This window comes from Salvelinus namaycush, chromosome 30 (assembly GCF_016432855.1).
Source record: "Salvelinus namaycush isolate Seneca chromosome 30, SaNama_1.0, whole genome shotgun sequence".
NCBI classification, from domain to species: Eukaryota; Metazoa; Chordata; class Actinopteri; order Salmoniformes; family Salmonidae; genus Salvelinus; species Salvelinus namaycush.
In genome coordinates, this window is record NC_052336.1 from 25,324,336 (window position 1) to 25,468,514 (window position 144,179).

Sequence of the window (144,179 nt, forward strand, 5' to 3'; positions counted from 1 at the left end):
GTCGGATGTGGCAGGGCTTGCAAACTATTACAGCTACATAGGGAAGCACAGCCACGAGCTGCCCAGTGACACAAACCTACCAGACGTGCTAAATTACTTCTATGCACGCTTCGAGGCACTGAAACATGCATGAGAGCACCAGCTGTTCCGGACAACTGTGATGTGAGTAAGACCTTTAAACACGTCAACATTCAAAAGGCTGCAGGGCCAGAAGGATTACCAGGACGTGTCCTCCGAGCATGCACTGACCAACTGGCAAGTGTCTTCACTGACATTTTCAACCTGTCCCTGACTGAATCTATAATACCAACATGTTTCAAGCAGACCACCATTGTCCCTCTGCCCAAGAAAACTAAGGTAACCTGTCTAAATGACTACCGACCCCGTAGCACTCATGTCTGTAGCCATGAAGTGCTTTGAAAGGCTGGTCACGGCTCATATCAACACCATTATCCCAGAAACCCTAGACCCACTCCAATTTGCATACCTCCCCAACAGATCCACAGATGATGCAATCTCTATTGCACTCAACACTGCCCTTTCCCACCCGGACAAAAGGAACACCTATGTGAGAATGCTGTTCATTGACTACAGCTCAGCGTTCAACACCATAGTGCCCTCAAAGCTCATCACTAAGCTAAGGACCCTGGGACTAAACACCTCCCTCTGCAACTGGATCCTGGACTTACTGACGTGCCGCCCCCAGTTGGTGAGGGTAGGGAACAAACATCCGCCAAGCTGATCCTCAACACTGGGGCCCCTCAGTGGTGTGTGCTCAGTCCCCTCCTGTACTCCCTGTTCACTCATGACTGCATGGCCAGGCACGACTCTAACACCATCATCAAATTTTCCGATGATACAACAGTGGTAGGCCTGATCACCGACAATGATGAGACAGCCTATAGGGAGGAGGTCAGAGACCTGGTCGTGTGGTGCCAAGACAACAACCTCGCCCTCAACGTGATCAAGACAAAGAAACTACAGGAAAAGGAGGACTGAGCATGCCCCCATTCTCAACGGCAGGACTTTAGTGGAACAGATTGAGAGCTTCAAGTTCTTTGGTGTCCACATTTTTTCATAAAATATTGCTGGTTAAGGGCTTGTAAATGAGCATTTCTTACAAGCACCTGTTCGGCGCATTGATCTTGGATGCTATTTTGCTTCCACTGCTCCCGGGGCCCTTGTTAAGGCCAACGGCATCATGAACTTTACCCAGTACCAGGACATTTTCGCCAAAAACCTGGTTGCCTCTCCAGGAGGTGGAAACTTGGCCAAGAGTGAATCTTCCAGCAAGACAATAACCCTAAGCACACATCAAAATCCACAAAGAAATGGTTAATTGACCACAAAATCAACATTTTGCAATGGCCATCTCAGTCTCCCAATTAAAAACCTGTGGCTGTCCATTCCATAAGCGCAGATGAAGGATTTCAAGGATATGGACAGATTCTGTATAGAGGACTGGTCTAAGATCCCTTCCAATGTGTTCTCCAATCTCATTAAACATTTTAGAAAACACCTCAGTGCCATAAACCTTGGCAAGGTGAGGTATTTAAAGGTAAAACAAAATCTCCTTCCCTGAGCAACTGTATTAGTATAGAAAATACATAAAAAAATACAAAATCAAATTTTCCCCCAAAAATGTGCATACGATATAGCTCAGTATATGTTTTATTTATTTTATACAATGTTTTTGGCTTTTTCTATGGAAGCCCTAAAGCAAAATTGTTCTTTTTTTAATGACTTAGTCATTCAAACGAGATACTAAGTATTTCGAGATACTAAGTTCATCCTTCCGAGGGTCGCATGTTCAATCCCAGTGGAAGACACTTGTTTGATATGTTTTTGTTTTAACCCTATCCCAAACCTTATCTCTTACCATTCAGAATGAATACCTAAACTTAACAGTGTAGTTATCTTCCCCACCTATCCATAAATGTTAACCTTAACTTAAGCATTGAGAATTAATGAAAGATGATGCTGAGCAACTCCAAAACGTTTGTAGAAAAGTCGATAAACGTCAGAATCTGAAGTCAAAATGGTAACACGTGAGATCTTGTTTCCCCACTTACAGGCCCTATCAAATAACTGTCATATCAGTGGATGGCATCAGTAAATGGATGGTTGCAGCAAAGAACAAACACAACTGGCCCTGCATAACAAAACGAGGCCAAATTAGACAATAACAATTAAGTCGTTCAAATTAGATACTAACTTGTTTGAACAAGATACCAAGGGTGCCAATAATTTCAGGTCTGACTGTAGGTTTTAAAACCAGTCAGTGCATCAACTGCCAAATAAATTCTTCCTAGTTATAAGATATGTTGACATATTGACATATTGATATTGGTACTTCCTGATGCACAATGACGGACATAGATAATTCAAGTAGGAACTGTACAAAACTCTCTTATTCCAACCATCTTAGCTGCTGAAGAAACTCAAACTCATTCAGCAATATTTATAAAAATATATTTCACAAAGTAGGAAACAATACAGGGTATCTTAGATTACATTACAGGGAGTAAATAATTAAACATACACATTTATAAGCGTTAAAGCACAGTAGAAAATATGATCTGCATGTAAGACTATTTCATATATATTATTAAGTCTACTGAGAACTGCCATATACTGTATCAGTACAAATTGAGTATGCACGCAGCTGTAGTGCCATTTTAGATTCTCATGTGCAAGAGCTAACGTGCATAGACAAAACCTACCACCTCAATGAAAGTTAAGGACATTATCAGTAACTCTATGTACATGTATTTTTTGTATAATATCATACAGTGTAGCACAATATGCAAGAGTCTGTATTTTATTTTTATGGGTTTTGTTACCAGTGGTTCCTAAATAAAATTGAGGGGTCGAATATTCACATCAATTAAATTATCCCAGCTATTGTGCTTATATGGTCACTGGTAACTCTGTATACAGAATAATGTTAAACAGTATACATTAATTGTATGTGTAAAAGTTCCCTTTCCATCCAATCTTTTACTATACAGTAATTCCTGTTCTCTGTATACTATATTAACAGCAATATCCAAACAACAAGTTCAGCTGTGATGAAATAGCTTCAGCGGTGGAAAGAACAGTTGAGAAAAGGGATCATTCTAAACTCTCACTCACTTATAACCTGTAGCACAGAAACAAACGCAAATAAGAACAGATATATAAAAAACAAATCATACAACGATAATGAGGAATCAACACGATCATTTTCAAAAAACATGTGAATACAATTGTATTTAATGCTTGCTTCTGTAAAAAGAAGGCCTCAAAGTTTCTACATTTCTCTTTTTTTGTCTTTTGCTTTAGTCTTTTATAGGCTAATAATATTTGCAAACCACACTTGGAGCGTGTAAATACAAATAGTTGTATAAAGCAAGCCGTCTGGCTCAGACAGTTTATAAATGTGGCCACCTGGTATCAAATGATATCTAAACAAATTAATTTTGAAGCCAATATTGTAGTGGTTCTCATTTTGCTTTTCTCAAATCATACATACATTCAACATTGTAATGTCGATCAAATATTGCTTTTTCTTTTAGTTTCCTATTTTATCTTTGATTAGCTGGGTGGTGGGTAGAGATCTGAGATGAGGGCCACTCAGTAGTACCATTGTTCTGTGGTTGAATCTCCACGTTGTTCAAGAAGGCTGTAGATCACACAATCCCTCTCTCTTCTTTCATCAGGCAACTACCAAGAATCCAGGTCTTTATGCTTCTGGCAGTCACAGCAAATGACAAATACCCAAAATACTGCTAGACACTCCACGACGGAATCTAAGTTACACTCCACAAGAATCATAGACCTCCTAATATAGACATTGTTAAGTTTGGCTCAACAATACAAAGCGCTTGATGTGATAGATGATGAACGCTATACTTCAATCTAAGAGTACGAAAGGTGGCCCCCTTTTTTAAACAGCTGTTTCTAAAAGCCGGCAAACCCTAGCATAATACACAAGTATGTGGACAAAATCAAAGGGTCTCTGCTGATCAAAGGTCAAGTCTCATCACTTTCACCCACTGAGTAGAGCTCCCCAAGTCTTCTGAAACGCGGGCCCCACTCTCTGAGGTAGTCATAGTTCTGGTCTGAGTCTGAGGACGCAGTCTCGAGGGAGCTCAGAGACCCAGCAATGGAGCCCCGGCCCTCATAGCCATAGATCTGAATGGAGTCGTAGGGAGGGGCTGTGGGGTCGTTGTCCGCCTCGTGGAGTCTGACATTGATGAACTCATCCACGTCCACACCGTTAGGGCCACCACTCTGCCTTGGCATGAACTGCAGGTCTGGCTTGATATCCTTGCGGGGCAGGTAGCCATTGATTCCATCAGGGTTCTGCAGTGTGGCAATGTCAAAGGCCTCAGTGTCTTCTTCTCCACCCCCCTCATCGTCATAGCGGATGATGTTCTCCCTCACATCTTCGTCATCTTTGATGATAAGTGGCTTGTTTTTGTGTCTTCTGAGCGTCACAAACAGCACCACTATAACTGCCGAACAAGAGGACATGTCAAAGTCATGTGCTCACAAAGACAATGTTTGTAGAAGTTGACCAATGTTACATGTCTGTATTTTTCAGATGTAAACAAATGGCATTAAGTATCAGTATTATCTTACCTAAAAGTAGTATTATGCAGGCCAGAATGGCAATCAAAGCTCCCATGCTGAGGCCAATGGGTAGGACATAGGCCTCCACGTTGCACGACTGGACTATTCCCTCCCTGCTGCATCCACACACCCGGATGGTCAACGTGTTAGTGCTGCTCATTGGAGGATTTCCATTGTCAGTCACAATTATGGGCAGGAAATACATCTCCTGTTTCTGGCGCCGGAATGTGTCATGCTTGGCTAAAACACTGATGGAGTTGTCTGTGGGGAGAGAAAGCAGTTGTAAAAAAAAAACATCTAGCAAATTAGCTTCCGTTGAGTAAGAGCATGTTTTTTTGTAGTGACAAACCGAAATGTTTTGCAATCCAGTAACATTTTTAAATTTGGGCAATTCCAAATTGACACTAGAATAACAGCAGTTGCATTGGCCTGCCATTTGTTTTGTGGTCTCACGTGTATACTCTGCTAATGGCTTTCAGTCACCTTCCTCCTCACCACATTCTAATAGCAGAACTCTGTAAGAGATTGAATCCTATTTTGTCATACCGATATTAAGATGTGGAAATGAAGAGACGTGAGTGCAACACTGACTTAGAAGATGATACAAGGCAACTCCGAGAGGTGCCAGGGGCTCTTTGATGACACTTCTGTGAGCTCTGTGTTCATTATCTAGCTAATAATATCCACTCACCCACATATTGTCAAACACTTTTATTCCTGTAAGAGTCTACTCAAGTTTGTGTAACGGAAAATATGTTGTTGATAGTCTTGCCCTTACAGAAAAGCAAAATGATTTCACGTGAAGTTTCACATTTGAAATCATGTGAGAACGTGCTTTTGGAACACATTTTACATGTGATCACATTTCAGCATGTGTAGTTTCATATTATCACATGTAGCTTTACATGTGGCCGAATGTTATCACATTAACTTCACATGAGATCACGTGATCACATGAAAACGTGTTTTTGGAACACTTCACATGTTCACATGTGAAATGAATGTGCTTTTTCCATGAGGGCAGTGCAATTGTCTACCCTCTGTCTGAGCATGCGTTCACATGTGAAATGAATGTGCTTTTTCCATGAGGGCAGTTCAATTGTCTACCCTCTGTCTGAGCATGCGTTCACATGTGAAATGAATGTGCTTTTTCCATGAGGGCAGTTCAATTGTCTACCCTCTATCTGAGCATGCGTTCACATGTGAAATGAATGTGCTTTTTCCATGAGGGCAGTTCAATTGTCTACCCTCTGTCTGAGCATGCGTGACAGAGAGACGTGAAACATTAGCAATAAAGCCTGAAGGCACATGTTGACTCCGATGCTTCCTACAGTCGTGTTGGCTGGATGTCCTTTGGGTGGTGGACCATTCTTGATACACACGGGAAACTGTTGAGCATGAAAAACTCAGAAGCGTGACAATTCATTCAGTTGGACAACTGACTAGGTATCCCTCTTCCCCTTTCCCTTTCCTTTATTGACCCACTCAAACCGATACATCTGGTACCCACTACCATACCCCGTTCAAAGACACTTCAATCTTTTGTCTTGCCCATTCACCCTCTGAATAGCACACATACGCAATCCATGTCTCAATTCTCTCAAGACTTTAAAAAATCCTTCTTTAACCTGTTTCCTCCCCTTCATCTACACTGATTGAAGTGGATTTAACAGGTTACATCAATAAGGGATCATAGATTTCACCTGGATTCACCTGTTTTGTACAATCAGTGTATGTCTCTGTTGGTAGAGCATGGCACTTGCAACGGCAGGATTGTGGGTTCGATTCCCACGGGAGACCACTATTGTAAGTTGCTTAAGATAAGAGCGCCTGGTAAAATGCTGGTTCCTATCGTGTCAATCTTAAGTGCACAGCAGTATCCCATTTATCACAATAGATACCTAAACGTTTCTCTGAGGTCTTGGGTTAAAGCCTAAACAGCTTGTGTGCAGTAGGATATCCTAGCTGGCTGACCCTGTTCCCTGGCCCTGGCTAACCCTATCCTCTCCACAGCACATATCCTCTCCACAGCACATTCACTGCAATTAGAGTCATCGTCACAAACAAACCAGCACACAAGTTCAAAGGGTCTGCTACTCTTCACTGGAGTGGCTTTGCCTGCTCTGTGCAGGTGGAAATAGTCATAGAAGTGCTGTGCCTATATTTCTCTCATGTAGAATACTGACACTTCACAACAGCTAGATGTAGAATTTTAAAAATATTTTTTACATTTATTTATTTATTTTGTATTTATTTTATTGAATATCCGAAACATACAATATACTTGCAGTGAAGCCGCTCAACAACTGCATCATACCAGTCATCCAACAGACTCCCATTCAGAGAGACACACAGAAGCATCCAGGGTCAATGACCAGCTCAAGGGCACATTGACAAATCTACCACCAGGCCAAAAAACGTGAACCCGAACCCTCCGAGATCCCCCCACAGTTCCCCAATAGCTGTCCCTCAACCATTCGAGACCCCTCCCACAGTCCCCCCAAGAAGAAAAAACTTTTTTTTTTATTCCATTCCCCACCCTAAAGAACCCCCCAATGCACCAACAACCAAGAGAACTAAAGAGAAAAAGAAAAAGACAGAAGAAAACAGCAAACAGAGTTTTAACAAAAACATTCCAAAACAAAGGATATCAAGGACAACTAAAATCATAACAGCAATGCCAACTGTATATGTTTGTGTGCATGTCTGGCACTATTCCATGTATGTGTGTGTTCTTGTATGCGTTTATTTGAATGAGAGTGTGTGTATATGCATGTGTACAAACACCTGCATGGCATCAGCCTCAGGCAATCCGGCATTAGTTGTAAAAACACTGCCCCTCAGTGTCATTCAAACATACTTTTTATTATGTTTTTTAAAACTTTTTACTTTTATCTTTGACCATCATTCTATCTCCAGCACAGCAACTTCACTCCCACTTGTCTCCAATTCTACATCCCAATCCTCAGCTTCTCTCAGCCCATCCCATCTATCTCTGCTGGCCACCAACTTTGGGTTTCTACGCAACACATACCTTTCAACTATGCTGTGATGTTTAACGTACAATTTCAATCTATCTAATCGAACAGAATCCACAGATTGCGAGTTGAAGATAAATACTTTTACGAAGAGTATTAGTATATTAGTAATTGACTGACCCGGTCTCTCCAGATCTCCTAACAGTACTATTTCTAGGGTCAATTTTAGATCAATGCTATGCATTTTCAGCCATTCCTGAGACCAGAAACAGTCTACCTGAGGGCTATATCAAAATAAATGGTCTATTGATTCTGTATCCTCACAACAAAATCTGCAGAGCTTCGATGATTTTATGCCACAAATATTCAACATTTTGTTGGTGGCAAGAATTCTATATAATAATTTTAGCTGAAAAGCAAGAAGTCTTGAATCTTGCATTGTTTTATACAGTATATCAACTCATACACCCTGTACCATGGAATCGGTACATCAAAAATCTCTTCCTAACTATTGTGCAATCTGTTTGGCACAGTTGTCAACATCCTGGTCCTCAAATGAAACTGGTATACTTTCCTATTTATGCTATTTTTATTCATCCACCAGTTTTGATCCTTTATATTGGGCAGACAGACCAGTTCCCTACCTCCTCCCGCTGCTAACTGCCTCCTCCATTTTTGGGGTAATGCTGTAATCAATTGGTTGTACTCTTGCATTGAGCAGACCTTCCCATCCAATTATGATAACTCCATGAAGAACATAACTCTACCATTCCAATTTACAAAATCATTTAAGAACAAAATACCCTTTTCAAACATCTTTCTTTTCCCATAAATACAGGTATTTTATCAACCAGCACATTTGAGTTCAGCCATAATTTTTGTTGTAATATTTGTTCTATCTTTTCAGGGGGAGGAAATTGAAATTGTAGCCAGCTCTGTAATGCTTGTTTGAAAAAGAGATACTTTGGAAAAAAGTATCATTTTCAGTTAATCAAAAATGAGACATGGCATTCTGCATAAAGGCAATTTTTAAACAATGGATGAGCTTTTCTTAGTAATCTACTTGAGAACCATTTAGGGTTTAAGTAAAACTTTTGAATGTAGACTGTCATGACGTTGGCCTGTGGGTAAGGTTTATGACCCCCTCATAAATACCTTTCTCCCTTTCCTCTCTCTTGACTCTACAGAGGGACTCTTGAATAGCCTTTGTTAAACATAGAGAGTCTGGGAACATCAAACAAGTGGATGGAAATGAACTATATTTCGGTAATAGAACTAGTTGAAAATATGCGTTGGTACTTAATTAATATGATGTCAGTTCGGTTGTCATCTGAGACATTATGATTGATGACAGGACAACATAAATTGTATCTGGGAAAGTCTACACATTATAGTTATCAGATTTACATGGAATTGTTGTGCAATTCAAATGTTAAATATGCCATTATTTGTGAAAAGATTAAATGTAATTTTAGCTTCCAAATGAGAGATTTGGATTTTCATAAGGTTAGGGCTCTGCTCAATCAGTGGCCCGCCCCTGTGAAGAGACATGGGTTATAAAATGAAACACACCCTTCTCCCTCCACTATATAAGCCCTTGACGAAAATGTAACCTCCTGTTCCGGGTACATTAGGATGACGGTCTGATGTCAGAAGGATTCAGATAACTACAGAACGAAGCCAACCTCAGCGTGAGCTTTGGTTGCGAATGGTATGAACTATGAACTCTTATTCGCTACAGAAGTGATACTTCCTAGCTGTTGAGTTAGCAGCGGCCGCTGTAAACGTGGGCTAGGAGAGGACAGACAGAGTATCCCGTCTACCACACAACGACGACACTACAACGTATCCCGTTCACCACCAGATACACTTTTCAAAGGACAAAGAACTATGTTGGGCAACACGGCCATCCATCTACCACCAACCTATTGAAACGCAGCTCAGAGTAAATATTTATTGCATTTTCCTTTTCCAAATGGGCGGTAATTTAGAATGCATAGGATATTGTATTTACGATAGCACAGCTTCTCCCTTTGTTCCTCAGTCTTCCCGCTCTTTCACTCAAACCCAATCCACTTGCCTTTGCGTAACCAGCTGTCATATCTGCTCCGTCCGCTAGGGACGTTTTTCTTTATGACGTAATTTGTAATCAATGTATGATTCATTCTGTGTGATTAGTTAGGCATTTAGTAAATAAATAATTAAACCCAATTTTGTATTGCTGATTCAACTTGTTAGCCAGGGTTTGTGAAGATAACCAAGATTTTAGAACTTTCAGATGAGACTGAAATAAGGTGACGATTAATATTGACTGCTATTGATGTAAAATATTACTAGGTCTTTAAGAGTTTATTCAGAAGATAACTGCTCTATAAATATTATTTTGTGGTGCCCTGACTTTCTAGTTAATTACATTTACATGATTAGCTCAATCAGGTAATATTAATTACAGAGAAAGGATTTTATAGAATAGCATGTCATATCACTTAATCCGGCATAGCCAAAGACACGACAAGACATTAACAAGAAGAGTGATTTCTTACACTATCAAATTTTTGCTGACTATTGTTATGGATAAGTATATATGTGTATTAGTTTGTAGCAGTCAAATTATTATCTTAATGATGTCTACATGTGAAAATGTTGCTTCAATGTTGCCTGTGGTTTCTTCTTTATAAATTCCTCTAGATTCAGCAACTTTTCCTATTTGTCTCTTAATACACCTGTTTCCATGGTGGCAGGTTTCCATTTAGATAAAGAGGCTGGTGCATTTATTGTCCTTATTCTATATTTTCCTTTCACTAACAACTAGACACAGCAGTTCCTCTTGCCTGCAGCCTTCGCATCAAAACAGTCGGACAGAACCAGATGAAGATTCTTCGCCCGAAGCTCTTTGAAAACATTACGCAACAGCGTGGGCTCTTCAGTGAGAGTAATGGAAAAGAGCAGGGGGGGGGGGGGGAGAACAGAAAGCCTGCTAAACCAATCACCGTATTTACCAAACAAATGTAGTGCCATCTGCCATGCAGCAACAGCTTTCAGGAAGTCACCCTACAATGAGCTGCAAGACTACCCGCAGACGATTTGGATTCAACTAATTTACTTTCTTTCAAAATGCACTGGGGAGTAAAGAGTAGCTGATGACCAGGCTATTGCGCATCTGCTAACCACTGGGTACGGTAATCCAACCAGATTTAATCTTCAATTGGACTAATATGCCGCAGGATAGAAGACATTTTTTGTCATTCTCTGTCACATGTTCTGTCCTTACCTCCATTGTTTTTTATCGTGAAATTAGGATTGTTTAACATCTCTGGGATGAGGCGGTATTCAAAGTAGTGTCCCTGTATTGGGTCATCCTTGTCGACAGCACTGACCGTCTGTATCACCTGTGGAAACACAAACAGAAAGAGAGGAGCCCAATACCATTAGAGAGATAGGTCATCCATTACTTTTTTTTTGCCATCACAAAAAGCCTGACCGTGACATTGGCTCAGAGAAAATGAAAAATATCCTCCATTCATTCCAGGAATTTGAGATTGTTATCAATGTGGCGCTGTCTCACCTGGCACACTTTTGGTTTCTGGGTTCATCTATTTACCTGCCATCATAGTTCTTATCAAGCTGTATGTCTGTGATTGATTAGAAATGAGAATTCAGCTATCTCGGTCATTGGTCTTTATTTTATTTTATTGTAGTCGTCTGAATGAATAGGATTGATGTGAAGGAGAATGCAAAGCACTTGTCCAGAATTTTGGCAAGAGATCCATTGTGCCATCTGGAGGAGGACATGAAAGACAACTCTGAATTATGATTCACTCTGATCAGTTCTGACTGCTCTCATTTTCCCTCAGTCTCTATGTGTTGTGTCAGGGGAGGAGTGTCTCAGAGAAAGGCCACACTCCTGCCTCTGTACTTTCCCAGCGAAATAAATAGGCTATAATTCACCATGGCTGATCATTACGGAGGAGATGCAGGGGGAGACGACAATGGCAGCCTTGATGAATGCCCCCTACCTGGCCAGGTTTGCCATTTTCACAGAGGAAAGCCTCGTATTCCGTCGCAAACTCTGGGGCGTTGTCATTTATGTCCAGCACTCGGATGGCCACGATAGCCCGTGATATCTGGCTGTGGTTTCCTGATAAACAAAACCCAACAACAGACAATGAATACAATAACATTGGATACTATACAGCGGGAAATTAAATCCCAGGTAAATTCCATGACCCAGATAAAAAAAAAAAAAAATCCCTAGGCTGATAGAAAGACAGATGAGAAGCCACATCAATCTGAGTTTTAGCTAATATCAAGAATGCAAAACAGAAGTGGTGAGAGAGAAAAAAATCACATTCAAAGTGCTTTTGAAATCGCCTGAACACGCTCATGTTTTATGCATGAGGGTTAAAACATGTATATTAATGAATCAACGGCAGCAGAAGCCTAAAAAGATAATAAAGGGCAATTTAATTAGATTCGATTTTTATTGGGATTATTCATCGCCCATAATTGACCGTCCCTTTTGAAATAAATGATTGTATTTAATAAGTGTTGCAACCACTAACTTGTAGCTAATAATTTGTTCCATAGAGCAATAGATGTCGCTCTGGCTGTTGACACCTTTCCTCTTTTTGTATGTTTGTGAGACCATACACATAGTTAACATTCAAAACAATGATGTGCATGATGCATGTTGTCACATAGAAAACAGAAAATGGTTTTGATATATGGTTGTCATACAAGTTTGTGATATAAGCACCCCTTAGCTCACTCACATAACACTGCAGCAAGTGGAGGATTTTACACTTAAGAATGCTTCAGGACAAAATGCCCAGAGGTGAGCATAAGAGAGGAGAGAAAGAGTGGGAAACAGAGAGAAACTAAAATAGACAGTTTGCTAGAAGGTGATAGATGGACAGAGTGGGAAAAAGAGAAGTGTCCACATTTTCCTTGTGCTCTGTTAAAGTGACTTTCACTCCACCGCAGCAAGCATTGCAATCTGATTAGTCAGATGTCAACTGGTGAGAGCAGCAGAACGCGACACACCGTTTGGGTGGCAAATGGCAATGGAATTGGACTGGGAACACATTTCTTCCCTCTTCACGCCAGAGAGGATTCCTGCTTGCCTCCAATCCACAAAGAATAGTAAACAGACATATTTATTTTGGTAAATTTTGATTAAGTGTTTTCATTGATGCTGCTGTCTTGAGTCACAGTCACTTTAGCATAAGTCATGAAAGGCACAGTGAAATGTCTAACACCAGACATGACAAAACTAGCATGAATATCAACAGAGACACATTGCATTTACAATAACATGCCATGAATGTATGCTCTATAGCATAACTTTGATATAAAAAACGGGATATTTTCATATATTTTTTATTGTTGTGACAATTAGTGTTTCCCTTTGATTAAGAAAGGCGAGGGAGAGCAAGTTACAAGTATTTTACATTTCTCATTCAATAGCTTCAAGGTGTGCACTACATTTCATAACAACATACAGTCCCCCCTGAAACAATCTGTATGCATATAAAGCTTTACATATGGTTTGAGTTGTTTGTGGTTCTACCTCGAAGATGTTGTATAGTCAGTCAGTTTCCTGGATCACAGATGTTCCTGTATCTGTAATGGATGCTGGCTTCGGTGCAAACAACGTTGGTGTTTGTGTTTACAACTGTTTATTTGTACTTGCACTTCCACAAATTGACTACTGAGCTGTACCACACCCTATGGTCATTAACATGAGATAGGTTACAAGTGCAGGACTATTTTATAGAGGATTATGAAGGCCGGTCACTCCTTTGTTGGAGGCAAGAAAGAAGTTGTTCAAACTGTGTTAGTAAACAGATCTGAACGTTCACAAGCAGCTGTCTTCCGCCTGAGTTTACACTCGTCCTTCATCATTGCGTTGATATAAAAAGGAAATTGCATTCAGTTAATTATGTAGTAGACCACAAACAGCGTAACAATTTCTATTGGAAATGTTACTTACTGATTTCAGTGGCTGTTACTGTGATGTTGTGCCACATATCTGTCTCTCGGTCCAGCGGTTTGGCCAACGTTATCTTCCCATCGTCTACGTTAACATTGAACTGCCTCTCCAGATCGGTGTGGCGGTCAATAAAGTACCTACACAAATAGAGAAAATCATTAGAAGTTCTACATGTAGCACACAGCTAACCGTTCTCAACAATCCCTTGGGTGCACTGACTAATGGAGACGTATCCATCAAGAGGTTCCTGTGGATGAATGTACGTGAAAAGCAGTAGGAAGTCATTTATAATCTAAGAATTAATTACAGGCCTCAGATTAGCAGGAGAGGACATTCAAGCACAGGTTCTTTAAAAACTAATGTGGATGTGAGTCTGGTTTAGTCTCCAAACAGTGGCTCCTTAATGTCCCCCTCCATAGAAATATGTCATTAGTGACGTCTGCATGGCCCAGCAGCATCAAAACTACCATCCTCCTTAACATTCTCTCCTTTCCTTGTGAATTTACCTTGACCTCGTTTGAAAAACTTCACAGGGGTCAAACTAAGGAGGGGTGGGAAAGTCACAAGATAGACGGGGTACAATGTAATGTTGCGTTTAAATTCAAATCCAAATCAACCATCCTCGTTCACTCTGATGTCCCTGTTCTGTGGATTGAAGCAAGACGGAAGAGCATTTCAAGGGCAGCAACCTTATATATAATTCAACAACCTCACCAATAGCAACAACATGCTGACACATTGACCATTAAAAAGCCTCTTAAAGATAATATTTATGTGGATTTCCAAAATCATTGTAACTGTAGAACTGGCTTTGTCACAGTGCATTGTGTGGTGCCAATCCCTCAAACGCTTTCAGAAAGGACACACGTGCATACCTGGCATGTGAAACACATGTTATTGGCATGGAAAGGGTGTTATTTTGAATGTTTATTTGAATGCATACAGTCAATATTTTAACGCATTCGTTGCCACACTTGGCATGTGAAAAACATGCTATCAACAAATGTGAATTGCCTTTAATTAAGGCTGCCAGTCAGAAATGTCAAAGTCACCAAGAGCAACAAGGCCTTGGTATATTATATGCATGTGAATGCATACATTCAATAGTTGAATGCTCTCAATGCCACACAGAACATACATGGATATTCCTTTAAACTAAATGCCCCTACCTCTAAACATAGCCTCTTTCAAAGCAAAATCCAAGTCAAAAGTTTAGCCAATGCCTTGCTTTTTCACTAATCCAATTCCCCAATGGTCTTTGCAATCCTCCTCCTCCACCCACCCTCCCAACCCCATCTCCCTTCACACATGACCTTGGGTCTCATCCTATTTCACTGTGGAACTGCTCATCCCTATCAGCACAGACCTGTTGACAGACATGCAATTCTGCATGAGAAAAATGGGAGAAAAAAACAACAATGACAAAATAATAATGAAAACAAAGAGTTTACAGGAAATGAAATAAATAAGCCATTGCCCTAGATTCCAACTGTGGGAGACGTATTGAGCCATGACATTTCAATTTTTTTGATGAAATGGTGTAAATCCTCAGACGGCAGGCAGGAGGTCCGGGAGGACTCCTCCACAGACGCAGAGCACTTTCAAGACAGGCAGACAGTCCAAACCACCTGGGAGAATTCTCCAGGAGACAGAGTGGATTCCAGTCAGGCTTTGACAGCATCACGTGGAGGGAGACCGACCCTGAAATGTTCTGCCACGTGTCAGTCAAACTGACAATGTGATGTGAAAAGAATTAAAGCAAATACAATTATCAGATGTTCCATGCAAGAGATGGGTGCTGACTGTCAAAGGTGTGAGGATGTGTTTGGGAGCGGACCATTGGATGTGAATAATTCAATGCCGAGAAAGGACGACATAAAATAGCACCTGATACTTTTCACTCGTTCAATACCTGACTCAAATTACATTGGGCAGCCCTCCTCTAAAAACATATTTCTTATTCAATCATATGACATGTATAACTTTTACACCGTGTGTTAATATTATTTTAGATTTGGACACTACATTTACTAAGCTGTTATCTGGGTCCCAAAAAGGGATGTTAGAAGTGATAGCTATAATTAGTGTTGGCTATAAGCCATAAAACCAGTAATATAAGTGTGAGAGAGAACAATTGCATTCATGACATTTCTGTCTTATATAAGGTCAGTAATTCTATTGGGAGGATCACAGATGTAGAACTAATTTTTCTGTCCTCCGCATGCTAACCAGCTCTTTGTGAGGACACATTTATTCCTGTTTTCCCTGAACATGTCCTGAACCTGTTTTCTACAAGAAAGTCTACTTGACATTACATTTTACATTCATCTTTTCATAATCTCTTTTACATGACTCCTCGTATTAACATTTGCAACATGTCAGCTGTCAAGGTAAGTAAATGATGTAGCGGGGCCTGAAGAAAGACAGACAAGCTTACACAGTCACCTGACAGACCTGGCTCTCATTACCCATAACCTTTTGTAGTCCTATGATCCTCTACTAAAACCTCACCGGGTTCAGTGTTGTGTGCATGTCCCACTCAACTCCGCCAATGCACAAATGTTTCTCGACATGGTATTTTGGGCAACTTCCTAGGTTAGCCATAACGTATTATTAAAAGGCATCATCAATACCAGGTACTGTAATGATACCCTTGATTGGCTCTTACTCTAGCCTTCAAAGCTATGGTGTAATGCCCAAAGTCTTGAGCATAATGATCATTCAAGATTCAAATCATATTCACATAGTATGGGAGGACACTGAAGGAATTGTGTTGCATTTTATGAAGTCCACCTGAAACCTTGGTTGAATGCATAAAGTATAGCTTGAGGGTTGAGGTCTAAGTGAGGAACCAGCCCTAAGCCTTTGAGTCATCCTGGTCAGATTGAGAGACAGTGAGTCATTTTGGTGTGAGGGTGTTTACTCACAACCTGGACTCAGCGGTAGACATAACATAGTAAATATAAATCTGTCTCCCTCCATTCAGTATGCTTTGTTACATTTCATAAGGTATGTATACATTTGTAGATGTCCATCATCCATTTCATAGGATAAAGTCCAAATTACAATTTGTATGATATGTTACAAATGATAATTCGTACAATATTAAGAATTTGCAATACGTTATGATACGTTACCAATTCTAATTTGTTGTTGCTAACGTTTGCTACAGTAGGTGGCTAGGTTGTTAACGCGAACGATAGCTTGGAGGATAATGTTATCTTGGCTAGGGGTCGGGGTTAAGATTAGGGTTAAGGTTAGAAATTAGGTTAATGGGTTAAGGTTATGATCAGGGGAAGGGTTAGCTAACATGCTAGTAGTTGCAAAGTAGCTAAAAAGTAGTAAGTAGTTGCAAAGTTGCTAATTAGTAAGAATTCTAAAGTTATCCGTGATGAGATTCAAACACGCTAGACGTTTGTGTTTACCTGGTTACATCTAGTCTTTGAGATCAGACTGTTACACAGGCTGCTAAAGCTAACAATGTTCAGCCTATAACCTCTGTGATGGTCACAACATTGCTTATTATCACTCCATAGAGATGCACTCTATCCAAAAGCATTGTATGTCAAGGATAACATTTGTCTGAGCATAAAAACAGGATGAGACTTCCATTGGTTGTCTCTTCATGAGGTCTCTGAGAGACAACATACAGTTCTATGATGACGCATTACCACATGTTCAACATTACACACAAATAATATACATAGATACTAAATTGTCAGAAATTATTATAACATTATAAGAAACTCAAGGAGATAAAATAGAAGACATTACAGAATATAAGTTACATTTTATAAAAGCAATACAATAAACTAAACTGTCAATGGCAATATTGTATGTCATGTCATGTGTGGTGAAAAGCAATTGACATACATGTACATTCTATATCTGACACATTGTGAAAACATACAGGGAAAATGTCTTGACTTAAAAGAAACAGTGCAGTTTCCACACCAAGAGGTCGAAATAACATAGAAATTGTGAAAATTATGAAAATGCCCTTTTAGTGTAACAGCTCTTGAAGAAATAAAAAAAAATCTACAATTGTACCTGTCAAAAGATTTAGAACACCTACTCATTCAAGGGTTTTTATTTATTTTTTACTATTTTCTACATGTAAAATACTTGTGAAGAATTCAACTATGAAATTGCACATATGGAATCATGTAGTAACTAAAAAAGTGTTAAACAAATCAAAATATATTTTATATTTGAGATTCTTCAATTAGCCACCCTTTGCCTTGATGACAGCTTTGCACACTCTTGGCAGTCTGTCAACCAGCTTCATGAGGTAATCACACGGAATGTATTTTAATTAACATGTGTGCCTTTTTAAAAGTTAATTTGTGGAATCTCTTTCCTTCTTAATGCGTTTGAGACAATCAGCTGTGTTGTTACAAGGTAGGGGGTATACAGAAGATAGCCCTATTTGGTAAAAGACCAAGTCCATATTATGGCAAGAACAGCTCAAATAAGCAAAGAGAAATAGCAGTCCATCATTACTTTAAGACATGAAGGTCAGTCAATATGGAAAATTTCAAGAACTTTTTAAGTTTCTTCCAGTGCAGTCGCAAAAACCATCAAACACTATGATGAAACTGGCTCTCAGGAGGACTGTCACAGGAATGGAATACACAGAGTTACCTCTGCTGCAGAGGAAAGGTTCATTAGAGTTACCAGCCTCAGAAATTGCAGTCCAAATAAATGCTTCACAGAGTTAAAATAACAGACACATCTCAACATCAACTGTTCAAATGAGACTGCGTGAATCAGGCCTTCATGGTCAAATTGCTGCAAAGAAACCACTACTAAAGGATAAGAAGAAGAGACCTGCGTGGGCCAAGAAACATGAGCAATGGACATTAGACCGATGGAAATTTGTCCTATGGTCTGGTGTCCAAATGTGAGATTTTTGGTTCCAACCTCTGTGTCTTTGTGAGATGCAGAGTAGGTGACTGGATGATCTCTGCATGTGTGGTTCCCACCATGAAGCATGAAGGAGGAGGTGTGATGGTGCTTTGCTTGTGACACTGTCAGTGATTTATTTAGAATTCAAGGAACACATCTGGCTCAGGTTTAGTGAGACTATCATTTGTTTTTCAACAGGACAATGACCCAACACACCTCCAGGCTGTGTAAGGGCTATTTTACCATGAAGGAGAGTGATGGAGTGCTGCATCAGATGACATGGCCTCCACAATCCCCCGACCTCAACTAAATTCAGATGGTTTGTGATGAGTTGAACCGAAAAGTGCAGGTAAAAAACAAGTGCTCAGTATATGTGGGAACTTCTTCAAGACTGTTGGAAAAGCTTCCCAGGTGTAGCTGGATGAGAGAATGCCAAGAGTGTGCAAAGCTGTCATCAAGGCAAAGGGTGGCTATTTGAAGAATCTCAAATATAAAATAGATTTAGATTTTTTTAACACTTTTTTGGTTACTACATGATTCCATATGTGTTATTTCATAGTTTTGATGTCTTTACTATTATTCTACTGTCACGATCGTCTTCCTGAGAGAGAGTGGACCAAGGCGCAGCGTGTGCAAAATACATCTTCTTTATTTTGGAAGAGAGAAAAAACACGTAACGAACACAATTACAAAACGAAAACAAAACAACAAACGATCGTGAAGCTAAAGACGTGAGTGCAACCACAAGCTACATACGTACAAACATAGACAACTACCCACAAAAGCCTACTGCCTATGGCTGCCTTAAATATGGCTCCCAATCAGAGACAATGAATGACAGCTGTCTCTGATTGAGAACCAATCTAGGCAGCCATAGACATAACTAGACAACTAAACTCTACTCTGCCCCATACACATACAACACCCCAAAGACACTACAAAACACATACATTCCCCATGTCGCACCCTGACCTAACTAAAAAACATAAAGAAAACAAAGAATACTAAGGCCAGGGCGTGACATCTACAATGTAGAAAATAGTCCAAATAAAGAAAAACCCTTGAATGAGTAGGTGTTCTAAAACTTTTTGACCGGCAGTATATATATATATATATATATCTATCTCTCTCTCTCTATATATATATATATATATATATATATATAAATATATATTGTATATATATATATATATATAAATATATATTGTATATATATATATACACACATACATACACATACATACATACACATATAAATACATACATACATACATACATACATACATACATACATACATACAGACATACATTTGTAAACATACAGTTGAAGTCAGAGGTTTACATACATTTCGGTTGGAGTCATTAAAACTAATTTTTCACCCACTCCACAAATTTCTTGTTAACAAACTATAGTTTTGGCAAGTCCTTTAAACAGCTTGGAAAATTACAGTAAATTATGTCATGGCATTAGAAGCTTCTGATAGGCTAATTGACATAATTTGAGTCAATTGGAGGTGTACCTGTGGCTGTATTTCAAGGCCTACCTTCAAACTCAGTGCCTCTTTGCTTGACATCATGGGAAAATCAAAAGAAATCAGCCAAGAAATTGTAGACCTGCACAAGTCTGGTTCATCCTTGGGAGCAATTTCGAAACGCCTGAAAGTACCACGTTCATCTGTACAAACAATAGTACACAAGTATAAACACCATGGGACCACACAGCCGTCATACCGCTCAGGAAGGAGACGCGTTCTGTCTCCTAGAGATGAATGTACTTTGGTGCGAAAAGTGCAAATCTATCCCAGAACAACAGCAAAGGACCGTGTGAAGATGCTGAAGGAAACAGGTACAAAAGTATCTATAGCCACAGTAAAACGAGTCCTATATCGACATAACCTGAAAGACCGCTCAGCAAGTAAGAAGCCACTGCTCCAAAACCGCAATAAAAAAGCCAGACTACGATTTGCAACTGCACAGGGGGACAAAGATCGTACTTTATGGAGAAATGTCCTCTGGTCTGATGAAATAAAAATAGAACTGTTTGACCATAATGAACATCGTTATGTTTGGAGGGAAAATGGGGAGGCTTGCAAGCTGAAGAACACCATCCCAACCGTGAAGCACTGGGGTGGCAGCATCATGTTGTGGGGGTGCTTTGCTGCAGGAGGGACTGGTGCACTTCACAAAATAGATGGCATCATGAGGGTGGAAAATGATGTGGATATATTGAAGCAACATCTCAAGACATCAGTCAGGAAGTTAAAGCTTGGTCGCAAATGGGTCTTCCAAATGGACAATGACCCCAAGCATACTTCCAAAGTTGTGGCAAAATGGCTTAAGGACAACAAAGTCAAGGTATTGGAGTGGCCATCACAAAGCCCTGACCTCAATCCTATAGAAAATGTGTGGGCATAACTGAAAAAGCGTGTGCGAGCAAGGAGGCCAACAAACCTGACTCAGTTATACCAGCTCTTTCAGGAGGAATGGGCCAAAATTCACCCAACTTATTGTGGGAAGCTTGTGGAAGGTTACCTGAAACGTTTGACCCAAGTTAATAAATTTAAAGGCAATGCTACCAAATACTAATTGAGTAAACTTCTGACCCACCAGGAATGTGATGAAAGAAATAAAAGCTGAAATAAATCATTCTCTCTACTATTGTTCTGACATTTCACATTCTTAAAATAAAGTGGTGATCCTAACTGACCTAAGTCAGGGAATTTTTACTTGGTTAAATGTCAGGAATTGTGAAAAACTGAGTTTAAATGTATTTGGCTAAGGTGTATGTAAACTCCGACTTCAACTGTACATACACATATAAATACATACATATACATACAAACATATAAATACACATATATATATATATATATATATACATACATATTTTTTTAAATATATTTTCCTTTATTACTTTCTAACCCTACCACCCCTCCCCTAATTGGAGTAAACTAGTGAACAACAACACTTAGGCCTCTACTTCCAGCTTATACATACTATATACATTTTATGGACACAGTCTATTTTACAATAGTTATATTTTGTTTGTTTTTACTCCTGTCCTTCCTCTACCCTCAACCTCTCCCATTATTTCTGATGTCCATCCGGTTTGATTTCTATTTGTCATATCTTTCAAACTGTGGTCTTTCACAAAGGTTCTTAACCAATATATGTTTTACGGACACAGTATGATTTACTTTAGTTGTCTTGTTATTATTTGTTGTTATTAGTCATCTATTGTATTTCATGAACATGTAGACAATAGTGGCCCATCCACTTAGCAAGATGTGGCTTGGAAGTGGTTATACCATTTAGACAAGTGTGTTTGGTAAGTGTCATCTAATAATTATAAAACATTTTTATCTGTACACTTTCTGTTTTTGATATTGCTACTGTACAAGTAACCACTTCACTGTACCGTTCACACTGTACCGTTCACACCTTCTATAACCCGGTGCATGTGACAAATAAACATAGAGACTTTTTGATATAGGATGTGTGTACCACATGGCTTGACATGTGGTAAAGAGATGGGTGGGGCTAATGCTTAAGAGGGTGTGAACGATGCTGAATGGGTGTAGACAACGAAGAGCTCTCCAGTAGGTGTCCCAAAACATTCAAGGGCCATTTTCTCAAAAGTGGGGTACAAGTTGATCAACTTTCAAAGCAGAATTATTCTCCCATTGTTCGTCAACTGCAGTGTATGATATACCATTTTCTAGCTCTGAGTCTCTGCTTTCACCCAATGTAAAAAACACAATTTCAAAAGTTGCTACATAAGACTAAATCAAGGCAGTCGGTTACATTTTTTCTCCTGATCTCATTTAGGCTTGCCATAACAAAGGGGTTGAATACTTATTGACTCAAGACATTAAAAAAGTTTTTAAATAATTTGTCAACATTTCTAAAAACATAACTCCACTTTGACATTATGTATGTATTATATATTGTGTGTAGGCCAGTGACACGAAATGTCAATGTAATTAATTTTAAATTCAGGTCGTAACACAACAAAATGTGGAAAAAGGCAAGGGGTGTCAATAGTTTCTAAAGGTGCTGTAGCCACAATTGGCTTAAAAAGTCAAATGTAACACAATATCTGCCTATTTATTTCCATCAATATTGCCCCTGTATATCTGTTAGACATAATGATATCTGTCTTTTGGGTAGACAGAAAGAGTTTCCCCAAAACCTTCTCAATTAAATGTTAGAAAGTAAACCAGAAAGTAGGCTTAACTATTAAGAATTATATCATGACTACTTGTATCAATCACGTGTCATGACATATTCTGTAATGTCATGACATAATGCAGCAGCAAAAACATCACTAGACCAGCACATTCCTCTCCTCTAAAGGGGTATTACATTCAAAAAGTATCTTCTGATGTGAATTAAGCATTGACATGGACTCACATCATCCAATTTCATTGTTTCTCTATGAATAATTGTAATATTTAGAGTGAAAAACTGGAGAAAAAAATCCCAAACCAGGTAAATTAAAAGCGAGAAAATGGAATTTGGGAAAATACAAAGAGTGTCCTATTTGAAAGCTAGGAAAGAATGTATGAGTAGCTTGCAACATGTTTCATAATTTAAAAGTAGCTCTCATGCTTGAAAAGGTTGAAGGCCCCTGGTCTAGACGATCCTATCTGCCATTCAGGGCTGTGTATGTACCTATAATAACATTTGTCTCAACACAATACGATCAGACTGAGCATTTCAATGGCGGCTCATGGAAACGAATAATAACAAATATTTTGGGAATTATTTTCATGAAATAAACACACATAGTGATTTATTAGAAATTAAATAAAAAGACTGCATGGGGGCTTTAAAGGTACAGTACATTCAAATCAAATCACATTTTATTTGTCACATGTACCGAATACAACAGGTGTAGATCTTACAGTGAAATGCTTACTTACAAGCCCTTAACCAACAATGCAGTTTTAAGAAAATACCCCCAAAAAAGTAAGATTCCATCTTGCAGTAGAGCAATTTATCAGTATTGAGAAACAACACAAGATGGCATGAACATCTCAAGCTGTGTAAGAGCCATTCCCTTCCTGCCCCTAAACAGAATGGCTTTACTGTTGAATGCCTTCATTGACATTGGCAGACATGGGAAGCAATGTGACATTAACCACTTACGTGCAGAAAATAATTCATTTTTATCCGGCACCAAACTCTTACAGCCTCTAAGTAGGTTCCGTAAAGCTTCCTTTAACTCTGATTGCTTGAAAGCTTTCGGACAGCCTTACATACACTGGCATAATATCCTTCAGCCTCAATTCACTTATCGAAATGTGTAATCTTATCCACAAAATAGTAAATACATAAAGTGCTCTTTCATTTAAAACAGAAAACAAGGAATCAGAAATATACTTTCAATGAGAGAGTCCTGAGTGAAAAAAACAACCTAATACATCATTACACTGAAGAATATGATTCCCAAATGCCAGTCTGACATGTCAATATAGTACAATGTAGTACCGTTTATGACAATGATTTTGGCCACTTGGATAGACATGTTCACATAAAAATGAAATAGGGCCATGCTTATCACACATAGATCAGCAGCATAATATATACCACATGTCAAATATGCACAGCACAGTGATAATGAAAAACGTTGTGAACGTGCAACATAAAAGAGCATTGGGGTCATAGAAGAAGAACTAAAGAGACGCCCAAACATGAGACCAGGTTACATTATCTTGGTATGCCATTTTGAATTTCTTTATGAAGATGGAACCAGGTTGAACTCCCCTGCTTTGGCAATAGCCAAATAATGATTACCAGCTTGCACTCTGTTCACCATGAAATTACACAACCTGTTGAGTGTTGTCCGGGGACCGCGGCAAGTCACTGGAGAATTAATGAAATGCCGGGGTGGATAGAGAGAAATTGCCTGTATAACCTATACAAGGTGCCCTTGTGGTATTTCCAAGAATAAGTCACACAACCGAAACGCAGCAGGCAAAGTCATCCCGAAGAGAAGTCTCCCTGTGCTGTGCTTTCAAGTTTACTACATTGTGGTCCTAAGGAAACCAGGGCAGGCGTCGGCTCACATTTCACCTCCAATGGAACATGTGGCAAGACTATGTTTTTAAATACATATGATTCCATGGCACACTGCAGTCCTTATATGGGTGTTTAAACAATAAGTTAAACAAGTGTTTGGTGAAATGAGGTTGTGAATAACATCTTGTTTCTTACCTGACCAGACTGCCAGTGACATCAGGATCGCGGGCTGTGACCGTTCCTACAACCGTGTTGATGGGGGCATTCTCATCCACCTGCAGGACAAACGTGGGCTTGGAGAAGACAGGGGGTTCATCTGAATCTTCCACACTAATCTTCACCGTGGCTGTATCCTTGAAGGGGGCGCCGCTGTTGGGATCAAATCGAATGTTGGCCGCCTCCACCTTCAGTGTATATGACTTTTTAGTCTCGAAGTTCAGGGGCTGTACAAAATGACAGAAACACATGCCTTTCACTGATGTCCAAAGCAACAGGGGAAAAATGCACCTGATGTGGATGGAGAAGAGTCTGAAGCATTTCTGAGTTGAAATTCAATAGTGTGATCTCTGATCCTATCAAAACATGTAGGGAAATAATCCAAGCACAGGGTGGAACAACATTTGTAATTATTAACAATAACCACAATCTCACCTCAAGTAATCCATGTGTTGGAAATTTGTTTTGTGACATCTGCTCTAGGATAGAATAAGGCTGTAAATAAAGTTAATCTAATCTGATATCACACCGATCTGGTTCAAATGTGTTAGGCAATAATGAAAATAATGTTATTTGTAGGTTTGTGCTACCTGAAAATATAATTTTGTGTCCGTGCATTACCATGACGATAACACTGTTATAAGATTATTGCCGGCAATCATTTGAAGGATAGCAATTATTGTGGCATTATCATCACATGAATAGAAGTGGATGTGTATTCATGAATTCTAACACAACAATGCAATTTCCTAGGGAGAATTGCATACCTACTGTATGTGTACTTCAGTGAGAAGAAACATACCCCTTAAATAACAGTTGGTCTCGTTCCAATTTCACAAGGACATTGAAAAACAGTCCAGTACTTGTTTACACATGCTCATCATTGAATAGTTGCAACATGTAAAAACATCGCAATTTAAGTCTCTGGCGTCTCTGCAGCCATCCCAGACTGTCACAATTGTATTTTGAATCACCTCTGGCCGCTCTTATAATACTATTTTCAATCACCTCTGGCCCCCTTATAATACTAGAATAATGGGACCAAGTCACTTCCACACTCCAAAACCAGGATTTATAGGGAAATCAAAACTGGGCCTTGCCGCTTGAGGGGATGTGAGTTGGCTTTGGGAATGAGAGGGGTTCACAGAGGGATCAAAAAATGTATTCCAGCTTTTCACAAAAAAATAATAAGAATCCAGTGGTCCCCTAGGCTGGGTCGGGCCAGTGTTGGGGCAGTGCCGGCAGCAGTCCCAGCTGTGAGAGAAAAGCAGCTGGGGACGGGGACTGACAGGGGGCTTTGAAGTCCACACGTCTGGCATCAGGGCACCCGTATGCAGAGGGCCCTGCAGCCCAGTCTGCCACGGTCTGAGAAGCTATTTGGACCATTTTCATTTTGAACCGCTCTTCCTCTCTCTCTCTCCTCTGTCCCCACCTTCTTCTCCTCCTCCTCTATGTTGAGAGGAGTGAACAGCTGGACCAAGAGCAAACATTGGTTTCAATGGATTCCAGCCTAATACCAAGTATAAAGGAGCTCAGGGCTAGAAGTGGACAGGGGTCAATTGTTAGAATTACACCACAGACAAAGAATGGAATTCCACAATAGTTAAACTAACTATTCAGCACTATTTCCTGATCACCTCTATTCTGTTTTTGTATTTGATTTACAACAACAATTAACAAGTCAGACTCCTTACTGCATTGCAGTTATAATTGTACTTTTAAAATGTAATGCATAATTGACCAAATGTTATAACAAAGCGGTATGTATTTTTTTTTCTCCTCTTAACACTGTATGATTGTTTCAACAAGCGACTCTACCTCGACCGTTTTACCTCAGAATAGAACTTTGACAATAGTATTCATATTCTCATCCTCTCAAATAATCCTCAATGACATCTGACCTCTCCACTGAGTCAGCCATATTTGAATTGGCCCTCTATGCCACTCTGCCATTACTCATTGTTTTGGGGGAGTTCAATTCATGCAGCACTTGACTCTCTGTAATCCAGAGAGCAGCACTTTGGTTTTCATATTGATGGAACATATGCTTAGTGAAAGTTTCGGACCGGCTTGTGTTGCTACAGTATGTGCATATGAAGATGGGACAGCTTTTTCACTCCATTTTCCCCATGCTTGTCCCTTGCTGACATCCCCACCTCAGAGCCCTCCTGTGCCATGCTTCAAATTCCCATAAATCTCAGCATAGGATCTGTATGTATACATATAGGCCATTTAGAGACATCAAAGTTCAGCGCTGGCTGGTGGAGGAAGCAGAACTTCCCACTAACATTCCCTGATAGGCCTGAGGGGTGGAAGATAAAAAGCTTAAACCCAAAACAACAAAGCCACTTCTTAGTTTGTGCTTCTGCAGTCGTGTTTAGATCAATATTTTGTAACCTTGCCGCAAAGACTCTTTAATAATTTGCACTTGGTATTTGACAGTAGTTTACAAAACTATTTTTGTTGTTGGGAGTGTCGTGGTGCTATTTGCTCCATTTAATCCTTTATTCTTCCTCATCAGCTAAGTGCAACAGGGCTCTGAAACCAAGAAAATGTTGTTCAGAGTACGGAACGGAAGCAGAAATACCAGTTCTGCTAAAGTAATCTGAACTTCACCATCTGGAGATGTGGAGGTGAGAAGAGAGTAGGCAGTTGATTTCCTGTTTTTCACATGCAATCTCATCCATCATGCTATTAGCAATGCAGGCAACAGATTCCAAGCCAAGTATACCGGAATAAAGTGATGAGGCAGAGCCACAGCACTGCTGTCGCTGTGAAATACTAGAGGGAAGTATGTCAAAGGTCTTATTGATCATGTCTAGTTTGTTCTCAAGCTGTCTATTTTGTTTAGTAGAGTATAATCTATTCCAGGCAGATCATCAGAAATAATATGATTTAATTTCATCCAATAGGAAGTCACAGTGGATGTCCTAACGTAATGTCATTTAGCATCCAAATGCAGTGACATACAATCGCGTTCGAATGATCTATAGCTCTAACTCCAGACATTAAACTAACCATGAGTCAAGACTTGAGCACACATCCATCACTCATGCATACACTTGAATACTTCAGGCCTGAAGTAGCTCCTTCTTCTATCATCGCAGTTCTACGGAAAAATGGTGACACTCCATATTGTTGTGTAATAGTAAATATTTAGATTGCTGGAGGCAAACATGCCATATAATTTGTTTTCCCTTTCGTACATCTAATCATCTACCGAATCAACCGTGTTCATTTGGTAGCTGTTTTTGATATAGTCTTACAGATCAATTCAACGGCGAAGGTGCATTAAGATGGAGGAATTCAGATATGATGTCTTTGTTTGCGCACTATCCACAGACTTTTGAAACTACGGCGTGTGACATGGTTCAATGTGCCTAGAAATCAGCACAATCACATTTTTTATTTCTTAAAATTGCCACCGTCTTGGAGCTAGAATTTGGATCATGTATACTGTGCTAATGCCAATACAAAAAAATTGTAACAGAGTGCACTGTACAATACGGCGAACCTAGCAAATGAGGCGTTTGTGGTAAGTACAGTACATGGGGGGCCGCCATCTTTCTGCATCTTCGCCATTGAAACTGCTTTGCAGTATATATGTAGTACAACCGCATTTTTCCCCCATGGTCAATTTAAATTAAATCAGTCTAGATATACAGCTCTGACCTGTAGCCTGTATGAACGACCTTCCCCCTTTGATACCCCATCTTGCAACCAACTATTTGGTCCTTGTTTAAGTTGAAGCTGTTAAGGATATCAAGTGGTTGCTGATGGAACACTAGGACAGAGCAGTTTGCGTCAGGTCCTTACCTTCTTTAGCCGAAGGATCCCCTCTTGAGTGTGGGCATCTGTAGTGATCTCGAAGACATCCCTCTCATCACCGTCAATGATGTTGTACGTTGATTTGGCGTTCTCTCCAATGTCCCTATCGTTTGCCTTTACCTTGCCACCAGGTTTACCAATGCCAAGGTCCTCTGGGATCACAAACTCGTACAGACCTGAAGAATAGGACATCATGATTATTTCACCCTAACAGTAGATGTTGTATCCTTATCTATGCATCTATATAACTAGTATAATTCTGATTATTTTGGAAATTCATGAAAAAACATTACGCAGCAAAACAACAACAAATACATTCAGATTTACCAATGATGGGTTCTAACTATAGTATATGGAGAGAGAATTGGACATTTTGTTTACTTTTTGAGAACTTCGGCGGGTTATCGTTGACATCTGTTAGTGTGACAGTAACTGTTGTTGTCCCTGACAACCCTCCCATATGACCACCCATGTCTTTTGCTTGAATGACGACCAGGTACTCCTCTCGCATCTCTCGATCCATCCCATGTAAAGCAATTTTAATGATTGCTGAAAGCAAAAAAATGAACACCAAATGTGTTGTTATTGCAAAAAATTAACATACACATAAATAAAAAAAATGGGTTATACAAAGGCATTCATAACGCTTGACATGATCGCTTCATTGCACCTTTAAGAGTGTTGCAGTATCCTTCATAACAACCTTTCTTAAACAGAGGTGGAATTTCTGACAGAACACCTGGAGAGAAGCTCTGATCCTGTGGATGGCATTGCAAATCAATGTCTTTGTTTGCTGGAGTGTTGTACTGCTGTCTGCAAGTAATTTGTGTTCTGATTGAATGGGAATTATGCTGTCCAGGTGCGTCATGCACCCCGAAAGTCCGAGGGGACACCAAGTACGTGAGGATGGCTGGGGGGTAGAGAATTTAGCATTTCTCAAACACCTGAAACTATTTTCTCCTGCAAATCTAGAACCATAATTAATATGCTTAATGTAAAAAACATGTTTATTTTTCTGCATATCTAAGCATACCTCTTGAGCTGTCTGTATCATCCTGACTGGTGGTTCTTTAAAAAAATAAGCTAACTATGATTCTCTGCATCTCTGCTAAAATCTGGGTAAAAGATTGAAAGAAATGTGTCTTATTCAGTCAATTTAGTATTTTGCTTGCTTTTCTAAAGTCTACCAACCTTGCCAGCAGAACCAGGTATACAAAGACAAACAAACAGTAATGCAGAAGCGGGGAACAGAGCTGGGGAACAGACAGATATAGGGGAGGTAAAAACACTGGTGATTGAGTCCAGGTGAGTGTAATGAATCGCTGATGCGCGTGACGAGGGAAGCAGGTGTGAGTAATGATGGTGGCAGGAGTGCGTAATGCAGGGCAGCCCGGCGCCCTCGAGCCCCAGGGAGCTTGCTAAGTAGGTAGTATTATTACAGAGAGGAATAAATATACAGTACCAGTCAAAAGTTTGGACACACCTGCTCATTCAAGGTTTTTTCTTTATGTTGACTATTTTCTACATTGTAGAATAATAATGAAGACATCAAAACTATGAAATAACACATATGGAATCATGTAGGAACCAATTTTTTTTTAAACAAATCAAACAAATGTTTTATTTTAGATTTCTTCAAAGTAGCCACACTTTGCCTTGATGACAGCTTTCAACACTCTTGGCATTCTCTCAGCCAAATCAAATCAAAATTATTTATTTGTCACATGCGCCGAATACAACAAGTGTATTCAACCTTACCTTGAAATGCTTACTTGCAAGCCCTTAACCAACAGTGCAGTTCAAGAAGAGTTAAGAAAATATTTACCAAATAAGCTAAAGTAAGAAATTATAAAAGTAACACAATAAAATAACAATAACGAGGCTATATACAGGGGGTACTGTTACCAAGTCAATATGCGGGGGCACAGGTTAGTCGAGGTAATTTGTACATGTAGGTAGGGGTGAAGTGACTACGCATAGATAATAAACAGCAAGTAGCAGCAGTGTACAAAACAAATGGTGGGGTCAATGTAAATAGTCCGGTGGCCATTTGATTAATTGTTCACCAGTCTTATGGCTTGGGGGTAGAAGCTGTTAAGGAGCCATTTTGGCCCTAGACTTGGTGCTCCGGTACCGCTTGCCGTGTGGTAGCAGAGAAAACAGTCTATGACTTGGGTGACTGGAGTCTCTGACAATTTCTTGGGCTTTCCTCTGACACTGCCTATTATATAGGTCCTGGATGGCAGGAAGCTTGGCCCTAGTGATGTCCTGGGCCATATGCACCAACCTCTGTAGCGCCTTACAGTAAGATGCAGAGCAGCTGCCATACCAGGCGATGATGCAACTGGTCAGGATGCCTTCGATGGGGCAGCTGTAGAACTTTTTGAGGATCTGGGGGCCCATGCAAAATTTGTTCAGTCTCCTAAGTGGGAAAAGGTGTTGTCGTGCCCTCTTCACGACTTTCTTGGTGTGTTTGACAAATGATAGTGTGTTGGTGATATGGACACCAAGGAACTTGAAACTCTCGACCCGCTTCATGACCGCCCCGTCGATGTTAACGGGGGCCTGTTTGGCCCGCCTTTTCCTGTAGTTCACGATCAGCTCCTTTGTCTTGCTTACATTGAGCGAGAGGTTGTTGTCCTGGCATCACACTGCTAAGTCTCTGACCTCCTCCCTACAGGTTGTCTCATCGATGTTGGTAATCAGGCCTACCACTGTTGTGTCGTCAGCAAACTTAATGATGGTGTTGGAGTTGTGTTTGGCCAGACAGTTGTGGGTAAACAGGGCGTACAGGACAGGACTATATACACACCCCTGAGGGGCCCCAGTGTTGACGATCAGTATGGCTGACGTGTTGTTGCCTACCCTTACCACCTGGGGTAGGCCCGTCAGGAAGTCCAGGATCCAGTAGCAGAGGGAGGTGTTTAGTCCCAGGGTCCTTAGCTTAGTGATGAGCTTTGTGGGCACTGTGGTGTTGAACGCTGAGCTGTAGTCAATTAACAGCATTCTCAAATAGGTGTTCCTTTTGTCCAGGTGGCAAAGAGCAGTGTGGAGTGCGATTGACATTGCATCATCTGTGGATCTGTTGGACCGGTATGCGAATTGGAGTGGGTCTAGGGTATCCGGGAGGATGCTATTGATGTGAGCCATGATCAGCCTTTTAAAGCACTTCATGGCTACTGACGTGAGTGCTACGGAGCGGTAATCATTTAGGAAGGTTACCTTAGCAGGTATTATAGTCAGGTAGAGGTTGAAAATGTCATTGAAGACACTTGCCAGTTGGTCCGCGCATGCTCTGAGTACACGTCCTGGTAATCAGTCTGGCCCTGCAGCTTTGTGAATGTTGACCTGCTCACATCGGCTACCGAGAGCGTTATCACACAGTCGTCCAGAACAACTGGTGCTCTCGTGCATGATTCAGTGTTGCTTGCCTCAAAGTGAGCATAAAATGCATTTAGCTCGTCTGGTAAGCTAGCGTCACTGGGAAGCTTGCGTCTGGGTTCCCCTTGTAGTCCGTAATAGTTTTCGAGGCCTGCCACATCCGACGAGCGTCAGAGCCGGTGTAGCAGGATTCAATCTTAATCCTGTATTGATGCTTTGCTTGTTTGTTGGTTCGTCTGTACCTACGGTCACTGTGGGGACGACATCGTCGATGCACTTATTGATGAAGCCGATGACTGAGGTGGTATACTCCTCAATGTCATTGGATGAATCCGCGTAACATATTCCAGTATGTGCTAGCAAAACAGTCCTGTGGCGTAGCAGCCGCGTCATCTGACCACTTCCGTATTGAGCGAGTCACTGGTACCTTCTGATTTAGTTTTTGCTTGTAAGCAGGAATCAGGAGGATATAATTATGGTCAGATTTGCCAAATGGAGGGCGGGGGAGAGCTTTGTACACATTGAGGTGTGTTTTGTGTGCTTTTCCAACAGTCTCGAAAAAGTTCCCACATATAATGAGCCCTTGTTGGCTGCTTTTCCTTGACTCTGCTTTCCAACTCATCCCAAACCATCTCAATTGGGTCGAGGTCAGGGGATTGTGGAGGCCAGGTCATCTGATGCAGCACTCCATCACTCTCCTTCTTGGTCAAATAGCCCTTACACAGCCTTGAGGTGTGTTTGGGGTCATTGTCCTGTTGAAAAACAAATAATAGTCCCACTTCGCGCAAACCAGATGGGATGGCATATCACTACAGAATGCTGTGATAGCCATGCTGGTTAATAAGTGTGCCTTGAATTCTAAATGAATCATAGACTGTGTCACCAGCAAAGCAACCCCACACCATCATACCTCCTCCATGCTTCACGGTGGGAACCACACATGCGGAGATCATCTGTTCACCTACTCCGCGTCTCACAAAGACACAGCGGTTGGAACCAAAAATCTCACATTTGGACTCCTTAGACCAAAGTACAGATTTACATCGGTCTAATGTCCATTGCTCGTGTTTCTTGGCCCAAGCAAGGCAAGTGTCTTCTTATTATTGGTGTCCTTAAGTAGTGTTTTTTTGCAGAAATTTGACCATGAAGGCCTGATTCACACAGTCTCCTCTGAACAGTTGATGTTGAGATGTGTCTGTTACTTGAACATTGTGAAGCATTTATTTGGGCAATTCTGGGTCTTCCTTTCCTGTGGCAGTCCTCATGAGAGCCAGTTTCATCATAGCACTTGATGGTTTAAGAGACTGCACTAAAACGTTAAATGTTCTTTAAATTTTATCGCATTGACTGACCTTCATGTCTTAAAGTAAAGATGGACTGTCGTTTCTCTTTGCTTATTTGAGCTGTTCTTGCCATAAAATGGACTTGGTCTTTTACCAAATAGGGCTATCTTTTGTATACCACCCCTAACTTGTCACAACACAACTGATTGGCTCAAACGCATTAAGAAGGAAAGAAATTCCACAAATTAACTTTTAACAAGGCACACCTGTTAATTGAAATGCTTTCCAGGTGACAATCTCATGAAGCTGGTTGAGAGAATACCAAGAGAGTGCAAAGCTGTCATCAAGGCAAAGAAACGGTGGCTTCGTTCAAGAATCTCAAATATAAAATATATTTTGATTTGTGTAACACTGTTTTGGTTACTACATGATTGCATATGTGTTATTTCATAGTTTGATGTCTTCACTATTATTCTACAAATAGTAAAAATAAAGAAAAACCCTGGATTGAATAGGTGTGTCCAAACTTTTGACTGGTACTGTATATATAAAAAATATTGTACGCAGAATGAACCTTATTGACTGCAGTGGCACGGTGCAGAAAATGAAGAGCTCAGGGCAAGGATAATCCGCTCAGAAAACAGGCCGGCAGGATAATCGAAAAGATAATCAACACTTAATAAAGGCCTGACACCCTTGGTCATATTATGCCTGAGACAATGCACTGTTCTTACCTGTCTGAAGCAGGTAAGAACAACTCTCCCTAAAAGAAGTGCACACACACACACACACACACACACACAAACTCACATGTACTCACGCACCACACCCACAGACACACATCCACACACACTTCAGTTATCCTCTGTTACTCACTCTACTGTCATCTCTGTTGATCATCGTTAGCTATTCAAATTAATTCCTCATCACTGAAAAGGGTGGAAAGACAAACACTAATTTCCATAGATATTCGGTAGGATTTCTTCTACCGTCCATTAACCAAGTGATGGATTGGGGCATGATGTTTATTTATTTATCAAATGCATTTAATTTCCTTCATGGTGTTGGAAGTGTCAAATGGATTATAATGTTTGTTTTTCCCTTACCTTTTATTTGTCATTAACATTCATTAAAACAGCTGGCTCACTTGAATGAGCCATCTGCATTTGCTCAGTAATCATGCAAAGCGTACACGCTGATCCTCAAATTGTCCTTTCATAGATTCACTATACCTTCTCCATTTTATTGTGGTAGAGGTGAGTGATTAAAATCATAATATTGTTGAGGAGGAAACAGGGTTTCTACAGTATATGTAGAAATATGCCTTCATATGTATTATGTACATACAGCTTGGACGTTCTTGGAGCTTGTTTATTATATGTTGTTTTTCCAAATTGTGAGCAGTTGATTTCCATCTCATTGATTATTAATGTAATTTCACCATTATTTAATCATGTTGCTTACAGACACACTGTTAACAAGTCGGCTGAAAATGCAATTAGGAAAACAGCAGAGTCAAGGTTGAAGAATAAGCGGACGGCAGATTGAATTAAAAAAGATAGCACTGTCTTTTAAATGTAAGAGTCCTTAAATATCTTGTTTGGAGTTATATCCTTAAAGCGTAACTATAATTTGTATGCTGAGTAATTGTCCATGTATGGATAATATACATTCAATCTGTACATTTCACTGAAACAACACTTGTTTTGACTGCCATCGAACCGTACAGGAAGGAGTGTATCTGTTCAGGCTCGACAATGTTACATGCCATGATCCTGAATGTTACATTTATTTTGCACTGTTGAGGAAAGAGCTGCAACTAAGTATTTCACTGTACTGTTTACACCTGCTGGATCCTGTGCATGTGACGAATAAACTTTGATTTGCTTTAGTATTTCACCATGGCAATCCACTCACCAGTGTTGGGGTCTATGGAGAAGTAGGGCTGTCCTTCCAGTATGCTGTACACAAGTTTAGCACTGTTTCCATAGACTGGGTCATCTGCGTCTGTTGCCGTCACCCTAGTTACTGAGGTACCTGTATATGAGAAAGGGCACATAATTAAAAAGAGAGTGGACTTCTGACACCCATAATCACTCCTTACAGCTAGCTTCTCCCCCTGTAATCTTCCTGGTTCCACTATAAAGCCAGAGGTACTTATTGGTAAGGTTAAAGACAACATTATTGCCAGACACATGAATGACACAGCATACTGTGCTACAACGTCCCAACAGAGAAAACAATCTTACAGTGAAGGCTTTGAAAAATGAACAATAAAGAGCAGGGCTGATGCTGATGCCCAACTCGTCATTAGTCTGTGGCTCAGGTGGGAAGAGAATAAAAGGAGGAAAGCTGTTCGCGGGCAGCAACTTGACAGTACAGATGGTATGGTAATTTTTTTTGTAAAATGTGTTCTCAGGTGTTCTGACAACATCGGTAAATGTTCATGGTTACAGAAGGCATCAGGCCTAGCCACAGGTACCCAGGCCTGCTGACTGCAGGAGACATAATGGGTCATAGTGGGGGACAACACTAGTTAAGGCCACCTCTGTGCCTGCCATTAGGAATGTGCCATTAATCTGGCACAAACAGAGTAATAACACCAGGCCAGTTTAACATGGTGCTTCTCAGTTTTAATATAACGATGCTAACTCTTTTCTATTCTAGTTGATTTCTCTGCTAATTGTTGTTAGGACCATTGATAGAAAATTTGTGGAATAAAGGTGGAGATGTTTCCCTTATGCAGCTGCTGGCAAGGAACAAACAGTCTGTTGGTCTAAACTCCTCTGTTCTGCCTTGTATCACCTGGCTTTGGGGCTTGGCAAATGTTTTTGAGGCCGAGAGCATGAGTTGTGCCTTTGTAGATACAGACAATCTGCAGTTCAGAATATGTGGTGCTCATCATCTGTTTTACAGGCACACTTCTCTGGTAGAGTTCAGTGTGTCAAATCGGAGGGCCTGTTGTCCGGACCTCTGGCAGTCTCTATGGGTGTGCCACAGGGTTCAATTCTCGGGCCGACTCTCTTCTCTGTATACATCAATGATGTCGCTCTTGCTGCTGGTGATTCTCTGATCCACTTCTTCGCAGACGACACCATTCTGTACACTTCTGACCCTTCTTTGGGCACTGTGTTAACTAACCTCCAGACGAGCTTCAATGCCATACAACTCTCCTTCCGTGGCCTCCAACTGCTCTTAAATGCATAAAACTAAATGCATGCTCTTCAACTGATCGCTGCCCGCACCTGGCCGCCCGTCCAGCATCACTACTCTGGACGGTTCTGACTTAGAATATGTGGACAACTACAAATACCTAGGTGTCTGGCTAGACTGTAAACTCTCCTTCCAGACTCACATTAAGCATCTCCAATCCAAAATTAAATCTAGAATCGGCTTCCAATTTCGCAACAGAGCATCCTTCACTCATGCTGCCAAACATACCCTCGTAAAACTGACCATCCTACCAATCCTCGACTTCGGCGACGTCATCTACAAAATAGTCTCCAACACTCTACTCAACAAACTGGATGCAGTCTATCACAGTGCCATCTGTTTTGTCACCAAAGCCCCATATACCACCCACCACTGCGACCTGTACGCTTTCGTTGGCTGACCCTCGCTTCATACTCGTCGCCAAACCCACTGGCTCCAGGTCATCTACAAGTCTCTGCTAGGTAAAGCCCCGCCTTATCTCAGCTCACTGGTCACCATAGCAGCACCCACCCGTAACACGCGCTCCAGCAGGTATATCTCACTGGTCACCCCCAAAGCCAATTCCTCTTTTGGCCGCCTTTCCTTCCAGTTCTCTGCTGCCAATGAATGGAACGAACTGCAAAAATCACTGAAGCTGGAGACTCATATCTCCCTCACTAGCTTTAAGCACCAGCTGTCAGAGCAGCTCACAGATCACTGCACATGTGCATAGCCCATCTGTAAATAGCCCATCCAACTACCTCATCCCCATTCTGTATTTAATTTTTGCTCCTTTGCACCCCAGTATCTCTACTTGCACATGCATCTTCTGCACATCAATCACTCCAGTGTTTATTTGCTCAATTGTAATTTTTCCGCCACTATGGCCTATTTATTACCTTACCTCCTTTATCTTACCTCATTTGCACACACTGTATATAGACTTTTCTATTGTGTTATTGACTGTATGTTTGTTTATTCCATGTGTAACTCTGTGTTGTTATTTGTGTCGTATTGCTTTGCTTTATCTTGGCCAGGTCGCAGTTGTAAATGTAAACTTGTTCTCAACTGGCCTACCTGGGTAAATAAAGGTGAAATAAATAAAAATAAAAATAAAATAAATAAACTGTATAATATTCTCATGAGCCTGTTCATATGACATGTTACAGAATAAAGACCCACTCCAACAAAATTTCAAGATTGTTTCATGAGAGAGGGTCATTAAATATTGTACATGTGGGGAATGCATTTCCTTTTTATACAGCCAAAACATGTCCAACAATGATTAATAGTAACACTGTCCTCCCTTTTACAAAAACAAAACAAAACATATAGACCACCATTGCACTCTGACTAAAAACCTGCTTTGCTATTGCTACCCAATTATTTCACATAGAGAGCCTCAAGTGGCCCTTTGAGACATGTGTTTGTTAGTTATTCATGTGCTGTGATGACCCTTACCGTCGCCAGGGCTTACCAAATCACTCAACAGTTTCACGTACTGTTACAATACCAGAACTTTAGTAAACCTAGATTCTTTGAAAGTGTCACAAAGTCTTCATTTAGGGAATGATCATGGAATGTAGGGAAATAATACAAATTAATTACAATTGAAGTACTATTGATGTATGCAACAATAAAAATGTGTCTATTCCTGCAACGCTGGTTGAGAATAATGTATATTGTATCTGCTATAGGTATTTGCCAATTGTCAAATTAAATTAAGACAGGAAATTGCTCTACTTTTCAGAGATAATAAGTCTTATCTGCCTAAAAGTTAAATTGCTAATACTACAATGGCAGTGGGAAAATGGAGCCATATTTGCATTTAATTATGAAAGCACCTTCATACTTCTGATTCCTTGAAAGGTGTGTCTGCAGCAAATAGCAAATCCAAACTATGTGACAATACATAGGAATTGAAGTGTGGAACAAAACAGTGGAACTAGTGGGCCATGAAATAGCCCCCTCTACCTTTTTCTTTTCAGAGGGGTACATTCTCCACTCCTTTGATAAAAAGAAAAGTGAGGGATTAAAAAAGCTTCTGTTTGGCACTGTTTCAAATCAGTTCAGATTAGCTTGTCCTTCCTGGATATTGTACCGAGAATTCGGGGACACTCATGACTGCAGAGTTGGATGCACCACTGGGCCCTTGGTCGAGGAAACTCAATTGTGGGAATATTGTCTCTGGTTTGATTTGATGCCTGTAGCCCACCAGTGCAATTACAAATATGTAACACCTATAAACTTCAGGGGATGAAAAATAACAATTGCTTATAAAAATGAAATTCCAAAGCTGATTTGGGTCTGTGACAAAACCTCTGCAGGTTTGAGGCCTAAATTGAATGACGTGTGCAGTCACACTACTGACATTAATTCTCAAACAAATGTCACTTACAGTATGTGGTGGTTTCTGAACTACCTTTGTGATGGATTAATGAATCCATGTTATCCCCCTGTCTAAAGACATGTGTCATACACTTGTTTTGTTCCAGCCGTCCACAAACTCCCAGAGATGCTACAGATTGTGGTCCTATGGTAAACCTAATGTAATCTCATTAATATTAACTACTAAGGACTTATTGCTACACAAATTATAAAAAAACAAATGTTATGCCCACAGGTTATGAAACTATTAGGCAAATAGGAGTTATGGTCATGGTCTTTATGGTGTGAAAGCTAGTGTTACAAGAGCAAGGGCGGGATAAATATGTTGGGGTATATCCTTTTGTCTCATCAGATGAAAAACTAAGAGGGCACTTCCCATTTACTGTGTACATTCATACAGTGATAGAAAATCAATAGGAATCTTCCTTGAAAACTGGAGGGAATAAATCCAGAGGCTTAGTGATGTCAGTTGTGGCACGATGGCAGTGGGAGTGGGAACTCTTTGTTAGTGCCATGGCTTTTGTTTCCCAGTGTCATAATTGTCTCCGGCTGATGCCCCAGTGTTGCCAGGGGCCCATGGGGCTAACAGGACCTCAGACGGTCTATCCTGGTTGGCTCGCCACTGAAAGTGAGGGAGAATGGGGCTCTGTGGCCACATGTAAACAAAGCAAAAAAAGAAACGTCCTCTCACTGTCAACTGCGTTTATTTTCAGCAAACTTAACATATGTAAATATTTGTATGAACATAACAAGATTCAACAACTGAGACATAAACTGAACAAGTTCCACTGACATGTGACTAACAGAAGTGGAATCATGTGTCCCTGAACAAAAGAGGGGTCAAAATCAAAAGTAACAGTCAGTATCTGGTGTGGCCACCAGCTGCATTAAGTACTGCAGTGCATTTCCTCCTCATGGACTGTACCAGATTTGCCAGTTCTTGGTGTTACCCCACTCTTCCACAAAAGCACCTGCAAGTTCCCGGACATTTCTGGGGGGAATGGCCCTAGCCCTCACCCTCCGATCCAACAGGTCACATACTTCGCTGGCCATGGCAGAACACTGTCTTGCAGGAAATCACGCACAGAATAAGCAGTATGGCTGGTGTCATTGTCATGCTGGAGGGTCATGTCAGGATGAGCCTGAAGGAAGGGTACCACATGAGGGAGGAGGATGTCTTCCCTGTAATGTACAGCATTGAGATTGCCTGCAATGACAACAAGCTCAGTCCAATGATGCTCTGACACACCGCCCCAGACCATGATGGACCCTCCACCTCCAAATCGATCCCACTCCATAGTACAGGCCGCGGTGTAACGCTCATTCCTTCGACGATAAACGTGAATCCGACCATCACCCCTGGTGAGACAAAACCGCGACTCGTCAGTGAAGAGCACTTTTTGCCAGTCCTGTCTGGTCCAGCGACGGTGGGTTTGTGCCCATAGGCGACGTTGTTGCCGGTGATGTCTGGTGAGGACCTGCCTTACAATAGGCCTACATGCCCTCAGTCCAGCCTCTCTCAGCCTACTGCAGACAGTCTGAGTACAGATGGAGGGATTGTGCGTTCCTGGTGTAACTCGGGCAGTTGTTGTTGCCATCCTGTACCTGTCTCGTAAGTATGATGTTCGGATGTACAAAGCCTGTGCAGGTGTTGTTACACGTGGTCTGCCACTGCGAGGACGATCAGCTGTCCATCCTGTCTCCCTATAGCGCTGTCTTAGGCGTCTCACAGTACGGACATTGCAATTTATTGCCCTGGCCACATCTGCAGTCCTCGTGCCTCTTTGCAGCATACCTAAGGCACGTTCACGCAGATGAGCAGGGACCCTGGGCATCGTCATTTTGGTGTTTTTCAGTATCAGTAGAAAAGCCTCTTTAGTGTCCTAAGTTTTCATAACTGGGACCTTAATTGCCTACCGTCTGTAAGCTGTTAGTGTCTTAACGACCGTTCCACTGGTGCATGTTCATTATATGTGTATGGTTCATTGAACAAGCATGGGAAACAGTGTTTAAACCCTTTACAATGAAGATCTGTGAAGTTATTTGGATTTTTACGAATTATCTTTGAAAGACAGGGTCCTGAAAAGGGATGTTTCTTTTTTTGTTGAGTTAATATGTATATGCAGTCACGTAGACGTAAGGAAAGTAGTATCCAACTCTACAAACTTGGATACACCAGTGCTGTTTATCTCACTGTGTCTGCACTGTGGGGTGCACATAGACTAAGGTGTCTGTCTCCAAGAACACCATGTTCAGTGTTTAGAATGGCAGTATTATTTACTGTATGTGAATTTACTGTATGCAACCTCATCTGAGATTGCAAATAATATACAAATAAATATTATGAAAATAATGTCCTTGAAATAATTACTATTTTCTATCTTCACCTATTTATACTCAAATGTATTGAAAAATACCTTATGTGAATTAACTTCTTATGGCTGGGGGCAGTATTGAGTAGCTTGGATGAATAAGATGCCCAGAGTAAACTGCCTGCTACTCAGGCCCAGAAGCCAAGATATGCATATTATTAGTATATTTGGATAGAAAACACTCTGAAGTTTCTATAACTGTTTGAATGATGTCTGTGAGTATAACAGAACTCATATGGCAGGCAAAAGCCTAAGAAAAAATCCAACCAGGAAGTGGGAAATCTGAGGTTTGTAGGTTTGCCTATCCAATATACAGTGTCTATGGGGTCATATTGCACTTCCTAAGGCTTCCACTAGATGTCAACAGTCTTTAGAACCGTGTTTCAGGCTTCTACTCTGAAGGATGAGGGAATGAGTGCTGTTTCAACCAGGTTTCTGGCAGAGTGCCATGAGCTCACTCAGGCGCGCCCCCGTGAGAGGTAGCTGCGTTCCTTTTCGTTTCTAAAGACAAAGGAATTCTCCGGTTGAAACATTATTGAAGATTTATGTTAAACAACTTCTTATGGCTGCAGGGGCAGTATTGAGTAGCTTGGATGAAAGGTGCCCATTTCAAACGGCCTCGTACTCAATTCTTGCTCGTACAATATGCATATTATTATTAGTATTGGATAGAAAACACTCTCAAGTTTCTAAAACCGTTTGAATTATATCTGTGAGTAAAACAGAACTCATTTTGCAGCAAACTTCCTGTCAGAAAGTGAAAAATCTGAAATCGAGGCTCTGTTCCAGGGCCTCCCTATTAATCTGCTTGAAATCTATTAGTATACATGCACTTCATACGCCTTCCACTAGATGTCAATAGGCAGTGAGAGAAGAAATGGAGTGTATAGCTATATCTATGGTCAAAAGAGAGGTCTTGGAATGACATGACCCCAATTTCCTTTGTTCAGGAAGGCGCAGGAAGTACATCAGCATTGGCTTCTGAAAAGCTTTCGTTATAGACGGCTACTATCTCCGGCTTTGATTTTATTTGATAAATGTGACAATATCATCGTAAAGTATGTTTTTTCAATATAGTTTAATCAGATTATTTGAATTTTTTTCGGGAGTTTTGGCATGTTCCGTTCTCTGCGTTTGGTGACGATGGACAGCTTCGCGCCACTTTGCTAGTTTTGGTTGCTAATTCGAGAGGGAAAAAGGACATTCTAAAACCAAACAACGATTGTTCTGGACAAAGGACCCCTTGTGCAAGATTCTGATGGAAGCTCAACAAAAGTAGGACCCATTTATGATGTTATTTCCTATTTCTGTCGAAAATGTGTAGTTGTGTTTTCCGCCTTGATTTTGGGTGCTGTCTCGCTATAACGTAAGCTGTATGTCGTACTGAAGTTATTTTTAGAATTCTAACACGGCGATTGCATTAACATTTTCTCAATAGGGGGTGCTGTTTTCACTTTGTAAAAAATTCGTTCCCAAATTACACTGCCTCGTACTCAATTCTTGCTCGTACAATATGCATATTATTATTACTATTGGATAGAAAACACTCTCTAGTTTCTAAGACCGTTTGAATAATATCTGTGAGTCAAACAGAACTCAAGTTGGAGCAATTTTCCTGTGAGGAAGTGAGAAATCTGAAATAAGGCAGGCTGTTCTGGGGTCAGTTTATTAATTTGCATGTCTTCTATTGGTCGAGATGCACTGCATACGCCTTCCCCTAGATGTCAGCAAATAGTGAGAATTGGAATGGAGTTGCTAGGCAGATCTGAGGCCATATAAATGGGCTGGGAACGTGGGGTCCAGTCTTTTCATCTTTCGCCATGACGCAAGACAGACCTCTGGATGGCGTTCTGGAAAGCTACCGTTATAGGCCTTAGATATATCCGGCTCTGATTTTATTCGATATAGGTGTTAAAGACATCATAATGTTGTTATTTTAAACCGAGTTATATCAGTTTATATCAGTATATTGCGATTTTCGGTATTTTATTTGTGCTGCGTTATGGTGAGTTGGACACGTCTTCGCCACATGGCTAATGTTTACTGCTAATTCCAAAGTTGAAGGCGACAATCTACAACCGAGCAACGATTCCTCTGGACAAAGGACAACTTGCCCAAGATTCTGATGGAAGCTCATCAAAAAGTAAGAAGTATTTATGATGTTAATTCGTTGTTCTGTTGAAAAATGTAAAACTATGTTCCGCCATTAATTTCGGTGCGGTCTCGCTTTAACGCACACTGTATGTCGTAGTAACGTTAATTTTAAAAATCTAACACAGCGGTTGCATTAAGAACTAATGTATCTTTCATTTGCTGTCCAACCTGTATTTTTTAGTCAAGTTTATGATTAGTTACTGATTAGATTAGGTGCCTCTCCCAAGATTTCTCCCGACATATTGTTGGCAGCTTGGCTACTATGCTCATTGTATAACCACGATTTGTGCCGCTAAATATGCACATTTTCGAACAAACTCTATATGTATTATGTAATATGATGTTATAGGACTGTCATCTGAAGAAGTTTGAGAAGGTTAGTGAAAAAATTTATATATTTTGCTGGTTTATTCGTTATCGCTATTGTTGCCTTGAATCAATGCTGTTGTGTGGTTGGCTATTGTAGTAAGCTAATATAATGCTATATTGTGTTTTCGCTGTAAAACACTTAAAAAATCTGAAATATTGGCTGGATTCACAAGATCTTTGTCTTTCATTTGCTGTACGCTGTGTATTTTTCATAAATGTTTTATGATGAGTATTTAGGTAATTCACGTTGGTCTCTGTAGTTATTCTAGTTGCTTTGGTGAGAGTTGTGATGGTGGCTGCAATGTAAAACTATGATTTATACCTGAAATATGCACATTTTTCTAACAAAACATATGCTATCAGACTGTCATCTGATGAAGTTGTTTCTTGGTTAGTGACTATTTATATCTTTATTTGGTCGAAACTGTGATAGCTACCTATGCAGGAAAAAAATGGTGGGGAAAAAAAGTTGTGTCTTTTGCTATCGTGGTTAGCTAATAGAAATACATATTGTGTCTTCCTGTAAAACATTTTAAAAATCAGAAATGATGGCTGGATTCACAAGATGTGTATCTTTCATCTGGTGTCTTGGACTTGTGATTTAATGATATTTAGTTGCTAGTATTTACTTGTGACGCTATGCTAGGCTATGCTAGTCAGCTTTTTTACTGATGGGGGTGCTCCCGGATCCGGGATTGTGACCAAGTAGAAGTTAAGAACTAGTGTATCTATCATTTCCTTTACAACATGTATTTCTTTGTAAAGTTTATGAATAGTTATTTGGTCAGAATAGGTGAGTGTCAGAAATATATCCGGAGATTCTGGAAAATAGTTGCTACGTTTTCACAATGTATAACCACGGATTTCAGCTCTAAATATGCACATTTTCGAACAAACCATATATGTATTGTGTAATATGATGTTATAGGACTGTCATCTGATGAAGTTTATGAAGGTTAGTGAAATAATTAATATCTTTTGCTGGTTTTGTCGCTATCGCTACTGTTGCCTTGAATCAATGTAGTTGTGTGGTTGGCTATTGTAGTAAGCTAATATAATGCTATATTGTGTTTTCGCTGTAAAACACTTAAAGAATCGGAAATATTGGCTGGATTCACAAGATGTTTGTCTTTCATTTGCTGTACACCATGTATTTTTCATAAATGTTTTATGATGAGTATTTAGGTATTTCAATGTGGTCTCTGTAATTGTTCTAGCTGCTTCAGTGCTATTTGTGATTGCAGCTGCAATGTAAAACTATGATTTATACCTGAAATATGCACATTTTTCGAACAAAACATAGATTTATTGTATAACATGTTATAAGACTGTCATCTGATGAAGTTGTTTCTTGGTTAGTTTGGTTGGTTCTTGGTTAGTTAGGTTGGCTTTGTGCATGCTACCTGTGCTGTGAAAAATGTCTGTCCTTTTTTTGTATTTGGTGGTGAGCTAACATAAATATACGTGGTGTTTTTCGCTGTAAAACATTTACAAAATCGGACATGTTGGCTGGATTCACAAGATGTTTATCTTTCATTTGCTTTATTGGACTTGTTATTGTGTGAAAGTTAAATATTTCTAAAAAATATATTTTGAATTTCGCGCCCTGCACTTGGACTGGCTGTTGTCATATTGAGCCCGACTTAGGGCTTGCAGCCCAAAGAAGTTAAAAACATCCTAAAGATTGATTCTATACATCGTTCGACATGTTTCTACGAACTGTAATGGAATTTTTTTACTTTTCGTCTGGCCTGTGCGTCATGAATTTGGATTTTTTTAACTAAACGCGCGAACAAAAAGGAGGTATTTGGACATAAATTATGGACTTTATCGAACAAAACAACCATTTATTGTGAAACTGGGATTCCTGGGAGTGCATTCTGATGAAGATCATCAAAGGTAAGTGAATATTTATGATGCTATTTCTAACTTTGTTGACTCCACAACATGGCGGGTACCTGTATGGCTTGTTTTTGTGTCTGAGCGCCGTACTCAGATTATTGCATGGTGTGCTTTTTCCGTAAAGTTTTGTAGAAATCTGACACAGCGGTTGCATTAACTTCTTATGGCTGCCGGGGAAGTATTGAGTAGCTTGGATGAAAGGTGCACAGAGGTGCCCAGAGTAAACGGCCTGCTCCTCAGTCATAATTACTAATATATGCATATTATTATTAGTATTGGATAGAAAACACTCTGACGTTTCTAAAACTGTTTGAATATTGTCTGTGAGTATAACATAACTCATATGGCAGGCAAAAACCTGAGAAAAAATCCAAACAGGAAGTGGGAATTCTGAGGCTGGTCGATATTCAACCAGGATCCTATTGAAATCACAGCGAGATATGGATGAGTTTGCACTTCCTACGGCTTCCACTCGATGTCAACAGTCTGTATAACCTTGTCTGATGCCTCTACTGTGAAGGGGGACCGAACGAGAGGGGAATTAGTCAGATCTGCCATGACCTGACCATGCTTTGACCATGCACGTTCACATGAGAGGGAGCTCTGTTCCATCGCTCATCTGAAGTCAATGTAATTTTTCGGTTGGAACGTTATTCAAGATTTATGTTAAAAACATTCTAAAGATTGATTCAATACATCGTTTGACATGTTTCTACTGACTGTTACGGAACTTTTGGACATTTCGTCAGCTTTTAGTGAACGCGCTTCCTGACGTTGGGTTTGTTTATCAAACAGGCAAACAAAAATAGTTATTTGGACATAAATGATGGACATTACCGAACAAAACGAACATTTCTTGTGGAAGTGGGAGTCCTGGGAGTGCGTTCCGACGAAGATCAGCAAAGGTAAGTGAAGATTTATAATGCTTTTTATGAGTTTTGTTGACTGCACAATTTGGCAGGTAACTGTTTGGCTTGCTTTTGTGGCTGAACGCTGTTTTCAGATTATTGAATATTGTGTTTTGCCGTAAAGCTTTTTTAAATCTGACACAGCGGTTTCATTAACTTCTCTGGGATATGTGGGACGCTAACGTCCCACTTGGCCAAAAGCCAGTAAAAATGCAGGGCGCCAAATTCAAATATATTACTATAAAAATCAATCTTTCATGAAATCACACATGAAAGACACCAAATTAACTTCTCTAGGATAGGGGGCAGCATTTTCACGTTTGGATGAAAAGCATACCCAAATTCAACTGCCAGCTACTCATCCCCAGAAGGTAAGATATGCATAGTATTAGTAGATTTGGATAGAAAACACTCTGAAGTTTCTACAACTGTTTGAATCATATCTGTGAGTATAACGGAACTTATTCAGCAGGCGAAACCCAGAGGACAAACCATTCAGATTTTTTTTGTTGTTGAGGTCACTGTCTTTCAATGTGTTTTCATTGGGAATACAGCTTTCTAATTGACCTTCTTGCAGTTCCTACTGATTCCACTGGATGTCAACAGTCTTTAGAAATTGGTTGAGATTTTTCCCTTTGTGTAATGAAGAAGTACGGCCATCTTGAACGAGGGTCACTGGAAGTGTCCTGTTAGTTAGAGGCCAGAAAGCTAGCTACAGTTTGTTTTAATCCTGTATTGAACACAGATCATCCCTTCTTCAATTTTATCGATTATTTAAGTAAAAAATACCTAAAGTTGTATTACAAAAGTAGTTTGAAATGTTTTGGCAAAGTTTACAGGTAACTTTTGAGATATTTTGTAGTCACGTTTCACAATTTGGAACCGGTGTTTTTCTGGATCAAACGCGCCAAATAAATGGACATTTTGGATATATATCGACGGAACTAATCAAACAAAAGGACCATTTGTGATGTTTATGGGACATATTGGAGTGCCAACAACAGAAGCTCGTCAAAGGTAAGGCATGAATTATATTTTTATTTCTGCGTTTTGTGTCGCACCTGCAGGGTTGAAATATGCTTCTCTCTCTTTGTTTACTATGGTGCTAACTCAGATAATAGCGTTGTTTGCTTTCGCCGAAAAGCCTATTTGAATTCTGACATGTTGGCTGGATTCACAACCAGTGTAGCTTTAATTTGGTATCTTTCATGTGTGATTTAATGAACGTTTGATTTTTATAGTAATTTATTTGAGTTTGGCGCTCTGCATTTTCTCTGTCTTTTGGCCAAGTGAGACAGTAGCGTCCCGCCTAAACTCAGATTTTTGGATATAAATATGAACTTTACCGAACAAAACATACATGTATTGTGTAACATGAAGTCCTATGAGTGTCATCTGATGAAGATCATCAAAGGTTAGTGATAAATTTTATCTCTATTTCTGCTTTTTGTTACTCCTCTCTTTGGCTGGAAAAATGGCTGTGTTTTTCTGTGGCTATGTACTGACCTAACATAATCGCAAGGTGTGCTTTCGCCGTAAATCCTTTTTGAAATCAGACATGTTGGCTGGATTCACAACAAGTGTAGCTTTAATTTGGTGTCTTTCATGTGTGATTTCATGAAAGTTAGATTTTTATAGGAATTTATTTGAATTTGGCTCTCTGCATTTTTACTGGCTTTTGGCCAAGTGGAACGTTAGCGTCCCACATATCCCAGAGAAGTTAACGGGATTGCAGCCATAAGAAGTTAAGGAGAAGTTTATCTAAAGTTCCATGTATAACACTTGTATCTTTTATCAATGTTTATTATGAGTATTTCTGTAAATTGATGTGGCTCTCTGCAAAATCACCGGATGTTTTGGAGGCAAAACATTACTGAACATAACGCGCCAATGTAAACTAAGATTTTGGGATATAAATATGAACTTTATCGAACAGAACATACATGTATTGTGTAACATGAAGTCATATGAGTGTCATCTGATTTAGATCATCAAAGGTTATTGATTAATTTTATCTCTATTTCTGCTTTTTGTGACTCCTCTCTTTGGTGGGAAAAATGGCTGTGTTTTTCTGTGACTAGGTACTGACCTAACATAATAAGATGGTGTGCTTTCGTCGTAAAGCCTTTTTGAAATCGGACACTGTGGTGGGATTACAAGTTTATCTTTAAAATGGTGTAAAATACTTGTATGTTTGAGGAATTTTAATTATGAGATTTCTGTTGTTTGAATTTGGCGCTCTGCACGTTCACTGGCTGTTGTCAAGTCGATCCCGTTAACGGGATCTCAGCCGATCTCAGCCGTAAGAAGTTAAGTTTCAGTGACTCATCATGGCGATGAATGCATATTCCCCGGGCCCATCATCTCCTCTGGTTTCTAGGTCAAATCAAATGAGTGCCAGTCCTCAACTGGCTGACCGGTAGTGAATGGTCTATGAATGCACTAGCCTTGTGACAAGAGAATGACCACGTATTGATGATCATCAGATAGATATTGGCGCTGTTATCTTTTCTGGCTGTCCCGCAATAGAAAAACAGCTCATGGTCAGACTAAGAGACTCATGTGGATTGGCTAGCTTGCTGTAGTGAATGCTGCTGCTGTATGACCCAGTTGATTGAAATGCATAGACTGGGAAACACATTAAGCACAGTCAGGCCTGTGTCAAATGAAAACAGCAGGCCAAAACTCTTGACTATAGAAATATGATAAACAAGGTTCAGTAAACAACCATCTACTGTAGGTGCAATGCCATATTTGGAATGCTGCCAATGTATTCTCAGAGTTGACAACCAGGTTCCATATGGGTTACATATTAACTTTGATGAGGCAGATGGATCTGATGGAAATTCTGAAACAAATCAGTATGGAAACAACTTGAAAGTGTGAACTTTGTCATCTGCCACTCAACATGGCAGTCCAATTTCCCAACCAATGTTCAATCCAGTATGATTTACAACTAGCACTGTCACTGAAAATTGTGTTACATTCCATATTGCTCATGAGGAGACATGAACATGGTGTAAAAGTCTGACGAGAAATAATAATCAGTCAGTAAAGCATTCTCTCCCTCAACAGATCACTCTTCATAACCCAGGTAATGCGTACCCATGCTTAACATTGTGTGCAAGTAGGGCTACTTAAATGGATATGAGAAAGAAATGAAAGACAGTACGGCCAGGGCAGTCTGAATCTGATATGATCAAAATGCATGTGTTTACATCAAAGATGCTTCATGATTAACGACTCATGGTGTAATGACAACAAGATACAGGAACTCAAGTCCCTCCGCTCATCCGATCTAGAATTACTTACAATCAAGTGCAGGCCATTTTACCTACCAAGAAAATTCTTGTCAGTTATAGTCACAGCTGTGTACATTCCCCCTCAAGCAGACACCAAGACGGCTATCAAGGAACTTCACTGGACTATATGCAAACTGGAAACCATACATCCTGAGGCTGCATTTATTGTAGCTGGGGATTTTAACAAAGCAAATTTGAGAACAAGTCTACCCAAATTCTTCCAGCATATTGATTGCGCAACGCGCATGCGCAATACCCTCGACCACTGCTACTCTAACTTCCGCGATGCATACAAAGCCCTCCCCCGCCCTCCCTTCGGCAAATCCAACCATGACGCCATCTTGCTCCTTCCGTCTTATAGGCAGAAACTCAAACAGGATGTACCAGCGACGAGAAACATTCCACGTTGGTCTGACCAATCGGAAGCCACGCTTCAAAATTATTTTGTTCACGCGGACTGGAATATGTTCCGGTCATCCTCAGAGAACAACATCGACATATACGCTGACTCGGTCAGTGTGTTTATAAAGAAGTGCATTAGAGATATTTTACCCACTGTTACTATTAAAACCTACCCTAACCAGAAACCATGGCTGGATAGCGGCATTCGCGCAAAACTGAAAGCGCGATCCATTGCATTTAATCATGGAAAGAGGTCTGGGAATATGCCTGAATATAACAGTGAAGCTATTCCCTCCGCAAGGCAATCAAACAAGCGACATGCCAGTACAGGGACAAGGAGGAGTCGCAATTCAATGGCTCAGACACGAGACGTATGTGGCAGGGTCTACAGGAAATCACAGACTACAGAAATAATTCCAGCCACGTCATGGACACCGAACATCACACTTCCAGACAAACTAAACACCTTCTTTGCTGCTGGCACAGACAGCATCACTAGCCGCATCCTCAAAGCATGCACAGACCAGCTGGCTGGTGTGTTTACGAACATATTCAATCGCTCCCTTACCCCAGTCTGTTGTCTTCACATGCTTCAAGATGGCTACCATTGTTCCTGTACCCAGAAGGCAAAGATAACTGAACTAAATGACTACCGCCCCGTAGCACTCACTTCTGTCATCATGAAGTTCTTTGGGAGTGCACACTGCCCTATCCTATTTGGACAAAATGAATACCTATTTAAGAATGTTTAGCATTCAACACCATAGTACCCCCCAAGTTCATCATCAAGCTGGAGGCCCTGGGTCTCAACCCCGCCCTGTGCAATTGGGTCCTGGACTTTCAGACGGGCCGCCCCCAGGTGGTGAATGTAGAAAACAACATATCCACTTCGCTGACCCTCAACACTGTGGCCCCACAAGGGTGTGTGGTCAGCCCCCTCCTGTACTCCCTGTTCACCCATGACTGCATGGCCATGCACGCCTCCAACTCAATCATCAAGTTTGCAGACGACACAACAGTAGTGGGCTTGATTACCAACAGCGACAAGACAGCCTACAGGGAGGAGGTAAGGGCACTCAGAGTGTGGTGTCAGGAAAACAACCTCTCACTCAATGTCAACAAAACAAAGGTGATGATCGTGGACCTCAGGAAACAGCAGAGGGAGCACCCCCCTATCCACATCGAAGGGACATCACTGGAGAAGGTGGAAAGTTTTAAGTTCCTCGGTGTACACATCACAGACAAACTGAAATGGTCCAATCACACAGACAATGTGGTGAAGAAGGTGCAACAGCGCCTCTTCAACCTCAGGAGGCTGAAGAAATTTGGCTTGTCACCCAAATCCCTGACAAACTTTTATAGATGCACAATCGAGAGCATCCTGTCGGGTTGTATCACAGCCTGGTACGGCAACTGCACTGCCCTCATCCACAAGGCTCTCCAGGGGATAGTGCGGTCTGCACAACGCATCACTGAGGGCAAACTACCTGCCCTCCATGACACCTACAACACCCGATGTCACAGGAAGGCCAAAAAGATCATCAAGGACAACAACCACCTGAGCCACTGCCTGTTCAAACCGCTACCATCCAGAAGGCGAGGTCAGTACACGTGCATCAAAGCTGGGACCGAGAGATTGAAAAACAGCTTCTATCGCAAGGTCATCAGACTGCTAAACAGCAATCACTAACTCAGAGAGGCTGCTGCCTACAATGCGACCCAATCACTGGCCACTTTAATAAATGGATCACTAGTCACTTTAAACAATGGCACTTTAAATAATGCCACTTTAATAATGTTTACATATCTTACATTACTCATATATGGATAGTGTATTTTATACCATCTATTTCACCTTGCCTATACCGCTTGGCCATCACTCATCCATATACTTATATGTACATATTCTCATTCACCCCTTAGAAATGTGTGTATTAGGTAATTGTTGGGTAATTGTTAGATTACTTGTTAGATATGACTGCACTGTCGGAACTAGAAGCACAAGCATTTCGCTACACTCGCATCTGCTAACCACGTGTATCTGACAAATAACATTTGATTTGATTTGAAGACCTGTTGAATATCAGAGAGATACTGTGTTCCTTCCCAGACAGGAAACTAGAGAATATCCAGAAAACATAGTTGTCAGTATCACAAAAATTGCTCCCCTGAGCCATTGATTGATCGGGGACGTCAGGCTTGTGAAGTGTAAGTAACTGTCACACATAACCCCTTTGTGGTCATTGTCATTTTTGCAGTACAATTCATTGCCTTTTATAAGATACAGAGGAAGCATTCACTGAGAAAGTGGAAGGGAGTGTGCGTGTGCGTGTGTGTGTGTGTGTGTGTGTGTGTGTGTGTGTGTTGTAGGAGGAGTGACAAGGAAAACCTACATAACAAGCAGGCTGTGGAGTGTGAGCCGTGACAAGCCGTTTACAGGAACCACAGGAACAAAACAATTAAGAGTGTCCTTTGTTCACCGCTGATGGCTGTGACATACGCCGCCATTTTCAAGTGTTGTGTCATTGATTCACTTTAATTAGTTCTCAGGAAATGTGTGCAACATGCAGATAGTTCAGGGAAGGAAGTTAGAGACGGAATGGGACACTTCACATATTTAATTGCTCCCAGGACAGTTATAATGGCTGGGCAATAACAAATAAAAAACATTGGTATATGTTCTTATGAATACATTCATCCTGAGTAAGTGACCACAATGGTGTTCTTCCAATACTCTAACAGCAAGGGGTGTAAATATTTAGTACATATTATGTTTTTGAAAAAACAAGTTACAATATGCTGTAGGAACAGTTCTGGAAAATGATCGTGTGGTAAAGGGTTATTCAATAGACAGAAGCTGGCCATGGTCAACAGAGACTTGAAACCAAGAATGACTGTGTTACAATAATGATCGCTGACATAGACAAATGCACTGTAGCACATTGTTTTTAACATAACTAGATTTGCATTGTACATTTTCTTTGCATTGTAAAATGTATCCAAATGACCCAAACATCACACTACAAGGCACTACTGCCCCCCTGGTCCCATAACCAGGGGGGCAGCAGCCTGAGGGTGAAACAAGGAAAATGGGGCATAGACTTTTACCACAGGTGTAAACTTTTTTTAACTAGGCAAGTCAGTTAAGAACAAATTCTTACCCCGGCCAAATTCGGACAATTGTGCGCCGCCCTATGGAATTCCCAATCACGGCCAGATGTGATGCAGCCTGGATTCAAACCAGGTACTGCAGTGACGCCTCCTGCACTAAGATGCAGTGTCTTAGACCACTGCGCCACTTGGGAGCCCACTTTGACATGGGTCAGTCACCTACTAGAGAACTGTATCAAAACATGCACCCTGTACTAGGAGGAAATGTGAGGGTAGGAGGGAACACCGGAGAACTTAGCTGAACTGCCATCAGATACAAGATCGTTGAGTCCAAAGGGTTAACATGGTTCCCGGAGGAATCTGAAAGGTAAGACCAAAACCACTGTACGTGACTTGGGACTCAATGCATCAGTCAGGCATACCGAGTATTCCTACTCCCTCCTGACGAGCAATCCATCATTGGGAACACACAGAATCTTGTGGTCACTTACACTATGTCCCTATAAAATACGCACGCACACACACACACACACACACACACACACACACACACACACACACACACACACACACACACACACACACACACACACACACACACACACACACACACACACACACACACACACACACACACACACACACACACCAGATGGATATCACATAGAAGAAGAGAGCAAATACAATGGCTAGGGCATCCAAAACTCCAAGTCATCTCCTGCTTTGTTTATCCTCCCTGAAGTGAGTTGAAATTTTAAAGGGCCATCTCTGCACTGTGTTGCAGAGCAGATTTAGCCAATTACCCAGAAGCCCTGAAGTGACATAGTCAACCTGTTCACTGACTGGTGCTGCATTGACTACTGTGGACACCAGCCTATGACTGCGGAGAAACCACAGACTGGTTAAATCCATACTCCGGCGTAAGGAACAATGCAACTGTCAATATTTCACTAACAGTGAAACCAGAATAAGGCACCGTGTGGAAACAAAACAAGCCAAATACCAACATGAGCAGAGAGGTGAAGAAAAACACTCCTCAAAGAATAATCATCATCTACAGAACATATAACAGGCTGAGTGCTGTTTAATGGGTTCCACACACAGGTTAGAGAAGTGTTGGAGAAAGCACGAGCAGAGGAGTGTAACAGAGCATTGGCTTTGGTTAATGGGACAGGCATCTGTGAGGATCACAAAGGCTCCACATACAGGAGATTTACCACTTGATCTCACGTTCTTATCTGTTTCTTTTTCAAATGACCTTGCTGCATGGACTTTTATGCCTTCCCTTTATTCTCTGCTGTGATTGGATGGGCCTCCTTGCTCAAGTCTCTGCCACCTTGATGAATGTTTTTCCCTCCCATTTATGTGTCTGTGTGCAATTCCCGCCACCAGCAATGCCACATGAATCTTCTGCTGGGCCCCTTCGGGAAATGTTAGCATAGCAGTGACACTCTGACGCACTAAAAAAGCCTCATCCCTGTGTGTTTAATGAAGTGATACTCAGAAAGCTCTTTACTTTTGTGTGTGTTCTCCACTAAGGAGATGCATACTTAAGTTACTGTGGGTAGAATCATGGACCTTTTTATTCTCTAGTAAGTATTTACTTTGTGTACTGCCTTTAGTAATTTTAAAATGCCTTTTAAAATAACTTATAAAGATAATGTATTGTTTTTTTCTCCACAGGATGCGATCAGTGCTTTTCATTTGGGAGAGCACGGTTGGGTACCTGCGGGGACCAAACAACTATGGTTTGTACCTCTGACAATTAATAATGCAGACAGAGAAAGATGGGAGGGCATAGGATCCTGCACTCACTGCTGAGTACTCCACAATCACCAAGAGCAAGAAAAACACGGGCATAGACAACTGTTCCCCCAACGCACCGTCTCACACACTACAGTCCTTCAAACACACACACAGGAAATAGTTTGGGGGTGAAAACAAGCGAAATATAGTGAGAGAGATACACAGAGAAAGTGGGGAAGAGAGGCAGGGAGTAAAAAGAGGGAGGCTTGCAGAGCAAAAGCGAGAAGGAGAGCGCTAGAGAAAAAGCCTCAACGCAACATTACATATCTGCAGCTCTCCTCCCTCATAATTAATGGATGGAGCAAGATTTTGAACTGAAGAATGTCTGTGAGAAAGCAACCTGGCATCCTATCAGATATGAATAAGCGTTGTCAATGCTGGGGTGCGAATTAGAACACTTCAGCATTCAGAAAACACTCCCCGCCTCGCACTGTGCTCATTTACAGACCTCCCACCCATCATACAGCCTTTGGGTTTCCCTGTTCACTTCCAATCAATTCATAATGGGGTTGGAAGGTATCCAGATTTTTATACCGTCATACCGTTTCTGCACTATACACTGCACTATAAGGTATTACCTAATGTGCACACAAGGGGCACTACAAAAAATATACAAAAAATAAACAATTTAGTTAACAGGAATCTTGATCCAGTAGGGCAGTGGTTCCCAAACTTTTTATAGTACTGTACCCCTTCAAACATTCAACCTCCAGCTGCGTACCCCCTCTAGTACCAGAGTCAGCGCACTCTCAAATGTTGTTTTGTGCCATCATTGTAAGCCAGCCACACACACTATACGATACATTTATTAAACTTAAGAATGAGTTTGCGTTTTTGTCACAACCCAGCTCGTGGGAAGTGACAAAGAGCTCTTAAAGGACCAGGGCACAAATATGAATATAATAATAATCAATAATTTTGCTCTTAATTTAGCCATCTTACATATAAAACCTTATTTGTTCATCAAAAATGGTGAATAACTCACCACAGGTTAATGAGAAGGGTGTGCTTAAAATGATGCACATAACTGCAATGTTGGGTTGTATTGGAGAGAGTCTCAGTCTTAAATCATTTCCCACACAGTTTGTGCCTGTATTTAGTTTTCATGCTCGTGAGGGCAGAGAATCCACTCTCACATAGGTACGTGGTTGCAAAGGGCATCAGTGTCTCAACAGCGCGATTTGCCAAGGCAGGATACTCTGAGCGCAGCCCTATCCAGAAATCTGGCAGTGGCTTCTGATTAAATTCAATTTTCACAGAAGTGCTTGATGCAATTTCAATGAGGCTCTCTTGTTCAGATATCAGTAAGTGGACTGGAGGCGGGGCATGAAAGGGATAATGAATCCAGTTGTTTGTGTCATGCGTTTCGGGAAAGTACCCTGCGCAATTGTGCACCCAGCTCACTCAGGTGCTTCGCTAGGTCACATTTTACATTGTCTGTAAGCTTAAGTTCATTTGCACATAACATATCATACAATGATGGAAAGACCTGTGTGTTGTCCTTGTTAATGCAGACAGAGAAGAGCTCCAACTTCTTAATCATAGCCTCAATTTTGTCCCGCACATTGAATACAGTTGCGGAGAGTCCCTGTAATCCTAGATTCAGATCATTCAGGTGAGAAAAAACATCACCCAGATAGGCCAGTCATGTGAGAAACACGTCATCATGCAAGCGGTCAGACAGGTGAAAATTATGGTCAGTAAAGAAAACTTTAAGCTCGTCTCTCAATTAAGGAAGACATTCTCTTCTGCAAACCACTGGAAACCAGGACAACATGAGAGGATATTTTTTAAGTACTGGACAGCTTTGTGACATCAAATGGACTTTGGTGGTCAATATGTGTTGGTATCTGTACTGATGGCGCAAAAGCCATGACAGGGAGACATAGTCGAGTGGTAACCCACGTGCAAGCAGTTGCTCCCGACGCCACTTTGGTACACTGCAGCATCCACCGAGAGGCTCGTTTTGGATACTACAGTGAAAATGGTTAACTTTGTTAAAGCAAGGCACCTGAACTCTTGTATATTTTCTGCATTATGCAATGATATGGGCAGCGACCATGTAACGCGTTTAACAACATACAGAAGTGCACTGGTTATCAAGGGGCAAAGTATTGACACGTTTTTTTTTCTTCTTCGGGATCGGTGTCCCTGCCACGGGACTGTTGAGCTAACATAGGCTAATGCGATTAGCATGAGGTTGTAAGTAACAATAATATTTTCCAGGACATAGACATATCTGATATTGGCAGAAAGTTTAAATTCTTGTTAATCTAACTGCACTGTCCAATTTACAGTAGCTATTACAGTGAAATAATACCATACTATTGTGTGAGGAGAGTGCACAGTTTTGAACATGAAAAGTTATTAATAACAAATTAGGCACATTTGGGCAGTCATGATACAAAATTTGAACATAAATGCAATGGTTCATTGGATCAGTCTAAAACGTTGCACATACACTGTTGCCATCTAGTGGCCAAAATATATTGCATCTGGCTGGAATAATACATTATGGCCTTTCTCTTGCATTTCAAAGATGATGGTACAAAAAATACAAAAGAACGGTTGTTTTTTTATTTGTATTATCTTTTACCAGATCTATTGTGTTATGTTCTCCTACATTCCTTTTACATTTCCATAAACTTCAAAGTGTTTCCTTTGAAATGGTACCAAGAATATGCATATCCTTGCTTCAGGGCTTGAGTTACAAGTAGTTAGGTTTGGGTATGTCATTTTAGGCGAAAATTGAAGAAAAGGGGCTTCTTATGGCTGCAAGGCAAAGTGTTGAGTAGCCAGTGAAATCGTGCCCATTTCAAACGGCCTCCTACTCAAATCTTGCTCGTACAATATGGATATTATTATTCTTTTTGGATAGAAAACACTCTCTAGTTTCTAAAACAGTTGGAATTATTTCTCTGAGTGAAACAGAAGTCCTTCTGCAGCACTTTTCCTGACCAGGAAGTGAAATGCCAGAAATCGATGCTCTTTTCAACTTGATGCCTATACATGGTCTTGACACTTAGGAGTCTACTTACACTCCATACGCCTTCCTCTGGGTGTCAAGATGATGTGATAGAAGAAATTTTGTGTATATCTTGATCTGGGGTGGAATACAAGCTCTTTGTATGACGTGACCGTCCACTTCCGGTAATCTGAAGCGCGCGACTTGGAAGTGCGATTGCCTTCTGTTTTGCTGCCGTAATGGATGACTAACATCTCCGGCTCTGATTTTTTTTGATACATGTGACCATATCATCGTAATGTATGTTTTTTCAATATAGTTTAATCAGATTATTGACATTTTTTCGGGAGTTTTGCCGTGTTCCGTCCTCTGACTTTGATTACGTTGGAGAGAATTGTGCCACTCGGCTAGTGCCAATGCTAATTGAAGAGGGACATTTGCCATTCTGAATCCAAACAACGACTCATCTGGACAGAGGACACCTTGTTCAACATTCTGATGAAAGATCAGCAAAAGTAAGACCCATTTTATGATGTTATTTCATATATCTGTCGTGCATGTGAACTGGCCGTGGGCGCCCAATTGTTTCTGTCTATTGTGGCTACGCTAATATAGCGATACATTTTGTTTTCGCTGTAAAACATTTAATAAATCGGAAATATTGTTTGGAATCACAAGATGCCTGTCTTTCAATTGCTGCAGACTATGTATTTTTCAGAAATGTTTTATGATGAGTAATTAGCTATTTGACGTTGGTGTCTGTAAATATTATGGCTGCTTTCGGTGCAATTTCTGATTGTAGCTGAAATGTAAACTATGGTTTATACATGAAATATGCAAATTTTTCGAACAAAACATATGCTATACAATAAATATGTTATCAGACTGTCATCTGATGAATTTGTTTCTTGGTTAGTGGCTATTTATATCTTTATTTGGTCGAATTTGTGATAGCACCTGATGGAGTAAGAAACTGATGGAGTTAGAAAAGTGGTGTCTTTTGCTAACGTGGTTAGCTAATAGATTTACATATTTTGTCTTCCCTGTAAAACATTTTAAAAATCGGACATGTTGGCTTGATTCACAAGAAGTGTATCTTTCATCTGGTGTCTTGGACTTGTTAATGTGTGAAAGTTAAATATTTAAAAAAATATATCTTTTGAATTTCGCGCCCTGCACTTTGAGCTGGCTGTTGTCATAAGTGTACCGGTGTCGGGCTGCCGCCATAAAAGGTTAATTGACCCCTCATAAACGTAACGGACATTCACCAGGAGCTGTTCCAGGCCCGCCATATCTGTTGACTCATCCAGCTGTAACGCATAGAATTCACTGGCTTGTATGCGAAGCAGTAATAGTTTCAAAACATATCCTGCCATGTCACTGATGCATTATGAAACAGTGCAGATGTAGTACTGCTGGTAGTAGCAGAACTACCAGTAGAGCTGGTACGTGTCTCTATGAATGCGGGCCTTACTTTTTTAAACCATTTATCAATTTTCGAGCAAACGGAATGAGCAGCAGCTACGTTTGGCTACATACTGACCGTTAGCGGAATTCCCGCGAGAGTAACGATTAATGTGATTGGATGTTAATCATTTGACTAGGCTACCTGTATTTGACATTGTGTTGTTATTTCACTTAACACTAGAGGGTTTAATTTTATTTTTGGCAGTGAAACGAGGCTACTCAGGTGAGAAAAAAACATCACCCAAATGTATAGCCCCGTTGGAAAATCTAAATGTGAATCACATTTTTATTTGGCGTACCCCCGACGGCATTACGCGTACCAAAGTTTGGGAATATCCGCAGTAGGGGATTGAATGTCTCTGCTGTAACCAAGAACCTTGATCTTGAAATACAGCCACTAGCTAGCAAGTTAGCAAACCAAATGCATAGCTGGAGCCCTGAGCTGGATATAATTTGAGCTGATAATTATTTATCTTAGATTTCTTATATACTTAACTTAAAGTTTGATTCAATGGCTTTCTCCCAAAATTTAAACACATATACGGTTTTCAATCATACCAACAGGATTTCAAAATTCCCCGGCCGGTGTACGGTACAAACGGTATATCACCCAGGCCTAATTCATAATATGCTTTATTAAACTTTGCTCATGTAAAACTGCATTCTTACATAGTCATCTATTCCATGCAAATGTCCATAATGTTAATTAACACATCAAAATATATATATGTTAGGAAGGTGACATGAGCACCTCACTGTGTTTTTACATGTGAGAACTGAACTACGCTTGCCACCTAAATTAAGTCTGTAAAAAGCTAGGCAACATAAAGTGTAACACCCTGATCTGTTTCACCTGTCTTTGTGTTGTCTCCACCCCCCTCCAGGTGTCGCCCATCTTCCTCATTATCCCCAGTGTATTTATACCTGAGTTCTCTGTCTGTTGTCAATTTGTTTTGTTTGTCAAGCATACCAGCGGTTTTCCCCTTGCTGCTGTCTTTTTCTAGTTCCTGTTTTGACCATTCTGCCTGCCCTGAGCCTGCCTGTTGTTCTTTACCATGTCACACCACCCTTGATTATTGACCTCTCCCTGCCCTGACCCAGAGAATGCCTGCTGTTTTGTACCTTATGGACTCTGATCTGGATACTGACCTCTGCCTGCCCTTGACCTGTCGTTTTGCCTGCCCCCTGTTCTTGTAATCAACTTGTGTTACTTCGACACTGTCTGCATTTGGGTCTTCTCCTGAAACGTGATATAAAGGTAATATCAATGTAAATCGTATGTTGGCAGCTATACACTGGGCCTTTATTAGGCTTGTAGTACCACATATAGGATGTTCCACTCTCAGGATGCTCTCCATCCCTCCCGTCTCCATCATGAAAGGGATAATGTCAGTGTCCAGCATTGTACTGATTACCCTGTCAAAGGGGATCAGTCGCATCACTCCAGCCGACACAATGCTGCCCAGACCCATTAGCACTGGCCTTGGGTGTTTATGTACCTTCCTCTCACCACAAGAGCTGCCCAGACAAAAACACACTTCAGCTCATTCATTTCCCTGTCTTTTATCACGTTGTCTCTTATCTCTTCATTTTTGTGGGCTTCATGGCCGCCACGAAAAGGGTGACTTTTGAAAAGAGCCAGTCGGGGGTTTTGTCCTTCGTTTCATTGAGCTCTTTACCATTCATCCGCAGAGCCAATCTTATGCAGAACATATTGAAGGGCATCATTACCTGGGAGCCTGTAGTTTTTGTTCTCTCTTCAAGGAAGACCAAGCTGAGGTATTAGAGAGGGAGAGTTCAGGCTCAGCCACATAGGGAGCAGGACAAATGACAGGCACCAGCAACTTTGGAACTGCAGGGTACAATTGTGTTAATGCACAGCTAGGTATGTTAGGTGTGCCACAGAGTGCATGCTACATAGAAAGCCTACATACTGTATTCTACGAAGAATAAATGCCTCAGGAGGCTTTGAAGGACCAGCGACTGATCATATTACATGCATAATTCAGAGTTACGCCGGATAATAAATAACATGTGATGAATAAGTAATGTGTGAGTCAGTGTGTGTGTGTGTGTGCGTGCGTGTGCACTTTCATTATTTTGGTACAACCCGACAGATGATTCAGCTAGGTGATTGATTAAATTGAATGATGGCAGAACCAGTCCAGACATGCCTGTTGTCTCTGCATATTCACACTGTTTGTCTGACAAAACAACAAATTCCCAAAACTTGAAATTGTTTTCCATCATCCAACAAGCCATATCAAAAGGCTGTATCGAAATATGAATATAGATTTGTATATAAGCATAGGCACCCATATAGAGAGAGAAAGGGCGAGAGAGAGAGGACACTCCAAATGCAGAATGAGGTGAAATAGAAGGAGCAAGTTATTTACAGCTAGGCCCAGCTTGTCTGTGAAGTCTCCTCTGCCTTGGACTCCTGTCCTATCCCTATTTAACAGCACCGAAAGGGCTGGCTGGGCTGAGAGAGTCACACCAGATTCACAGGCCTGATCCCTGCCTCAGCTGAGGCCATTGGCCTTCTACAGCACCGTGCCTGGCTTGCACGGCAGATGTGACTCTGCTATGGCCCAGCTGCACACAGTGTTAAAGGCCCACAACCCCCTGCCTCCCTGCCCATCTGCCAGAACCTAGAGTCCTGAATCGGAGAGGCGAGTCACACCAAACAGAAGCTCTCCGCCAACGTTCTCCACCAAGTTGTTACGGATGAAGACCATGGTCTAAAAATGAATGTTTTCAAAGGTAAGACGATGACCCTCAAATTAAGCTACAATGTTCCCTTTGCCACTGCTCCAAAGCCACGGTTTTGTTCAGAATAGATGGCAAGATCAGCGTTAAATTACAAAGACCATATGCTCGATGAAATCAAGGAAGTCAAATGTATTGCACATCTGGCCTAAATGGAGCGTGGAATGGTATCCAAATAGTCCAGCTGTCCTGATACGAATCTGATACCTGTAATGTGTTGAAGTATTGTGTGTAAGATCATCTCACAGGTGACTAATGTGGCCCATATCTGAGTTCACCTGCGTCCCTTTGCTTTTTTCACTTGTGACCGATGCCTCTCGTCACATGCTTTGATGTAAAATCGTGTTACGTTTCACTCTGTACATGTTTAATTTATGAAGGTGTGCTAATATTAAAATGAGGGGTCTAATGTGCGCATACTGTATGATTGTGCGCCCAATGTAAGTCTGCATGTAGCACTCATTTCCATATGTCTCTCCTTGATCAAGTCAAAATCAATGATGACAACTCTTTACTTATTTCCCAAGCTGCCATCATTGATCAGTGCATAATCAGAAATATCATTAGAGCCACAGACCGTGCCTGTTAGTCCTGTTACCGATGTTCATAATAACTCTCAAAATGCAAATGAACTCCAGGTAATCTATTAATGTCACTTCAATTTTATGTCTGCGCTCCAATTTAGCAGATCCTGACACGTTTGCACGCCTGGTGCTTCTGTACACAGGCTCATTTTACAGGGGGTTGAGAGCAGCCGCGCTGCGAGGAGAGGAGGGCTGAGGAGCGACATGCCATCTGTCTCTCCACCAGTTTTATTAATCGCCTTGATAATGAAGCAGGCTCAGGCAAGGCTCCCGAGGCCTCACGTTGGAGTTTGAGATGGCAAAAAAACTTTCCAAGTTTATTTCTCTGTGTAGCAATTATTGTCATTCACACCCTTTCTTTGGTAGAGAGGAGGGTCGGACGACCTGATTCTAATTACCTGAATAGTCACTTTAAGCAGATTCTCTAAACTACATCACAATCCCCTTGTTAGCTCCAGAAGGCAGGGAGCTCTATAATTCCAGCATATGGTTGGAGGACCTAGTGGGGGAATTTGCTTGCTTGTCTTGGCCTTAAAGTCAAAGACCCCATTAACAAGAAAACGGATCCAATAATCCAATGAGATTTGTCCAATCCGTGCAAATGATACATAATTCCCCTTGTGAGAAGACCTATACCATTAAGTAACAAACTCATTTAGAATTTAAGACAAATTTAAATATATAAATATTTTGAATATAGATACAGCATTTTCAGCTGTCCAGTATCAAGAAATGAATGGATGAGTATAGTGTATTAAATGTTAATATATAATAACTGTCACGCCCTGGCCTTAGTTATCTTTGTTTTCTTGATTATTTTAGTTAGGTCAGGGTGTGACATGGGGAACGTATGTGTTTTTGTAGTGTCTAGGGGTGTTGTATGTGTATGGGGCAGTGTCTAGTGTAGTTGTCTAGGTATGTCTATGGTTGCCTGAAGGGTTCTCAATCAGAGACAGCTGTCATTCATTGTCTCTGATTGGGAGCCATATTTAAGGCAGCCATAGGCATTAGGTTAATGTGGGTAATTGTCTATGTTGTACGTTTGTAGCTTGTGTGTGCACTTACGTCTATAGCTTCACGATCGTTTGTTGTTTTGTTTGTAAAAGTGTTAGTTTGTGGTTCATCTTCGTCTAATAAAAGAAGATGTCTTCATATCCCGCTGCGCCTTGGTCCGCTTATTATGACGATCGTGACAGAATTACCCACCAACAAAGGACCAAGCGGCGGAATAAAAAGCAACAGCAGCGATCGCAGGATTTCTGGACATGGGAGGAAATCCTAGACGGGAGAGGACCCTGGGCACAGCCAGGGGAATATCACCGCCCCAAGGCAGAGATGGAGGCAGCACGGCGACACGGTAGGAAGCCCGAGAGACAGCCCCAAAAAATTATTGGGGGGGGGCACTTGGAGCAGTCGGCGAAGTTGAGGGGTGAGTCTGAGATTGTCGAGGAGTTATTGGAGGAGAGTGAACGAAGGGGAGATTGAGACATTCGAGGAGTTGTTGACGAAATTGGAGGAGAGTGAAGAGAGAGAGCTGTTGATTTGGCAGAGTATGCATGGCATTTTCCCTGAGGAGCGTGTTAGCTGTCCGATGCCACCTGTGTCAGTTCCTCGTACTCAGCCTGAAACTTGTGTTAAAGTTCCGGAAGATTTGATGCCGGCTATACACACCAGGTCTCCAGTACACCTTCACAACCCGGTGTGTCCTGTTCCTGCTTCTTGCACTCATCCTGAGATGCGTGTCCCCAGCCCCGTACCACCAGTTCCGGCACCACGCACTAGGTCTAATGTGCGTCTCCAGAGCCCTGTACTCACTGATCCTTCTCCCCGCACTCGCCCTGAGGTGCGTGTCCTTAGCCCGGTACCTCCAGTTCCGGTACCACGCATCAAGCCTACAGTGCGTCTCAGCCGGCCAGAGTCTGCCGTCTGCCCAGCGGCGCCTGAACTGCCCGTCTGCCCAGCGGCGCCTGAACTGCCCGTCTGCCCAGCGGCGCCTGAACTGCCCGTCTGCCCAGCGGCGCCTGAACTGCCCGTCTGCCCAACGCCGTCTGAACTGTCCGTCTGCCAAGCGCCGCATGAACTGCCCGTCTGTACTGAGCCTTCAAAGCCGCCCGTCTGTACTGAGCCTTCAAAGCCGCCCGTCTGTACTGAGCCTGCAAAGCCGCCCGTCTGCCATGAGCCTTCAGAGCCGCCCGTCTGCCATGAGCCTTCAGAGCCGCCCGCCAGACAGGAGCCGCCAGAGCCTTCCGCCAGACAGGAGCCGCCAGAGCCTTCCGCCAGACAGGATCAGCCAGAGCCTTCCGCCAGACAGGATCAGCCAGAGCCTTCCGCCAGACAGGATCAGCCAGAGCCTTCCGCCAGACAGGATCAGCCAGAGCCTTCCGCCAGACAGGATCAGCCAGAGCCTTCCGCCAGACAGGATCAGCCAGAGCCTTCCGCCAGACAGGATCAGCCAGAGCCTTCCGCCAGACAGGATCAGCCAGAGCCTTCCGCCAGACAGGATCAGCCAGAGCCGTCCGCCAGCCAGGATCAGCCAGAGCCGTCCGCCAGCCATGACCAGCCAGAGCCGTCCGCCAGCCATGACCAGCCAGAGCCGTCCGCCAGCCATGACCAGCCAGAGCCGTCAGCCAGCCATGACCAGCCAGAGCCGTCAGCCAGCCATGACCAGCCAGAGCCGTCAGCCAGCCATGACCAGCCAGAGCCGTCAGCCAGCCATGACCAGCCAGAGCCGTCAGCCAGCCATGACCAGCCAGAGCCGTCAGCCAGCCATGACCAGCCAGAGCCGTCAGCCAGCCATGACCAGCCAGAGCCGTCAGCCAGCCATGACCAGCCAGAGCCGTCAGCCAGCCATGACCAGCCAGAGCCGTCAGCCAGCCAGGATCCGCCAGAGCCGTCAGCCAGCCATGACCAGCCAGAGCCGTCAGCCAGCCAGGATCCGCCAGAGCCGTCAGCCAGCCAGGATCCGCCAGAGCCGTCAGCCAGCCAGGATCCGCCAGAGCCGTCAGCCAGCCAGAATCCGCCAGCCAGTCCGGAGCTGCCCCTCAGTCCGGAGCTGCCCCTCAGTCCGGAGCTGCCCCTCAGTCCGGAGCTGCCCCTCAGTCCGGAGCTGCCCCTCAGTCCGGAGCTGCCCCTTAGTCCGGTGCTGCCCCTTAATCCAGTGGGGTTAATTTGGAGGGTGGCCATTTGGAGGAGGCTACCAAAGCGGGTATTGACAATGGTGGAGTGGGGGCCACGTCCCGCACCCGAGCCGCCGCCATGATGGGGCCCACCCCGGACCCTCCCCTTTCTGTGTCAGGTTTTGCGGCCGGAGTCCGCATCTTTGGGGGGGGGGGTACTGTCACGCCCTGGCCTTAGTTATCTTTGTTTTCTTGATTATTTTAGTTAGGTCAGGGTGTGACATGGGGAATGTATGTGTTTTTGTAGTGTCTAGGGGTGTTGTATGTGTATGGGGCAGTGTCTAGTGTAGTTGTCTAGGTATGTCTATGGTTGCCTGAAGGGTTCTCAATCAGAGACAGCTGTCATTCATTGTCTCTGATTGGGAGCCATATTTAAGGCAGCCATAGGCATTAGGTTAATGTGGGTAATTGTCTATGTTGTACGTTTGTAGCTTGTGTGTGCACTTACGTCTATAGCTTCACGATCGTTTGTTGTTTTGTTTGTAAAAGTGTTAGTTTGTGGTTCATCTTCGTCTAATAAAAGAAGATGTCTTCATATCCCGCTGCGCCTTGGTCCGCTTATTATGACGATCGTGACAATAACATAAAACCTTTAACAGGATATTTGGTGCTTGTTTGATTGTTTATTTGCCCACTACTCAAAGGTTGATATGAAGATGTTCGAAATATTACTATGACAGACACCCCAATAACTTCCCGTTTGAGATAATGTTGAAGACATTCAATCAGGTGAAAAAAATCAATCATAAAAAAAATGTGTTTAATGCTCTAATGTCCTCTTAGAATGAGATCATTAAGTGTTACAGTCAGGGAATGAGATCAGCGTAAGATAAGAGGAAAATCTCCTGTAGGTTGAATGCACATCACCAAGAAAGTAAGTAAAATAAATGTCATGACATGTACTCTGCACTCTTTCGTCTTCAATGGAGAATGTTTATAAGGGCACAAGGCGAGACCCAAATGCAGACACAGGAGGCAGATGGTTGAGCTCCGATATTTATTACATCAAAAAGGGGTAGGCAAAAGACAGGTCGGGGACAGGCGAGAGTTCATAAACCAGGTCAGAGTCCAGACAGTACCAGGGGATAGGCAGGCTCGAGGTCAGGACAGGCAGGGGTTCAGTGAACATGTCCGAGTCCAAACAGTACAAAGAGATAGGCAGGCTCGAGGTCAGAACAGGCAGAGTGGTCAGGCAGGCGGATTCAGCGTCAGAACAGGCAAGGGGCAAAACCAGGAGGGCTAAGAAAAAACAGAAACTTGGAAAAATAGGAGCTAGGAGAAACAATGGTTGACTTGGCAAAACAAGACAAACTGGCACAGAGAGACAGGAAACACAGGGATAAATACACCGGGGACTAATGGGGAAAACAGGAGACACCTGGGGGTGGGTGGAGACAAGCACCAAGACAGGTGAAACAGATCAGGGCTTGACAATGTCAGTACACCAATAACAAAACCAAAACTATAAATGGCTTTATTTAATTTGTTATTCAATAAATTACATAACATGAAGTGAACAAAGCCACGTTTCTTATCCAGCTCACCTTCAGAAAGAATAAGGCATTCTCTGGCATGTTCTATTAACCTTTGTGCTCACCTGCACACTGGAAACATGAAGCCCGTACAAGCACATGTCACATATATTTTTTTTCTAGCGGTAACTGCCTGCCAAGGTAGTGATGACACACTGAGGCATTGTCTAGCCTGTGTTTCAATGTGTACTATGAGAGGCATGTCAGCCCAAACATTTTAAAAGCTAACCTTTGTTTGTTAAAGCTCCATATAACAGCTTACGGTTTTTGAATTTACTTCAAGCCCTTTTCAATAGTTTTGAGTTACATGTTTTTGTCAGAAATCCAACCGTCTCTATGTTCATAAGAGTTTATTTTCCTCTGTTTTTGCAGTAGACTTTATTGGAATTTTAAAGCACAATTAGAAAATAGAGTAGGAGTGAGTTCTGTATAAAATCTTATTTTAGTGTGATAGAAATACAAAATTCAAAAGGCACTCGCACATCTGAGCAATCTTATTTGCAGGTGCATGGCAACAATTGAACAAGGAAACCGCACACTGCTCCTGATAGTATCAGTGATATTTAATAAGCTTACGTATCGGCCTCACGGCCTTCGTCAGAGCTTTGTGAATTTTTTAAAATGTGCACCCTTAGTGTGACAGAAATGAAACACAAATGATTTATGAATATGAAACGGAAGATGAAAAAAGACTCAATGTTTGTTTGTGTCTTTATGTCCAGAGCTTTTGATTCTGTCCATAACGCCACAACACATAAAAACTTAACAAGACAAAAACAAGTCCTTTCAAAAACCCTTTCAAGCTAACGAGAGAACATTGGTGAATGTTTAATTAATCAGCAGTGACAAAGCAACAATCACAAAAGCCACCAACTTCCATTTTTATATTGCATTCCCTTTGGCAAATCCCAGTTTCTGCAGTCAACTAGCACTTTGCTTTTCACCCCACTACTAACGATTCCCTTCACTTCACTGTCAAAACCCTTGGATAAATACAATGAGCGTTTCAATTGAGAACAACACACTAAGAGAAAACTGCAATGTTGGTGGCTGCAATATGTGTTTGCAGTCATAGTAAAATCATATCTGACTTATGTCAGCATCATGATAGGGAACAACAGTACCCAACAAATAACCACACCAGTATATGCCTCTTTCTGAAGGCAGCATGTCAAAAAGGTGAAGAGATGCATCCTGCTCTCCCACTTGTTTCTGATTTTCTACAAAATACTCACAGTTAGGTAACCATTCCAAGGTCAGTATTGAGACCCTTGAAATACATGAGCCGATTCATTTTCAGGTACTGCTAACTTTGTGTGCTATATTTGAAATGTGTGATCAGGCACTACTAATTTGAATGCTTGGCTGAAATAAATATGTGAATATATGAATATATTAACATACTGTTATATACAAAAGGTTTTGTAGTGGTTATATACAATATTGTTAAGGAATCCCCTTGCAGGAATTGTTACTACTCAACACTGAGGACCATATATAATATTAGGGGCGGCAGGTAGCCTGGTGGTTAGAGCGTTGGACTAGTAACCGAAAGGTTGCAAGATCGAATCCCCGAGCTGAAAAAGTAAAAAATCTGTCGTTCTACCCCTGAACGAGGCAGTTAACCCACTGTTACTACGCTGTCATTGAAAGTAAGAATGTGTTCTTAACTGACTCCCCTAGTTAAATGAAGTTAAAATAATAATATGACAACAAGGAATTCATGATGGTAACATGTAATTGAAAAGTCAGGCAAAAATCTGTTCTAAGTTTGTATTACAATGATGACCAATGTTATCAAAACAGAAGCGTGGGTATTACATATCACAATAGTTACCCAATTACACATAAATAAAGATTATATTTTCAAATGATGTAGAGATGAGTTTGTACGCCTGCAGAAAGAGAAGTGAAGGCCTTCACTTGACTTACCCACTTGAGACATCTCTGGGACAGAGGCCCGGTAGGGGCCTTCAACGAACTGTGGCGGATTGTCGTTGATATCCTGCACTTTTATGATGAACTCCGAGGGCGGTTCCAGGGGTTGATCGGTGTCTCTGTCAGTGACTTGTGCTGTAAGCGTGTACTCTGCCTTCTCCTCTCTGTCCAGTCTCTTCATGGCGTGAATATCTCCCGTAATCTCGTTGATGGCAAAGATGGTACCCGCCCCCTCGCCAGCCAGGACATACTTTATTGGTGTGCTGCCAACATCCAAATCTGTGTGTAGCTGAAAAAAAAGGAATGAATTGGTAAGCGTCACAATTTATTCTTATAATCTTTTAAGTTAATTGATAAGAGTTTTATGAATGTTGAAAACAAATGTTGGCGCGACTGGGGTAGTCATAAACGATTTTTCGTACATATTAATAACTGAAGCCCACTGAGAACAAAGCTTATGGTGAACTGATACACTATAGAAAGTGGGTCGTGTCTACCTTATTATCTTATCATGAAACACAGTATACAAATAGTAATGCCAGTACACATTAGTGCGAATAACACTCTATGACCAGAGATTCGTTTTCTTTCTAAACAACCTCAAACACTTTCATTACCTATAAATCAGTGGTGTAATGTACTGAAGGAAAAATACTTTAAAGTACTACTTAAGACATTTTTGGGGGTATCTGTACTTTACATTACTACATTACTACTATTGACAACTTTTAGTTTTACTCCACTATGTTCCTAAAGAAAATATGTACTTTTTACTCCCTGCATTTTATCTGACACCCAAAAGTACTATTTACATTTTGAATGCTTAGCAGGACAGGAAAAGTGTCTAATTCATACAATTACCAAGAAAACATCTCTGGCCATCCCTAATGCATCTGATCTGGCAGACTCACTAAACACAAATGCAGTGTTGGAGTGTGCCCCTGGCTATCCATACATTCATAAAACAAGAAAATCTTGCCGTCTGGTTTGATTAACATTTACTTTAACTTTTGATACGTAAGTATATTTTAGAAGTTACATTTACTTTTGATACCTAAGTATATTTAAAACCAAATAGTATTAGTAATAGTAGTATTTTACTGGGTGACTTTCACTTTTACTTGAGTCATTTTCTATTAAGGTATCTTTACTTTTACTCAAGTATGAGTCTTGAGTACTTTTTCCATCACTGCCTATGTATAGAGTCACCTGTCAAGGTCTTTGACACTGCCGTCTGGCAAGCGAGCACACATTGTGTGAACATTAGTGGATTCAAGTACAGACGACCCTTTTCATGTTTAAAACGACTAAAGAGATTCATAGGGAATAAGATGATAAGAGAAATGGAGCTCCAAGGTAAGAGACAGTTGGAGTTTTTTTCTTCTTCAAATGAGCAGCGGATATGGCTGGTTTTATTCTATCCATATATTAGGAACTTGATCCCAAAGGTAAGTAACTAAGGATTGCAGGGGGGGATGGGATCTTAAAGTAGAACATTTGCAAATTGGACAATGTTCAGCATCGGTCTGAAACATGGCCAGAAGAGGTCCTCTTTCTAATTTGTATTTTTGTAAAGATCTTGCACCAGAACATTCTATTCAGCAACTTCCATTTCATTTTCTGCCCTGAAATTTGCCAGAGGTATTCCTTTGAGACCATGTTTGGGGACAGAGTAACAAGGTAAAATGTGTGTACAGAAATCCAGACCTCTATAAAGCCTCCACGATTGTTTTATAAACCCGTTTTATGCATATACTGTCTCAAAGGTGCTGTTCACAGACACTGACAAAGCATATTCGCTTAAATTGTCACACCTTGCACTTTTGTTTTCCTAATTGTGCCATCATTTCACATGAAAGATGTGGCTCATTAACACAACAGCTTCACAACATTCCACACACTATGAAACCCCTTAAATGAGCCCAAATTAATGTATGTCAGTTTACTTGGAGGCTTTCTCTCTCTCTGTGTGTGTGTGTGTGTGTGTGTGTGTGTGTGTGTGTGTGTGTGTGTGTGTGTGTGTGTGTGTGTGTGTGTGTGTGTGTGTGTGTGTGTGTGTGTGTGTGTGTGTTAAAATACAAAGCTGGCAAAGAAAAATCATACACGGTACGAAGTCTTCTTAGTATAATTGTATCAATTATTCTAATAATGGAACAAAAATAAATATCAACCCCCCATCATAGTAATACATGTATGTACAGTAAACTGTGAGAAACCCATTCTCACCAGAATGTTACTAGATACAGTGCATACTGTCCAGTGTAAATGGTACCTCTTTCCCTCTCATAGGATGATCTTTACACCACAATGCACAGGTGATCATCAGAGAGCAGAATTAAAGAAACGGGGCTGACAAGGCTGTCTATCATTATCCAAGTTAGCAAGGCAACAAAACTGAACCGGCAAACAATGACATTCTGGGAACACTTTTAACCTTAACCGTTTTGTGTTCATTAAAACTGTTCTGTCCACATTCGCAATTGCAACAATAACGTTATATGGTACAGACACTCAACCACGCAAGCCCTCAAACTGCACTTTGAGTTAAAAAAAAAGTTTAAACAAAAAACATTTATTAAAAAAAGACTACGTCTGCACTAAATAAGCATAAGTAGATTAACGAGTGGAAAATAACCCAATAGCAATGTCACAACCGCAGCCTTGCATGATAATGAAAACTTCTCACATATCCGGACTTCCCATCATGCATCTATGTATCTATGTTTATTAGAAACCCATCTGCATGTAAGAACTCAGACATGCTTATTGGCCTGCGTTATAGTTCACTGCTTCATTATGAATCCCAATGCACAATGAGGGGAATCGGACCCCCTTCCCACTGTACCCTCAATCACTGCCACATGGGGCTGCTTTTATTGTCAAGCTCAGGAGAAAACATGTCACTCCATACTCAAGATGAGCTTTCATAGCAGTCGGTGGAACAATAGTGCATTCTAATGAGGAATATTTCATTCCCCTCGGCCTCAGGCTCCACACTTAAGTGTAGCGTTAAGCCCTACATGGCAAATTAATGATTTTGCTCCTTGTCAGGGCAAGTGGTGGAGAGGACATGTGCTGCTCCTCTCTGCAGGGTGAGGGAGTGTGAGGGAGAGGGGGCCCTGTCACCCTGTAAGGCTGGGTGTCAGCTGGCGTCTAGCATGTCAGAGCAGATCCCCATCTGAATCTCATCGCAAGGCTCAATTAGCCAGGGTTTCTTTGTGCAGTTCGCCCTGGAAGCTTAAATCCTTATATGCTAATTTGTGTGGTGAAATTCATCCTAAAATACTTGCTTTTTACATCCTAAGAAATTTGGAAGTGGGCTATCTGTGTGTGGTTAACAAACTGATATGCAAAGCAACATATGAGCAAGTATGATCAGACTGAAACCCTGTTTACAACTGGTAAAATAATGAGAATGACTATTTCCTATACGCTCTTATTTGATTAGATCACGATCAGGTAAAGGGTCAGATATGATGTCCACATTTGTCACAGTAACAATTTCTCACTGTATGAGGTCACAGTTGCCATCATAGGGGATGTAGTACTAAAATCATGGCATCATATACAGTACCAGTCAAAAGATTGGACACCACTCATTCAAGGGTTTTTCTTGATTTTTACCATTTTATACATTGTAGAATAATACTGAAGACATCAAACAAATCAAAACATATTATATATTTTAGATTCTTCAAAGTAGCCACCCTTGCCTTGATGACAGCTTTGAACACTCTTGGCATTCTCTCAACCAGATTCATGAGGTAGTCACCTGTAATGTATTTAAATTGCCTTGTTAAAAGTTAATTTGTGGAATATGTTTCCTTCTTAACTACTCTTGGGTAGGGGGCAGCATTCGGAATTTTGGATGAAAAGCATGCCCAAATTAAACTGCCAGCTACTCATCCCCAGAAGATAAGATATGCATATTATTAGTGGATTTGGATAGAAAACACTCTGACATTTCTAAAACTGTTTGAATCATGTCTGTGTGTATAACAGAACTTATTTAGCAGGCGAAACCCAGAGGACAAACCATTCAGATTTTTTGTTGTTGTTGAGGTCACTCTCTTTTCAATGAATTTTCATTGGGAAACCAGATTTCTACCGCTTCCTACCGCTTTCACTAGATGTCAACAGTCTTTAGAAATTGGTTGAGGTTATTCCTTTGTGTAATGAAGAAGTACGGCCATCTTGAAGGAGGGTCACTCGAAGTGTCCTGTTTGTTAGAAGCGCGTGACCAGAAAGCTAGCTACAGTTGGTTTTAATCCTGTATTGAACACAGATCATCCCGTCTTCAATTTTATTGATTATTTACGTAAAAAAAATACCTAAAGTTGTATTACAAAAGTAGTTTGAAATTTTTTGGCAAAGTTTACAGGTAACCTTTGAGATATTTTGTAGTCACGTTTCACAAGTTGGAACCGGTGTTTTCCTGGATCAAACGCGCCAAATAGATGGACATTTTGGATATATATTGACGGAATTAATCGAACAAAAGGACCATTTGTGATGTTTATGGGACATATTGGAGTGCCAACAACAGAAGCTCGTCAAAGGTAAGGCATGAATAATATTTTTATTTCTGCGTTTTGTATCGCACCTGCAGGGTTGAAGTATGCTTCTCTCTCTCTTTGTTTACAATGGTGCTATCCTCAGATAATAGCATCGTTTGCTTTCGCCAAAAAGCCTATTTGAATTCTGACATGTTGGCTGGATTCACAACCAGTGTAGCTTTAATTTGGTATCGTTCATGTGTGATTTAATGAACGTTTGATTTTTATAGTAATTTTTATAGTAATTAATTTGAATTTGGCGCTCTGCATTTTCTCTGGCTTTTTGTCAAGTGAGACAGAGCGTCCCGCCTAAACTCAGATTTTTGGATATAAATATGAACTTTACCGAACAAAACATACATGTATTGTGTAACATGAAGTCCTATGAGTGTCATCTGATGAAGATCATCAAAGGTTAGTGATTAATTTTATCTCTATTTCTGCTTTTTGTTACTCCTCTCTTAGGCTGGCAAAATGGCTGTCTTTTTCTGTGACTTGGCTCAAACCTAACATAATCGTTTGGTGTGCTTTCGTCGTAAAACCTTTTTGAAATCGGACACTTTGGCTGGATTTACAACAAGTGTATCTTTAAAATGGTGTAAAATACTTGTATGGTTGAGGAATTTAAATTATGGGATTTCTGTTGTTTTGAATTTGGCGCCCTGCAGTTTCACTGGCTGTTGACGAGGTGGGACGCTACCGTCCCACATTCCCAAGTGAGGTTAACTTCTTGAGCCTATGGGGGCGCCATTTCGACTTTGTAAAAATGAGTTCCCAAATTAAACTGCCTCGTACTCAATTCTTGCTCGTACAATATGCATATTATTATTACTATTGGATAGAAAACACTCTCTAGTTTCTAAAACCGTTTGAATTATTTCTCTGAGTGAAACAGAACTCATTCTGCAGCACATTTCCTGTCAGGGAGTGAGATTTCAGAAATCGAGGTCCCTGTTCTGAGGTCAGTTTATAAGTCCCCATGTAAGCCATCGGGCTACATGCACTGCATACGTCTTCCTCTAGATGTCAGTAAGCGGGGAGAATTTGAATGGAGTGGATTGCGCAATCTGGGACCCTATATAAGACCGTGGAACGGAAGTACCGTCCTTTTCAACGGTGCGCCTGGCGCAAGAAGACATCACAATGGCGTCCTGCAAACGCTTTAGTTTTAGTAGTTCTATATCTCCGGTCATGTTTTTATTCGTTATAGGTGTTAAAGACATCATAAGGTAGTTAATTTAAACCGACTTATAGCAGTTTATAGCAGTTTATTGCGATTTTCTGGGATTTCTTTGTCATGCGCTTTCACGAGTTGGACACGTCTCCAGTGGGTGGCTATCGTTAGCTGCTATTTCGACAGGAGAAGAGGACATCTTTCAACCCAAAGACGATTGTTCTGGAGAAAGGACACCTTGCCCAAGATTCTGATGGAAGCTCAGCTAATAGTAAGCAGTCTTTATGCTGTTAATTCGTACTTATGTTGACAAATGTCAAATAATAATTCCGCCATGAATTTCGGTGCGTCTCGCTTTAGCGCACGCTGTATGCTTGAAGTAACGTTAATTTTAAAAATGTAACCCAGCGATTGCATTAAGAACTAATTTGTCTTTCAATTGCTGTCCAACCTGTATTTTTTTAGTCAAGTTTATGAATAGTTTTCGATTAGAATAGGTGCCTCTCCAAGATGGCGCCGGACAGATTGCTTGACGTTTTGGCCACTAATCACATTGTATAACCACGATTTGTGCCGCTAAATATGCACATTTTCGAACAAACTCTATATGCATTGTGTAATATGATGTTATAGGACTGTCATCTGAAGAATTCTGAGAAGGTTAGTGAAAAAATTAATATATTTTGGTGGTTTATACGTTATCGCTATTTTTGCCTTGAATCAATGCTGTTGTGATGTTTGCTATTGTGGTAAGCTAATATAACGCTATATTGTGTTTTCGCTGTAAAACACTTAGAAAATCTGAAATATTGGCTGGATTCACAAGATCTGTGTCTTTCATCTGCTGTACGCTGTGTATTTTTAAGAAATGTTTTATGATGAGTAATTAGGTAATACACGATGGTCTCTGTAGTTATTCTAGTCGCTTTGGTGAGAGTTGTGATGGTGGCTGCAATGGTAAACTATGGTTTTTATACCTGAAATATGCAAATTTTTCTAACAAAACATATGCTATACAATAAATATGTTATCAGACTGTGATCTGATGAAGTTGTTTCTTGGTTAGTGGCTATTTATATCTTTATTTGGTCGAATTTGTGATAGCTACTGATGGAGTAAAAAAATGGTGGAGTAAAAAAGTGGTGTCTTTTGCTAACGTGGTTAGCTAATAGATTTACATATTGTGTCTTCCCTGTAAAACATTTTAAAAATCAGAAATGATGGCTGGATTCACAAGATGTGTATCTTTCATTTGGTGTCTTGGACTTGTGATTTCATGAACATTTTATTATATGATATCCCTGTGGCTTTAGGCTAGGCTATGCTAGTCAGCTTTTTTGATGGGGGGGATCCCGGATCCGGGTTTGGGAGGTGTTAGAGGTTAATGCATTTGAGCCAATCAGTTGTGTTGTGACAAAGTAGGAGTGGTATACCCAAATCACTGAATCTGGAGACTCATATCTCCCTCTCTAACTTTAAGCACCAGCTGTCAGAGCAGCTCACAGATCACTGCACCTGTACATAGCCCATCTGTAAACAGCCCATCCAAGTACCTCATCCCCATACTGTATTTAATTGTTGCTCCTTTGCACCCCAGTATCTCTACTTGCACATGCATCTTCTGCACATCTATCACTCCAGTGTTTAATTGCTAAATTGTAAATTTCCCGCCACTATGGCCTATTTATTGCCTTACCTCCTTTATCTTACCTCATTTGCACACACTGTATATAGACTTTTCTATTGTGTTATTGACTGTATGTTTGTTTATTCCATGTGTAACTCTGTGTTGTTGTTTGTGTCGCACTGCTTTGCTTTATCTTGGCCAGGTCGCAGTTGTAAACTTGTTCTCAACTGGCCTACCTGGTTAAATAAAGGTGAAATAAATAAAAATAAAATACATAAGATATCCCTATTGGGTAAAAGACCAAGTACATATTATGGCAAGAGCAGCTCAAATAAACAAATAGAAACGACAGTCCATCATTACTTTAAGACATGAAGGTCAGTCAATCCAGAAAATGTCAAGAACTTTGAAAGTTTCTTCAAGTGCAGTCGCAAAAAACATAAAGTGCTATGGTGAAACTGGCTCTCATGAAGGACCGCCACAGCAAAGGAAGACCCAGAGTTAGCTCTGCTGCAGAGGATAAGTTAATTAGTTAACTGCACCTCAGATTGCAGCCCAAATAAATGCTTCACAGAGTTCAAGTAACAGACACATCTCAACATCAACTGTTCAGAGGAGACGGCGTGAAACAGGCCTTCATGGTTGAATTGCTGCACAGAAACCACTACTAAAGGACACCATTAATATGAAGAGACTTGTTTGGGCCAAGAAATACGAACAATGGACATTAGACTGGTGGAAATCTGATGAGTTTAAATTTGAGATTTTTGGTTGATCTCCGCATGTGTGGTTCCCACCGTGAAGCATGGAGGAAGAGGTGAGATGGTGTGGGGTGCTTTGCTGGTGACACCGTCAGTGATTTATTTAGAATTCAAGGCACACTTAACCAGCATGGCTACCACAGCATTCTGCAGTGATACGCCATCCCATCTGCTTTGCGCTTAGTTGGACTATCATTTGTTTTTAAACAGGACAAAGACCCAAAACACACCTCAAGGCTGTGTAAGGGCTATTTGACCAAGGAGAGTGATGGAGTGCTGCATCAGATGACTTGGCCTCCACAATCACTCAACCTCAACCCAATTGAGATGGATTGGGATGAGTTAGACCGCAGAGTGAAGGAAAAGCAGCCAACAAGTGCTCAGCATATGTGGGAACTCCTTCAAGACTGTTGGAAAAGCATTCCTCATGATGCTGGTTGAGAGAATGCCAAGAGTGTGCAAAGCTGTCATCAGGGCATTGGGTTGCTGCTTTGAAGAATCTAAAATATTAAATATAATTAGATTTGTTTAACACTTCTGTGGTTACTACATGATTCCATATGTGTTATTTCATAGTTTTAATGTCTTCACTATTATTCTACAATATAGAAAATAGTAAAAAATAAAGAAAGAAAAAACATTGAATGAGTAGGTGTTTCCAAACTTTTGACTGGTACTGTATATATAAAGTATATTCCACTTTACCTTAAGGCTACACTAAGGAATTACTTATTGTAGTTACTTGATTCTGAGCAAGAAGTCTACCAATTTAAACAGACATTTTTTCATTAGGAAGATTTAATTTGTTAATTACACCTACATGAATAATCTGTAATTCTAAATATTGCAATAACATTTGAATATAAGGAACAGATGGCTCGATGCATGATATATGATACACTTAGCTATTCTTGGGGACAATTTTCCCTGCAGTCCATCCCATGAAAGTACCATTTTAATCAAATCTGCCAAAAATGTCCTCAGTGAGAACCACACTACTCCACCAATGAGAGTTACAATAATTAAAGTCAGATCCACTGTCTTGAATGGTGCAACCTCTCAATGCAGAACCCTATTGAGGAGGAGAAGAGGAAGAAATGGCGGCCATTGTGTTATTGTTGGGCCAGACTATTGCTTCTCAAGATTAATTCAAAGGCAAAAGGATCACAGAGCAAATGACTTGGCTACCTTTAGTCTAAGAGGCCAATGCAATTAGATGTACTCATCCATGAAAATATGTTGTTTGTGTGTGTGTGTGTGTGTGTGTGTGTGTGTGTGTGTGTGTGTGTGTGTGTGTGTGTGTGTGTGTGGTGTGAGGAGGGTGTAGTGTGAGTGTGTGTGTGCGTGTGTGTGTGCGTGCGTCCGTGTGTGTGTGTGTGTGTGTGCGCATGCGTGCGTGCGTGAGGAGTTTGTAGTGTGTGTGTGTGTGTGTGTGAGAGGAGGGTGGATTTCAGGCTGACTGCCTGCTGAGAGAAACCTGGAAATGGAAAATGATTTTGCAATACACTTTAAAGGCCTTACACGCTACAGTGAGGGAATAACCTTTGGAATGTAAGAAACTATCCCTATTGAGTCATTCCCACTGTTCATTTAATTTGTTACAATTTCCCAACCTGAGCCAATCAATCTGCTACTGACGTCTTCACGAGTGTGCTATAAAAATATTTAACTATAAAGTAAAGTCAATGCACTTGACACAATAAGTATATCGATCCATTGTATAGCCATTCCATATGCATTCTCTGAGATTCTGTGTAACAAGGTCTTAGCCCAGGCAGAAACCTCTGCATTATGTAGAGTGCAGAGACAAAGGAGCCTTAGCAGTAAAAAATCATTAGGAGATGGATGCTGTGCGGTCTGTTAAACGGGGGTAGGTTTTTAGCTTTAACCTCCTCCACAGTATGATTAGCCTACCTATGCGCCTAAATATACACACCACAGGCTGGGGGAGAAGCCAGAACAAAACAACAATAATCAAGGAGCAAATTGTTTTATTTTTTTCACGCAGCTGACCTACTCAAATCAGAATGAGATTGATTTCGCAAGGTACAGATGGAACCTGTCGCAAGTGTAATTTGTTGCATCATTTCGTTATGATGGATTGTTATTGTTGTCCAGATGGCGCTGCTTGGGTTTCTAATTCATATTTCAACAATCTTTTGTTTTTTAATTATTGAACAACTGAATGAATTAGTTAGAAGATGGGCATCTCGTTCTCCAGTACAACATGCAATGTGATCTTGTAAATGACACCACTGCAAGCAACACATTGTTCAGGGTTAAGTGCTTATCAGAGTCCTAAAACATATACACATCCACACACCAGTGTTCTTGAATATTGGACCGTTAACTTGAATACTTTTCAAATTCTTGCACGTCTCAAGCCATTTCCCCAACCGTCGCCACGTCGGTTAGGAATGTTGGGGAGGTGCACGGTGTCTAAGCGAATGGTGGTCGCAAAGTCAGACGGATATGTCACACTGGACCACAGGGCAAAGCACAGCTTTGAATTCTGAATTGCCCTTTAGACAATGGAGCTGCTGTTCTTCATGTTGGACTGTTGAGTAGAAACGTAGCTGTGGCCTACTCTAATTTACAGAGTATTATACAGGATTTTTTGTAGCTTTTTCACCAAACATGGTCAACAATTAAACACACTATTATTACGTGTGTCTATTAAACACAAAAACTATGTTTTAAATGCTCTTCCAAGATTTTCCAGCACATAGCTTTGACCCACTACAGTAGCTATGTTGGTCTATTGTACTTCAAAGAATGTGTAGGCAGGTTGCTTACGATTCAAACCTTCTCAAACAGCCTATCGAACAGCCTATCAACCTATTGACGTGACTATAGGCTAATGATACATTTGAGTAAAACCATAGACTCTTATTCTAGGATAAGTTTATCCGGTACACTTCTAGGGGACTTTACCCCCATGTTCTGTACAATGAGTCATGACATACATTACAAACCACTAAGAGAGACATGAGGTGCAACAACCTTTATTTAGGGCTCCCTCCCACGGAAAAAAGAGTCAGACCATTGCGGCTGCAGACGCCCACCTGTGCAACATTTCAATAACAGAAGAATAGACTTTGAGTCCTTGACCAGGCGTCATGGACAACTTCAGTTAGAGTTTTCTCTGTAGGAATACATTGTAAGTATGTCCTACTGAAAAAAAGTGGTCACAAGTGCACTAAAACATGTATCTGTACCCTGTGGCAAGCAGGAATATGAAACTAAGTAGACAATCCAGCAATAAACACACAGCAACACCTGCATTTTATATAGAAACATGGCTTGCATGTCTCTCCATTGGGATATTTCATGTACAGGTATCAGAGAGAAATGTATCTGCAGGCATGTAATACATCTACTGTATAAACATTGCTGTTATTGGTTAGATTTATATTCCCCCCTCCCTTAAGAAGCTTAGCTTTTCGATTGTCATTAGATACGCAAATAACAGCGTCATTTTATGTTCTTAGATTAACAAAAGAAAAGGATGCATTGCTGTAGCAGAAAACAATTAAGCGGTACTCATCACAGCAGCAGCTGGCAGCTCCCTTCAGATAGCTAGGGGACAGAAAAGGTCCCTCAATTAGGTAGCGCCGTCAACGCAAATAGTCTAGTTGAACGTGGAATTACACAAACCTGTGTTTGAAGACGTCACATCGCTTCCGAGTGGACGGCAGCTACAAGCTGAAGCACTGTCTGTGTGAGTCATGCTTGTGTGCATGTGTTTCACACTGCTGAGAAAAAGGAACCATTGACTAGGGAGAGAAACATCACCATACCCTCCCACAGACAGCAGTCATGCTGTTTTTTCTTTTTTTTTGAGAAACTCAGCTATCTAAGTACATTATCGTTGTAGCTCTGAGACACAGTTCAGGACCTATCCAAAATTACATAACTTTATCCCATTGCAAAACGCCTGACCTTTTACATCACACTGCACCACTCAAAATAATGCAGCAAAATAACAGACAACGTCCTAAACATTCATATAAAGTGCTCCCATTTTAGTCCAGCACTTCACTCTAGATCATTTCAACTAAATATTGTTATATGCTACAGGAAGAGAGTAATTTCTTCCTCCCTACGGTGCCGAAGAACGTAGAAATTGCTTCGTGTAACTCATCTCCCTAGCTACCTCACTTCATTTTAAAGTTATCTGCTTTTCTCTCCCCGTCAAATCTGGGAAATATCTGTCTGTTTAAAAGGTTACCCAAGAAAAAATAAGAAAACGGGTTAGGTCTTTGGGGTATTGTAAATGTAAGAACGAGCAGGTAAATTAGGAGTTATTTTTATAACTAGTTACTGTCAGGGATGGTGTCCTCAGTTCTGCTAATGTGCAGATGACAGCTGGTAAATAGGAAAAAGTCAAGCCTTTTGTTTAAATTCAGTTCCACAGTGGAAGAGACAGGAGTCAAAACTGACTTTTTGAATTGTTCGTGTGTCTTTTTCTCTCTCTCTCTCTCTCTCTTTCTGGAATTGCACATAAGGTAATGTCAACAGAGATTTCACGGCACACTGCTGGTACATCAGCCAGGCTCAGGTTCCCCTTACCTGTGATTTACATCAGAGCTGAGCCACAAAGGGATTTTCCATGCCACTGACAGGACAACATTCCAGGGCTCCGGAGTTACGCACTTGAACAATGCTGTTCGGCCACACGGCATAGAGCTGCTTTTACCACCAAGAGAGACAGTCTACATGACTGCATTTAGTATTAAATAACTTAGATATGATATGCTGAAAGTACCCTATGAAACAGAGCTTGTCTCGTAATGTTATCTTGGGATAAAGTACAGTACATTTCAGAAGATACATGCATTACCGTAATACCTATTCATGGAAATACATTACACCACCAAAAGTATGTGTACACCCCTTCAAATGAGTGGATTCGGCTATTTCAGCCACACCCGTTGCTGACGTGTATAAAATCGAACACACAGCCATAGACTAACATTGGCAGTAGAATGGCCCATACTGAGGGGCTCAGAGACTTTCAACGTGGCACCGTCATAGGATTCCACCTTTCCAACATGTCAGTGCGTCAAATTTGTGCCCTGCTAGATCTGCCCCGGTCAACTGTAAGTGCTGTTATTGTGAAGTGGAAACGTCTAGGAGCAACAACGGCTCAGGCACGAAGTGGTAGGTCACACAAGCTCACAGAACGGGACCATCGAGTGCTGAAGCACGTAGCGTGTAAAAATCGTCTGTCCTCGGTTGCAACACTCATTACCAAGTTCCAAACTGCCTTTGGAAGCAATGCCAGCACAATAACTGTTCGTAGGGAGTTTCATGAAATGGGTTTCCATCGCCGAGCAGCCGCACACAAGCCTCAGATCCCCATGCGCAATGCCAAGCGTCGGCTGGAGTGGTGTAAAGCTCGCCGCCATCGGACTCTGGAACAGTGGAAACGTGTTCTCGAGAGTGATGAATCATGCTTCACTATGGGTTTGGCGGATGCCAGGAGAACGCTACCTGCCACAATGCATAGTGCCAACTGTAAAGTTTGGTGGAGGAGGAATAATGGTCTGGGGCTATTTTTCAGGGTTCGGGCTAGGCCCCTTAGTTCCAGTGAAATGCTCTAGCAAGATTTTCCAGCATATAGCTTTGCCTACTACAGTTTACTATGTTGGTCTACTGTACTTCAAACAATGTGTAGGCAGGTTGCTTAGGATTCAAACCTTCTAAAACAGCCTATCAACCTATCAACGTGACAATAGGCTAATGATACATTTACCAGAATAATAATTCCAGTAAAATTAAAGAATGTTATTCTAGGATAAATTTAACCAGTACACTTCTAGGGGACTTTACCCCCATGGTCTGTACAATGAGTCATGACATACATTACAGAGCACTAAGAGAGACATGCAGTGCAACAACCTTTTTTTAGGGCTCCCTCCCACAGAAAAAAGAGTCAGACCATTGCGACTGCAGACGCCCACCTGTGCAACCTCTCAATAAATAACAAAAGAATAGACTTGGGTTTGGCGGATGTCAGGAGAATGCTACCTTCCCCAATGCATAGTGCCAACTGTAAAGTTTGGTGGAGGAGGAATAAGGATCTGTGAAGGGAAATCTTGACACTACAGCATACAATGACATTCTAGACGATTCTGTGCTTCCAACTTTGTGGCAACAGTTTGGGGAAGGCCCTTTCCTGTTTCAACATGACAATGCCCCCATGCACAAAGCGAGGTCCATGCAGAAATGGTTTGTCGAGATCGGTGTGGAAGAACTTGACTGGCTTGCACAGAACCCTGACCTCAACCCCATCGAACACCTTTGGGATGAATCGGACCAGCGACTGCGTGCCAGGCCTAATCGCCCAACATCAATGCCGACCTCACTAATGCTCTTGTGGCTGAATGGAAGCAAGTCCCCGCAGCAATGTTCCAACATCTAGTGGAAAACCTTCCCAGAAGAGTGGAAGATGTTACAGCAGCAAAGGGGGACCAACTCCATATTAATGTCTATGATTTTGGAATGAGATGTTCGACGAGATGTTCACATACGTTTGGCCATGTAGTGTATATTTTACTCCACTATGGAATCAGTGTAGTTACTTGAAAGCAGCAGTCTTGTGCAGAGAAAACATGTCAGAAAGCATGCCATAAGTCGTCCTAATCATATAAGAGAGCAGACCAATAGCCTACTGGAAGATACTGAAACAAATATAGTCCTTCCTGGAATGATGGCTATAACCGGAAGGGGGAGGGGGTTGTCTCTGTATAAGTGCCCCTCCCTATTACCCCTGACTTGGAGATGGATTCTGGCTGTCACACCTGCCTGACTCTGTTCCTGCCAGATGCGGAAGGGTCACAGGGAAAACACCCAAACGCTCATCAATCTCACCATTGTCCAATGCTCCTCTGGCTTCTATAACAGGTTCCAAGATCCATTAAGTCGCTCCTAAAATGCTTATATGCACAGAAATGGGGTGATGAAATCTACTGACCTGTAATACCTGTGCGGGAGGATAAAAAACAAATATGGAGTTGTATATTGAGAGAGAGATAAGAAGAGTTACATGCCATATCTTGATACATTTAGAGGAAATAAATAGAGATATAGAGATACTTCTTCCAAGACGTTTTAAATCCAGAAACGATCAATTCCAAGTATTTTAGGTCAAAAACCAGCTCTTATTTGGGGCCTGTGTGGTCATAATCGACGAAGAACAGCGTTTCCTTGTGCGATGTATAATTTGTCTAACATTGTTACTGCTGTAAAAAGGCTCTGCAACAATAAAACATGAAAATATTGCATTTTTCCCTCTCCCCACCCTTCAGTTCCCTCTCTTCCTTTTTAATTCTCTCAACTCCTGGCTCTCCTGGGGTTGAGAATAATGTACACAAGCACAACAGCAGAATTGAGAAGTGCTCGTGTTGTTTGCGCCTGGTGAAAGAAATCATCACAGCATGCATTTTTTCCCACACAGACTTAATTGCAGAGAATCAGAAAGTTGGAGAATTCCCCCAGTATGCAGATCCACTTTGATGCTGTCACTCACACTGTGGAGCTTTTGATTAGCCATTGTTCAAAACAGCTTGTTCATGACCATGCACGGTTACCAGGCGCCCGCCATTAAACTAACTTACAGTAACTTCATGCCTAATCTAACTGGGGCACCAGCTAGACCTCAAACAGCTTGTTATTGGAGGGATCACAACATACTACTTCTATTCAAGGGGCAAAGCTGGTAGAAAGAAAACCAGCAAACAAACAGGGATAATTCAGTCACAAATGGTAAACCAATAGGTTTCTGGTGCCTACATGAGGCATAGCTTTAATACATGACATACAATAGATACAGTCAATTTAGTTTAAGTTACAATGGGGCAGATCTTCTCATATCCTATTCAGAAGATCAGAAGTCAATATATAAATTCCCCTGACAACAAATCAACAAATCCACTCACAAAATCTGCAATGATTTGTTGAAAATTGATTGTTATTTTAGGAGCTTGCTGTATATGGCAGATGGTGCTAGACTAACCTCGTCTTCGTAGCCACCACTCTATGTACCAGTGTGTGTGTGTGTGTTTGTGAGAGAGAGAAAGTGTGTTTGCGAGAAAAAGAGAGGAAAAGAGAGAGCCCATGACACTTTCCTGCTAACACATACTCCTCATGCTGTACAGAGGGAGTCCTTGCCTGAGGACAACTTTTACAGTGTCAGTGTCAGAGCAGACGGATTACTTGTTCTTCAGTGGCTTGCTAGTCCTCTCAGAAAGTGAAGTCACACTGCCTGGCATTCCCAGAGTTGCTTGCCAGAGTGCCTGGCCCGACCCAGCTCCCTGATTTACACACATCAGAGGGCTAGGCCAGTTGGGATCGTCACTTTAACTGCCTGCAGAAGACTTCTCCCAGGCTAAGTGACTAACTCCACAAGATTGGATTCATATGCTAAAGGTCAGGACAGTAGATCATATGGCCTACATGGTCTGAGCCGGAAATGAATCCCAAGGCATCAGTAGCATGTTAAACGAAGCTATACCGAAATGTGTTTTATTCAACACTATTGTTAATTACTACCACAAAACGACAAGTGAATCGAGAAGGAAATGAACAAAAACTATTGTCTAATTAATGTGTTTGGGGGATGGAACTTGTTTTTGCTAATTGGCATTCACATTTTAAAGGGACACTTTTTGCTCATGGTGATGAATGGCTCATAACACAATGCTTCCTAAGAGGATACTTGTATTATTTGACAGATTCTATCTCCTATATTCAACCCATCCAAAAATACAGAGGCATTTCCGCTCCAATTAAATATGCAAAGAACTGTAACTGTGCAAAGACACTATAATTAACAATATTGTATATTTTTTGGCTAAAATGCAATATTTGTTTTCAGATATACTTTTCTGGTCATTGAACACGATGACAAAAATATAATTTGTCCTGAGGCACTAATTGTATGCCTTCCATAACTTTCCCCACTAGTCAGTAAATACATCAGTTGTTGTAACCACAGCCAGAAAATTATGATAAACAGCTCACTAGTGTTTGTGGATCATAAGGATTGGGGTAAAAACAGGAAAACAAAATCAGACACAAAACAAATGCTGCCCCAAGACAGAATGCAACAAACAGAATATTCAGACACAATGGATGGGGATAAAAATATCTTGCCTGGAGAATTCCAGATTTGCCAATATACAACAAGCACTCTATAAATCAAAGTTTGCCACCAATTTGCACTTGTTCAGATATCTGGGGGAACTGTGTATGTTTATTTCCCCCTCAGAGTCTGGCAGTTAACCACTCGAAATTAAGCCTGTGACAAAACACAGAGATGTATTGTATGGGAAAGCAGACATGTCAGCTTAGGGGAGCACCATTTATACTCATACATTATATTCTATTTAAAAACCACATTAACACCCATAGCAAAATCCCCCTCTCCCATAAATCTAGGGTATCCCTTCTTCTCCTAGCATCTAACGGGCCCACAGTTTTCAATTTCTGGAGCAAGAAAAGGACAGAGGTATAAAGCTCTTTCGACTGTTACATCTGTTCTACTTTATTGCCAGTCTTTTGGGAAAAATCGGAGGGCAAGCTTTGCAGCCAGCGATCTGTTTACATTTTCTCTACAACACTATATTGGAATTATAATTGTGTTCTATGGTGCCTTCTTTTGGTGCATAGGTCTGTTTAAAGGTCCTTTGGTCCAAGAGAAATGAAGAAAAATGAAACCCTTTTTGAGGGATTCGATTACTTGGTAGAAAGCGCAGCTGCACAGATTTTTTCCTCTCTTTCTTTCCTCGTGGTGCCACTCTCGCGGGAAGGATGATATTAAAGGGGGAATAGGGCTGATGCAAACACATTGAAAATATTTCGCAATTAAGGCTGATGCAGACAAAGGAAATATTATTATTGATGGAGGATTATGAATGGGATAATTACAGCGGATCTAATGTCCACAGTCACAATTCTAAGTGCCTGGCCAAAGTGATATTAATTGCCTATTGACTTTGTGACTCCCAATGTTCAAGGTTACAGGGGGTCATCGTGTTCAAGGTTACATGGTACATTTGGTTGGCTAGAGTTGCCTTGGAGTCCAGCCATCACCAGATCGAATATGTGGGCCTGTCAAACATGCCTTAGGACGTTGGTGAATAAAACAAACATCATTTTATTCTCGATTGTTCATAAAGATTGTATGCATGTTAGGAGGTGAAGTATCTTTAGGATAAAAATGTACTTTCCTTTAGTGAAACAGTGTTACCAACCAACTTTGGCCTGCAGTTGAAGGTGGACGGGATGCTGATAATGATGATGAGTCTCAACAAGAGGTAAATCTGAAGCAGCACAAAGTTAATTATCCAGTCTTGATTGGCAGTGATCTCTCTCTCAACTCATGTCCACCTATTGATTAAGCAGAGGTTTTCAACTTGGCCCCGTTTCCACCTCATGTTATAATTTCCTCCAAAATATGAGTCTGTCAATAAGTAATTACTTGCTTGGCAAGTTGCTATGCAAAATGTTAATCTGACAGTGGAAGATCCATATCAATTGTTCATTTACATATGCAAATTAATCTAGCAGGAGGAAAACCAACAACAGTGACATCGACACTTGAATGCGAGTGCTAAAATCCAAGGTGCTACAACAGAGAAAAACAATTGTCTACAGAGTGAATTTGGAGAAATGTCAAAAGCCTGAAACTTATATCAGGGTGGAACAAACGTGTCCAGATTTGATGACTCTTGTAAGCGGTTCCGTATGTGTGCAGTACATTAGTGGGAGATGGACTTTTAGCTGCTCCATTAGTCTTCCCCAGATAATGCAACACATTTTAGCCCCCCGTTTACTTAACATTCAGGATCCGGCCCCTCTATTTGCTCTAATCAACTGATAAGACGGAAGCCCTTTCTCCAACCCCTGGAGGGTGAAAACTGAACTCCTAATGGTCATTAGTAGTAATTATGTTCCGTAACTGGCACATCCAGCCCCTTTGCTGTGTTGATCCCATTCGGGCACAAGGGACCCAGATAGCTGATCCAAGGCACTTCTGGGCATGCCGTTATCTGCCAGGCCAACCACAGCTCGTATGATAAAATTCAAGTTAACTTTCCGGTATGATGAGACATACTGTGTTGTTTGGGCCAACGTGATTTGAGCAACACTGTTTCTTTTGTTTGGGAAAGTGTGCTGAGGTGTGTGTGGGTGTATATGGATAGAGCAAGAGGAAAGATCTAGCACTGTACCACCATTGTATGAGCTAATTGTTGACAAAGGTATCCTGAGGACACAATAAGCTAGGCTACGTCCAGGGCTGGGCATGTGACAATACCCTCAATCAGCTGACACAGCCTTTTTCAAAATGATTTAGTAGAGTTGTGATTTTATGCAAACCGTTTCCCTCTCCTCTCTAAGATCAAACGCCTCTGCCCTAATCCCAAGAGCCGAACCTGCAGAGTGTGATCTTTATCGACAAGTGCAAAGCTAGTACAGACAGAGTGGGATTCAATTACATATGCACAGACCTTTTTGGAATGCCGCATCCTTGCTACTAGTGATGCAACAAAGGATGGAATCTCCCTTCTCTTGCATTGTAAATGTTTGATAATCCAATCCAAAAGACTCATCCCAATTCTTCAAAGGTCCGACCTTTCAGATGTGTTGACATGAACCTGTTGATGAGCAGGCTACCTAATTGCTACCTTGCAATTAGTATCTCTCACTAAGTACATTGTTGAAAAGGTTATTGAATTCATAGTTTAATGTCTGAACATCATTGGCATGATTAAATGAAAAGAACAGAAACTAACATGAATAATACAACAGCCATTGTCAGCTAGTCATAACCTCAGTGTTAATTGGCTTTGCCTTTATCCTACTTGATATTAATCAGATGTAGTGATAGAGCTGTATGATTACAACGCCCACATGTTCTATTGTGCCCTTATTAATGAAACAAGACGAAGATATGTAACTCAACAGCCCTTAAAGTTAACCTAAATCTAGGCTGAATATGTCCCACTGAATATGCATCTTTAAGCAAGAGCTTAATCGAAAGCCCTAGAAGAGAGGACGACATACGGGGGATCATCTTTGTATATACAAGACAACAGGAGTGAGTTTCCTACCCGCCGGCTGTGACGAGGCAGGCCATTGTCAGAAAACTAATAAAGAGGCTCCATGTGTTGTAGTGCAGTAATTACACAGCCTGGGATATCAGTACGCTATTTATGAAAACATTGTGCATCAACAAAAAGAAAAGGTCATCAACATGGATACACCCCTAGCATTAGCATTTTCACAGCCCACACTGTGTACCTCCATAAATGGGAGATAAGAAAACATGACATTCTTTTTTTGAGTGCAAGAAAACATTGATAAACATGGCACATTTTAGCAGTGGGGATACAGGCTACTGGGATTCAGCAAACATCACCAGGCAGGGGAATATACAAATAGTGAGAAATATGGTGCTGTGCTGTCCAGAGGTTGCAATCGGTTTGCTAGGTCATCCCCTATGAGTGAGTGTGATACATTTTAAGATCAATGAAGATATGAAGTGATGAAACTATCACAGCAACTGTACATACAGGTACTGTATCCCCAGGTACCTGTTCCTCATATGTCGATGATCAATAAACATCATACATGTACAATATTGGGGCAGCAGGTGGTTAGTGGTTAGAGCGTTAGGCCAGTACCCGAAAGGTTGCTTGATCGAATCCCCGAGCTGACAAAAGTAAAAATCTGTCGTTCTGCCCCTGAACAAGACAGTTAACTGTTCCAAGGCCGTCATTGTAAATAAGAATGTGTTCTCAACTTACTTGCCTAGTTAAATAAAATAACAAAAATATGAGTAGTTCCAAAAAGATGTATCTGTAATTGACATTGTTTGCGCTATTTAAATGATAATGCACATGAGGTAGTTCCATTTCTCAATATGTGGTGGAGCAGGTGATGTTTGTTCTCAGTTCCAGGGTAACCAGATGAGCTCAGGATATGGGGGTCAAGATAAACATCAGTCCACGTGGACAGTGATGTAGAATAATGTCAACAGACTTTAAACATATGTACATTTGATCATTGGACTCTCTACTATTGATAACAAAATTGTATGCTACAACGGTAAAGAACGAGGAATAAAAAAATAACGATTTTCAGACTTTCACCATCATAAACTCAGCAAAAAAAGAAACGTCCCCTCACTGTCAACTGCGTTTATTTTCAGCAAACTTAACATGTGTAAATATTTGTATGAACATCACCAGATTCAACAACTGAGACATAAACTGAACAAGTTCCACAGACATGTGACGAACAGAAATGGAATAATGTGTCCCTGAACAAAGGCTGGGTCAAAATCAAAAGTAAGTCAGTATCTGGTGTGGCCACCAGCTGCATTAAGTACTGCAGTGCACCGCCTCCTCATGGACTGCAGCAGATTTGCCAGTTCTTGCTGTGAGATGTTACCCCACTCTTCCACCAAGGCACCTGCAAGTTCCTGGAAATTTCTGGGGGTAATGGCCCAAGCCCTCACCCTCCGATCCAACAGGTCCCAGACGTGCTCAATGAGATTGAGATCCGGGCTCTTCGCTGGCCATTGCAGAACACTGACATTCCTGTCTTGCAGGAAATCACGCACAGAACGAGCAGTATGGCTGGGGGCATTGTCATTGTGGAGGGTCATGTCAGGATGAGCCAGCAGGAAGGGTACCACATGAGGGAGGAGGATGTCTTCCCTGTAACGCACAGCGTTGAGACTGCCTGCAATGACAATAAGTTCAGTCCGATGATGCTGTGACACACCGCCCCAGACCATGACGGACCCTCCACCTCCAAATCAATCCCGCTCCAGAGCACAGGCCTCGGTGTAATGCTCATTCCTTTGACGATAAACGCGAATCCGACCATCACCCCTAGTGAGACAAAACCGCGACTCGTCAGTGAAGAGCACTTTTTGCCAGTCCTGTCTAGTCCAGCGACAGTAGGTTTGTGCCCATAGGCGACATTGTTGCTGGTGATGTCTGATGAGGACCTGCCTCATAACAGGCCAACAAGCCCTCAGTCCCTCTCAGCCTATTGTGGACAGTCTGAGCACTGATGGAGGGATTGTGCGTTCCTGGTGTAACTCGGGCAGTTGTTGTTGCCATCCTGTACCTGTCCCGCAGCTGTGATGTTCTGATGTACCGATCCTGTGCAGGTGTTGTTACACGTGGTCTGCCACTGCGAGGACGATCAGCTGTCCGTCCTGTCTCCCTGTAGCGCTGTCTTAGGCGTCTCACAGTACAATTGCAATTTATTGCCCTGGCCACATCTGCAATCCTCATGCCTCCTTGCAGCATGGCACGTTCACGCAGATGAGCAGGGACCCTGGGCATCTTTCTTTTGGTATTTTTCAGAGTCAGTAGAAAGGCCTCTTTAGTGTCCTACGTATTCATAACTGTGACCTTAATTGCCTGCCGTCTGTAAGCTGTTAGTGTCTTAACGACCGTTCCACAGGTGCATGTTAATTAATTGTTTATGGTTCACTGAACAAGCATGGGAAACAGTGTTTAAACCCTTTACAATGAAGATCTGTGAAGTTATTTGGATTTTTACAAATTATCTTTGAAAGACAGGGTCCTGAAAAAGGGGCATTTCTTTTTTTGCTGAGTTTACATGTCCTTTTCAGTTGCATAACCAAACTGATGATATACCATTATAGCTACGCCCCAAGAATAATGCATTTCACTGTACGCTAAGTCATAGCTTTTCACACAATTGTTGGCTTACTCTTATTCCTCCCATCCCTCTTGCTTACTATCAGCCAAGGGCACATGTCTGAACAACACAATACAGCGAAGAGATGGATAATGGCATGTGTGTGTGTGTCTAAAACAGAAGCCCATTACCAACACAATTGGCAGCTAACAAAGAAAGCCATCGTTCTTTGAGCACAATTCCAAAACCCTACATGTTCAGTCCTGATTTCCATTAAGGATTCATGACTCATCTGGATATTATATTACAACGTTCTGAATTTTTCATGCACGCACCCACCCCCCACCCCGTCATCCAGAACTGAAAAATCTGCAAATATTGTATATCCATAGGTTTCACACATTAAGCCTGCATTGCCACCACTACCTGTTAGTAGATCCTTTCTATATGTTGGACTTTCACATTTTCATTTGTAAGGCTTTGCTGTTGAGTCATGGACACCGTGGAGATGCAAATAAAAGCCAAACACATTTTCAGAGGATATGAGTTTGTATGTGCACTGGGTTGTTAAGAAAGTCGACTAGGTTGCCCTTTTAAGGTGTTTTTATACTTTCAGCAATTATTTCAGCTATTTCTTTATTTTTGCGAAAGGATCATTAAACAGAAATAATTCATTTGGGATAAAGGTCAGAGGCACAGTCTGTTGGCTGAGGCAGTTTCACCGAGAAGTGCCCGGGCCATTGATTCTCCATGGATACTTTCTTTTACAATTTTTCCTGCTCAACTCACCATAATAGCAACAAAACAGTGATTAAGGTTAGCACCCTTTCTTCCTTTCACTCTGCTATGATTATCATCATCGTCACTGGTGGAGATCGGTAAAGAAATGGCTCCTCAAGCAAATGTCAGCACCATTGTTTTGTTCATTTCATCTTTGTTGTTATTTTGGATCATGAGGGTGAGATGCGAGGGGGGGGGGGTTGCTGTCATCTTAAAAAATTCCAGAAATAGGCTTTCCACCCACCCCTTCCCATATTGTCTTCTTCCGGCTGCCCACGTGTGCTCTTAGCTAACCATGAAGCCAAATGCACAATAACAACATCCATTCTTAACAAGATTACTGTGTAGTCACAGTTTTGCTCCTGGGCTGTGTATGGAAGTAGAGGCACAGGGATAAGCTGTGCTGCAGCTACTCATGCTGAGGATGCCATCCATAGGAGAGGGATGGAGCGCTGAGCCAAACATCTACTGGCTCAAAGGGTTTCTTAGCTGCCCACGATCACTGCAAGAGGCCAATTAGTAGGTTTTAGATCATTATAATCGTAGATTTGAATAATTTGTAATTATGGCAAATTGATCCTGTCTGCCCAATGTTTAGTGCATGTCTTGAACGAATATAGGCCCACATTACATTCACCCATAGAGGGTGACATAAAGGTCACGTCCCAACATGTCACCATAACGAGCTCTATATAGTGGTACACATAGGGTGCATGTATAATATCCCGAGAATAATTGGGGTTAGTTAACTGGTATATCTAGAAGACAATGAATGATGGAATGTCAATAAAAGACTGTGAGACTGAAAGCATTAAGCGTGGTAGGATTAAACAAATGTTTTTTGGGGGGTTGGGGAAAAGCGAGCAACCCAAAACAGGGACAATTTAGCCAAAGTAATGCACAAGCAAAGCATTAGAGGTGAACTACTTAATTCCAATGATTAGTTTGAGCAGAGTTCACGGCACTTTGCCAGCCGACTCCGTTGAGCCGCTCAATGCACCAGCACCGCATCTTCAGATCGAGCCGAGGCCAGGACGCAGGAAGCAGAGCCGCCAGTCGCTAGAGGAGAGGTTAACACCACATATCAGCTCGCAAACACTGACATGGGAGCGCTAATCACTGCAAGCCTTTCCAAGGTTACATCACAAATACCCATTTATTATGAATCTGCACTAAACCATGAAAATACCCATGAGCAGCTGTAGGAATCTGATCATGCACTCACTAACTCAGCACCTTGGTGTGAACAATGGCAACCTTGTTATATCCTCAGGGTTTCTGTGGCAACAGACTTGGACACCGGATGCATATACTGTAATATTTGATGCATGTATAGGGAATTAGCCTATTGATGACTTTAAGAGTATATCTCATACGCGTCTGTATCACTGCGTCTGAGGGAGTGTGCCTTCTCCTACGTCTGACGATAAATGTACGGCCAAAAGGTAACAATGACTGGAGAGAGGAAGTGGAGTATGTGCACGTACTATATGTGAATTTGATCATTATTGATCATTATGTAAGGATAGATTTACACAGGCAACATCTCAGTGTTACTGCCATAAAACAAGGTTTAGGTGAGAGAGAGAGAGAGAGAGAGAGAGAGAGAGAGAGAGAGAGAGAGAGAGAGAGAGAGAGAGAGAGAGAGAGAGAGAGAGAGAGAGAGAGAGAGAGAGAGAGAGAGAGAGAGAGAGAGAGAGAGAGAGAGAGAGAGAGAGAATAAAGAGAAATAGAACGCCAGCATTTAGTTATTTAAATCCTGCGCTGTATGCATTTTTAATGATACAACACCTGGTCAAAAGCAATTGCAATGGGATTTTTGCAATTGCACTCATGACCGTGGAGTTTTAGATTATACTTCCTACTCATTTTTGGTTTTGTCCCTGTGCCCCTCCACACCACACACATACACCTTGTTAACGGGGAGCAAGACGACAACACAGAGCAATAGACAACCTGTCAGCCTCTTCCAAGGAAGCAATAATGTGATCCCACAGGTCAATCAGACTCACTGCTGGGGCCTGGTGTTTTATTACAGTCACTGTAGAAAGGGAATGGGGGACTGTGCTCATGTTCCAATGATATAAAGGCCTCCGTGATATATACTAGCAGTAACATAGTAAGATAACACACAGTAGAGAGAGATACTACAAGGAGAAAACACCAAACACCCAGGAGAGGCTGTGAGGAAAAAGTGGATTGGAACTCAAACCATAAACGTCAAGTGACAAATTTTTAAATGTTTGATGCTGAAAATGTCATACCTACATTAGTCATCAACGTTATACTTAGACTGATTATGTAGCCAATACCTATCATTTCAGTCTCAACATTAGCTTTCATTAATGCAGAGTAATACTCTTGTTAACTCCCACTCCGAAGCCTTCAATCAAGGGCGAAGCTCGATATCCACTAGAACTTGCGCTGACTCTGTCCTAACCTCAGCAAATGCAGATTAACGCGTGAGATCTTCTCAGATCACAGTGCACTTTGGCAGGGCTAAATCGAGGTGGGATCAGGAGGAGGACCTTTGATCTACTAAAAAAAACCTCGTCAGGAAGCTCCAAGGGTGAAGTTGTCTGCAGCAGCGCCAGCACCCAGAGAGAGCTTCCCGCCACGCTTTATTGAAGTCGAATACGACGGAACTTGAACACCGTCGCCCCCACTCTATCGCCTCTGAGGACAAGCTTTCCAGGACTCAGGAGTCCCTCTCACTTTACTAACTCTATCATACAGAAGGAGAGAACCAAGCCCCCAGCACTGACAGGTGTATGAGGAGTATAACTTCAGTCAGCTCCTTTGTACTCTTATGGAATAAACAAACATCTAGGACTTGACTGGATACCTGATGGGTGTCTTTCCACCTGTGAGGAGCAGTGCACTAACAGTTGTTGCCCTACATGAAAATAGATTCTATGACAATATTTCAAAATGATAGTGATGCTGAGATGCTAGTGATAAAACAGTTCAATACAGTGGTTCCTCTTTTAACCCTTGTGTTGTCTTAAGGGTCAAAAATGACCCGCCACTATGTTAATCAGCAGAGAAAACCCCCTAAATTATGTTTTTTGAACTTGAAATGTGATGACTGTCCTAGAGTGACACCAACATTAGAAAAAGTAAAACATCGCCTTTGTTCATATTTCCATTGAAAGCGGTACACCACCATGGTACAAAGATTGTCTTAGGGTCATTTTGTAAAATAATTTACACACCACAAAAATCCCAAAGACACACACACACACACACACACACACACACAGATACACACATACGAGAAATTGAGATTGTGTGCTACGGATTGAACTCCCCTCCACGACCCCACACATGACTCAAGTTCACAGACAAAATAAACAACATTTCAGACAAAATAAGCAACATTTCAGACAAAATAAGCAACATTTCAGACAAAATAAGCAACATTTCAGACAAAATAAGCAACATTTCAGACAAAATAAACAGTTCTTGAAAGCATTGTTTACTAATGGGGAATGCAGTCAGAGGCTATACAGGTGTTGCAGATGACAGTCCCCCCAGTTCTCTCTTTGCTGAAGCCATGAGTGCACGTTTCAGTGCCCAACAGGTCATATATCTTATTTTTTCAGATGTCCAGGAGGGACAAGAGAACAATGATTTAGAAGAGGAGGAGGTATCTGAAGAAGAAGATGGGGAAGAATACAACCCAGAGCACGACGCATCATCTTCAGATGAGCTGAAAGAGAGACATGTTTGTCAAAGAACAGCAAAATAACATGGTTCTTGTCACCATATGACAACCAGGGCAGGATGGCAGCACAAAATGTCATAAGGATGACCCCAGGGCCCACAAGACATGCAGTTGCCCATGCCCAGGACATCGCCTCAACATTCTACATGTTCATCACACCAGCCATAGAAAAAGATCATCCTGGGTTTCCGTAAATATGGAGACATCTGGAAAAGGATGGATGAGATTGACCTGCGTGCCTACATAGGGCTGCTAATCTTAGCGGGTGTGTATAGGTCCCGAGGCGAGGCTAAATGTAGTCTCTGGGATGCAGAGAGTGGAAGGGCGATTTTCCGTGCCACGATGCCACTGAAAGTCTTTCACACTTTCTCAAGAATGCTACGATTTGAGTCACAGTGAGTCAAGACCTGCAAGACGTGTGAGAGACAAACTGGCGGCCATAAGAGAGGTCTGGGAAAATTGGGTGGAGCATCTGCTATACCTCTACAACCCTGGGCCTGAAGTAACAGTGGATGAGCAACTGGTTCCATTCAGAGGTACATTTTTATGTTCATATCTGTAATGTAAGTGCTTTTCACTGTTAATTTTATTATGTATTGCTGTAATATCATTGATTTATGTGATTGTTTTCTGTGACACTGATACTAATTACTGATAGTAATCTCTTTTGTCAAAAGGTCGCTGTCCTTTCTGGCAGGATATGCCCAGCAAGCCAGAAAAGTATGGCATCAAGATATGGGTGGCCTGTGATGCATAATCCAGCTACGCTTGGAAGATGCAAGTCTACACATGGAAGCCAACCAGTGGAGGACCAGAGAAGAACCAGGGGATGCGGGTTGTGCTTGATGTGACAGATGGACTGAGGGGGCACACTGTCCCGTGTGACAATTTCTTCACCTTTTATGAACTCAGCCAGCAGCTCCTGAAGAGGAAGATCAACATGGTTGGCACAGTTAGAAAGAACAAGCCTGAGCTCCCCCCTGCACTCCTCGCAACAAGGGGGAGAGAAGCCTTCTCATTAAAGTTTGCCTTCACCCCCACCACCACTCTAGTTTCTTACCTCCCAAAGAGAAACAAGAATGTGGTCCTCCTGAGCACACTGCACAAAACGTCTGAGATCAGTGATCGTGAGGACAGGAAGCCAGCCATCATCTTGGACTACAACCACAACTACAAAGGAGGCGCTGACAAGCTGGACAAGGTGATTGGAACTTAAAGCTGCAGGAGGATGACTGCTCACTGGCCCATGATAATCTTCCATAACAACATTGATGTGTCCTCATACAATGCCTTCGTGATATGGAACAAGAGGAGGGTGTTCCTGGAGCAGCTGGGAAAGGCACTTGTAATTCCGAAACATTCAAAGAAGGGAGCGCCTCCTCCGCACAGCAGCCTCTGCAGCGCTTGTGAAAGCTGTTCCGGGGGCTGAATCTTGTCCTGATCCACCTGAGGCTGCAGCTGGGGGAGGCAAGAGGAGGAGATGCCAATTCTGCCCCCCAAAGAAGGACTGTAAAACAAATACTATGTGCTGCACATGTGAGAAATACATCTGTAAAGTCCATGCACACACACTTGCATCCTACATGTGCTAGAGTTGATTGATTTATGTTCTTCACTTTTTAATTTTGTATCTATTATCTTATCTTATTTTATTCTTATTTATTGTTGTTGTTTATAGACGTTGTGGGTGGGGGCAATGGTTGAAAAAAATGGGAGAAGACTAGTATTTTGTAGTTGAATTCCTCATTGTACAGTATATAAGAATATATCACTATGTTGCCAAAAAAGTTTAAGACTGTTATTGTTTCCCTTCAAAAAGATTCTTAGGCTTTACAAGTGCTATGTCTTGCAAAATTATATTTACATCTATGCAGTACCTTTAGCAATAATAATAATAATGAAAATAAAAAATCTCATAGATTTCTTTTGATTTTTATCAAGACCAGTCCCCATGCTTGTCTCAGCGCAATGTGAAACGATGCTGAAATAGCTATTGCTTCAAATTCTATTGCTTCTAACTTCAATATGCTTTTTAAATAAATAAGACCTACATTACTTTTAACAGCACATTACGCAACACTAGTGAGACTCATTTCGCCTACAGTAGGCCTACAGTATATCGAAAAATATTTCTTTCAATGACGAGATTCTCCGCCAAATGTTACATTTAGAGGATTGGAGGATTCTAAATGAATATCTAAGGGGAATTTTTCGGTAGGGCAAATCTGGTCTGTGAGAATATCTAAGGGATTTTATATAATTCTAAATTCATTAATAATAATAATAATCACTTTGTTTAAAAATTTACAATATTTTGGAGATTATCTCATTTTCATTTAACCTAGAGTGAGCGAGAAAAAGGCCATTCTTGAACAGGGGGGAAGACATTCTCACTAATTTGTAAATAAAGCTACCCTCACGGGTCTCCTGGCACGGGTATCGAACCAGCATCTGTAGCAACGCAGTTTGCACAGCGATGCAGAGTCTTACACCGCTGCACCACTCGGGGGGCCCCATTCACAAAGTTTTTAATGCAGATCAATTGTCTTGCACAAAGTATCAAAATACAGAGAGGTGTTGGAAAAGGTATATTGTCCTTCTAATAGCCCATAATGGGCTATTATAATACTATAGATGGTGTCCAGGTCAGGATAACCAAAACATTTCTTTATTAAAGACTATCAGAAAGAATGCTAGTATTTATTTATTTTGATCCAAAGCCATGAATGAGTGAGTCACTCAGCTTTATGTAGGTGCCGGGCTATATGACTGTGCCATCAACTTGATTATATATATAATGATATTTATATAACGAAATTATTTCGTCTTCAAAAAAATGAAAGTGAGCGATTGTAATCTGAATAAAGACCTAAATAATATTTGTAAAGGCCAAAACATTTGTTTCTGTTTTTAGAGGGAGAGAAACACTGGGGCAATTGTGCACTGCCCTAAGGGACTCCCAATCACGGTTGGATGTGATACATAATAATAAAAAATGATAAATGTTTTTTTATCAATTAGGATATTTGAGTTTAACCACAATGTTTGTTGTATTATTTGTTGTGTCTTTTCTGGTGGATTAAACTGAAAATGCAACCAATCACGGCTGGTTGTGATACAGCCAACCTAACTAAGAAATACATTTGAAGAATTCTCCCCCTACCCTCCTTCTAGGCAAGTTGATTGTCCTGTTAATAGCCATAATGGCACTGTGCAACGTGACCGTGTGTGCTGGAAATAGCATTTTCCAGTAAGCAACCATTTGTTTACCTTCATTAGCCTACTATGTTCCAATATTTCTGTCATTCAGTGATATTTATTCCCATAGTAATTCCAAAGTTTATCCAATATTTTGATGTTTCAAGAGCTTGCCCACACGCACTTTAAACATTTAGATAATAAAACATTTTGAAGATAGAAGCAGCCTGCATTTGTTTATTAGGTTCAGTCTGACAAGTAAACATAGCCTACAGTACATACTGTAGTAAACATGGTAAAGTGTCTAATTCCTTACATAAGGGAGAGCAGGCCATGTCCAGACTTTCTCGTGACCTCAAGTACTCATTAACTCTGTCTTTAATGCTTTATCGGGTTGCATCAGTCATGGACAGAAACGTCTGAGACACAGTATTAATGAAGAACACCCGGAGGTTCACTGGTAAGCCATATCTGCCTCGGGATCCATCCCAGTTGGTATTCTGTGTCCACTAGCGGTATCTCTTCAGTTACACATCCTTGGAATAGCAGAACAGCATAACGGTCCGAACGGCCCTTGCTGTGCCTGGTGAGCAGTTGGTCAAGTTCTGTGTCAGAAGAGGAATGGAAATGTCAGGGTGAACCAATGACCTGACGAACCCGCCAGGTATGTTGATTCTGCCTGTCGGAGGTAGAGTTCCAGAGCTCACAGGTGTACCTCGCATGGATTGTGACTCCAGCTCGTTCCTCGCCCTCTTCAACGCGTCATTCTCCGCCTGACTCTCCGCCAATGACGAGTGACTCTCTGCCAATACCGCCTGGCTCTGGACCAATGCATCAGCTGTCGCCCGTATCTCTGCCCTCAGATAATGTTTCTCTTTCTGCTGGTCTGCCTTCAATGACTCGATCTCGGTCTTCAAAGTTTGAATCTGATCCATGTGCACCTTCATCAGATGAGCAGAACGGTACCGCCCTGAGCCCCCATCGATTACAATGGCCTATGATAGAAACGGTAGATCAACTAAGAATTAAAAGTGACTCCAACACACAAATTGTGCATACACATTTTAAGAATCTAGCAAAACTAACCGCTTTCTTGGCAACCATGCATTTTTTCGGTGTGGCCCTTTGTCCTGGTCCACTGATATCCACGGATTGTTGTCGGCATGGCTGTACGCTCTGCAAAAACACATTCAAGTTTTTACAACACAATATTTTTGTAATTGTTTTATTTATTTAACCCTTATTTAATTAGCGATTATATTACACAGTATGCCTACACATTGATAGGCTATATATTTTTTAAAGAAAAGGCACCTAAACCAAAATACCTTGTTTTGGTGATCCCCTCATTCCGGCTAATTTCCAAGTCCTCTGGTGGTTATTGTCCGAACCCTGGAATGGGTAGCACCATAGAAAGAAGCTGGCTGACTGAAAACTATGTCCATTTCGTCTGTTCTCTTTGGTCGAACAACAGCAAAGGACCTTGTGAAGATGCTGGAGGAAACAGGTACAAAAGTATCTATATCCATAGTAAAACAAGTCCTATATCGACATAACCTGAAAGGCCGCTCAGCAAGGAAGAAGCCACTGCTCCAAAACCGCAAAAAAAAAGCCAGACTACGGTTTGCAACTGCACATGGGGACAAAGATCGTACTTTTTGGAGAAATGTCCTCTGGTCTGATGAAACAAAAAAATAACTTTTTGGCCATAATGTGACCATCGTTATGTTTGGAGGAAAAAGGGGGAGGATTGCAAGCTGAAGAACACCATCCCAACCGTGAAGCACGGTGGTGGCAGCACAATGTTGTGGGGGTGCTTTGCTGCAGGAGGAACTGGTGCACTTCACAAAATAGATGGCATCATGAGGCAGGAAAATTATGTGGATATATTGACGCAACGTCTCAAGACATCAGTCAGGAAGTTAAAGCTTGGTCTCAAATGGGTCTTCCAAATGGACAATGACCCCAAGCATACTTCCACAGTTGTGGCAAAATGTCTTAAGGACAACAAAGTCAAGGTATTGGAGGGGCCATCACAAATTCTACAGAAAATTTGTGGGCAGAACTGAAAAAGCGTGTGCGAGCAAGGAGGCCTACAAACCTGACTCATTTCCACCTGCTCTGTCAGGAGGAATGGGCCAAAATTCACCCAACTTATTGTGGGAAGCGTGTGGAAGGCTACCTGAAATGTTTGACCCAAGTTAAACAATTTAAAGGCAATGCTACTAAATACTAATTGAGTGTAGGTAAACTTCTGACCCACTGGGAATGTGATGAAAGAAATAAAAGCTGAAATAAATCATTCTCTCTACGATTATTCTATACATTTCACAATCTTAAAATAAACTGGTGATCCTAACTGACCTAAAACAGGGAATTGTTTGTAGGATTAAATATCAGGAATTGTGAAAAACTGAGTTTAAATGTATTTGGCTAAGGTGTATGTAACTTCCAACTTCAACTGTATATTGTCCTGCTAGAAACGCTGTTTGCAGAATTCACAGCCTGCTATTCTTGTGAAAAACAGTGTTAAATAATATATCTGTGAGAATATCCAAGGGGTTTTATATCATTCTAAATTAATTAATAATAATAATAATAATAGCTTTGTTTTCGAAATAACGATATTTTGGAGAATTTTTCGATTTCAAATAACGTAAAGTGAGTGAAAAACTGGACATTCTTGAACATGTGGTGAGACATTGATACTAATTTGTAAATAAAGCCAATTTGTTATTTAGAATTATTTATTTCTGTTTTTAGAAGGAGAGAAATCAAAAGCCCGGTCACGGCCGATACAGGTATTGAACCAGCATCTGTTGCAGCGCAGTTTGCAACAGTGATGTGATGCGCAGTGATGTGATGTGTGAGACCGCTGAGCCACTTAGGCGCAGCACAATGCAACCAGTCAGGAGTAGGCTACAGTACTACAGTAAGAGAAAAATTATCCTAACATTTCCACAACATAATTGTAGTCTAAGTTTCTCTTAGAATAAAAACCATAGTGTAACAACAGTTTTAGTAAGTAATACTGACGAGTATTAACAAAAAAACAAGTGTATTTTCCCTGGTGTGCGCTGTAGGACAGAGGAAAAGCAATTCGTACTCTATTGTTCTAAATTCATTCACCTTCTTCATCCTCATCATTCAGTTCATTGAAATTCAATTTTGAAGTTGTGCACAATTATCAGTTTCCATGTGGTTTATGTCGCCCATTCATTGTCAGTTAGAGACACAGTAGGACCCAAAAGCATAATCAGTGCTCTAACTCCCCCTTGCGCTGGTCTGGAGCAATGAAACAGTGACGCAAGGTACTGTACTAAACCTCAAATTACCTCTAAGTCCCGCAGCATAATCTCAAAACTTTTAGTGGAGCAACCACTGTATATGGGTGATATTAATCAAATCAGTTGCTATTGTATTGTTTATTGGTGATAAAGATCCATCTCTATCTAACCAAAGAAAAGGTAGCAGGGATGTGAGAGGTACGGGATTTATATCCAAGCCCACACTATTGCAGGCCTTGCACGCTATCCATCTTATGGTGTCATATATCTTGTTTCGAACAGCAAACGGAAATGTTTTCCGCCACCAGAAATATATGAAATGTTTTTTTTTTCTGCATTAACAATCAAAGCCAATTACTCTCTTTATTACTCGCAGTCCTCGCAATCTTGTAGTGTGAACTGTTGAATATGAATGGCTTATTATCAATTCTCTTTGTACAAAACACACAACTGTATCAGAGATAAAAGCAGCGGACAATAAGAAACAGGAGCTGTCAGGAGCTGTTTCATTTGGATACATCTGCACCTCAATGGGAAGAATGGAGTCCATTCTTAAAAGCATTTTAATACATGAGATCAAAAGAAAAGGAAAAAAATAGTTGCTTCAGTGTTATGTGAGATACAACACACTGTGACACAGACTATAATCAATTTGACACTTTACAAACAGAATCTAATTTTGCTTAGGTTGGGAAAAATGTTGATTTGTTGAATATGTATCTCTCCTTTTAGTGTAATGTTTTGTTTTGTTTTGTTTTGTGGATGAAAATGAGTGTACACTTTGTAACATTAAATTATTAAACTCACAGAGAGTTAAAACTAAGGATGAAATGTAGAAAAATTAATCATGGAGACGTACTATCCTGGCTTAGACTAGGATTTGTTATAAATTCAGACAGTAGTCTGAAGAAGATTTAGGAAAATAACGGAAAAAAAATAACGCCATGCCAGAATATACACTTTATTGCGTTAATATGACATTCTAGAATTCTAAATCTAATCTCACACCTGCACTCACATTGCTCTTAATGAGTCATTATTTTTGGAGACATTACTCAGTCACGGTTAATCTTAAAATCCCCCGCACACCACTTCTACATTGGAGCAACAAGCTTTCACAGCTGTCTCGTCAGCTTCAGTTTTACAGGTACTGCATTTCCTTCAAATGGGAGTGACACAGGGTGACGCAGATCCAGCTCAGTGAATCACAATGTCAGAATAGCGGTGCTGTAAAGAACAGCAAGGATGACGCCGTCACGCATTGTGACCATCTCACACTCCCACACCGCCATGCTCACTCTTACATTTATGCTAATAGTCTCCTTCCAATGCCAGCAGGAACTCAAGAGGAGCTCGGTCGCTGACAAGACAGGAGATCTATGTATAATTAAACATCAGAGTGCCGCACAATGAAATGTAAAGGATGGAATGAGTCTAATCTTGGCCTGGGGTTCCCTGATAATCAACCCACAACCACAGGCTGCACTGACAAACTGAGATCTGTGTGACCCATTTGAATCACACCTCCCACTTCCATTAGATTTTTTTTTAAATTAAGCGTGAGAAAGAGAGAGACCGAGTGAGAGTGAGAGAGAGAGAGAGAGAGAGAGAGACACATCACACATGTGTCGGATCTTAATTTGACCAGTTTCTCACAACAGGAAAATAATCCTGCAGCAACAGGCTCTAATGTGGATTATTGTGTGGATTAAAATGAATGGACATTTTTGTGGAGGTTGATACATTTTTCGTTAGGAAATTAAAACATGTAAGAAGCCTTTTTAAACCTTGAACACACTACAAGTTAGCATTTCCTGCTATGCAGGACATTTCTTGCAACAACAGGGTGATCAAATTAAGTTCCTACACCTGTATCTTACTGCAACATCAAACTTATCTTTGCTCTGCCAGCCATGCTCATGAGTACTTAACCTTATGAATAATAATGCAACTCATCAACACTGTCTTTCAAATGCGAGACAAATCCATCCTCAACCAAACTAACTCCTACAATCCTTTCAATGTCCTTCAACCTACACATGCTAATTATTTTGAGTGACACCGGCTAAATATTCTTAAAACAATCCCCGACCAAGAACAGAGGCTTCATGCACACCTCAAACCAATCAGATTTGAGTGCTATCCTTATTTTCCATGAACCCTCCTGACATTTTCTCTCCAGCACTGAGACCAACTCTATATGCATGCCAAAAGCTACATCAGTCTATCTCAAAGATACACCTAGGAGATCATTCCAGCGATACAGTGTGTTTGTTTATTTCGGCTCTCTGACGAAGAGCCATTGGAGGATCCGACAGAGGCCGTTTAATTGAGACTCGTGAAATATGAATGCTGCATTTAACGACATGTGTGTGTTCGTATGGTATTTGGAAAACACAGGTGTAAACACTGCATGAGAGCATGTGATTTATTGATATAACCTACGTGAAAATAATCCCCCAAAGAAATCACGTTAGAGTGCTAAGTTATGTGACATTCTGACAAACTTTGGGCATTCAGACAATACGGTAGGGCTCCATTTTCCACCTCATGAATATTTAGAGACTTCTACCTATCCATGCTTTATAGTACCATGGCACCATAAATTACGATCAGCATGAATTCCTTCTTTATCACTGTTATGTTTGGCAATGATTGGACCGAAAATGATGTGTTTTACATACTGCAATGGTGGGATAGGGATCGAGATATAGGTGCAGCAATCATTCAAATGATATAATAGCTGCCTTGTCATTTCAGCTTGCCTCCAACTACTAGTAGTAAATACCATGACAGCATTAAGCTACAAAATATACAGCAAGAAATAACCTCATCAATAAATAGATAACTGCTGTACGGTATGTGTAAATCATGATAGTGTGAGGTCAAATTTTATCCTTGATGGCATATTCTGGTGCATGTGCCAGAGTGGTTGGGTAATGGTCAGAGGTAGTAGCTGCCAGGTTGAGACTCCCCAGGTGTGTTCTTGCAATGAGCTGTGAACAAGCTGCTTTGGCCTGCCTTATCAACAACCCTCACTGGGCCCTGGGCCCTGGGCCTTGGCCCTGCCACGTCTACACAGGCCAGGTACCAGGTGTCCCTTGTCCTTTGGATTATAGGGCTCTATCAAATTCTCAACAATGAAACGTAGCCAAAAATACCCCTTTTTATCCTTGTGTTCCTATGACAAATACTTCAAAGGAAAACCACACCCAATACCCTGGTGAACAAACGAAAGAAAACACAAAATAGAAAAGAAAGGATAGAATAAAACAATGCGTAGATATATCTACTGTATATATGGTTGTACTGTAGGTCATTCCACTGCAATGTAACACATCATTAGTTATTCATTTTCACTCTGTTATTCCATATTTCAGGGACAGGACACAAAACGCCTCAGCGCAGAATTTGGTAGCTGTGGATTTATTTTTTCTCTCCAAAACCCTGCATGAGATCAGGCCAGTGTCTGTCTCTCTCTCCAGCACTAAAACTATCCCACAAAAAAATGTTTAAAAAAAATGGTGGAGCATTCGAATGGCTGAATTAATGTTTCCAAATGATAAGCAAGCTTAATATACAGCTGACAATTACAGTACTCACCCTGCCAACTAGAATTGGATCTGGTCCAGAGAACTCCTCCAACACAAACATTTGGTTCCAAACCCATCCTCTCTTGGCTCGGCTAAGTATTCTTTGTCCTTCGACGAGGCCACGTAGGAGCGCAGTGGAACCAGTTTGTAAACTTTTGGACTGGCTGATGATGGGGGTCATGGATGTATAAGGGACACACGTAATCCACACAAGCAACAAGGAAGTCCACACGTCTGTCAGCATCTCCTCGGACCGTTTGGGCATTGTTATGACACTTATTTTCCCCAAGATCAACAGCTCTCCCTTAGATTATAAACAGAGGTTACTTCTTACTTCTTTGAACGTCAATGCTTGCATTCATTGTGCGATAAAAGTCACTCACATTGCTTCATTTGCCTCCATTGCAGATGGTGAGGGGATGTAGTATGCAATACACCATCCATTTGGTGTTCCAGCAGTGTGAACAATCTAAAAGGGGGCAAACAGAGGTGATCAGTATTAATCGTATAAATTACAAGCCAAGTGCAGAATTCAAAGGAAGGAACCTGAGAGAGCAAATCAAGGTCCTCACTTTAGATCAGTGGTACCTGACTTTTAAAGCAACATTTAATATTTAACTCATACAAACAATCACTAGAGTTAGTTGATGATAATCAATGGACGACAACGATGATATCAACCGTTTATCAACCAAAGAAATACATTGCTGTCTGTCATCTCTGTGTGATTTTGACAGGAGCAGGAAGAGCTTAAGAGTCAGTCCTCTTCATTACAAATGGTATAAAGCAGCAGAAAGCATTACCCTGTGTGATCCTGTGATTCTATTCGACTGCTACAATGTAGGGTAAATGATTGTGTCTCTGGTCTAATACATCTGGTCTAGTCTGATACATGAGATTGCCTATCTTTAATCTGATGTTCTGGAGATTATCCTAGAAAGATTTTGAGCAATTACATGTTGGTTATGATTATTGTTTTCATATTACTTTGGATAAATGTATTTACTAATATGCTTTTCAGCAAATACCCTAGCCATATGAAGCAAATGTCCCACATGTCGCTGTAATTGAGGCTTGGAAAGATCCCACAGACCAGGTATTCTATTTCAGCAATGCTGCAAGTACTTATATCCCTGATGAGATCATGATTGGAGTAATATGATATAATCTTGTTTATCAACTCATCTACAACTTCTATACAACCAGTGATTGAATGAAAAACAACTATTATTCTGACTGTAAGGAGAGAAATCAGTGTTAGCATTGTGGTAGACAAACTGTTTTACAAATATACCATTCAGAGTAATTACATCTAACATACAAGAAACATCTACAGAACTTGATGTTAATTGTCTAGAAAAAGTAAAAGAGTGGCATGTTGCAATGTGCATACAGATGCCAATTTGAGTCCTGCAATCATAGAATTCATAGGATTTTAAATAGCCTATACAGACCAATGAGGGAATCTTCCACATTATGTCAATTGAAATGAAAGAATATGAAATGGGAAAAGACCAATCATTCTCCTCATTAATACAATAATTGTAAAAATCCCACGGGTAAATGCACAACCTCAAACACGGTCTATCCATTTATCAAAGTTGGTCACGACAAAAGACAGCAGTGACAGCATTGGAGTTCATACGGATTTCTTGATAAAGGTCTATGTACGACATAGCTATTAGATATTACTCAAATCAACTGTGATAAACAAGTCAGGCATAAAAGCAACGCTGAGTCAAAGAGCGACATTCACAGACAGTAGACAGACATAATCCCTCTATGAACTGGATGGATTTCATATACCTACTGTTAGTGCCAAGCAAAACATCACAACATACCCTGTGCCAAATATTAATTGAAAATAGTCAACCGTGGTTATTGCAGTTGAATATATATATATATATATATATTGCATAAACAAACTTGCCATGTCGTCTACATTGAAACATGCTTATGGCTATGTTAATTATTCACCCGAGAAGCCTAACAATGCATCTCTATGACTGCTGCCTAATAACGTTCACTTGCTGTTATTGGAATAAAGGAATAGAAACATCATAAACATCCAAACATTGAAATGATGCTTAAAGATGACTGAAACTGCATTGAATTACATGGAGACCGGCGCCGTATTAGCTCGTGGCTGGTTTCAGCACCACTCGGAGTGGATAGCTCCACATGAGGTAACGTTGGGCTACAACTAGTAGCCTACACGTAGCTTGCATCGTCGAGAAACAGATTAGGTTACAACACGCAGGCAATTAAACAATTCTGCATAAATGTCCAAAGTGACAACATAACGCCTGGTCAACAATGTATGATTTTCTCATTCATTTGAATGGTTTGCAACCACAAAAAAACGAAGACAAGTTGCTAAATTAAACTACTTACATACTATGGCTTCACTGAAAATGGACAGCATGTCGTCTCAATTGCACTGCCTGGTAGGAAGTTAAGGATTCAACAAATGTAGTTTCCATTTCTATCCATCAAAGCGAGAGAGAAAAACACGGAGCTGAAAATATGCTACGACACTGGAAAGCTGCACTTCCTAAATAGTTTTCACATAACGTTAGATAGTTAGCCGGTCAGTTTGCAACCGTTCTTTCGACAGTCCTCATGCACAAGCTAATCTCCGAGTGATTTTGATATGCAGAACGAGATGTAAACATGCAAAAGAAGATCAAACAAAAGCCCCGTTCTCTCCCAAACATGTTCATGCACCTGTTAATACATTTCCGTGTTACTTACTACAGTATCTCGCATCCTTGTGCTTGCACCATTTCACCCTTTCAAAAATTGATTAAAAGCATTGCGATTGCTTTTCTCTTTTCATTCGAGGAGAGACGTTTACAAATGAAAAAATAGAGCAAAAAGTGTGAAGACACGGTGGAAATCCTTACAGTTTAGTAACCCCGCAGTGGCACTACTTATTGTAGCTCCGACAGGCTTGCTTGCTGACTGGAAAAGTGAGGAGATGGAGGAGAAATGTTCGGTGTGAAGAGCCTCCCCTTTTACCGCGCTCATTGGACTGATGAAGAGGCAGGTCAAAAGCCTCGGAAATTAATGCACGCGATCAGACACTACACCACTTTAATGGTCGGGCCAGTGGTAGAGTATTGTTTCAAAGATACACTCCATAACCAAAAGTATGTGGACACCTGGTCGTCGAAAATCACATTCCAAAATCATAGGCATTAGTATGGAGTTGGTCCCCCTTTGCTGGCATAATAGCCTCCACTCTTCTGGGAAGGCTTTCCACTAGATGTTGAAACATTGCTGCAGGGACTTGCTTCAGGAGCATTAGTGAGGTTGGGCACTGACATTAGGTGATCAGGCCTGGCTCAATTCCTTATTCCAACTCATTGCCACAAAGTAAGAAGCACATAATCGTCTAGAATGTCATTGTATGCTGTAGCGTTAAGATTTTCCTTCACTGGGACTAAGGGGCCTAGTCTGAACCATGAAAACAGCACCAGACCATTATTTCTCCTCCACCAAACTTTACCGTTGGGGCAGGTAGAGTTCTCCTGGCATCCGCCAAACCCAGATTAGTCCGTCGGACTGCCAGATGGTGAAGTGCGATTCAACACTCCAGAGAACGCGTTTCCACTGCTCCAGAGTCCAATGGTGGCGAGCTTTACACCACTCCAGCCGAAGCTTGGCATTGCGCATGGTGATCTTAGGCTTGTGTGCGGCTGTCTGGCCATGGAAACCCATTTCATGAAGCTCCTGATGAACCGTTCTTGTGCTGACTTTGCTTCCAAAGGCAGTTTGGAACTCGGTAGTGAGTGTTTCAACCCGAGGATAGACAATTTTTACACGCTACCCACTTTAGTACTCGGCGTCCCGCTCTGTGAGCTTGTGTGGCCTACCACTTCTCAGCTAAGCCGCTGTTGCTCCTAAACGTTTCACTTCACAATATACACACAGACAGTTGACCAGGGCAGCTCTAGCAAGGCAGAAATATGATGAACTGACTTTTTGCAATGGTGGCATCCCATGATGGTGCTAAGTTTAAAGTCACTGAGCACTTCAATAAGGCCATTCTACTGCCAGTTTGTCTATGGACATTGCATGGCTTTGTGCTTGTTTTTATACACCTGTCAGCAATTGGTGTGACGGAAATAGCCGAATCCACTAATTGGAAGGGGTGTCCACATACTTGGGTATATATAGTGTATCTGTATCTGTCTTCAGTCGAACAAAGCAATATAAACAAGTGGACTTCAATTAGTTGCTTTACTCCAGTTATATTAGCTTTTGAAGCATTTGTTGTTGGGTTTTCCTTCCCCTATACATTTTATTAGTGAAATTAAATATATCAATTAACCTGGCTACTCATTTAGGTAGGCCGGCAAGGTCACCTGATACCCAAACAGTAAAATTGAGAGACTGTGAGAAACACACTTTGAAAATTTGCAAAATGTATGGTGAAAATGCATTTAGACAAATACATACTTTTCAATTTAACGGAAACCATTTCCAGGGACACATTTGTATTTTTCGTAATGTGGGCTTACTGCTGTGTTTTGCCTCAGTTATAGCTGATTGTATAGAAATGTGTTTATGCAGACAATTTACTTAAAATGCTAATTCATGTCTAAGCCACACTTTCCTTTTACTAAAAACACCGTTCGCTTCATAAGAAAGGTTACTCCCTCTCAATTATTTGTAGCCAGGGGTGCTGAAATTATGGAGAGAACACAAGATTTCTTATATTGTTCTGCAAAAAGTTATTCATCAAAATAACATAAACAATGATTATCAACAAAAAAAACTTGATCTAGATGATATGAGCAGGCTATAATAAAAGGTATATGCAGAAATATGTTGTCAAAGAGTATGTTTTCACTGAAAGGGCCCTCTATTTGCTTGACTAAGGATGAAATAGTCACTGTACTCACACAATGCAACACACAAGGGATAGTATTGCAATTCTTGTTTCGTGCAAAGCTATTGTCGCATGGAGACAATAGCTGAAGGGTAAAACAACAGATAAAATACTACCACTGCTAACTCAACCAGAACTTCCATGATTACTGGTAGTGGTAACGCTGTAGATTCTAATATACGAATGCTCCATGTTTAATGTGAGATATAGGCCTGTGCACCAGCAGAATAGGTCTGCGGTGTAGTGTCGAGGCGAGAGCCCTCTAGTGTTCAGCAGCATGTTAAACTGCAGCCTTGACAGAGAGACACAGACTGATCAGGGAATGGGCTTTATTAGTCAGAGAGGATGGTCAGGTTCAACAGACTCTCAGAGACACATTTGTGTTTTTAATTGTGAAACCTTATTAAAATCTATGCTGCACATAATGCATTAACGCTGCATAGGCCCTACTGTTCCTCTGATATTCATGGCAGGACTGGGATTACATTAGCCCTATTTCCCAGTCTCATTCAATATCATTTATCAATATTATTGGTTCATACTTAATAATAATAGTAGATGGAATAGCAGCAGTAATAGTGGTAGAAGTCAATCTATCTTTTACCAGACATTAACTCAAAACGTTTTACACTACATAATATCTCCTTATCCACTAAAAATGTTTCCCCTGACTCACTACTTAGGGCCTTTGACCGAGATGCCATAGATCCCAATTAGCAAAGATATCAACTCTACTATTATTTTTTCTGAGCCATTTAATTTCCCACCCACTTTGATGTTGCAGCATATTTCAGATGGGAATTCAAAAAATATATTTTTAAGAGCCTCTGCTATGTAGGAATGTTTTCCTTATTTTATGTTCAATCCATTTGCATTTCATCTGCTTATGCTACAGTATGTAATTAAACATTTAAAATTAAGAGTAAAACATCTTTATGCTTATCCAAAGTTAATACTTCATTTTCTTACTAGGCAGAACTTTAGACTGATGTAACTTGTTTGGGACCAGTGAGAGGATGAAGTTTTGGTGTTTACACTGTCTTAAATAATCTTGATAAGGATTTTTGTGCTTACAGTGCATTAGGAAAGTATTCAGACCCCTTAACTTTTTCCAAATTTTGTTACGTTACAGCCATATTCTAAAATGTATTTATAAAAAAAATCTCTACACACAATACCCCATAACGACAAAGGGAAAACATTTTCTTTTAAATTTTTGGTAATTTATAAAAATTACAAAAATATTTTCAAAAGTATTCAGCCCCTTTGCTATGAGACTTGAAATTAAGCTCAGGTACATCCTGTTTCCATTGATCATCATTGAGATGTTTCTACAACTTGACTGGAGTCTACCTGTGGTAAATTCAATTGATTGGACATGATTTGGAAAGGCACACACCTGTCTGTATAAGGTCCCACAGTTGACAATGCATGTCAGAACAAAAATCAAGCCATTAGGTCTAGGGAAATGTCCATAAAGCTCTGAGACAGGATTGTGTCAAGGCACAGATCTGGGGAAGGGTACCAAAAAATGTCTGCAGCATTGAAGGTCCCCAAGAACACAGTGGCTTCCATCATTCTTAAATGGAACAAGTTTGGAACCCCCAAGACCCTAGACCTGGCCACCCGGCCAAACCGAGCAATCGGGGGGAGAAGGGCCTTGGTCAAAGAGATGACCAAGAACCCGATGGTCACTTTGACAGAGCTCAACAGTTCCTCTGTGGAGATGGGAGAAACTTCTAGAAGGACAACCATCTTTGCAGCACTCCACCAATCAGGCCTTTATGGTAGAGTGGCCAGACAGAAGAAATCCTCAGTAAAAGGCACAACAGTCCGCTTGGAGTTTGCCAAAAGGACTTAAAAAACAATTAGAAACAAGATTCTTTGGTCTGATGAAACCAAGATTGATCTCTTTGGCCTGAATGCCAAGCGTCACATCTGGAGGAAACCAGGTACCATCCCTACAGTGAATCATGGTGGTGGCAGCATCATGCTGTGGGGATGTTTTTCAGCGGCAAGAACTGGGAGACTACTCACTTTTCCAGTCAGCAAAATATGAACGAAGCAAAGTACAGAGAGATCCTTGATGAAAACCTGCTCCAGAGCACTCAGGACCTCTGACTGGGGCGAATGTTCACCTTCCAACGACCCTAAGCACACAGCAAAGACAGCGCAGGAGTGGCTTCGGGACAAATATCTGAATGTACTTGAGTGTCCCAGCCAGCGCCCGGACTTGAACCCAATCGAACATCTCTGGAGAGACCTGAAAACAGCTGTGTATCGATGCTCCCCGTCCAACCTGACAGAGCTTGAAAGGATCTGCAGAGAAAGAATGGGAGAAACTACCCAAATACAGGTGGGCCAAGCTTGTAGTGTCATACCCAAGAAGCCTCGAGGCTGTAATCAATGACAAAGGGGCTTCAACAAAGTACTGAATAAAGGGTCTGAATACTTATGTAAATGTTATGTAAATATTTCCATTTGTTATTTTTTATAAATGTGCAAACATTTCTACAAACTTGTTTTTGCTTTGCCATTACGGGGTATTGTGTGTAGATTGATGAAGGATTTTTTTTAATCCATTTAAAAAAATGTATTTTTATAATCAATTTTAGAATAAGGCTGTAACGTAACAAAATGTGGACAAAATCAAGAGGTCTTTCCCGAATGTACTGTATACCAGTGGTGGGAAAAGTACCCAATTGTCATACTTGAGTACAAGTAAAGATACCTTATTAGAATATATGACTCAAGTAAAAGTGAGTCACCCAGTAAAATACTACTTGAGTAAAAGTCTAAAAGTATTTGGTTTTAAATATACTTAAGTATCAAAAGTAAAAGTATAAAAAATGTCAAACTAGACGGCACCATTTTCTTGTTTTTTGTTTTATTTACGGATAGCCAAGGGGAATTTGTTCTTAACTGACTTGCCTAGTTAAATAAAAGTATGACTGGAGATGTTCTCTTGATAAGCATGTGAATTGGACCGTTCTCCTGTCCTGCTAAGCATTTAAAATATAACAAATACTATTGGGTGTTGGGATAAATGTATGGAGTAAAAAGTACATTATTTTCTTTAGGAATGTAGTGAAGTAAAAGTAAAAGTTGTCAAACTTTAAATAGTAAAGTAAAATACAGATAACCCCAAAAACAACTTAAGTAGTATTTCAAAGTATTTTTACTTAAGTTCTTTACGCCAATGGTATTTACCCAATATTTTTCTCCACACTTTGAGTGAAGGTCATGATGGTTTTAAATAAGATTAACATCCTACACTTTTTTACAGATAAAATTAAATATAATGAAATAAGTGAACATCATCTCAGAAATCACTAAAACGCTGTACACCATCTTAATGCGGATAGGCTCTTGCTTAGCTTTAAATATGTGATTAATTGTACTGACATGGCACTAACTGGTGATCAAAATATCAGATGGCTTTGAAAAAGGCAAAGTAAGTGAAGGGGAAATGGTCTTTAGCACCCGGGCATTCTCAATCGATCATTAGTTACTGCTTTGTCAGAAGAATTAATCACAGAGCCATTGTTGTATGTACTACTGGCATCCTAGCCTGGGACTTCAGCATGTCACCACTGCAGGCCTTAATTGGGAGGCTCCATTAGCACACAGGAAACAAACCATTCTTTGATTATCAAATCAAATACATTGTTATTTGTCACGTGCTTTGTAAACAACAGGTGTAGACTAACAATGAAAGGCTTACTTTGGGGGCCCTTCCCAACAATGCAGAGAGAAAGAAATAGTGAAATAATAGAAAAGTAATAACACGTAATAATTAAAGTAATAATAAATCCACAATTAGTAACGATAACTTGCCTATACATGTGGTACCAGTACCGAGTCGTTGTGTAGGAGTACGAGGTAATTGAGATACCCTCTATAGTGCCTTGAGATGCCAAGCAGTTGTCATACCAAGCGGTGACGCAGCCAGCCAAGATGCTCTCAGTGATGCAACTGTATAACTTTCTTAGGATCTGAGGACCCATGACAAATCTATTCAGCCTCCTGAGGGGGAAGAGGCATTGTTGTTCCCTCTTCATGTCTGTGTTGGTGTGAGGGGACCATGATAGATCCTTAGTGATGTGGACACGGAGGAACTTGAAGCTCTCGATCCACTTCACTACATGCTGACATTGAGGGAGAGGTTGTTGTCCTGGCACCACACTGTCAAGAATCTGATCTCTTCCCTATAGGCTGTCTCATTATCATCGGCGATCAGGCCTACCACCGTGTTGTGTCGTCAGCAAACTTAATGATGGTGTTGGAATTGTGGGCGGCCACACAGTCGTGAGTGAACAGAGAGTACAGGAGAGGACTAAGCACGCCCCACTGAGGGGACCCCGTGTTGAGGGTCAGCATGGAGGATGTGTTGTTGCTTACCCTCACTACCTGGGGGCGGCCCATCAGGAAGTCCAGGATCCAGTTGCAGAGGGAGGTGGTTAGTTTAATGAACAGCATTCTCACATACGTGTTCTTTTTGTTCAGATGGGAAAGTGCAATGTGGAGCGCAATAGAGTTTGCATCATCTGTGGATCTGTTGGGGTGGTATGTGAATTGGAGTTGGTCCAGAGTTTTGATATTTGTGAGCAATGACCAGCCTTTCAAAGCATTTCATGGATACAGATATGAGTGCTACGAGGTGATAGTCATTTAGACATGTTACCTTGGCGTTCTTGGGGACAGGAACTATGGAAGTCTGCATGAAACAAAGGACATTCAGGCTTGGTCAGGCAGAGGTTGAAAATGTCAGTAAAAACACTAGCCAGCTGCTCTGAGTACTCATCCTGGTAATCCATATGGCCCTGCGGCTTTATGAATGTAACCTCTTTACAGGTCTTTCTCACATCGGCTTTGGAGAGCGTGATCACGCAGTCATCCGGAACAGCTGGTGCTCTCATGCATGGTTCAGTGTTGCTTGCCTCAAAGCGAGCATAGAAGGCATTTAGCTTCATACGAGCATAAGTAGGAAATCGATCTTATTCCTGTATTGATGCTTTGCCTGTTTGATGGCTTATCAGAGATTGTAGCGGGATTTCTTATGAACACCTGGATTAGTGTCCCGCTCAGTGCGGATGTTGACTGTAATCCATGGCTTCTGGTTGGGATATGTACGTATGGTTACCATAGGGAAGACATTCTCAGTGCACTTACAGTATTAATGAAGCCAGTGACTGATGTGCTAAACTCCTCAATGCCATCGGAAAAATCCCAGAACATATTCCAGTCTGTACTAGCGAAACAGTCCTGCGGCTTAGCATCTGCTTCGTTGGACCACTTCTGTTATCCGAGTATGCCAGTGGACTTCTGGCAAGTATTCTTTACCCCACCCACAAAATGAAAATGTATGAGCATTTCCCCCCACCCACAACCTCTCACCTTAATGTATTTTTTTATGTTATTTGAAGGGGTTGGGTAAAGGCTGCAATTGGGGTTGAGAGTTACCCTTTAAGTATATTTGAACAATTATATTTAGACTTTTACTCAAGTAGTATTTTACTGGGTGACTCACTTTTACTTGAGTCATTTTCTATTAAGGTATCTTTAGTATTATTCAAGCATGACAATTGGGTACTTTTTCCACCACTGAATGTTTTTGCTATCGTTTCCTATGACCAAAAAGAGCTTCTGGACATCAGAGCAGCAATCACTATCATTGATTTGGATGAAGATGTCTACTTAAATGAGTAAGTAGCGCATGACATACTGCTCACCCCGGACCAGGCCATAATCCCAGAGAGACGGAAAAGGAAAAGATGGAGTAAGAGAGGCCGACATGTGGGCACCCTGACAAAATTATGTTGGCTAATAAATAAATAATGCAAATAGTCCAGGTAGTCATTTGATTAGCTGTTCAGCAGTCTTATGGCTTGGGGGAAGAAGTCATTTGACTACCTGTTCAGCAGTCTTATGGCTTGATAGAAGAAGCTGTTAAGATGCCTTTTGGACCTAGACTTGGCGCTCCGGTACCACTTGCCTGCAATTCGAGGCGTTCCTGCATGTGGGCATTCTTGCATCTGCAGGAAGACCCCCCTCGAGCATCCAATTGGTTCCTGCATGAACATCACCCCTCGAGCACCCCATTGGTTCCTGCATGAGCGTACAACATCATCATGCTTGTGACACATTTGAATTTTTCAAAGGGGAGTTTCGTTTTTTCAGCCCCTCTTCCCAGAATCCTTCTTGCTAGCTAGCTAGACACCGGTAGACAGTGTCATTCGCTCCTGCCTGGGAGAGCACCTGCTCTCACCGTCGTTAACAGAATTGTGGGAGAACAGTGCCCAATAAGCGAGGGAGAAGGACATTGTCTACCGGTCGCCCCCGCTTCCCGCTAGCACAGCAGGTGGGAGGCTAGTGCGGAAACCCGTGCCAGCTAACTAGCTAGCTTGTTAAACGACAATGTGTGCTAGCTTGCTAGTTAGCTAGCACATGGCGTCGCTCCCGCATGCTGTGTACCAGAGAACACCATGTCCCGACGCGCTCTACCGGTCGCCCCCGCCTCCAGCTAGCACAGCAGGTGAGAGGCTAGGTCGACACTGTGTGTTAGCTAACTAGCTAGCTTGCTAGTTAGGGACACTATGTGCTAGCTAGCGAGCATGCTAGTCAGCTAGCACATGGTGTCACCCCTGCCTCCCGCTAACTGTGTACCGGACTAGCTGGATAAGCTAGCACACAGTGTCCTTCGCTCCCACCTTTCGAACACCTGCCCTCGCCGTCGTTAACATAACTGTGGGTAAACAGTGCCCAACGGGCAGGGACGAAGGACACTGTCTACCGGTGTACGGCTAGCTAACTACCACTATCGCCCTCGCCCCTTCTTCTGTGTAGTTCATTGGCGGCTGGAATCCAATGTTATTCTGCATTAACGCCACCTACTGTACTGGAGCTCCCCCACCTCCTAGCTTAAGATGCAGGAATGCCACCTCCTAGCTTAAGATGCAGATGCAGGAATGCCCACATACAGGAATGCCCAAATTGTAGGCTGCAATTGCACCCTTCTTGACTCCGCTACTAATGATTCATAGCGGTTGGGAAAAACTACAGAGTTGACATGACCACCATTGTCATCGATTTCTTGCAATGATGGATGTAGCTACGAATATGAACAAATAATCCTCATAGTTTACATGTTTTTTTTCTTCGTTAAAGCACATAGATTTTTATGAAACAATAAAAACGTTGAATTTGGTCATATACCTGACTGCCTTTTGATTTTGTGTAACGTTAGTAGTCAAGGAAGCATCATGCTAAATATATTGGTACACTCCACTTACCAAGATCATTGCCAAATAAGGCATGCTGTCACCTGCTTTTATAGTAAGTATTGAGGTGATACCACTCAGGACATCTAAAAGGGACTGTATGTCAAACCCCTCCATAGAGACGACGTAGGGAAGCATTGGAGTCAACATGGGCCAGCATTTCTTTGGAACACTTTTGACACCTTGTGTGGGGGAGGGTGTAACTCAATATTAGGAAGGTGTTCATAATGTTTTGTAAACTCAGGGTATATCACTTTTGCAACAAACTGTCAAATGAATACCAGAATTGACGTGTTTCACATCTGCTTTTCAATTATTTATTCTTATCTTCATGAAAGGTACTCTTTAAGTATCAAAAGTAAAGGTATAAATTATTTCAAATTCCGTATATTAAGCAAACCAGACGGCACCATTTAATTTTGTATTTACAGATAGCCAGGGGCACACTCCAACACAAACTTTACAAACGAAGCATGTGTGTTTAGTGAGTCTGCCAGATCAGAGGCAGTAGGAACAAGTGCATGAATTTGACCATTTTCCTGTCCTGCTGAGCAACGAGTACTTTTGAGTGTCAAGGAAAATTGATGGAGTAAAGTACATTATTTTCTTTAGAAATGCAGTGTCGTAAAAGTTGTAGAAAATGTAAATAGTAAAGTACAGATACCCCCCAAAATGACTTAAGTGGTACTTTAAAGCAATTTGACTTAAGTACTTTACACCACTTGAAACATTACATACAAAAAACATTAAGATCAGCGCGTAAAAAGGATCCCGTAAAACGGCATCTATTGCCGTGCCATTTTGTCACCATGCATTGCTAACTAATGTAATACTCCAACATGTTGCTTGCAGGTTGTTGATAAACCATGTATGTTTCCTACCAACCTTACCCTGGTTCTTTAGATATTTTCTACTTATTTGTCGACATACTTTTCAGTGCTCAGCACTGCAACTTCGAATATTGAGTGTGAAATGTGAAACCGCTTTTGAAACTCTTATTAGTAAACATGTCACAATATGCTCAACAAGTCCCACTCAAATCACTCACATCATTTTACCCATTAACCTACCAGTGCATAGTGCCAAATGTACTCTCTATTCCACCTGACCCAAAACAAGATACAAAAAAACACGCAATAGAGAAAGGGAACACTGCATGAGAGTAATATTTATGCTAGTTGAAGTGCCTCCCTCCTACACACATATCTGCATTTTCACACAGAGGGCTTTTGGGTGACATACATGTTTTAAAAAGCTGCATTGGTATAGTGTAATGCTTGGCATATTAACATTCTTAAAAGTCACATTTTAATTGATAGCAAATTCAAGTTAATTGCTTTTGCGTTGATGGTTGTAAAGCCCCACAGATAATTAAGTGCAGTGTTGAGATTTTTGATAAGTTGACATTTTCAGGATGAACTACCTGTAATGTAAATGAACAACATAACTAACATCTTAATCATCCAAATTGAAAAACACAGCAGATTTAATTATCATGGGTTTTAGATTGGTCCCCATATTAATTACATGTCCCTTATTCATTAATATCCACATCTATTCACTTATTTCCCAATTATGTGGCCAACATTGACTTTCCTATCTGTCTCATCAGTGAGTGTACGCTATTGTGGCAATGAGGTGACACGTGTACCCACTGTAATAACATTAGCAACCCACTATCGCAAATTATCATGAAATAGACACACAACATTTTTTTATAATTAATGTCCACCACACGATCTTGTATACGGTGCATTTCAATGACAGATGAAAGCAGTAGGTTACTTATTAAGACAGAGATGATAGGAGGGAGGTTGGTCGGGGAGGATGGGTGGGTGTATAACGCAAAGGTGTAGCAATTAAAACGTTAAGTGTTCGATTCACATGATGGACAACTTTAGCATTTTAGCTAACTAGCAACTACTTACTACTTTTTAACTACTTAGCTAACCCTAACCTTAACCCTTTAACTATTTAGCTAGCATGTTACCTAGCCCTACCCCTAACCCTAACCCTAACCTCTACCCCTAACCCTCATACCTAATCTTAACCCCAAACCCTAACCTTAACCCCTAGCCTAGCTAAAGTTAGCAACTTAGATAACATAGCTAACGTTAGTCACAACAAGAAAATTGTGTCCTGGACACGAATGCGTTCAGAAGAAGATGGTGTGGTGGACACGAAAAATTGTTTACTGGACACGAATGCATTATTTAGAAAATCGTGTGGTGCACACGAAACAATTAACTTTTTTGCGTCTATTTCATGATAATCTGTGATTGCGTGTTGAACAATAACTAATATGTAGTTGCATACTATTATGCACGCAAACTGTTAACCGTCAAATGGTTTCTATCTAGGTGCAGTGTAAGAGCTGTATTAGACCAAACCTAAAACCAAAACACACTGTCCTTGGTTTGAATCAGATTAAAGACTAGTTAAAGTGGGCATTAGAGGTACATATCCATGTTAAAATCTGTCTTTTGATGAATATGACAACCTACTGTACAGCCTACAGTTACAGAAGTCAGATTTAGGACTTAGGAAGTAATTGGACATTCATATATGGTAATGGGTTTTTATGTGACACTGAGTGTTGAGATTTGTTCTAAAAGTAGACATTGATGGTCGTAATAAATAGAAGAGGTACTGTAATAATGACTTGCGTTACCTTTAATAGCACTCATTAAGAGAGACAGTCACTCGATTATGGAGGATGGGACGTGTCTTCAGGCAAAGTGGGAGATTATTGTCAATTTATTTTGTGGACAAAAGCTGAAAATGAAAGGTGTGGAAAATGGTGAAGCTTTTTTTCAAAGCATTATGAACAGTGACAACATACGGCACAGATGTTAACAAAAAAGCCTCAAATGTATAATATTCAATTTGGTTGAAATTCTGTAACATTGAAATTAATTACAACCTAACTAAGCAAAAACAAAACGTCCCTTTTTCAGGACCCTGTCTTTCAAAGATAATTCGTAAAAATACAAATAACTTCACAGATCTTTATTGTAAAGGAGTTAAACACTGTTTCCCATGCTTGTTTAATGAACCATGAACAATTAATGAACATGCACCTGCGGAACGGTCGTTAAGACACTAACAGCTTACAGACGGCAGGCAATTAAGGTCACAGTTATGAATACTTAGGACACTAAAGAGGCCTTTCTACTGACTCTGAAAAACACCAAAAGAAAGATGCCCAGGGTCCCTGCTCATCTGCGTGAACGTGCCTTAGGCATGCTGCAAGAAGGCATGAGGACTGCAAATGTGGTCAGGACAATAAATTACAATGTCATTAATGTGAGACGCCTAAGACAGCGCTACAGGGAGACAGAACGGACAGCTGATTGTCCTTGCAGTGGCAGACCACGTGTAACAACACCTGCACAGGATCGGTACATCTGAACATCACAGCTGCGGGGCAGGTACAGGATGGCAACAACAACTGCCCGAGTTACACCAGGAACGCACAATCCCTCCATCAGTGCTCAAACTGTCCGCAATAGGCTGAGAGAGACTGGACTGAGGGCATGTAGGCCTGTTGTAAGGCAGATCCTCACCAGACATCAACGGCAACAATGTCGCCTATGGGCACAAACCTACTACTTGGTGGAAGAGTGGGGTAACGTGGGGTAACGTCTCACAGCAAGAACTGGCAAATCTGGTGCAGTCCATGAGGAGGAGATGCACTGCAGTACTTAATACAGCTGGTGGACACACCAAATACTGACTGTTACTTTTGATTTTGACCCCCCCTTTGTTCAGGGACACATTATTCCATTTCTGTCCGTCACATGTCTGTGGAACTTGTTCAGTTTATGTCTCAGTTGTTGAATCTTGTTATGTTCATACAAATACTTACACATGTTAAGTTTGCTGAAAATAAGCGCAGTTGACAGTGAGAGGACGTTTCTTTTTTTGCTGAGTTTAGCTAGCTACATACTAGCTCACATAAACATATGGAGTTGGTAGACAACGTCCAAGTCTATGACCCTGTATAAGTGCATGCTTGATCTCCAATCAAAATGCAGTTGAAAACAAGCTCAAAGATAGGTCACGGTTGCACTCAACAACACACTATTACTTATGATGTATAAAAGCGCAAAATGTTTGTATGCCGAGCTCATGGTGGTGCTTAAACCAAATCCTGCATTTGAAGATTAAACTTATATTTGCTTGGTATCTGGGGGATTGCATATCTTACATTCTTACCAAGAAGTTATCCCAAAGGAATTCCACCACTCTAATTAATAATTGGTGTATGTGTATGACACCCCATAAGATTATTTGAAAAGTCATTTGAAAATACGCCCTCAATCTCATATACAGCTAGTATGAAGGAGCCCAAGGGTCCAGGGAGATTGCACCACCGCACCTAAAGTGTTTTGTTCTGGAAATGTAATGACACCATCTACAAACGTGTTCCTGTGAGTATTACAATATAATGATTCTGTTCTAACATGAAATTAAATGGAAAAAGCTTTTCTTTGAGTTGAGATAATATTAATTGAACAACATTATAAAGCTCATTGTACTGCTATACTTTGAGTCTTATATAAATTGTTTGATGATACAAAAAAAAACTGGTCTTGACTTTCACTCAAATGCCATCAGTACTTCAGTTTAGCTTTCTGCTAGTGTTCACTTTTGAATGGTATTCATCCTTGCCTGCATTTAAACTTACATTGTAGTTTTCAGCAGCAAGAATCATAGACACAAACATTTCCAAGAGGAACCATGCAGCCAAAATGTATGAAATAATTTAGGCATATGATGACTAAGTGTCTGCACACAACACACATACTTATAATGAAATTCCTTGAGGAACAATAACTGTTTAACTAACTATATGAATTCATCCCATCATTATACATGTTGGACATGAAATGTCCAAGTAAAATATTCCTTTAAAAACAAATGGAAATAATTGCTCTAGCAATAATCTTTGCTGTGGCCATTATATAACATCTAGGCCTGTGCAATGTTTGATACATAAACCAATAATTATAGCTACAGGCGGATGGGAAGAGATAGGAGTTTACTATGTGAACACATTTAGATAGCTTGAGAAGAATAGAAAGCGCTAGGACAAACAAATCCTAGATATTGATTTATTGGGGGGTATAGTCTTAGTGACGGGTGCAAGATTGATCAAATGGAAGGTTATCCTTACTCACAGAGGCAAGCTGTTTGCCAATATCCATCACTGAAAATTCAAAATGGTTAGAATGGCCCTTGACAATCCACCACACTAATGAACAAGTAGTGGGCATATAAAGAGGTGGGAACCTGATGGTCTCAACTACAGACACAGGCAGATTTACACCCATAGGCTGTAACCAACACAATATGGTATCTTTCACAGGAGCGAGATTGAGTTATGCCATGGACACTGTCCATTCAACCTTGTGTGCCTTTGATAGAGTACTGCTTTATGATAAAACAAGTTTTATTATAAAAGAGAAACATGAACTCAAACTAATATGATTTTGTGATTCAACACATCAGTAACTACACATACATATGTACAGCATATCTGCTGAGATAGAGGCACATACATCTTTTGTGTATTTTATCTTTGTTGTGTTTTTGCCTCTTGGCAAAGTTGTCATTGCAAATGAGAATTAGTTCTCTAGTGACCTCTCTGCCTGTTCTCTCTAACAAAGTAAAGGTTAAATAATACAAACAGTATGATATTTACCAAATTATGTTATGCTAGGAAGTATGAAAAATATGAATATAGAGTAAATGCTAATGTATATTTACATTAATACCGAATATGAATTTAAATGCTAGCTGTGGTAGCTACATCTCCTCAGAAAACTTCTTTATAAACAGTAGACCATGCATAAGGCATCAGGGGGGATGTATTGCTTTGGGGCAGTGTCAGACAACTAGCATCTATGTAGTATACACACTGACACACTGTCACCACAGTAACAAAATGTGAAGAAAAAAACCAATGAATATCTCGGAGCTAAAATAGACCAGATTCTGACCATCTCCTTCCTCTGCCCAAGTCCAGAGACATCTTCTCCGGCGAGATTGCTTGTTGAAAGTCTATTAATTTCCCTCTGTGTGTGTTGACAAAATTTGCCACCAGGTTTACGGCTGTGAATATCTCATCTGTTAGGGGGAGCAGTAAAATGAGACATAATTAATCCCTCTGAACCAAAATCTACTTCATCCATTAATCTTTTATTGTAACGGCATAAAGTAATTGAGGCAGCGGCAGGTTTTCAGGGGAAGTGTGATACTAAGGGAATGCACTCTAGAGGCCTTTCACTGATTGAGCATAACATATCTAACAAACATAAATTATCCTTCTTAATTTTCTTACATTTTCTATCATTCTTAACTTTAAGGGATTTAACTGCAGTGCCAGTGGCAACTCAGAGTATTGCTCAAAAATAAGAATGGATGCTAGGTAGATAACTAGTTAATGTGTTTAATCTTGGCCAAGTATTTAGTAGTGTTTTTTTGTGATCCTTTATCTTGATCCATGTATGTATTGCCTTGTTATTGTTGGTTACATCAGTACTATTCATGGTGTCACACCTGATTCAACTAATCATCAAACCCTTTGATGTTACTACTTATACTGTTAACACCTGGTTGCTAAGGAGTTTTGAAGAACAAGTGTTTAAAAGTTGTTTGTCTCAGAATTGTGAAAAACTCATAACTGATCAAGTAAATGGACTCTATCACTGCAAATCTAGACCCCTCCTATATCAATATTCTTCCAAGGTAAGCGTGTTGTTGACATTTTTAATTGAGCCCTTTACGTTGTGAGGTACAAGGAAAAATATATATATATTTTTTTATATTAAACTTTTTATAAAGAAAAAGGAGGAGAATGACATGGACATTGTGAAGTGGGCACTTATTAATTGGATTCCTTCCATGATATGATATCTGGGTGTCAAGGCCATATCAGATCCAATACTAACATAGCTCAGACTGCAGGCCACAGTGTCATGCTGATCATCCTTGACAGTTGTTAAACAGTTCCTCAATCTGGTCATTTGAGAGTAAATGGTGCAAATATTGTTGACCAACGTACCGACTATAATGCATAATTATTACACCTTGCATCATTTATCTTTATTAAACTGTCACTTAGCTATCTGTATTCAATAATCTTGTTAATCATTTGTGATTATAAAACAGGGCTATTTAAATTCAAATAGTCAGTACAGCAAGGGGTTAAATTTATGAAGAACAAATTCCATCACCTGAAGAACGGAGACCACAAACAATAGTAATAGTTTTGTAGAATTTAAATTACTGTAGAAACAACCATGAGAAATACATTTGTGGCCAGTTCAACCATCCACATAATCCCAAATTAACCACGGAATACAAAAATAAAATAAAAATTATGAAAAATGTGTCTTACTAGCACTAAAATTGCTGATAGCTACTAATTGAGGGCGATTTTTTGCTTACTACTGTATGACTGTGATTTGCGGTTGTCTCTCTTAGCTACCTTAAGGTAAATGGACTAATTAGTAAGTCGCTCTGGATAAGAGCATCTGCTAAATTACTAAAATGTAAATGCAAAAGTGTACCGTAGGGTACTGTTTTCAAAGAATCGGTTATACTACCATTCCAATGTATGTTTCTTTCGATTTTTTTGTGACAATGATTGAAATACACGCTTGTTTGGGATATGGAGGATGGTGTTATGTTTGGATTCGGGCTATGTTTGTTTAGAATGGATGGACATTGAGGTCATAAGAGGCTTTGGGGTAAAATCCACTCTCCCTTATTCCTTCACACTTTACTGCAAAACTGGCCATTTCTGAGGTTTATAAATAGTGTGTCTGGACTTGGTTCTGGCCTGCTCAGTTTATGGCCTGCTCAGTTTGAGTTGCGGTTGTCACAGACAAATTAAATCATACTTTATAAAAAAAATATGAAAAAAATACTTTTGTTAGAGGAACATTTAGAATAGTAACTGTAATCCTTATGGATGTATAATTCCTAATTGCTCCTGCCACACCAAGTTAATGTTGTAAAATCCTGTTTTATATATTCCTCATGCTTCCTTGCTTCTACATTAATTTAAAGTCAGGGTTTTAAAGTATCATGACTGTGCAACAGTCTGCGATACACACATACAATATTTAAGTTAGTATACAACCACAGCTAACATATGTGACTTGTATGTCGCGCATCACTACTTCACCAGAGAGGCATTTGAACGTAAACATTTATTTTTTTATCAAATTTTTTTTGGTGGAAATGCCTTCTGGAACATGTGAACTTTCATGTGCCTTAATAACAAACTTGTATGCCATCTGTAAGTACAAATACAATTACGAACCTAGATGGTTTAGCGACAGAAAAGACAGGAACCTTCCCGCTAGCCGTGATTGGCTGAGATAATGGCTGGGCTGGACATGCCATGAGATGAGTTCGGATGTAGCATGTAGCTACAGTTGATGATGTAGCTACAGTTGATGAGTTCGGATGTCTGCCATGTAGCAGGCTTCTTTCTATAACATGAGCTCCTCAGTATGTGTAGGTAATCCTTTCTAAATTGGCTTTTTTGAAAGATATCATGAAGAACTGCACAAGTATTGCTAGTATTGCTAATTGCTAACACAGAAGGCTGTTGTATAAAACACCTGTCTCCGAAATGACATATTCCAACTAAGGGCAACCATGGCATCCATGACAGAGAGGGAGGAGCGTTCATCCATGTATACGGGTAAGAGTGTCTAGCTAGCTACATTTTCAGATATTATACATAAAAAATGTTGTCATTGCAAGTTAAAGCGTACTATTTGCTAGCTAGCAGTGGTGGAAAAAGTATGCAATTGTCATACTTGAGTAAAAGTAAAGATACCAAAATAGAAAATGACTCAAGTAAAAGTGAAAGTCAACCAGTAAAATACTACTTGAGTAAAAGTCTAATAGAATTTGGTTAAAAATATACTTAAGTTTCAAAAGTAAATTTATTGCTAAAAAATACTTAAGTATTAAAAGTAAAAGTATAAATGATTTCTAATTCCTTATATTAAGCAAACCAAACAGCACCATGTTCTTGTTTTTTAAATTTACGGATAGCCAGGGGCACATTCCAACACTCAGACATCATTTAGAAATGATGCACTTGTGTTTAGTAAGTCCGCCAGATCAGTGGCAGAAGAGATGACCAGGGATGCTCACTTGATAAGTGTGTGAATTGGACAATTTTCCTGTCCTGCTAAGCACTCAAAATGTAACGAGTACTTTTGGGTGTCAGGGAAAATAGTATGGAGTAAAAAGTACATTCTTTTCTGTAGGAATGTAGTGAAGTAAAAGTAAAAGTTGTCAAAAAATATAAATAGTAAAGTTAAGTACAGATACCAAAAAAGCTACTTAAGTAGTACTTTAAAGTATTTTTACTTACAGTTGAAGTCGGAGGTTTACATACACCTTAGCCAAATACATTTAAACTCTGTTTTTCACAATTCCTGACATCTAATCCTTGTAAAAATTCCCTGTTTTAGGTCAGTTAGGATCACCACTTTATTTTAGAATGTGAAATGTCAGAATAATAATAGAGAGAATGATTTATTTCAGCTTTTATTTCTTTCATCATATTCCCAGTGGGTCAGAAGTTTACATACACTCAATTAGTATTTGGTAGCATTGCCTTTAAATTGTTTAACTTGGGTTAAACATTTTGGGTAGCCTTCCACAAGCTTCCCACAATAAGTTGGGTGAATTTTGGCCAATTCCTCCTGACAGAGCTTCTGTAACTGAGTCAGGTTTGTAGACGTCCTTGCTCGCACACGCTTTTTCAGTTCTGCCCCCAAATGTTCTATAGGATTGAGGTCAGGGCTTTGTGATGGCCACTCCAAAACCTTGACTTCGTTGCCTTTAAGCCATTTTGCCACAACTTTGGAAGAATGCTTGAGGTCATTGTTCATTTGGAAGTCCCACTTGCGACCAAGCTTTAACTTCCTGACTGATGTCTTGAGATGTTGCTTCAATATATCCGCATAATTTTCCTTTCTCATGACAGCATCTATTTTGTGAAGTGCACCAGTCCCTCCTGCAGCAAAGCACCCCCACAACATGATGCTGCCACCCCCGTGCATCACGGTTGGGATGGTGTTCTTTGGCTTGCATGCCCCCCCCTTTCCTCCAAACGTAACGATGGTCATTATGGCCAGATAGTTCTATTTTTATTTCATCAGACCAGAGGACATTTCTCCAAAAAGTACGATCTTTGGCTTTTTTATGGCGGTTTTGGAGCAGTGGCTTCTTCCTTGCTGAGCGGCCTTTCAGGTTATGTCGATATAGGACTTGTTTTACTGTGGATATAGATACTTTTGTACCAGCATCTTCACAAGGTCCTTTGCTGTTGTTCTGGGATTGGTTTGCACTTTTCGCACCAAAGCACGTTCATCTCTAGGAGACAGAATGCGTCTCCTTCCTGAGCGGTATGACGGCTGCTTGGTCCCATGGTGTTTATACTTGCATACTATTGTTTGTACAGATGAACGTGGTACCTTCAGGCATTGGTAAATTGCTCCCAAGGATGAACCAGACTTGTGGAGGTCTACAATTATTTTTCTGAGGTCATGGCTGATTTCTTTTGATTTTCCCATGATGTCAAGCAAAGCGGCATTGAGTTTGAAGGTAGGCCTTGAAATACATCCACAGGTAGACCTCCAATTGACTCAAATGATGTCAAATAGCCTATCAGAAGTTTCTAAAGCCATGACATATATTTCTGGAATTTTCCAAGCTGTTTAAAGGCACAGTCAACTTAATGTATGTAACCTTCTGACCCACTGTAATTGTGATACAGTGAGTTATAAGTGAAATAATCTGTCTGTAAACAATTGTTGGAACAATTACTTTTGTCATGCACAAAGTAAATGTCCTAACTGACTTGCCAAAACTATAGTTTGTTATCAAGAAATGTGTGGAGTGGTTGAAAAACGAGTTTTAATGACTCCAACCTAAGCGTATGTAAACTTCCGACTTCAACTGTATGTAAGTACCTTACACCACTGCTAGCTAGCTAACGTTAGCTGGCTGGCTCGCTTGCTAATGTTACGTGTATGATCTGTGTAGTAATATTATTCGTATTTCAGAGCCAATTTCATTGCTAGTTATATCCTAATGTTAGCTAACTCGCTAACTTTGAACCTAGTTGGTTAGCTTTAGCTACCTGTAGTGTACTGTTTACACCTTCTGTATCCTGTGCATGTGACAAATAAACTTAGATTTTATTTCATATAGTGTGTATTTACCAGAGACGGTAATGTGAAGAACAACATGACCTGCAACAAAGTCAAATTAGGAAATAATGTTAGGCCGATGAGTCAGTGTCCAAGTTCAAAAATTCTCCAGTAGAATGCCCTTCTTTTATTTCATCACACTCACAACAGTAAGCTATTTTCTGTAACTTGCTCGCCATTAACTTGTAAATAATGATCATGTTGTGAGTTTATTTTCCTGTAATAATGAATACAAATAAAGGTTAAATAAAATAAATAAATATAAAAAAGGCAAATGTTAAGACTATGTCAGCTATAGGATATGGTCATTATTTGAACTGGCTAGCCAGCTAATGTAACGTTAATTAACTCGCTAACTCGCTAGAAACGAACCAAAACATTGTTTAGAAAGTTGCTTTTAGTTGCCTGGTTTGCTAGACTGACATTTACTAACTTACATTTTTAAAGTGATTGGTTAATTGGTGTTAAAATAGACCAGTTATACTATTTTGGACCACCACTTTTTGTGTTTCTACTTTTTCATAACGACAATGACAAGTTTGATGTCGGATGACAATAGAATGTTCATGATGTCACAGAGACAAATGTCTACAGACATGTTGATAGTCGTAGTATAAACCAGCCTTTAGTCTTGAAATCTTTGATTGTTTAGTACACTACCGTACTCACTATGTTTAGCACATGGCGGTGTGAACAATGCTAAATGGGCGTAGACAAAAAAGAACTCTCCAGTAGGTACCAAAACATTCAAAGGCCATTTTCTCAAAAGTGAGGTTACAAGTTTAGCAACATTCAAAACAGAATTACTTTCCCATTGTTCCTCAAATGCAGTGTATGATGTGCTATTTTGTAGCTCTGTGTCTGATTTTATCCAATGTAAAAAAAAAAATATTTCAAATGTTGCTACATAATCCCAAATCGAGCAGGTCGGTCACATATTCATATGCATGGTTGGGGAGTAAACGGAGTACATGTAATCAGTTACATGTTAGGGATTACAACAAAAAAGGTAACTGTAATCCATAACGTTACTAGTAATCAGAAATTACAGAAATTTCTGAAAAACTAGATGATTGAATCTAATCTGAATGTAATCCGATTCTGTGTAATCCAAAAGTTACGTTACTGATTACAATTTTGGACAGGTAACTAGTAACTGTAATGGATTACATTTAGAAAGTAACCTACACTACTACCCTGTTCATATGCAGATGGCTACTCCTACACATAATGAAATGTGCTTTTTTGGGATATTTAGCCTAACATTATTTATTTTACTATTCTTGTATAATGGAAATTGCAGCAAAAACAAACTGTAAACAAATCACAATACACCGCTGGAACATTTGATTAAGCACCCTACATACAATCTGACAGGCATCACTGAATTTGAGCTCACCATGCCAATGCCTCCTAGACATAATACAGAAGAAATGGATGTTGTAATTGGCTGTAAGTGTTTGCTTCCGAGACCCTGTTTCTGTGGAGGTTGTTAATGTACTGCTCTCATTCAGCGCCAACTTTAGAATAGCCTGCTTTGAGTCAGGAAATATTGCATGGAATTATCTCTTTCTCATGCAACATTTTTACCCATAGGTATATGTACTGTATGCCTTAAGATAGACTGTTTTCACCCCTTAAACCACCTGTTTCCACCTCCCAACACGTTCTCAACTTAGTTATACAGTCTTCTTTTTACAGATGTATTGATTGTGGAAATTTATACAAAATCTAATAATCATTTACATCTCAATTTGATGATATGCCATTATCTGACTGTTTCCAGCTGTCTATTTCATTCCTGATCATGATTTATTTACATCCTACGAGTGCCTATAAACTGAAAAGACAAACAACTAACTGACATTTAGATTTGGCATCTAGAGGAAAAGGTAAACCAAACACAGAAGTATTTTTCTTCCTCCTCATCCCTTCTTCTTCACTCATCTAAGCTTAACCAACATGTATAGACACATATAATATTTCCATATATTCTGTCCTGAACCCCAACTATACGTTCAAAGTTGTTCATCCAATAGTACAATTAATTATAAAGGAGAGAACCTGGCTCTCTCCACAATGAGATCACGTCTATGTTCATGTTGACCGCTAACCCTCTTCTCTCCGACCATTACTTCTCCACACCTACTAAATTACATCAACCCTTCAGCCACCCCTCTCTCTCAATGTGAAGAGTGGGGTCTTTGTTGTTCATTATAACAGAGACAACACTTATTATCCATCTAACACACCACCCTCTCTGTTACTCTTTATTTTTTACGTACAGAATAATACAAAATGCTCTGAGACCAAGTTGGAAATATGCACCTTAACCTATCCCTGTCCTCTCTGTGTCTGACCTCTGTTTGGACTACTTGCTCCGTGTTAAAAGGAATAAGCAATGGAGTGTGCTGGGGTGATGATGCTGTAATGAAGATGAGTCTTCAGGTGCTTTAGAAAGGTTCCTTGAACACTTCCCAGCCTGCACTTGGTGTCTCAGTCAAATTGGCAGCAGGATGAGGGGAAGGTTAGAATGCGGAAATAAGGGTAGCAGATATGCTTGCATGCACATCAACACACACAACTCGCTCACAAACCAACGAAAGCTTTGTGCTTGATGAGAGATCAGTTCAAGTACCCCACCCTTTTTTCAAATTAAGTTAGATGGGTGATGTCTCATTGGAGTTGCAAGAGAGTGGAGAGAAGGGAAACTATGAATATAAATAAAAAGGGGAGATAATCCGAAAATCTGTGTTCAGAAATGATTGTCCTTTCTTGTGCTGTTAGTGTCCAGAACAACACATTGGCCATGACTGTGAGCCATTAAAGCCAGGTGAGGGGGAAGGGAGAAGCTTGTACCAATTTCGAAGTGTCGAGTTTAGATGTGAGTAGAGCTGCAACGAGCAGCATATTCTTCCACACTGTTGGAAAGGACAGCTTGTGTGTGAAGTAGAGACACGCTCAAGTCCTGCACTTGGATTAACAAAAGAAAAATCCTGACAGACAACCACACTTGTTAGTATGGCTGCTCCCAAAGCAGGAAAGCAATCCATACATTGATTTGTACTGGAAACAACTCCAATGCTTTTAACAAGAGAGTTGTTCATACTGTATGGTTGGCATGGAAAGGATCCAGCAGATGGAATATTGCCACACAGTGATGGACCTCCCATAGTTCTACCTGCTACACAATTCTATCAAATTTGAATGATTTTGCAGTAAAACAGTGTTCTACCATAACCACTCAACTGAAGGATGCTATAGACTATGGGTCATAGTTAATTAATCATATGAATGATACCACTCTACTGGATTTAAATTTGAAGAGAAAAAGTATTACATAGCGAAACATTAAGAGGAGAAGGCACGTATAGTGTCTGCAAACAGACACTCCTCACTTGCTACCTTTTAAACTTCTCATCTTCCTCTCCAACAGTGTTACTGTTAACTGCTGATCCAGCTCTTGGGGATGAGAGGTTGGGAGACTTAGCTTTTTTTGTTGGCTCAGCATTTCTGTGGAGGGAATTGGCAGATTATTTGGTCAACCTCGATCAGTTCCACCACAGCTTATAAGTATACATGCTCTCTGATAAATAAAGTCCATCAAAGCCAGAGGGCTTGTCCCCTCTGAAACTCATGTTCCATCAAGCACTAGCAAGCCAAAATGATCACATCCAAACAGACAGATATGTCAAACAGTAAAAATAACTACTAAAGCATGTCTACTGATATCTTTTGAAAGACTGCTCTAATGAAATGCAAAAAAAAATCTCCATTTTACCATTGCCAAAATAAGAGTGTGACATTGACTTTAAATGATTTAACCCGAATCTTCCAATCACAATCTAAAACGTTAATGCTTGACATAATGTAACAAAGAAGGGGGGTTATTCTACTGCATGGAACCCCAAATTGCTTAGAATGAAACACATTCCTGCTAACCCCTTGATATTGTGTCAATTGCAAAGGGATATGTGTCCAGTGAAAAAGATGAAAACTCAAAACATATCAAATGTATCACTCTCACCTAAGAAACTAACATATCCTTACAATTGCTAATAGTCAATAACAATTAACTCTAGGGTTGCCTCAGGTAAAGCAATTATTCTTCCTTATTTTGAGATTCATGTTTTATGTCAAAGTTCAAAGTAGGAGACATTCATTAAACATGCCACGGAGTCTAAATTAGTGATGTATGTAAAGCGTTCTAAGCAGCTGTGGTTATGGGAGACGGTGGTCTAGCACTCTACATTTCAGCTATGTTCCCTTTTGAGGTTTTATATATATATAATGCATGGGCATTTCTGCATTCCTGCATTAGGAGAAACAATTTAACTTCTTCTGATAAACAATACAATATATGCCAGCTGCCAAGCAAAAGGCTACCTGTCATTGGCATCTGACTCCGACAAGCATTCCTCGGAAACGAGGCCATACGCCAAGCTGTTTAATGAAATTCCATATTGCATTCTGTCTCTGTTGTTCATTCAGTTAAGCCTGTACTTGACCGAGCTATACTTTTGATATCATGGATGGTCAGTCATTGCATCCATAGCTTTGTTTATGATTTTGAGAGTGGTTAAATTTCTCTCATCTTTTTTTTAACACTCACACACCCACTCACCACTTACACTGCAGCTCTATTGATTATAATGGATTATTATACCATAATTATTTATCCTGCTACCCGTCACTTTTTCACCTGTTTACATGTACAAATCTACTTCAATTACTCCAGGACCCCTGCACATTGCAATTATAGTACTGGCACTTACCCTCTATATATAGCTTGCATTTGAATGCTTTTTTTCTTCGTATTTTCATGTTTTCTAACTTTATATTATTAATTCATTTTATTTTGTTCATATTTTTCCTCTCACCTTGATATTGAATACTGCATTGTAGAGAAACAGCTTACACCTGCTTTATCCTGTGCATGTGACAAATAAATGTTGAAACTTGAAAATGTACCAAAACAGGGGCGGAGAGTAAGCTTTGTTATTGTTTCCACTGCAGATCATCCTTTTAAAGTCTTTGAGAAAGTTTAAACGTGTATGGAAGGAGAACTAGGTTCTTGAACTATAAACAATTTCCTAGTTACCATACATTTCTGACCAAAACATGCAGTAAAGGTCGCTTCTCTCTTCCTGACACACCTACAGTACTCCCTATTTCACTGACCAGGAAGTGCACTATAGATGTGGCCAGATGGAGTGACCGGGGCAAAACCTACAGCTCAAGGAACTATGGAACCTTGGTTACAGCTGTGTTTAATAGGTACCAGAGCAACACACACACAAGTGCAACGACAGGCACAATCACATACACGCACACACACACACACACGCACACACCTACACACACTCACACACACACATACACACACACATAGGTACAAAGGTACACACACGCACACAGTTCTGTGGTCTTCTATTGAGGCCACAGAAAGCAGTTATTCAGCACAGGTCCCAAGGGCTGTCTATCTGCTCATGTGTTAATGGCAACCATTTGCAGCCTGGTCTCATAGACTAGACATAACATAGTAAAAGTAAATCCGGGAACCTCAAATTTGTATGATACTTTACGTTTGGTATGGTTACATAAGACAGAAGGCTACTTAAGGCAATAACGAAAGGGGGGTGGTTGGTCAGGGTGGATGGGTGGGTGTATAACGCAAACTTGTAGCAACCCAAAGGTTTAGCCTTTTAACTAATTAGCAACTTTTCAACTAGCATGTTAGCTAACTCTTCCCCTAACCTTAACCCTTTTAGTTAACCCTTTTCCTAACCCTAACCTTAACCCTTTAACCTAACACCTAACCTTAACCCTAACCTTAAGAATAATGACCAATAGGAATTCATGACATATCATACATTTAGCAAATTTGTAACATATTGTACGTTTTGCAAATTCGTAACATATTATACGAATTGTATTTCGTAGCATATCAAAAAATGGATTATGTAATCCACAAATTAATACATACCATATGAAAGGTAACATATCATACTAAGTGGAAGGTCTCAGATTTACATATAGAATAATAAGAAATGCCTTGAGACCAGGTTGCCATTTTGGTAAATTGGGACAGGGGGGTAACTATTGATTTCCTCTGGCACTAATTAAGAGCACTCTCATTTGCAATACATCCTGTGTTAACGTTCAGGTTGTTTTCTTCCTCTTCACTTTGATCATTGTTTATCTTGCTTTCCTCTCCATGTTGAGTTGTCTCATGCTCTCTGATCACAGTGAACATCAAGGACACTGTTGTTCAACCACTCATGGTTAAACTTTTGAGGTCCAAATCTCCTCTCGCACTGTATCACCCATGATTGCTGATAATATCTACCATAACATTACAATATCAATGGGTTACAATCAGTGGCGGTTGGTGCCGCTTAGGATGAGGTAGGACAATTTGTTTTTTAATGAGCATGGCCTTATTTCTATTACAGCATATTGAAAAACTGTTATTCATATTCCATTCACCCAGTTTAATGTAACAGCGATAGGTTTAAGTTACTACATGATACTCGAATTTTCCCTATACCCATCATGAGGTTGCTACAACCTAGCCTATGAATGAAAGTTTACAATGTAGGTGCACAGGCCGAGAGAAATTTGAGTAATCAAGGTGACACATTCAATACTGCCTTGTACACTAGCCTGCATCTAGCTGATCTAGTGGGTAATTGTTAGTCCAACAGTTGTAAATGAGAGTTTCAATTGGACAAATTCAGGTATGTTTGTCCCTGTTTTACTAACGCGTTAGTAAACCCCCTACAATCATGCAGCAGCATAGGCCAGCAGCACACCACCCTACATCCCACAGCTTGCTTGCTTCTGAAGCTAAGCATGGTTGGTCCTGGCCGGTCCCTAGATGGGAGACCAGATGCTGCTGGAAGTGGTGTTGGAGGGCCAGTAGGAGGCACTCTTTCCTCTGGTCTAAAAAAATATCCCAAATCCCCAGGGCAGGGTGCTGTATTTCAGATGGGATGTTAAATGGGTGTCCTGACTCTCTGTGGTCACTAAAGATCCCATGGCACTTATTGTAAGAGAAGGGGTGTTAACCCTGGTGTTGTGGCTAAATTACCAATCTGGCCCTCATACCATCATGGCCACCTAATCATCCCCAGCTTACAATTGGCTCATTCATCTCCTCTCCCGTTTCTGTAAATGAGAATGTGTTCTCAGTCAACTTAACTGGTAAAATATGTTTTTTTAAATTATGCAATGCAGTACAGTCAGTTACAGTGGCTTGTGAAAGTATTCACCCCCCTTGGCATTTTTGCTATTTTGTTGCCTTACAACCTGGAATTAAAATATATTTTGGGGGGGTTTGTATCATTTATTTACACAACATGCCTACCACTTTGAAGATGCAACATATGTTTTATTGTGAAACAAACAAGAAATAACACAGAAAAACAGAAAACTTGAGCGTGCATAGCTATTCACCCCCCCAAAGTCAATACTTTGTAGAGACACCCTTTGCAGCAATTACAGCTGCAAGTCTCTTGGGGTATGTCTCTAGAAGCTTGGCACATCTACCCACCTGAATTTTTGCCCATTCTTCAAGGCAAAACTGCTCCAGCTCCTTCAAGTTGGATGGGTTCCGCTGGTGTACAGCAACCTCTAAGTCACACCACAGACTCTCAATTGGATTGAGGTCTGGGCTTTGACTAAGCCATTCCGAGACATGTAACTGTTTCCCCTTAAACTACTCTAGTGTTGCTTTAGCAGTATGCTAGGGTCATTGTCCTGCTGGAAGGCGAACCTCCGTCCCAGACTCAAATTTTTGGAAGACAAACAGGTTTCCCTCAAGAATTTCCCTGCATTTAGCATCATCCATCATTCCTTCAATTCTGACCAGTTTCGCAGTTCCTGTCGATGAAAAACATCCCCACAGCATGATGCTGCCACCACCATGCTTCACTGTGGGATGGTGTTCTCGGGTGATGAGAGGTGTTGGGTTTGCGCCAGACATTTTCCATGATGGCCAAAAAGCTACATTTTAGTCTCATCTGACCAGAGTACCTTCTTCCATATGTTTGGGGAGTCTCCCACATGCCTTTTGGCAAACACCAAATGTGTTTGCTTATTTTGTTCTTTAATTAAGCAATGTTTTTTTTTCTGAAACCTCTTCCGTAAAGCCCAGCTCTGTGGAGTGTACGGCTTAAAGTGGTCCTATGGACAGATACTCCAATCTCCACTCTGGAGCTTTGCAACTCCTTCAGGGTTATCTTTGGTCTCTTTGTTGCCTCTCTGATTAATGTCCTCCTTGCCTGGTCTGTGAGTTTTGGTGGGCGGCCCTCTCTTGGCAGGTTTGTTGCTATGCCATATTCCTTTCATTTTATAATAATGGATTGAATGGTGCTCCTTGGGATTTTTAAAGTTTCAGATAGTTTTTTTATAACCCAACCCTGATCTGTACTTCTCCACAACTTTGTCGCTGACCTGTTTGGCAGGCTCCTTGGTCTTCAGTTTGCCGCTTGCTTGGTGGTTCCCCTTGCTTAGTGGTGTTGCAGACTCTGGGGCTTTTTAGAACAGGTGTATATATACTGAGATCATGTTACAATTAGATTGCACACAGGTGGGCTTCATTTGACTAATTATGTGACTTCTGAAGGTAATTGGTTGCACCAGATCTTATTTAGGGGCTTCATAGCAAAGGGGTTGAATACATATGCACGCTTTTCCATTTTTTTATTTTTTATTTATTTTAAGTAATTATTTTCATTTCACTTCACCAATTATGAATATTTTGTGTGTGTCCATTACATGAAATCCAAATAAATAATAAAAATACATTTAAATTACAGGTTGTAATGCAACAAAATAGGAAAAATGCCAATGGGGATGAATACTTTTGCAAGGCACTGCTCACTAACAGTGATGTAAACAAATGTGTGCACAAAACCTTAGAGAAACACGATTTTTGTTCCTTTGGAACATTTCTGGGATCTTTTATTTTAGCTCGTGGAACATGGGTCGAAACTTTAAATCTTGCATTTATATTTTTGTTCAGTTTATTTTTTGGGGGGTTCAGAATAAAGTTCAACAACAGTGGTACATTATCCTGGTTTGTTTTTCAACTGTGTAATGACACTCAAGTAGCCTAAAGGACATTTCCCGCAATATTTCAGATGAAAAATTCTTAAGGATTGTAAAGGTTTTCTTCCAGGGGTGAAGGAGAGGACCAAAATGCAGCGCGGCTAGTGTTAAACATGTTTAATACAAACACAAGTGAAACACTACAAACAACATACAAAATAACAAATGTGCAAAACCGATACAGACCTATCTGGTGCAGAACACAAACACAGAGACAGGTAACAAACACCCACAAATACCCAACACAAAACAAGCCTCCTATATATGAGTCTCAATCAGAGACAACGACTACCATCTGTCTCTGATTGAGAACCCACACTAGGCTGACATAGAAACAGACAAACTAGACACACAACATAGAATTCCCACCCAGCTCACGTCCTGACCAACTAAACACCTACAAAACAACAGAAAACAGGTCAGGAACGTGACAGAACCCCCCCCTCAAGGTGCGAACTCCGGGCGCACCCCTAAAACTCAAGGGGAGGGTCTGGGTGGGCATCTGTCCGCGGTGGCGGCTCCGGCGGTGGACGAGGGCACCACTCCACCATTGTCTTTGTCCACCTCCTTAGCGTCCCTTGAGTGGCGACCCTCGCCCCCGACCATGGTCCAGGAACCTTCACCAACTCCCCTCTACAATAGAGGAGACAACTCAGGACAGAGAGGTAGCTCAGGACAGAGGGACAACTCAGGACAGAGGGACAACTCAGGACAGAGGGACAACTCAGGACAGAGGGACAACTCAGGACAGAGGGACAACTCAGGACAGAGGGACAACTCAGGACTGAGTGGCAGCTCCGGACTGAGGGGCAGCTCCGGACTGAGGGGCAGCTCCGGACTGAGGGGCAGCTCCGGACTGAGGGGCAGCTCCGGACTGAGGGGCAGCTCCGGACTGAGGGGCAGCTCCGGACTGAGGGGCAGCTCCGGACTGAGGGGCAGCTCATGACTGAGGGGCAGCTCATGACTGAGGGGCAGCTCATGACTGAAGGGCAGCTCATGACTGGAGGGCAGCTCATGACTGGAGGGCAGCTCATGACTGGAGGGCAGCTCATGACTGGAGGGCAGCTCATGACTGGAGGGCAGCTCATGACTGGAGGGCAGCTCATGACTGGAGGGCAGCTCATGACTGTAGGGCAGCTCCTGACTGGCTGGCGTCTCTGGCGGCTCCTGACTGGCTGGCGTCTCTGGCGGCTCCTGACTGGCTGGCGTCTCTGGCGGCTCCTGACTGGCTGGCGTCTCTGGCGGCTCCTGACTGGCTGGCGTCTCTGGCGGCTCCTGACTGGCTGGCGTCTCTGGCGGCTCCTGACTGGCTGGCGTCTCTGGCGGCTCCTGACTGGCTGGCGTCTCTGGCGGCTCCTGACTGGCTGGCGTCTCTGGCGGCTCCTGACTGGCTGGCGTCTCTGGCGGCTCCTGACTGGCTGGCGTCTCTGGCGGCTCGGGACAGACGGACGGCTCTAGCGGCTCGGGACAGACGGACGGCTCTAGCGGCTCGGGACAGACGGACGGCTCAGATGGCGCTGGGCAGACGGACGGCTCAGATGGCGCTGGGCAGACGGACGGCTCAGACGGCGCTGGGCAGACGGACGGCTCAGACGGCGCTGGGCAGACGGACGGCTCAGACGGCGCTGGGCAGACGGACGGCTCAGACGGCGCTGGGCAGACGGACGGCTCAGACGGCGCTGGGCAGACGGACGGCTCAGACGGCGCTGGGCAGACGGACGGCTCAGACGGCGCTGGGCAGACGGACGGCTCAGACGGCGCTGGGCAGACGGACGGCTCAGACGGCGCTGGGCAGACGGACGGCTCAGACGGCGCTGGGCAGACGGACGGCTCAGACGGCGCTGGGCAGACGGGCAGTTCAGGCGCCGCTGGGCAGACGGGCAGTTCAGGCACCGCTGGGCAGACGGGCAGTTCAGGCACCGCTGGGCAGACGGGCAGTTCAGGCACCGCTGGGCAGACGGCAGACTCTGGCCGGCTGAGACGCACTATAGGCCTGATGCGTGGTGCCGGAACTGGAGGTACCGGGCTGAGGGCACGCACCTCAGGGCGAGTGCGGGGAGGAGGAACAGGGCTCTGGCGATGCACTGGAAGCCTGGTGCGTGGTGTAGGCACTGGTGGTAATGGGCTGGGGCGGGAAGGTGGCGCCGGATATACCAGACCGTGAAGGAGGACACGCGCTCTTGAGCACCGAGCCTCTCCAACCTTACCAGGTTGAATGGTCCCCGTAGCCCTGCCAGTGCGGCGAGGTGGAACAACCCGCACTGGGCTATGCAGGCGAACCGGGGACACCACCTGTAAGGCTGGTGCCATGTACGCCGGCCCGAGGAGACGTACTGGAGGCCAGATACGTTGGGCCGGCTTCATGACATCCAGCTCGATGCCCAACCTAGCCCTCCCAGTGCGGCAAGGTGGAATAGCCCGCACTGGGCTAAGCACGCGTACTGGGGACACCGTGCGCTTTACCGCATAACACGGTGTCTGACCAGTACGACGCCCTCTCACTCCACGGTAAGCCCGGGGAGTTGGCTCAGGTATCCAACCCGGCTTCGCCAAACGCCCCTTTAGCCCCCCCCCCAAGAAATTTTTGGGTGAGCCTCTCGGGCTTCCAGCCTCTCTTACGTGCTGCCTCCTCAATCCAGCGCTCCTGGGCTGTGGCTGCCTCCTTCTCCTCCCAAGAGTGGCGATTCTCTCCCACCTTTGCCCAGGGTCCTTCTCCGTTTATGATTTCCTCCCATGACCATTCCTCCTGGTACCGCTGCTGCTGTTGCTGCTGCCCGTTGCCACGCTGCTTGGTCCGGGTTTGGTGGGTGTTTCTGTAAAGGTTTTCTTCCAGGGGTGAAGGAGAGGACCAAAATGCAGCGCGGCTAGTGTTAAACATGTTTAATACAAACACAAGTGAAACACTACAAACAACATACAAAATAACAAATGTGCAAAACCGATACAGACCTATCTGGTGCAGAACACAAACACAGAGACAGGTAACAAACACCCACAAAATCCCAACACAAAACAAGCCTCCTATATATGAGTCTCAATCAGAGACAACGACTACCATCTGTCTCTGATTGAGAACCCACACTAGGCTGACATAGAAACAGACAAACTAGACACACAACATAGAATTCCCACCCAGCTCACGTCCTGACCAACTAAACACCTACAAAACAACAGAAAACAGGTCAGGAACGTGACAAGGATGTATTGTATTTTTAACAGCAAGGTAATGCTAAACAACTAATGAGCTTTACAAAAAGCCCTTATTTTGCAATAAGACAAGAGTTTTCATCAACAGAGTAAACTGTAGATAAACAGACCAATTTTCTCTGTATTGCATAGTTTGCACCCAAGGCTTAGTGGTGGGGTTTAATATGAATGGCATAATGAGAGACTATTACTCCAATCTCAGCCAAACTGACTATCGCTGAAAGGGATTGGAGCAGAAGCATCTCACATCCATTTAGGAATGCTATCTGTATTATTCCCACTTCTTCTTACCCGCCTTATTGATCCAGCCAACTGTCGGCATCCTCCCTCTGTTTGTTCCTGGTGCCGGGCTAAATATATGTTTCTAGGTGGATGGTGCTGATTGGTATGGAAATGCAGGTCTGTGGTTACCACTTACAAGGTGGCTGGATTGTTTTTTAAATCTGAATGTATGGTTTGTATATCATTAATTCCTCAGATATTCCTCCGATTTACTGTACATCGTAATTACAGAAGTAGTTTGCTCTAACATCGAGAGTTTATTCTCTCTCTCTCTTTCTCTTTCTGACACATTTTCTCTTCTCACTCACACAAATGTACACAAGGACACCGACATGTTGTCTTATTTTGAGAACAGTTGCTGCAGGTAAGTAGACATGCACATCTCAGGACTGCCAATTTCACCATCCAGAGTTGAGTGGTACTGTACGTGCGTCACCATAGCCAGCTCTGACTGTGTTCAGCCATCGGCAGCACGTGAAGATGGGTGGAACGCACAGCCCGCAACAATATGAACTCGTAACAGTGAACTCAACAAAAAGCTAATGAAGCACCACAAACAGCTTGTGGGGCGTACCAGGCGAGCACAGTTGCATCAAAGCCCTCCACCGTAAGCTGCCGCATGCTTAAGTGAACAAACTACATCCTGAGGATGAAAATAGACCAAATCCATTGCTATGAATACGAGTCAAAGAGTAAAATAACAAAAAAATAAGTAAAGAAAACAAGATGCCATAAAATACATACACCATCGAAGTAGTGATACATGATCTGTTCAGAAACATCTCTAATCTGTGCCAAACTTCTCCAAGATTTATTTGTATGTTTAATCTGTATCGTTTTTTAATAAACATTTTCTAACAAACACGCACAGTCTTGTGTTTGTGACTCTATTTTAACTGACGGTAAATACGAGTGGAAAGCTTCAGTGGCATTAATTATGTTCTATTCTTCTGGTGCCCCAAATTCCTTTCCAAAGAAGTCTACCTTTGTTTTGTGAACGGTTGCTACTCCCCTCATTACAAATTCTGTCCTGTTACCCATGCAGGTGTTGGACTTACATTTTGAATGGCATGTGAATGCTAATTTGGCGTTGTAATAAGGTCTTTGAAGTATGCAACACACTGTTACAGAATCATAATGTGAAAATCCCCTTTTGAATCTGACACAAGAAGCATCACCACAACTATTC

At 41.2% G+C, this 144,179-nt stretch overlaps 1 protein-coding gene across 1 annotated transcript; it reads right to left on the minus strand.

Moving 5' to 3' along the window:
- Positions 1-4,014: 4,014 nt before the first annotated feature.
- Positions 4,015-107,223, minus strand: LOC120025203 (cadherin-8-like). Its single transcript, XM_038969667.1, has 11 exons — positions 106,969-107,223; positions 69,559-69,853; positions 35,145-35,264; positions 28,945-29,112; positions 28,552-28,739; positions 24,715-24,962; positions 13,588-13,724; positions 11,612-11,733; positions 10,867-10,984; positions 4,627-4,878; positions 4,015-4,499 (listed from the first exon to the last, which is right to left on the minus strand). Exons 1-11 carry the CDS (start codon positions 107,221-107,223, stop codon positions 4,015-4,017), a joined length of 2,388 nt encoding a protein of 795 aa, XP_038825595.1.
- Positions 107,224-144,179: the final 36,956 nt, after the last annotated feature.

Coding starts and splice junctions, on each gene's coding strand:
- LOC120025203 (XM_038969667.1), bottom strand. CDS start 107,223: ATGCCCAAACGGTCCGAGGAGATGCTGACAGACGTGTGGACTTCCTTG. Junction 28,740..28,944: donor CCCGCCGAAGTTCTCAAAAA/GTAAACAAAATG, acceptor CCTATTCTTCAG/GTCTGTACGAGTTTGTGATC. Junction 24,963..28,551: donor GGATCCTTCGGCTAAAGAAG/GTAAGGACCTGA, acceptor CATTTTGTACAG/CCCCTGAACTTCGAGACTAA.